This window comes from Trachemys scripta, chromosome 5 (genome assembly GCF_013100865.1).
Source record: "Trachemys scripta elegans isolate TJP31775 chromosome 5, CAS_Tse_1.0, whole genome shotgun sequence".
NCBI classification, from domain to species: domain Eukaryota; kingdom Metazoa; phylum Chordata; order Testudines; family Emydidae; genus Trachemys; species Trachemys scripta.
In genome coordinates this window covers 110196832-110341010 of record NC_048302.1, presented here as the reverse complement: position 1 = coordinate 110341010, position 144179 = coordinate 110196832, and the positions used below count along the sequence as shown (strand labels likewise).

At 40.0% G+C, this 144179-nt stretch overlaps 2 protein-coding genes across 14 annotated transcripts in view; both read right to left on the bottom strand.

Annotated features, from left to right (window-relative positions):
* The window catches only part of PROM1 (prominin 1), an 84303-nt gene extending 78318 nt beyond the window's left edge, over positions 1 to 5985 (bottom strand). For all 10 annotated transcript variants that reach the window (XM_034772186.1, XM_034772194.1, XM_034772189.1 and 7 more), the window contains exon 1: positions 5902 to 5985. The gene's annotated coding sequence lies outside the window, so the exon portion shown is untranslated. The remainder of the gene's footprint in view (positions 1 to 5901) is intronic.
* A 50398-nt stretch (positions 5986 to 56383) lies between these two features.
* TAPT1 (transmembrane anterior posterior transformation 1) lies at positions 56384 to 143913 on the bottom strand. 4 transcript variants are annotated; one of them, XM_034771035.1, is made up of 16 exons: positions 143685 to 143788; positions 128867 to 128997; positions 116058 to 116176; positions 111006 to 111073; positions 110100 to 110123; positions 97332 to 97494; positions 91535 to 91670; positions 89296 to 89393; positions 88929 to 88998; positions 81287 to 81367; positions 79953 to 80062; positions 75333 to 75392; positions 73720 to 73788; positions 70735 to 70811; positions 62128 to 62288; positions 56384 to 59005 (listed from the first exon to the last, which is right to left on the bottom strand). In XM_034771035.1, exons 2-16 carry the CDS (start codon positions 128895 to 128897, stop codon positions 58776 to 58778), a joined length of 1497 nt encoding a protein of 498 aa, XP_034626926.1. In that variant the 5' UTR covers positions 128898 to 128997; positions 143685 to 143788; the 3' UTR covers positions 56384 to 58775. The 4 variants fall into 4 exon arrangements, with proteins under 4 accessions (XP_034626926.1, XP_034626924.1, XP_034626927.1 ...); XM_034771033.1 differs by lacking the exon at positions 111006 to 111073 and having other exon boundaries at positions 143685 to 143913; XM_034771036.1 differs by lacking the exon at positions 110100 to 110123.
* Positions 143914 to 144179: the final 266 nt, after the last annotated feature.

Sequence of the window (144179 nt, the reverse complement as noted above, 5' to 3'; positions counted from 1 at the left end):
CTACAGGACCAACGGTAAAATAATACGAATACACATGCTTTACTATCAAACAACCCCTGTCCCCAGATCTCCATAGTGCACCAAAGTCTGATGAAGCATGAAGACAAAACTACAATGTTGGTGGTGATGGGTTCTCTTGCAGAAGTACACCACAGCTATGGGGAAAGCTAAGAACCTTTTCCCATCCTCCATCGCCCCTCCTAAATTACACACAGCAAGTGTTCTGAGGAGAAATCCAGTTTATCAACCTGGACTACACCAAGCTACACCACAGATCCACTATTTATTGTTGCAAAGAGCGATAAACATGCTTTGTTCAAAATATCAGTCAAAAGCTAGAGGAGCTCTCCGAGACAGAATAATCCAAAATCAGAGCCAGGAACAAAAAGACTATTCCTCCCCTTCATGGTGTTCAGCTTCTATTTCTGCTCAGTCTTTACTAGAAAAAGCCAGGAAAGAACAACTCTAATAATACTCTAAATATTTGAAAAACCTATGCCTTATTGAAAAAAGGCGGTCTTTCCAACTACCCTGAAGCATGACGCTCAATGCAGTAGTCTAAAAGCTACACACATAAATTCAAATATTTCAATGTTTTCAAAGCAATAACTGATTGTTGCAAAGCATCTATGCTATGACCCAAACAGATACATAGGCCCAAAGGATATCTTATATTCCCCCCCCCCCAATTTGTTTACTTCATTCTTTAGTCTTCAAGATTTTCTTCATCATGGATTGCTATCTTATCCCTTTATATATTGCCCCATGATTAAATGTAACAAGCAGCATACATTGTAAATTGCTTAGAATGCCTCTAATTATGGAATGGTAGGAACATCATAGTTAAAGTTAACAGAAGTTCAACCTCTTTTTTTTTTTTTGTACAAAATAAAGTACTTCGGCCCCATGAACACAAATGAGTGCAATTTGAATTTTCTGATAATTTTCAAGTAAATCTATTATTTAGCTTCTGAATGCTAATCAATTAGGGTCTGATTCAATGGTTAATGAAGTCAGTGGAAAGATTCCAAATGACTTCAATGGGTGATAAATTGAGCCCTTAATCGCCAAACCTGAGTATGTTTAGTTTCACAGAATTATGCAGACAAGAGTAAAGCACTATGAAGGTGCCTTCTTGATGGAGAAAAACAACTATTACCACCAGTGTGACTCTGATGAAAATATTACATCATACACTAACAACATTAAAAGATTAGTGGGCTTAACAGAAGAATGCTGTTGAAAATGCAAGGTGCAATCCCATATTTCAGGACACTAATGGCACCCTGCTATGAGGACATGAACATAAATGTTCTTCAATTCTACAGATGCTAATGAAATCCCAAGATGCTATCATTATAAATATAAATAAATTTAGTAACACACTTTAGAAATAAAATAGTTTTCCCCTGGCCTCTTGGGAATGAAAAAGGAATGCCTCTAGAATCCTTATTGGGGTCTCTATCCTCCCTCTAACAGGTGGTATTTCTTGCCAGGCTATTTCAAAAAAACAGAGTGTAAATTCTCCTCAAGACCAGTACTCTGTAAAACACCAGCACATTATGGGTGCTAGATCAATAATAATAAATAAATAAATAGTAATAGTAATAACAACAACAATAATCAGGCGCTTGCAGAAATGTTACCAATCTTATGGCTCGAAAAGCCAATGTGCATCTGAATAGGAATTGCACTCACTGAATGACAGCTCCCCTACTCAAATCACAAGGGATCTGGGCTATGAATGGGATCCTTCTGTTTTCCTTATCTTGCTATGTAAACAAAAACTTTTTGGAAGTTTGTTGCTAGCTAACGATTCTACAGTAGATCAACAGCGTTGGAAAAAGAAACATATCCAGAGAATATGTAATCAATAAAAATGCCACCAATCCCCAAGGCAAAGCCGCAAGAGCGACAAAAAAATGCTACAAACATATATGAGAGTTCATTTCTATGACACTCTTCATCATAGCACAAGACCTTTGTATCATTAGAAACAAAACGCACATTACACTCTACTCTTGCGTCTTGTGAGCTACATTCATGGCCATACACAGATTCTTCATATTCAGTATGTGTGTGGGCAGGGGAACAGAGCTGTATAATATTTTAAACAGATTTTTATTAATTAATTCACATGCTACCAGACATTCATTTTAATGTCCTTGTTTTCCATGAAAACCTTAAATTCAGCTACATAAAATGTAACTGAATGGAATAATTTAGTTTATCTCTCATTGTAATTTGCACAGATATTAGCTTTCATCTTTAAAAATACTAGATTTTGGCTTTTTCCTCCCCCTGAACCCCTCCTCATACTTTTCTATGTACAGAAGTCACTACATCAGAGGTGGGCAAACTATGGCCTTCGGACCACATCCGGACCTTCAAACATTTTAATCTGGCCCTCGAGGTCCCACTGGGGAGTGGAGTCTGGGGCTTGTCCCGCTCCAGAACTCCAGCCGGGGGCATGGTTTCATGCAGCTCCTGGAAGCAGCGGCATGTTCCCCCCCCCCCCACCCCATGTAGGAGCGGCCAGGGGGCTCCGCATGCTGCCCCAACCCCGAGTGCTGCTCCACCCCAAGTGTCGCCTCCACAGCTACCATTGGCTGGGAACACACCCAGATGTGACCCTCAGACCAAAAAGTTTGCCCACCCATGAGCTACACCCAACTCTAGGGCATCTGCGGTCTATCACTCTATAGAGCATGCCACAAACTTTTGCATAAAAAGTATGCTATAATACTAACTCCATATATATATAGCACATTTCATCCAAGATTCTCAAGTCACCTTACTACATTAGTTAAGCTTAGACATGCCTGACACATAGGTAGGTATCCCCTTGTTATAAATGAAGAGATTGAGACACAGAGCGGTTAAGGAACTGTTCTAAGATCAGACCAAGTCTCAGTTGCAAAGCCAGAAATAGCACACAGGTTCTCCAACTTCTAGTTTTCTATTTTAACAACTACACTGCATTTCTTCTCTTTAATGCTGCAATCTATGCAAACATAATATTGGAATCCAGTGATGTGACTGCAATTCACTCTTGAGATTCAACCAACCAGGAGCCAGAATGTTAGAGCAGGATGTGGGAGCCCACTGGCAATGAACAAAGAATGGAGGGCAGAAGAAGGGGCATTTGCCCATGCTGGGCACAGATCAAGGACTCTGCTGTGTGCATTACATTATTTTTTTTAAATTAACCATTTGAAAAGTTGGTCTATAATTCCCTCTCCAGAGTCCAGTGACACCAACCACCACAAGAGCAATGCAAATTATGAGGTCACAGCCACATGAAGGACAGTTATTTGTCCTGTACTATAACCTTTTATTCCCCACACAAAAAAATATAAAAGCTTCACATTCAGAATACATAAAATGATAAGCCACTGGCAAGTCACAAAAGGTGTGGTGTTTGGTTACCAAACCTCTTCTAGGCCTGTGATTTAATGACTGCAACCTGTTGCCATAGGAGGAGTAGGGAGTATGTGAACCTTCTAGTATCAGGGGGTAGCGGTGTGAGTATGTATCCACAAAAACCACAGAAGTCCGGTGGCACATTAAAGACTAACAGATTTATTTGGGCATAAGCTTTCGTGGGTAAAAAACCTCCTTCTAAACATCAGGGACTGCAGAACCCAGTAGTAAAATAATCAAGAAAACTAATACTGGATAGTCTCAACTTGCATCTAACATGCATATTGTGAGTTCAAAATGGGAGAATGGCTTGAGTCACAGCAGCCAGATATGCAGAACGTAGGATGGCATTTTCTGGATCTGTTTAAAAAAAATCAAAGATTTACAAAGGAAAATTTAAAAATTGCATTATATTTCATTGAAACACAGCAAAATCCCTTATAAGGAGGTGAGAATTTTAACAACTGCCTTAAAATTAATTCCAGGGGAGGCAGTCTCCATCCCCAAGAAAGAAAGACTTGGCAGCTGGTCTAATTTTAGCCAGTTGACCAAATGTTTAGATTATAGATTCATTAAGTGGAACAGAAAAAAAAAATCAGCTTGTTTGCTCTGATAATATTTATAAAGCATGCCCTATGGGGGCACTGTAGAGCAATAATAAAAGATTATAAAAACATTAAACATTATGAAGCCATTCCATAAAAAGGAAATCTGCTGTGCTGACAGTTCAGAACTGGTGGGGTATGCTGGAAAGGTTCTAATGCAGAGGAAAATGGATTACAACAGATAACTGCGTACATAATATCGCACAAATGGGACAAGACCATCCCCCCTTCTTCCCAATTATATTTAAACAGATGGGATTTCCCCCCCTTCACCAGTTTAATTCTAAAAATTACATAGTATGATTTGTGGTTAAACTCTGTCATTGGAGTTGCAGAACTGATTTTACGGCTTCTTTCTTAATTTCTTCCCTGGGTATGATGCATGGAAGGAGATAGAGTCAACTCCTCTCCCCCCACCCCCCTTCCCTTCTCCACCCCACAAAACAAACACTTCATGATTGAGTTCACCCTGCTGGGACCAGAATGTAATCATTCATGACCTTTCAATACGATTTGTCCTAAACGACAGCGACTAATGGTCAGTAACTCATAAGCTAACTCAACTCTTCACAGTCACCTTTGAGCACAATAAAATGTTGTAACACATATGAAGCCATGAGGTGAGCATGGCTGGGGCTCTACTTCAAATCTGGACTCAAGATTTGACTGCAGATACGACAGCATAGTTTTGCTTATTACAACAACATCTCTTGAACCTGCTAGATGAAGTGGTTTCTAAAACAGCACCCTATTCATCTCCATAGTGTGGTTAGTCAGTGTGGTATACTAGTTAATCTCTCTGGAGGTCCTCATTTTTCTCCCACAGTACTGCCTTGTGCTTGTCTCATATCCAAACCCTCACACGCAGATTGACTCCACTTCCTTTGGAAGAGTCGATGACCCCAACATACACTACATACCCTTCTCAGCAAAATTCATGCAAATACAGCGTTAGGGGCCAAGGAATCATTTTCATTCACAGCAGAGAACATACAGTCCCACCACAATGCTTTATATAATGGGAAGGATGTTTCACCCTTCCAACACACACACCTCACCCCTTCATAGTGTTTTCTATAGAGGGACCCTCTCTTCCCTCAATGCTTCCTATGGGGGGTCTGTCTGCTCCCCCCCACCCCACACCCACTTGTCTACAGCAAGGTCCCACTCCCTTCTCCCATGGCTACTACAAGGGATCCCTCTCCCGCACACTACAAATGGTGGCGCTAGGCATGAGCGGACTGAGCAATTGATTAGTGGCCCAAGAAGCTCAAAGGGGTCCTGATTTAGTATTACCCCCAAAGTACTGTTCATGGTATTGAACGTGGACTTTTTAACAAACGATTAATATGTATTAAGTTGAGTATTTTTTTGGTTTGTACAAATAACACAATCCGTATTTTAGGGGTAGGTAAGGGATCAGGCCCCACCCCAAATATCCCTGCTTAGGGCCCCCCCATGGGCTAGCACTGCCTCTGCTACAATGCTTTCTATGGAGGTACCTCTCCATTCTCTACAGGGGTTACCTCTCTCCCGCACACCCCGATGTTTTCTATACCCTCTCATACCCCACGCCAATGGGCTGCCATACCACAGCCAGGCTTTTCTGGACCCCGACCCCCGCCCGGCACTTCCTGCGGACCCGCCACCCAGGGAATAGCAGCAACCCGCAGGGCAGGACCCGTGCACTCTGCCCCGCAGCCTAGGCGCACCCCCCTCCCCCCAGCTTCCCCACCAGGGGCTGCGCGGCGTTGGGACCCCTCCGCGGTCTCCACCCTCCCTGCAGAGCAGCCCGCCGCGCCGCGCCAGCCGGGAGCGGGACCACGGCAGCCGCAAGTGGCCGGCGCGCGGAGAGAGCCAGCCGAGCACTCACCCCGGGGACAGTCCGCTCCTGCTCCGGCTGGTCCAGCGGCTGCCGGCTCGGCGTGCTGAGCCTCCCCGCTCGGCCGCCTCCCCGCCAGGCCCCCCAGGCAGGCACCGCCCTCTGCCGCACGCACCAATCAGCAGCTCCCCGCGCCCCACACCCAGCTCATGAATGATGCAGAGCGGGGGCTGCGGGACCAGCGCGGGACGCTGAAGTCATGCAGGGGGGCCGCGCTCTGGGTTCCCCAGCAGCATGCACAGCTCAGCCACCTGTTGCTTTCTGAGCAAGCTGAGTATGGGGGGCAAAGAGACCCCACCCCTCAGAGCTGCACGCCCCGAACTTTAGGCCTCCTGAAACTTCAGAGCTGGGTCCAAGTTGTGCAGGTGGTTCTTGCGGGAGCCTGATGGTCTCCAACGGCCAGGGGTTCCGGATCCAGTCTTTACAGATCGCCCCTTAGTTCTGCAGCGGGGCAAACCAAAAACCGGGGTCCAAAAGACACCGCTTCGCTGTGAAGAGTTCAAACTCAAAACGGATCCAATGGGACAGTATCCCAATACGTAGTGAGCTGAACCAAAATCTGAGCACCTCAAAAAACGGGGGAGAAACTAGAGTTTAATTTTGTCAGTTGACTCCAGCCTCCCACTTTTACCCCCTAGATTGGTGATTTGTGAATGCCCTTCTGTCCCTATTCTGGGGTTTAAGAAAGAAGCACTTAATATTCTTTTGCAATCCCACAGTTATGTTTTCCTGTAAATTACATTATTAAAAGCCACTTCTATCTTTGGCTTTTGGAACAATATCTTATTTTATCTTTTCTGAGGTTGCCCTGGTTTCCTAACAAGATTATATTTTCTACTCCCAGGACTCATGTCCTTGTTTCTAAGTGGTTCCTTTGGCTTCTAAAAGAGACCAGTGATTTATCAGTAGGACAGGGAGCCAAATTAATTTCCCCAAACTCTCTATTTCCTATATGTCAATCTGCAAGAACTTCCATTCTCCAGGGACTGTATTTGTGTGTTCCTTGTCACACATCGTGTATTTTCTTATTTGCAGTTTTGAGATTTTAGCTTGGTTTTAAGAACAGAAGAATGGCCATACTGGGTCAGATCAATGGTCCACCTGGCCCCGTATCCTGTCTTCCAACAGTGGCTGATGCCAGATGCTTCAGAGGGAATGAACTGAACAGGGCATTTATCAAGTGATCCATCCACTGTTGTCCAGTCCCAGCTTCTAGCAGTCAGCAGTTCAGAACATGGAGGTTCCATCTCTGATCATCTTAGCTAATTGCCATTGATGGACCTATCATCCATGAATTTATCTGATTTTTTTTTTGACCTTGGTTATATTTTGGACCTTCACAACATCTCTTGGCAATGAGTTCCACAGGTTGACTCTGCTTTGTGTGAAGTAGTACTTTCTTATGCTTGTTTTAAACCTGCTGCCTATTAATTTAATTGGGTGACACCCAGTTCTTGCGTTGTATGAAGGGGTAAATAACACTTCTCCAACTGGGTTTTCCCCAACTGGAATATCAAAACATAACTGGTAGGAATAATTCTTGTGCACTTTTCACATAGTCAATCTCACTTTTCAGCGCTCATGGCACAGTAAGAATTTACATTGGTGAAATGAGATCAGAACGCTGCCCTAGATATCCCTAAAAACATTGAAAAAAATAGAAGGTTTTTATTTCTTTTTTTCATTCTGTTTTCAGATAGAAATAACTGACAGAAGTGGAAAGAAACCAAGGACACAGCTATCTCAAAGGACAAGATCTACAGCAGTAAAATATCCTCAGGGAAAATAAAGGTGTAGCAGCCAAATTGGAAGCATTCAAGAATGAACTAGAGAATGAGGAGTTCAGATTCAATAGTACGTCACCTAAAATAGGCACAAATGATTGGGCAACATTTGTTTCCAAATAGCAAATACAGGTCATGAGCACCCAAAACTTTTCTTCAAACTATCTACTGAATTTGATTCCTTTGCCCCATATAAAAATAAAAATAAAAATGGAAAGGCAAAATTTCAGTGCAAGTTTGATTATTGTACCTACAGGCTACAGAGGTAAGTCATACAGTTACAGAGATAAATAATTGCAGGGATGCATAGGAGAGAGTTCAGAAATTTGGAAGAGAGAATGTATCACCCTGAGGGTGACATGAGAAGTCAGATATAAAAGTAAATTTAGCTCTGCTTGACCAGAAGACACTCAAGTTTTCACTTGACTCATCAATGGTGAGCTACAACTATACTATTATATGAAAAACAACAGTAGTTCGCATATCCCTGTAAGTGGATTGCTTCTGAAGTACTTACTTGGAATTATAGGCAGATATGCTAATTTTCACAAAATAGAGTTAGTTTTTTCAAAAATAAGTTTGTCAATGAAACTAATTTGCTGATGTTAGGCAAGTCCATGCCTTCCATTCAAAATGAACAATGCATAACATCTTTCCCAGCTTTTGGTGTATAGGGTGGTGAATGAAAGAAAGGTATAACTTTCCAGTTATGTTTGGGTTTCCTTATACTACAGGTGTCTAGTCTTGAGGCACTTGACTGTCAAGATAATTTGTATTGGACTATCAATTGAAAATGTGTTTGCTGAGTGACACACTGATTTTTAAATGGAAATGTTTGAATTAGCCTTATCACCATGAGATGGTGGATGGGGGCCTGACCTCACCATCTGCCTTCTACTGCTTTGCCTGCAACTCCAGGAGCAGCTCTGATGTGATCCAAGAGCACTCTGTACAGCTGCTGACCTTTCCCTGCTACAGCTGCTCAGCAGTTTCCCTACTGATTCCTGCTGCAACTCAGGGGAGGGAGAAGAGAGCAATTCTGATTGCTCTGTTCCTGTTGGATGAGGGATAGCAGGGTGGGAGCTCAACTGGTTCTGCCTGAGTCTAGGAAAGCGCCTAGCAAGTGATGGCTCCCTTGTCCTAGGCAGCTCCCCAAGTGCAGCCCAAAAGAGTGGGGAAAAGAAAAGAAAGCTGGGAACTAATAGACAGTAATGTCCCCCTGATTTTCTGACCTGGAACAAGTTTAAGCAGCCTAACTTGGCAAGCACCAACTTACAGCAGCTCACAATGGTCCTCAAGGCCCAGATCCACCAAAGGACTGCCCATGTTAGGCACCTAAGTCCAATATTTAAGCAGCACTGTGATCTTCAGAACTCTTGCTTCACTGCTGCCCAACTCTGGAGGTACCTAAAATCTCTCAGCACCTAAATTTTCACTGTACAAGTTCCCTAGGCACCTATCTCTCGCTTGAGTCCCAGCATAATCCTCAAGCCATAAGAACATAAAAACTGGGTCAGACCAAAGGTCCATCTTCCCACAGTGGCTAATGCCAGGTGCCCCAGAGTGAATGAACAGAACAGGTAATCATCAAGTGATCCATCCCCTGTGGCCCATTCCCAGTTTCTGGCAAACAGAGGCTAGGGACACCATCCCTGCCCACCCTGGCTAATAGCCATTGATGGACCTTATCTTTCAAGAATTTATCTAGTTCTTTTTTGAACACTGTTATAGTTTTGGCCTTCACAACATCCTCTGGCAAGGAGTTCCACAGGTCGACTGTGTGTTGTGTGAAGAAATACTTCCTTTTGTTTGTTTTAAACCTGCTACCTATTAATTTCAGTGGGTGACCCTTGGTTCATATGTTGTGTGAATAGGTAAATAACACTTCCTTATTCACTTTCTCCGCACCATTCATGATTTTATAGATCTGTGTCATATCCCCCCTTAGTTGTCTCTTTTCCAAACTGAAAAGTCTCAGTTTTATTAATCTCTCCTCATATGGCAGCCATTCCAGACCCCTAATAATTTTTGTTGCCCTTTTCTGAACCTTTTCCAATTCCAATATATCTTTTTTGAGATGGGGTAACCACACCTGCACACAGTATTCAAAATGTGAGCGAACCATGGATTTATATAGAGACAATATGATATTTTCTGTTTTATTATCTATCCTTTTCTTAATGATTCCTAACATTCTGTTTGCTTTTTTGACTGCCGCTGCACATTGAGTGGATGTTTTCAGAGATCTATCCACAATGATTCCAAGATCTCTTTCTTGAGCTAATTTAGACCCCATCATTTTATATGTATAGTTGGGATTATGTTTTCCAATGTGCATTACTTTGCATTTATCAACTTTGAATTTCATCTGCCATTTTGTTGCCCAGTCACTCAGTTTTGTGAGATCCCTTTGTAACTCTTCGGAGTCTGCTTTGGACTTAACTATCTTGAGTAGTTTTGTATCATCTGCAGATTTTGCCATCTCACTGTTTACCCCTTTTTCCAGATCATTTATGAATATTTTGAACAGTATGGGTCCCAGTACAGAACCAGGGGATACACCACTGTTTACCTCTCTCCATTCTGAAAACTGACCATTTATTCCTACCCTTTGTTTCCTATCTTTTAACCAGTTACCAGTCCATAAGAGCACCTTCCCTCTTATCCCATGTCAGCTTACTTTGCTTAAGAGCCTTTGGTGAGGGACCTTGTCAAAGGTTTTCTGAAAATCTAAATACACTATATCCACTGGATCCCTCTTGTCCACATGCTTGTTCACACCCTCAAAGAATTCTAGTAGACTGGTGAGGCATGATTTCCCTATACAAAAACCATGTTGACTCTTCCCCAACAAATTATGTTAATCTATGTGTCTGACAACTTTGTTCTTTACTATAATTTCAAGCAATTTGCCTGGTACTGAAGTCAGGCTTACCGGCCTGTAATTGCCGGGATCAAATCTGGAGCCCTTTTTAAAAATTGGCGTCACATTAGCTATCCTCCAGTCATTTGGTACAGAAGCTGATTTAAATGATAGGTTACAGACTACAGTTAGTAGTCCTGCAATTTCACAATTGAGTTCCTTCAGAACTCTTAGGTAAATACCATCTGGTCCTGGTGACTTATTACTGGTTAGTTTATCAATTTGTTCCAAAACCTCCTCTAATGACACCTCAATCTGGAACAGTTTCTCAGATTTGTCACCTAAAAAGAATGGCTCAGGTTTGGGAATCTCCCTCACATCCTCAACCATGAAGAATGATGCAAAGAATTCATTTAGTTTCTCCCCAATGGCCTTATTGTCCTTGAGTGCTCCTTTAGCATCTTGATCATCCAGTGGCCCCACTGGTTGTTTAGCAGGCTTCCTGCTTCTGATGTACTTTAAAAAAAATTGCTATTACTTTTTGAGTCTTTGGCTAGCTGTTTTTCAACTTCTTTTTTGACCGTCCTGATTTATATTTTTACACTTCATTTGCCAGAGTTTATGCCCCTTTCTATTTTCCTCATTAGGATTTAACTTCTACTTTTTAAAGGATGCCTTTTTGCTTCTCACTGCTTCTTCTATTTTGTTGTTTAGCCACGGTAGCTCTTTTTTGGTTCTTTTAATATGTTTTTTAACTAACCTCCTCATTTTTGTGTAGTTCCCCTTTCTGAAATTAAATGCTAGTGTTGGGCTGCTGTGGAGTTTTCCCCACCACAAGGATGTTAAATTTAATTATATTATGGTCACTATTACCAAGTGGTCCAGCTATAGTCACCTCTTTGACCTGATCCTGTGTTCCACTTAGGACTAAATCAAGAATTGCTTCTTCTCTTGTGGGTTCCAGGACTAGCTGCTCCAAGAAGCAGTCATTTAAGGGTTCAAGAAACTTTATCTCTGCATCCTATCCTGAGGTGACATGTACCTAGTCAATATGGGGATAGTTGAAATCCCCCATTATTATTGAGTTTTTTATTTTAATAGTCTCTAATCTCCCTGAGCATTTCACAGTCACGATCACGATCCTAGTTAGGTGGTCGGTAATTGTCATTCCACCAAGTTTCTGTGATGCCTATTATATCAATATCCTCATTTAATATGAAGCACTTTAGTTCACCCATCTTATTATTTAGACTTCTAACATTGGTATATAAGCACTTTAAAAACTTGTCACTTTTTAGCTGTCTCCCATTACATGAAGTAATTGAATGAGACTTTTTTTCATTTGACTGCTTCTCATCAGATCCTACCTGTATTTTATCATCTTCCATCCTCTTCTCTTTACTAGGACATAGAGAATCTCCATTAGTAGATCCTTCCCTAAGGGACGTCTCTGTCCGAACCACGTGTTCCTCTGCACCTCTCAGCTTTCCCCCAGCCCTTAGTTTAAAAACTGCTTTATGACCTTTTAAGTTTCAAGTGCCAGCAATCTGGTTCCATTTTGGTTTAGGTGGAGCCCATCCTTTCTGTATAGGCTCCACCTTTCCCAAAAGTTTCCCTAGTTCCTACACCCCTCCTCCCTACACCATTGTCTCATCCACGCATTGAGACCCTGCAGTTCTGCCTGTCTAACTGGACCTGTGCATGTAATTGGGAGCATCTCAAAGAATGCTACCACAGAGGTTCTGGACTTCAATCTCTTACCTAGCAGCCTAAATTTGGCTTCCAGTACCTCTCTTCTATCCTTCCCTATGTCATTGGTACCTACATGTACCACGACCACCGGCTTCTCCCCAGCACTACACATAAGTCTATCTAGATGCCTCGAGAGAGCCACAACCTTCGCACCAGGCAGGCAAGTCACCATGCAGTTCTCCCGGTCATTGCAAACCCAGCTATCTATGTTTCTAATGATCGAATCGCCCATTACTAATACCCATCTCTTCCTAATAACTGGAGTTCACTCCCCCGGAGAGGTATCTTCACTGTGAGAGGATACCACAACATCATCTGGAAGGAGGGTCCCAACTATGGGATCGTTTTCCTCTGCTCCAGTTGAATGTTCTCCTTCCCTGAGACTTTCATTCTCCTCAAAAGCACAGAGGCTATCAGACGGGAGGTGGGACTGTTCTACTGTGTCCCGGAAAGTCTCATCTATGTACCTCTCGGTCTCCCTTAGCTTCTCCAGCTCAGCCACCCTGGTCTTCCAAGTCCGTACGTGGTCTCTGAGGACCAGGAGCTCCTTGCACCGAATGCACACATACGCCACCTGCCCATAGGGCAGGTAATCATACATGCTGCATTGGGTGCAATAAACTGGGCAGCCCCCACTCTGTTGCTGGACTTCTGCCTGCATTCTCTTTTTACTCCTGCAGCTGGTTCCTTTGTTGCTGTTTTGTTTTTATCGCGGGGGTGTGTGTGTGTTTTTGGCTTAAGTTTAAAGAAGTTTAAGGAATGTTAAGTGTATGTAGCCCCCCCTCCCACTTCGCAAAACTCCCCTGTTAGCTGCTCCTGTTCGCTAGTGCCTCTGGTTGCTTAGGAACAGGCTTTTTAAAGCCCTGGTCTTCCTGAGTAGCCTCGCCCCCTGGTTAAGGTGTTCCCTTGGTGTCTATCTTGTTCCATCAGCATGTCTTTTTTATGAGCCCTGACCCACACTCTAATTCTCCTGGTAACTGGCTATTTAATTCTCTCGGAAGCCTAACACATTTGTTAGGCTATAATTTCTTAAATTTTTGAAAAAGCCTCTTAGTCTAATAGAGTAACTAACTAGAAGCAGTAGAAGGCAATCTGCTAGTAGACAAGCTACTAGAGGGGGATAAGACATACACTTTGCCAGTGGGTTTTACAGCCATTTGCTAGACCACAGAGGAATATTCAGGATCACAAATCCTAGGGTCAATTCCAAGTTTTGATGGGGAGTGTGGTTTATTGGTTACAGACCTTGCTGCCCATCCCCTAGCATGTTCCCATTTCCCCTGGCACTAGCCTCCTCTGCCCTGACCTTGTTTGATTCTGCCTTGTTATTGCATTCAAGTCAAGTGGCTTCCTCATCCTCCACACTACCTGAGTACCTTCCAGGGAAGCACTGATTGCACAGGAGAAACAGCCTTTTTGCTTTCCCTTCCAGTTCCACATTGGCCTCTAGCAAACCGGAAGGAGCAATCTCATGGAAGGCTCTTATCAAGTCTGAGCTGAAGCGCATTCAGGGCAGATGGAATTTTTGCAGACTTTTACTACCAGTGTCTAGCAAACCTCTGAGTATGTGCAAATGATGATTTTCAGAGGCTTATAAAGCAGACAAATTTGAGGGAATTGTCACAAGGACAACAAGAAGGCATGTCTCTGACTCCAGGGTGACTCCCCTGCCAAATGTCAAGCTCTGCTTCAAAGCAAGGAGGGGCTAGAGTTCAATTAAATGGATGTAAGATTATTTTAACATTGAAAAAGCTATGTATTTTCCCCTACCCTGGGCCGACATGGATGAAGCATTTTTTGTTGAAAGTTAAAAAAAAAAATCACCCTGAGGCAGAGACCTGGCCTGAAAAATTCCAACCCAGCAAAATTATAAACAGGGACTTATTATGGAAAGTGTTAGGCAGCCTTAACTATAGATGTGACTGAAAGCTTCACCTATAACAGATAGTCAAAATTAGCTGAATAGGACATGTTACTAGGAGTCTTTGCCACAGGCTTTCTCTGTATCCTTGGGCAAATCACTTAACCTCTCTGTTCCTGTTTCTGCAATTAAAAACACAGATAATGGCACCAATGCATCTTCATCCAGTGTTTTCAGGCCTGTGGTTTAAATAATACTCTTCAGGGCTTACCACACTACCAATACTTTATTAAATAGTATTTCTTCACTCAATTGAAATATTTGTTCAGGTATTAAAGTGCAGATCTGGTCTGAAAAGTGACTTTTCAAAAATGGCACTGTGAGGTTCCATGTTTATTTTATTCTTCAGTATGCTTAGTTTGCAAGTAAAAATATGTTTTTCCTATCGGTTTTGTGAACTCAGCCCAGCCTCTGAGAGCCAAATTGGCTCTTATTTCTGTCTTGCATATCAGCAGCAGCAACAGAAGGTCGATTTTGGCCTTCACTTGACACCGGTGCAACTCCATGTTTTTCAGATTATGCCCACAATGACACCTGTGCAAGCACATTGTCTTCAAGGGGTTTGCACCAATGTAACAGTTTGCTAAATTCCAGTCAGTCCTATTACTTATGCCTGCTCACTCACGCTCTCAGTTTTATTGGCTCTGCAGAGCTAACAAGTAAAAACATTAAATACTTAGTTTTGCCACTAAAGTCAGCAAAAGAGACAGAACCGAGAGGGAGCAAATGTGATGAGTAAGGAGGTGTCATTTTTAGATGGTCACTTTTCAGCATAAAACCACACTGTAAGTCACTGAACTTTGCTATGGCCCCACGACCTTTCTTACTTGTTGTTAATGAATGTCATGGGAAAAAAACAGTCTATTGAGAACCCTCACATGAAAAATGCAGGTAATGTTCGACTAAGTTGGATGGACAGGGCTATGTGTTAATCTTCAAATAGCCACAGTAGGAGGTACTGAAAAGTGTTCAGTGGTGAAGAAGGTGATGGTAATAGCAGAAGTCTCTATTATAAAATCCTTTACACAAAGCATATATTTACACCCAAGATAAAAGCTGATATTGGGGACAGAAATTTTGTGATTTTTTGAAAAATGAATATTATAAAGGAGAGGTGAACAAACTGATTGCTCTGTAGCTTGCATTCTTTGTGATTAATCCACATATCTTTCTTATTGTGTCTTAAAAGCAAACTGTGATAGCTTTGTGCAGTGTGTGGGCCACCCAAAATGAGTGTGCATTAACCACACATTTGCCTGTGCAACATCTGGACATATAAGATTGTGTACTGCAAGCATAATTATGTGATTTGCATGCACAAAGAGAAGTGCAACCACTAAGAAAACTGAAAATGCACAAGTCCTTCAGTTTTATAGAGTGGGACATCAACAGGATCGTAAAAAATCAGGAGAACATGTTCTCCAGTGGTTGCATAATCTTGTATTTGTGGACCTTGCAGTTGGAGTTCTTGGTGCAATCTGAATGAGATTAATCAAAATAAATATTAAGTTTATAAACTCAATGACCAGAATTTTCAAAAGAACTCAGCACCCACAATTGGGACCAGATTTTCAAAACAGCTGCCAAAATCCCATTTAGGCACCTAAACAAGTGGTTGAACTTTCAAAAAAAAAAAACTTAGAACAATAGGTGGTGCACTTTTTTGAAATCTGTCAGTAAGTGTTACAACAACAGGATCTGCTCGATGTAGAACACATTTGAGAATCTGTCCCCAATGGTGGTGCTCAGCACTTGAAAATTTGGCCACATATCAACGTTGTGTTACTCCAGAAGAAAAATCAGAGAGTGTTACGATAGATGAGATTTAGAGATTAACTATAATGGTCATATTGAGCCATTGATTTTTAAGTAGTGCTCACCATTAACTGGAGCTGACGTAGGTATTGACAGAAAGAGTGGCACACTCAAAATATTCCACTATTTGGAAACCTACAATTTCCAGCTACATTGTCTATGCCCATGATGGGTAATTCTAATAGAAGTGGTAGGACTTTTCAAAATGATACAGAATTTTAAGTTCAGTCACTGTATGCTACACAGTGTAATATATTTGAACTAGTTACTTCCTTAGTCCTGAGGAGAAAAAAAGACAAGCTCTCAAAGAGGGGATGATCTTATTCCCGCTCATTTCCCAAACTTAGAAACTAACATGACAGTTAGTTGTAAACATTTTATGGCATAATTTTAGCAAGGATTGTCATCATATAAATTTAGGATTTATCCAGCTATATATTACTTCACAGTTTCTTCAGGGAGCCAGTTTTTTGTCATCTACACATCTTGCCGATATACAGTGCTGTGCCCCTCTCACAACTGTGATAAATCTACACGACAACTCGTCAAGGAGATTTAAAATGATATTCATCTCCTTTTATCTGAGAAAGCCACTACTAGTTCCTATAGCAGATTTCATAGCTAACTAAAGATGCAAAATGACAAGGGATTACATGATGCATGTACGCTGTGCTAGTAGTTTTTCTAGTGAGATAGACAATCATGATTGTCTATTATCTCTGTGTTTAATTTCTGTCTCCAAGCTTTGACATGAGATTTTGACAAATTAGGACATTAGGATTGGAGAAATTAAACTAGGGAAAACATACAGGTTTTAGCACCAAAATGGAAGGAGAGTTTCCTCCATCAGTTGTGATTGTGTTTGATGGGAGACAGGAAGAATGGCTATGAGTAAATATTACACCAGCTCCCAGTCCGTGCTCCCTTTGTACCACTCTGACAGCAGAAAGTGGCTGGAAAGCTAATCTAGGATTGTCCCAATACAGGAGAATTCCCCAGTGGTGTAGAATCAGGTACCTGAAGTAGGACCATGTAGGGGTTGCTATAGGGCATTGTCAGAGCATCTGGGAGACCATTACAAGCCAGCATAGTCAAGAAAGCCTTAAAGCTCTCTAAATTGCACCAGGGGCTGCAACTAGCTTTCAACCAGTCCCAGAGTTGGGGGGACATAAAAGTGACATACAACCACTTTCATGCCCCCTTCCTCTGGACCTGTACAGCTTGGCTAGACCTGAAGACTGAACACGTTATAAATTATTCATGGCATATGATGGGAGGGACTGCCATCCCTTCAAAAGCACCTTACTAATGAAAAAAATAAATATTGGTTCTGTGTATATCACAAGATACTTATTTGTATTATTCAGGACATTCTAAATTCAAGTGGGAATAGATGGGCCAGATATTTTATGGCATCTATTATACCTCAAAACATCATAAGGGTTATTACTGTGATTGTGATAAGCCTCCCCTTTGTAGTGGAACACACCATTATGGATTTTGAGGGGAAGATTTTTTTAAAACTATTTGGTTGTTTTGGGGTGGGATCCTCTGAAATTTAACTTCTCTTTTCCTGTTCATTTGCCCCCTTTCACCTTACCTTGAATAAACCCTCCATCTAGTGGAGAAGGGATGGATGCAACATCTCTTTCAAGTTGATATGTTTATGTTTTTCACCAGCTCTTTTAATTCCTCAGACAATTTATGAATCCAGAATACTTAAATTCCTATCAAGCCTTTAAGCCAAAGTTTCTGCCCAGGAGGCAATTTCACGTTGTCTTAAAAATGTTTGCACTAAAACCAAACAATTTTGTTTACATTATTTATATTGTGGTACTTCCTAGCAGCCTTAACCAGGTTGGGGCCAGTCACAGGACATGGCTGCCCCCAAGCATCCCCACTGGCTGAGCCTGGGACAGCTAGCACTCCCTTCCTCAGTTTCCCTCCCAGAGGTTGGGCTCCTCAGCTTTTCAGGCACCAGTTTATACTAGAGATGTGGCTTAGCCCTCCAGCCAATTGATAAACTCAACCCCTTCCAGGATGGCAAAAGCCCAACTAAAGAGTCCTAAACACACAAAGAGGACCCTCTGCCCTTTTCTTTAGTCCATCATCTAGGCCCTGCGAGGCTACCTTTGTCAGTCCTTCTCCTACTCTGGTATAAAAACATGGACTTGGTGTGTGCACACCATTATGCTCCCTGGAATTCCACATCAGGACTGAGATCTCAGTCCTTTCATAAGTCCCAGGTGTCCATTAAACTATCACCTGACCTGCCTTAGTCCTGCCCCTTCAGGCTAATTACTCATGGCACAGGTGTGGCTAGTCCCATCTCCCCTTACAAGGGCCAGTCACCATGTAACAGGGCCCCATTACACTAGATGTTGTCACAAGATTCACGCCTAGCTGAATGTATTGCTCTTGTGTGTGGAAGTATTGAACAGATCACTGGAGTCCAGCATTGTGCCTCACCCTCCCTTGAGCTCATGCCCTATATTCTTGTGGATTAGGGCTGATGTACTGATCACCACTAAATATTGCTTGAGGATAATTTTTTTAATTACCCCAAATTGATTTACCACATCAGAAAGTTAGTTACAATGCAACTCAAGAGGAGAGACTGTAACATGCATTTTAAATACCTCATTCATTTAAGAAGGTACCTAAACACGGAATAATAAAAATTAAGGACAAAACTCTTAACCACAAAATAATGAAGAACCATTCAAAGCAAATGCATGGCCAGCCAGAAACAGGAACCTAGCACAGAAGGCTATTCAATGACTCCCATTGCCAACCATCTCTTTGGAAAAAGGGGTCAATTCCCATCACTGTTTATGATCCCTATTCTCTTGCTTATGGTAAGTGAAATTCACTCTGATGTAGAGTGACCACCCCATGCCCTACACACAGTGTAATCCTACTTTATAGGATTAACTGTTGCAAAGACCTTCAATTGGCTGTCTGCCCTGGGGCGAATTATGCCTGATGTGAGTAAAGAAGACTGAGAGAAGGGTGAGGGTTTTTTTAAAAATATGGATATGGACTATATTCAGAAAAATAAGCAATGAAATTAATTCATTCACTATGTTTTCAGGGAGAATGATAATGCCACCTGCAAAATTCCTGTAGGGAGCACACACAGAGCACACATCATGGGATTAACCTGACAGGGCCCTCAGCTCCAGTTTCTATGATTAACTTTAGAGCAGTGTCATTCTCCCCAAATGAGCTATAAGAAAGATACCAATCAGAACTCAGCTAGTTGAAAATTTACCATCTAGGTAAGCAGGAGGGCTGGGTAGGGTTCTGAAATGCTTCTCACAAAAGATGGTAAACTCAGCTTGCTCCTCCTACTGGGGGCCCTGGCTGCTGAAGTTCTAACAGCTTGGAATGAATAGAGTAATTGTTATTGTAAAATGCATTGTGGTTTAGTTCCCTCCTCCCTGTCTCAGGCTGCCACCAGCAATGGATTTCTGCACCCCCCTGGGCGTCGCTGTAAAGGAAACCTACAAAGAAGCAGCAAGCTGCTAATGTATTTTCTATCAGATGTACAGAGCAGAAGCAGAGTTTATCCCCTCGGCTGCCTCACAGCTCTCTCCTTCCTCTTGTCAGATTCAGCACAGGAATGTGCATGATGAATACTAAAGGAGAGAAAGTTGCAGCGAGGATGGTAAAGTGCTTCAGACTTTAAACAACATTCACCTTTCAGGACTCTTAGTGACAATTAAACTGCAACACTTTTTCCTAAGAAGGGTGGGTGAATTATCAACATTTTATGCAGTGGATTAGCCAGGCATTTTCCAGTGATTTTTAAAAAATGGACTCTTGATTATTTTCTGCATTCTAACTCCAACCCAGTTAGAGTATGGCGATTAAGAACTGGAAAAACCTCCACAGTCCTAGTGTGCAAAGCACACAGAAGCCAGTCCATAATTTTGCTAATTTGCATATGTACACGTCCAAATTCAGAATGATTTTCAACTTGGTAGCGATGTCATAGCAGTGGTACAAGTCTGAATACAGGAAACACATTTAACGCTTTTTGAGCACACCTTAGGTTTAATGTCTTTGGCTGGATTGTAAACTTACAATCTAGTAAGGAGCAGAATAAGAATTAGATTGTGAGAGTCACAATGTGCCCCCTGATTCACTGCTGCTCCAGGGGAGTAATAACCTGCACCTTTTGCTGGGGTAGCTTACTTACCCCATTGATCTGGTTCAGCTGTACTGGCTCAGGTGAGGAAGAGCCAAATTTCCATCCTGCCCACCTACTCCTCACCCACCTGCATGGCAGGTGGAGTAGCAGCCCACCGGGGTTTCTCCTGTCACTGGCAGGGTCTGGCAATATGGGCACTGGTGAATAAATGGACAACAAACACAAGCTGATTCGTAGATTTGAAGCCCTGAAGGGACCATTCTGACCATCTTGTCTGGCCGTCTGCAGAACTTCCCCAGTAGTCTCTTCATAACTCTTGTTGGAGCTGTAGCAAATCTTTCAGAAAAGACATCCCGTCTTGATGTGAAGCCTTCAGGTGATGGAGAAGCCAACACATCCTTATGTAAGTTGTCTGAGTGGTTAACTACCTTCACTGTTAAAAAATTGCAGCTTACTTCTAATCTGAGTTTGTCCAGCTTCCACTTCAAGCCATAGGAGCTTGATTTGTCTTTTTCTGCTAGATTGAAGTGTCGTATAATCTCAGAAATCTCTTCCCCATATAGGTACATGTAGACTATGAGGATCACCACTTAACCTTCTTTTGGATAAACTAAATAGATTCAGCATCTTAAATCTCCTATTATAAGACATGTTTTCCAAACCTCAAGTCTTTCTTGTACTTTTCCAATTTGTCAACATCCTTTTTTGTACTGTGGACACCATAACCAGGCACAGTATTCCATTAATAGTCCCACTAATGCCATCAACAAATGTAATACCACCTCTCTGCTCCTACTCAATATTCCCCTGCATAAACATTATGCATTCAAAGATTGTGTTCGCTCTCCTAGCTACAGCATCACACTGGGAGCTCATATTCAACTGGTTATCTGCCATGACTCCTAAGTCTTTTCCTTTAACACACAGAAGCTAGACTGTTAGTGTAACATTTTTCTTGCAGAGAAAGCTCACTCAGAATACAGCAACACCTTCCCTTCTTTTTTGAGAAATGCATGTTACTTTAACACATTAAAAATAACAATGGTAAGGAAGAATGTGTATCAGTGTCCAATAGCATTATTACCATTGTTCATATATTATATTACAGTAGCTCCTAGAGGACCAACTGATATTGGGGCCTCTGTGTTGAGCACTGTACAATCACATACCATAGTCAGAGACAGCTCCTGCTTTGAAGAGTTTACAACCTAAATAGACAAGACAGATAAAGGGTGGTGGAAAGGGAGTATTGTTATTAATGAGCTATAAGAATTCTAACTAAAATATTAGCTACTGGACTCTATTCAGCATGTGAAATCTGCAAGCCCCGTGCCTTTCTCTCTCTTGTTGATGTAGAAGAGGTCTTTGACAGAGCTTCTGGAAGCTATTGTTTTCTTATTCCAATATTTTGTTCCACAAGTTTGAATCTGCTCCTTAATTATTAGTGAGTTGAATTATAGAAATTTGGAGCATATATGTGGTTTAAAGGAGAGAGCCAAGATTGCTGGTGGTCTAGTCCCAGATTCTGCCACTGACTCACTGAGGGACCTTGGACAAGTTACTTAATACCTCTGTGCCTCACTTTAGCTATCTGTAAAACCAGTCAAAGGAGTCAGAGGTGGAAAAGTTCTAGCAGGTCATCCAGTCCATTTATCGGTCAGCAGGATTGCTTCTGATAATGTATCTTCTAGTGTTTTGTCTGGTCTACTTTTAAATGCCCAAAGTGATGGGGTTTTCACCCCGTTTTTGGGAGACTGTTCCACAGACTAGCAGACCTCAGTGTCTCAGTTTCATCCTGTTACTCCTATTAGGCCTATTCTACACTACGAATTTAGGTCGAATTTAGCAGCGTTATCTTGATTTAAGCCTGGACCTGTCCACATGACGAAGCCCTTTTTTTCCGACTTAAAGGGCTCTTTAAATCGATTTCTTTACTCCACCTCTGATGAGGGGATTAGCGCTGAAATCGGCCTTGCCGGGTCGAATTTGTGGTAGTGGGGACCCAATTCGACGGTATTGGCCTCCGGGAGCTATCCCAGAGTGCTCCATTGTTACCGCTCTGGACAGTGCTCTCAATTCAGATGCAGTGGCCAGGTAGAAAGGAAAAGGCCTGCGAACTTTTGAATTTCATTTCCTGTTTGCCCAGCATGGAGAGCACAAGTAACCATGATGGAGTCCCAGGATCGCAAAAGAGCTCCAGCGTGGACCAAACGGGAGGTACGGTATCTGCTCGCCATATGGGGAGACGAATCCATGCTAACTGAACTCTGTTTCAGTAAATGAAATGCAAAAACATTAGAAAAAGTCTCAAAGGGCATGAAGGACAGAGGCCATAACAGGGACGCACAGCAGTGCCATGTGAAAATTAAGGAGCTAAGGCAAGCCTACCACAAAACCAGAGAGCCAAACGGAAGGTTTGGGACAGAGCTGCAGACATGCCACTTCTACGCTGAGCTGCATGCCATGCTAGGGGGTGCAGCCACCACTACCCCAACCCTGTGCTTTGACTCCATCAATGGAGTAGGGCACAACATGGAAGTGGGTTTTGGGGACGAGGAAGATGATGATGAAGAGATTGAAGATAGCTCACAGCAAGGAAGCGGAGAAACCGGTTTCCCCAACAGCCAAGATACATTTTTCACCCTGGACCTGGAGCCAGTACCACCCGAACTCACCCAAGGCATGCTCCTGGACCCTGAGGGTGGACAAGGGACCTCTGGTGATTGTACCTTTGTAAATATTACACATGGTTTAAAAGCAAGCGTGTTTAGTGACTAATCTGCCCTAGCATTCACGGCCAGTACAGCTACTGGAAAAGTCTGTTAACGTGTATGGGGTTGGAGCGGAAATCCTCCAGGGACATCTCCAGAAAGCTCTCCTGGATGTACTCCCAAAGCCTTTGCAAAATGTTTCTGGGGAGGGCCACCTTATTCCATCCGCCATGGTAGGACACTTTACCACACCAGGCCAGTAGCACGTAGTCTGGAATCATTGCATAACAAAACATGGCAGCATATGGTCCCGGTGTTTGCTGGCATTCAGACAACATCGTTCCTGTGTTAACATCTCTCTGTGTTATTCTCAGGAGAGTCACCTGGTTGAAATAGGGTGTTTTTATTAAGGGGACATTCAGAGGTGCCCATTCCTGCTCGGCTGTTTGGCTGTGGCTGAACAGAAATGTTCCCCGCTGTCAGCCACACGGTGTGGGGAGGGGTGAAGTGATCATCCCAGAGAATTGCGTGTGTGTGTGGGGGGATTATTTGGGTTTGTGCTGCACACTAACCTGCAAACCGTAACCCCTCCTTTTAAATTGCAAACCCATCTTAAATGGCTAACCCAACGGCCGTTTGGTATGGGAAATGTGCTGCTGTTTGAAACCATTCCCACAGGTTATGAAGGTTAAAAAAGCCAAAAGACTATGGCTTAACATGGCTGCCTGCAAGCCGAATTCTGTTGCCTGGCACTGCGTGAGTGGTCTCTCACACCAAACCAGCAGGCCCTCAATATAAATAAGAGGCAAGATGCGACCTTGTAACGAAAGCATATGTGCTGTGTAATGTGAACAGCAGGGTTTAACGGGAAAGAGTGATCCTATTGTTCTCTAAAATGTGTCTTTTTAACTACCAATCTTCTCTTCCTCCCACCAGCTGCAAATGTTTCTCCTTCACAGAGGCTAGAGAAGATTAGAAGGTGAAAAAAACGCACTCAGGATGAGATGTTCTCAGAGCTACTGCTGTCCTCCTACACTGACAGAGCACACCAGAATGCGTGGAGGCAGATGATGTCAGAGTGCAGGAAAGCACAACAGGAACGCGAGGAGAGGTGGCGGGCTGAAGAGGAGAGATGGCGTCAGATTGCTGACAGAAGACAAGAGTTGATGCTCCGACTGCTGGAGCATCAAACTGATATGCTCCAGCATATGGTTGAACTGCAAGAAAGGCAGCAGGAGCACAGACCACCGCTACAGCCCCTGTGTAACCAACAGCCCTCCTCCTCAAGTTCCATAGCCTCCTCACCTGCCAGACGCCCAAGAACACGATGGGGGGGCCTCTTGCCCCCCAGCCACTCCACCCCAGAGGATTGCCCAAGCAACAGAAGACTGACCTTCAATAAATTTTAAATTTTTAAAGTGCAGTGTGTTCTTGTCCTTCCCTCCTCCCCCACCCCACCTGGCGCTTCCCTCCGCCCCCACCCCTCCCAGGCTACCTTGGTAGTTATCCCCCTATTTGTGTGATGAATTAATAAAGAATGCATGAATGTGAAGTAACAATGACTTTATTGCCTCTGCAAGCGGTGATCGAAGAGGGGAGGGGAGGGTGTTTAGCTTACAGGGAATTAGAGTTAACCAAGGGGGGGGGGGTTCCATCAAGGCGAAACAAACAGAACTTTCACACCGTAGCCTGGCCAGTCATGAAACTGGTTTGCAAAGCTTCTCTGATGCGCACCGCGCCCTGCTGTGCTCTTCTAACTGCCCTGGTGTCTGGCTGTGCGTAATCAGCGGCCAGGTGATTTGCCTCAACCTCCCACCCTGGCATAAATATCTCCCCCTTACTCTCACAGATATTGTGGCGCACACAGCAAGCAGTAATAACAATGGGAATATTGGTTTCACTGAGGTCTATCCAAGTCAGTAAACTGCGCCAGCATGCTTTTAAACGTCTAAATGCACATTCTACCACCATTCTGCACTTACTCAGCCTATAGTTGAACAGCTCCTGACTACTGTCCAGGCTGCCTGTGTATGGCTTCATGAGCCATGGCATTAAAGGGTAGGCTGGGTCCCCAAGGATAACTATAGGCATTTCAACATCCCCAACGGTTATTTTCTGGTCTGGGAAGAAAGTCCCTTCCTGCAGCTTTTGAAACAGACCAGAATTCCTGAAGACACGAGAGTCATGTACCTTTCCTGGCCATCCCACGTTGATGTTGGTGAAACGTCTCTTGTGATCCACTAGTTCTTGCAGCAGCATTGAAAAGTACCCTTTTTGGTTTATGTACTCGCTGGCTTGGTGCTCCGGTGCCAAGATAGGCATGAACCTGCCCCATTAACACCATGATGTGCACATTGCCGGAGACCGTACTTTGTGAGAAGTTTATGTCCATGTCTATTTCCTCATCAATCTCGTCACCGCGCTGCCGTTGCCTCCTCGCCTGGCTTTGCTTTGGCAGGTTCTGGTTCTGCATATATTCCAGGATAATGCGCGTGTTGCTTATAGTGCTCATAATTGCCGCAGTGATCTGAGTGGGCTCCATGATCCCAGTGTTATGGCGTCTGGGCTGAAAAAAGGCGCGAAACAATTGTCTGCCGTTGCTTTCACGGAGAAGGGGGGGGGGGGGGGGGGGGCCTGACGACGTACCCAGAATCACCCGCGACACTGTTTTTGCCCCATCAGGCATTGGGATTTCAACCCAGAATTCCAGTGGGCAGTGGAGACTGCAGGAACTGTGGGATAGCTAGCCACAGCTACCCACAGTGCAACGCTCCAGAAGTCGACGCTAGCCTCGGTACAGAGGACACAGTCTGCCGACTTAATGCACTTAGAGCATTTTGTGTGGGGACATACACAATTGACTGTATTAAAACGATTTCTAAAAAACTGACTTCTATAAATTCAACCTAATTTCATAGTGTAGACATATCCTTAGATGCCTTTCTACTGTACTAATTAGTTCCTGTTGCACCTTAGCAGTTACACCCTGCAATTTTGTTTTGGAAAGGAGTGAAGATGTAAATTCATATGACATGACTTAAGTGCACAAGCAATCTTCCCATAAAAAGTCAGCCACAGTAAACAGTAGTGATACATATTAGTGTGCACCTATGTATTATTTGTGAAGGCAGATAAAATGAAAGCATCCAGTGATAAAGTACATATTTTAAAAAAACCTTTGACATGTATTTGGCATCTATTGCATATTACCAAATGTGCATATTGCTGTCTGTTTTATAGTTCGGGTTAAATAGCTTGCAGAATATCTCAATACATCAGAAAAACCCACAAAGCATAATGAAAAGAAATGCAAATGTGAGTGACTAAAAGCAGGAAGAATGTGTGACAAAAATTCCATTGCCAAAAGAAATCTTTGAAAACTCACCAAACACTAGGGAATGTTATCTGCCCTTAGATGGTACGCAGTTCACATTGAAACCAACAGGAGATGCACATACATCTGAGTGCCAAATTTGGCTTCTCATGCACAGAAAATGTTTAGAGTTCATAGTTTATAGCAGAGTTGGTAACATACATTTTATGACCCTCTAGCCAAGTTTTCAGCACTTAGTTGCTGCATGTTAGAACTAGTCAAATACATACTTATTTTCAGTTGCTCAAATTTGGGCATCTGAAACACAGCACAAATGGGCAAAATGTGTTGTCTACTAACTTTTGACTGTGAAACCCAATCTCTGGTCATACTGAGGCTCTCTTGGGATGGATGGAGTCAGGAGGAGTGAGTCAGGTAACATTTTTATAATTGGGTGCTTTCAAGTTTTAAATCTGTATTTTCTCACCAACGTATATCCTCATTAAAGAGATAAAAATCTCCTGCAACACTTCTGCTGTCAACGTGGGATTTGAAATAGTAGCAGGGATTGCTGTTATCATTGTGAGCTAATATTACTCTCATCAAAATGGATCAACTCCCTAAGGCTCTTAAAATTCTTTATGTCCTTTTGCCAAATATATGTCAGTCTCATATACTGGTATTTCATGAAGCAGAAACAGGAGTGGGTTTACATCTTCTCTATGTGCTGGAGTGCACTATACATCACTCACCATTTTGCCAGTGGTAATGTCTCTGATAGCTACTACGGGACTGGGAGTCAACATTTGTAAATCTAAACCCTGCTCCACTTCTGTCTCCCTGGGCAACCTTGGGAAAAATCACTTTACTTGCTATGATGCAGTTTGCCAATCTATAAAATGGATGTAATAATACATGCCATCCTGGCAGTGCTTTTGTGAACACTCTTTAAAATTTGTGACGTGCTTTTTATCATCTGAAAGTGCTATAAAATACTATATTAAGAAGCTGGGTGAGTATATGCAGTGTTTGGGAACTACCGTACTTGTTTAATGAAGGAAATTATATAAGCAGCTAAATCAAGGACTCTTTGCCTCTCATATTAGATAAACAGCCTTTTTCTTGCAAGTATGTCTCATCTTCCTAAATCAGTTTCAGGAAACCCTGTAATGTCAGTCACTATTAGCGTTTGGAACAGCATTAAGAGGTTTATGGGAGCTCATATTAATCTGCCTGGGTTAACCTTTATATCCAGGCTCCTCAGTTGTATTTCAGGTTTGCAGAATGTCAGTCCTTCTCATTGGGCAGAAAAGAGTTTAGTCCAGATTTAACTCTGCTTTGATCATGGCGTGATGCAGTAATTTTGAGCTAATTTTTGACCAAAAAGGAATTTCTCATGAGCAATTTATGTCTCATCAACTAAGTTGCTTAACTAGTGGAAGAAAACTCTTAGACTCTTCACGCCTGAAAGCTGAACCAGAGCAGAGATGCCAATCTGCAAAGATTATTATATTGCATCAGGATATTATTATTTGAGAACTGAGAATAATGTAATAATAGATAATGATGTGAACAGAATTTTAATATTTCTACTTCACTGGGTAAAAAGAAGGGAGGAAGAATAGTTTTGTGTTTAAGGCACAGAGTGTGAGGTGATCTGGATTTTATTCCTGGTTCTGCAGCAAACTTCCTGTGTGACCTGGGCAAATCAACTTCACCGTGCCTCAGTTTCCTCATCTGTAAAATAGGGATAATGAGCCTAACCTACTAAACAGGGTTATATTGAGAGCCCGAGAGGGAAGGTTCTATAGAAATGCAAAGTATTATTAATTTGTGTGGGTCTGATCCTGATATCACTTAAATAAATTAAGTAAACCCATTGGTTTATGTCTGAATACTGGTGACATTATAGCAGTTTTCAGAAGCCTTCATGATCCATCACTAACTTTGAGCACCCAGAAACTGACCACCTAGTGATTTGCCACACACCATCCATCCATCTTTTTGCTGGTCATCTCCGACTACAATGATCTTTCACCATGCCTTCTGTGATAGCTTTTTCAGGGTTATTTCTATTGCTTCGCCTAATGTGATCAAAGTACTAATTTCTGATATCAAGGTCTGCTTCTCTTCAATAATAGTTCTAAAATAAGCATTTGTCTTCTTTTTCATCCAGGAGAGACACAAGATCTTCACCAGCATGACATCTCAAAATCTTCAATTTTCTTCTTCATCCATAAATCACAAATAAGGCTTTACCCCAGATGCACCTTTGCCCATTTTGAGATACCATGTTTTTTCCACACTTCTTAAAGGAGTCCATAGCTGAACGAACCAGCCCATGTCTTCATCCAGTTCCTTTGGAACAGCCTCCTTGGTTGGATATATGTGATCCCAACTGAGGAGGCTGTTCTAAAGTTATCATTTACACTATTTTAAATACAAAGTAACTCCGCCGAATTCAGTGGAGTTACTGCAGATTTATAGCAATTTATCTGAGAGCAGAATCTACTCCTGTATTTTATTGTCTCTAGTTTTATAAGAGTCTTTTTTTTTATTTTCCTTTTAATAGTTCTTTGTGGCAAGGAATGTGTGTTTTGTGTTTCTACAGCACCAACCATGTGCCAGGCACTGATGGAAATTACGCTTCTAAGTGTGTTTGCACACTGGCATAATCCATTCTACTATATACAATGTGAATAGGTTGTGTACTTGCTAATGGCTGTTGGGATGTTACTTAAGTCACCCCAGAATAGCTGTCTGTCTGTCTGTTTTCTTTTCAATTTCCTGGCAAGGGCATAGTCAATTTTGTTAAAGATATTTTCCATTAAAGGGACATAGTATTATAACAATTTCAAGGTATAGCTAGATTGTGATTTGCAGAGGTTAACTAAAGTCTCTTCAAAAAGAAAGTGTGGCTGAAATATCTGCTACAGGGCTGTGAAAATAATCTGCTAACAGTTTGAAATGGTTTTAATAAGGGCCAGCCCAGCAGACGGATGAAAGCACAACATGCTGCGACCCAGGTCATTTGCATTTTGGCCCTGAGCTTGGTTCCAAGTTCCCTTCCAACTTCCCTTACTGGCAAAGACTAGGACTCGCTGCTGAGCTGGTGTGTTCAACCCCCACAGGGATCTCTTCTGGTTAGCCTGGCAGAAGCCACAATCCCCTAGACTTAGCTGAGCGTCATGGTGTTGTTGAGCCTTTGAGGTTGGTGAAAAGGGTAAAATGAAGAGGATCCTGAAGAGCCACCGCTATCCAAAAGAAACGATGATGATAAATGTTGATGTTTGTGTCTGGCTGCCTGTTTGCTATTTAAAGATGCAAGGAGGCTTCTGATAAATATTTAAGTGGCATTAATTTATTTAGTTCTGTACATGGTTAACAGTCTGAATACTAAGGAGGGGAAATAGATGAGAATTTTAAATGAATAGTTTTGCTGTATTGTTTTTTAGGGTCTGTCTATAGCAGGGATATATCATATCTGTACCAGCATAGCTACATAACAGAGCTAAATCAGGCAACCCTCTCAACATGTATAATACAGGGTATCCATACTGGGGCAAGCTCTGTTTTACATCAGTGCACTGTATCTAGGGCTTTGCATGGCTTTGCTACATTGATGTACTAAGATTCCTGGTTCAGATGGGGCTGTAGCTGCAAAGTTTTCTGCATAACTGCTCTGGCTCTCATGCGGATGATCTCTATCCTCACCTTCAAAACAATTGCATCTGTGTGAACACAGTTTTAAGGCCAAATATTGCCCTTGGCTATGTGCCCACAATTGTGCCCACAGTTACACAGCTGAAGTCAGTAAGAAGTGCATGTGTATCCAAGGGCAAAATTTGACCCCTACGTATTTCTACATCAGTCACATGTTATTGTTATATGAAAGTTTAATTGTAGGTGATTAGCTCACAGTACTTTGCTGTGACATATAAAGACTCCCTAAGTATCACTTGATTAGTTCTCCTGTCTTGACCGCAATACAGCGGTAAAAATACTTAATGGCCTGCACTAAATTAAGCAACACCAGACTGTGATTCAGGTATGCATGACTAAATCTAGATCAGCAATTCTTGCACTTACAGTGTTGACAATGAGCTACCGGAAAGGGAATTGCATTAGAGAGAGCTGCTTGCAAGGACAGAATAGTTCCTGGATGCTTGTTTATGACAGTCACTAGGCATCCGTATCATTTAAGGGCAGTACAGCAGCTGTAAATTTTTGTTTCAGAAATCAGAATACACATTAGAAATGAATTAAAATATCAGTGTCCTTGAGACCTTTTTCTTCTTGCCATGTTTTAGAGAAAGCATTGTTCATCAAGACACTGACACTTGTACAACTGTCATGGTTACTGATGTCAGGACAAAAGAATGCAAATGTATACCTAGCTATTGTTTTATTCTTTCAGCTACACTTTTCCCTCAACGCAAGGAAATCTCAGCAAAGGAACCTGAAGTAGCAGTACATTAGCTACAAATGTAAGCCAATATTCTGCATAAAGATCCAACTTCAGCAAGAGTCCACACAAGTTTGGGGTTAGAGTCTCCACCGGCTCATGAGTCTGCCTCTCTGCAGAATTAGGGCCGTAATCTTTAAAATGTTATTGACAGTTATGACATCATATATGACAGATACATTATTGCACAGCTGTATATCATATATCGTATTTACACATTGGTCCTCATTTGGTCTTCTGTGCAAAGTTATTTTCTCTATTAAATCTGTGTTTGCCAACTACTGTATCCATCCTGAATGCAGTGGAGGCATGTTAGGTTTCCATTTCCTACGCATCACACGTATGGCTTCTTACAAAGATGTGAACACTCATTTGGTAGTGATGGCTGGGAGATATAATTCATCTGCCAATTCCATTATACAGATCTTCAAACCGGGGCAGAGCTTTGAATGCAGTACTATGGAAAGCCCTCTACATATATTGCGCCAATATAGTGTAGTTTGTGGCAAGGAACACTGTGGGAGATCCTTGAGTGTCAGCTTGAAAGCTATGGAGAGGGTAAAGAGGGAACGGAATTTTGCCACATTCTCCACCTCCAAAACCCTGAGGCCAAAACAGGTAAAGTTATAACTGCTTATGTCCCCGAACCCTCTGGTTTGGAATGCACTATCCCATTAAGAGAGATTCCAGGGGTAGCCAGTAGCTGGGGGGAGACTTTGGCAGCATGACAGCAGTCTTGCTGTGCAGGGGACAGTGGGATCCAGGGGCAGATACTCTGGGCCCCAAAGCAACCCCCTGGCACCTCCATATTCACTACTGTCATATAATTATATGTTTTGTACAAAGTATGCCTTGTGAGGTATCATTCTAAAAGTCTTGAACTATTGAACATTAATATCCTGTTGGATTGTATGTGCTGTCATTGTATGTGAAAAGTTATGAAGTTTTGCTATGTGTGTGTTACTAAAAGATGTTGTGAAGTTGGAAACACCCACAACTACCCTTTCAAGTACAACAGTGAAAGAGCCAGACAGTGCTAATGGCTCATCAACTAAAACAATGGGCCATGTAAAAAACTTATCGCCACCTGGTGGGCCTTCCTGTGAACACTTCAGTCAGCCTATCGATAACGGCTGCCATGAACGCATGCAAAGGCAGGTGACCTGATCACATGATACTGAACTTCATTTTGGGACCTTTATTTTTCCACCAACTGAGCTGGAAACTTGGCTTGGAACAAAGGGTTCCCGCTATATGGAAGAAACTATAAAAGGCGGAAGTGACATCACCAATGGTTTCACTTTCCCCACAATTCAACACCTGGAAATACCTCTGGAAGAACAAAGACTTTGAACTGGGGAAGTGTTGGTCCCAGACTGGAAAGAAGGAAACATCTTGTACTAACTAACAGCGTGAGAGACTGATTCAAATCTTGTGTAGTGTAGTAGGCTTAGATTGCGTTTTTGTTTATTTCTTAGGTAACGATCTTTGATCTGTTTGGTATCACTTATAATCACTTGAAATCTATCTTTCTATAGTTCATAAATCTATTTTATCTTTTTTACCTAAAACAGTGTGGTTTGAGTGAAGTGTTTGGGAAAAATCTCAGCTCAGTTAACAAAGGTTTTTGTGCATATTCCTCTCCACATCAAGGGAGGGGCAAACTGGGTAATTGTAATAAACTTTACTGGTCGGGCTTTTCACCAGCGCAGGATAGTACAACTCTGGGGTCCTAGGCTGGGGAGCTGGGGGGTATTTTGGCTGAAGCTTCTCTATTGTTGGTTCATGCAGCGGCTGGCCACAGCATTCATGAACACAGCTGGCTGTGGTCCCAGCCTGTGGATGTTGGTGTGAGTGCAAGCTTGGAGGGCTTTGCAGCTTGTCACAATGTCAGAGTGTGAGAGGGAACCCTGATTGTTAAGACAGAGGGCTCAGCTGTACCCAAGTTCTGGGAGGCACCCTGCGGGGGGACCCATCACATCAAGGAGCCTCCAGGTAGCTTACTGCTGCTTGGAGAATCTGCATTGTGGGGGTAGAATTCTCTCAGCTTTATTGCTGGAGATCAAGGTGGAAGGCAGAGGAACCCGCCCGCTTCTCTGAAATGATTCACTCAGGGGATTTCTGTTCTCCTCGTTTCCGTGTTCTGGTCATTCCCACATGTGGGGGCCTGAGTAAGGGATTGCAGGATTTGACTCTGTGCTTTGTAAAGGCCAGATTCTTCCTCATGGGGTAGCTCCAGTTAGTAGCCTTCTACACTGGTAACCCCATGGAAATCAATGGAAGTACTCAAAGTAGAAGGGCATCAGAATTTGACCCTAAGGATTGATTTGTGCAGGGAAAACTAAAAATTTGATTGAGGTATATAACTCTGTTTTTCCACTTGTATTTGAAATATTTCCCCCCAAAATACAAATATTTTGATCTATTGCAAAATAACATTTATAAATACTAAAAGAGAAGAACTGATCAGTGTACATTTGTGGTGTTTTCTAGGGGAGACTTCATCAACATACAATCTCTGCTATTCTTGCTGTGAATAGCTTTCTTTCTCTTTCTAGTCCTGGGGTTAATTAGAATATGAGATATAGCCTTAAAAAATAGTTAATTAGCACTTCCAATGTACAGGATCTTATTTTAGCCAGCTGTTGTTTTAGATTCATCCACAGGAGATGCCTGTTTTTCTGAGATTTTATACACAAATTAGAATGTGTACTCACTTATTTTCATTTGTACACAAAAAATAGCACTCTACTTTATGTATCTATCCTTTGGCAATTGAGGTTCAATACATAAAAAATTCATGCATCAGAAGCTCCCATCCAGGCAGACACCTAAAAATTCATGAAGGTTGAGGGGAAAAAAATTGTTGTCTTTCAAAATAAAAATCCCCGTTTGTCTGTCTTTCTTTTTAATGAATGCCAAGAAGTAGCTACATTTGGGCAGCTTAGAGACTTATTTTGAAATGGTAACACTAGACTCTTCTTGCTGTCATGTTCTCCTGTGTTTCAGAAGCAATGGGTGAGAGTCATTTAATGTTTGTACATTGTTTACACACACATTCTGTTTAATTTCCATAGTCAGCTTGTAGAAAACACCAAAATTCTGGGCACTCTCTAATAAACTAGCCCCCTACTTACTACGCAGATCTTCCTAAGAATCAAATCAAATTTGGGCAGAGGTTTCCAACACAGAAATTCTCATTTCCATTTAGTAATTTACATCTAGCTCACCCTGCAAATATATATAATTCATTTTGCATATTTTATACATAATACAATTTTAATAGGACTCAGTTTCAAACGGATATAATTCATAATGTGAAACAACTGAAGGGGAAACGAGGACAGTAACATCTACAAAGAAGGAATAGGGCTAGATCATGCAATTCAGGTACTCTCCTGAGTAGGGGACAACATGCAGCCTTCCCCACCACAAGGGAGCTCAGAAAATGAGGCTTAATCCCTCTTTAAGCTCCCTACTGTGCAGGCGCACTGCACAGGCTAGATCATGCTTTAGCATAGTGCTATCTCTACTTAGTGCACCAAACCCATGCTGTGGACCAGGTCAGAAGGGGGAGAGCCTTGTCATCCCTCCCTCCATCCATCCTCATGCTTCATCCTCATCTCTGGGCCTCCTTTGGCACAAGATGCACCTTAGAGGCATGCAGAAGGAACAGGCTCTCTCTGGTAAAGTAAATCACCAGCAGAGAACACCATGACCATCACTTTGCTTTAATTGCAGGGTGTCAGGTCCTTCTCTCGCTGACTGCTGTACTGTAGTAACAAGATAGGTATATTGCCTGAGGTTTGTTGAAGTTTGATCCAAGTGACAGCCAGGAAATGTAAGGTAGAGGACCTCCCATACCTGTTAAACAGATTGCTAAAACGCCCCTGCTGTCCATTCTTAAGGGCTCCGTCTGTGGAGGTTGATGAGCCAGTGTGAGGAATCTCTAGAAAATTCAAGGTGCCAAGTTTTCTGCAGTTAGATAAATAGCCTGGGGACTAACCAGCAGTGTGTGTTTCCATTCCCACAGTGCTCTAAGATGGCCTCTGTCTCTTTGGGAAGGACTCTCCCCAGATTTACGTACATACCTGGTGCCTTGATCAAGGATTTGGACCACTCCGCATCACATTAACTCTCTCTGCTCTGAAGACAGGCTGAGTGACTATTGGAAATGCCGTTTACCTAAAAGATGAAAGAACATTGCAAATGTCTTTGTGTTTCAGGCAATCTCCCAGCTTCCTGCATCATGCCACACAGGATCCTCTGTGCCAGACAGAGAAATGTTTGGCAAATCACACTGTGGGGGGACTCTTAATAGTGGGATGCTCTGCTGACCAAATTCACTAAGTTAAAGCTGATCACACTTTGTTCTCAAGGGAATACTCCATTTGAGGAATGGCTTCTAGACAAAGTCTTTAAAAGATATAGCAGATCCTAAGGAATACTTACAGGTAAGACATTGATAATCAGCAAATACTTAATCTAACAAAGATTTGTAAGCACTTCTGCACGGTCAGGTCATTGTCTTACAGACCTATTACACAGAGGGAGTAGTCCAGGTCTTCACCATTCAATGTTTCATTAGACATTCAGGAAGGAATTCTCCTGATCATCTGTCAGTAGTGCCCCAGAGACCCAAGCTACAGAATGTGATCTAAACATGTTCTAGCAGGGACCTAGCCCTGTCCACATTGTCTGGCCAAACGGAGTCAGAATTGCTCAGGACAGTGGATTCACTAAGGCCTTACATTTGTCAGGAGTAACCTGGAACCTTATGCACTTTGGGTCGGTACCCATTTTAATGTTTCCTGGGCTGTTTGCATTTGCCTGACTATTGTTAGCACAAACCTTAGAGAAAATAACATTCCCACCAGAAACAACTTTCAGAGAATCTCAGAAAGGGCTTGTGATGACAAAAGCTGTTCTCCTTTATTACTGGGGAGGGTGTTGAACAATAGCTGGACAGAACAGCACATTCAGACTGGAGATTTGTCTCAGGAATTCCACATGGGTAGTCAGCCCCCATCTCTCTCTTAGTTCTTCATTGTCTGTGGGGACCATGTGACCCCCCGTCTTGTGTGTGTTCTCAAACCACTGCCATGTGTCTCAGATACTTATCAGCTTAAAGGTTGGTCTAGGAAACAAATGCAGGCAAACACACAAGATTTGATCCAAAGCTGTTTCTGTGGCAGAAATCCAGCAGCCTGCATCACACTGCAACAGCTTGGGCACTATTGACTGGTCCTCCCAGCAGAGCTCAGGTTTCTGACATATGGTGGCCATAAAAGGACACACACCATTAGTGTTAACTATGTGCAGGGGAAATTAGTAATAAAACCCAGAAAGACGGAAAAGGGAGGGATTATTTGTATCAACACGACCATGTGTTCTGGAAAAAGGGTTCTACATGATGGGAGATTGGGGACATTCAATGATCCTGCCTGGGTATTGATTCACCTCTGTATCTGGCTCAGCTTCCATGGTTACCTCTTCACCGTTATCAGTGATATGGGAGTTTTCTTTGGCAACGTAGTCACTGCTTAGAGTGCCCAGGCCCAAAATGCTTCTCTGAATCAGCCCCCTGTAGCAGTACCCGCTGTTAGACATGTGCACTGGCCAGGATATTGAGAGTCTCATACAGTGCCCACAGAGTGAGCCATTGGGTAAGTGAAACATGTGATTCACCTTCACATCAGTCAGGATGGTCTTACTACAAGGGGATACAATGTTGAAATTGAAGGCTGGAAGTGTGAAGGGGGGTTGTCGATTAGCGTGAAGTGGCTCAGCTGAGGGGTAGTGTGTGAAGCTTCACAGCAAGCTTTTTAAGGCTTAATTAAAAAAATATATATTTCCCTACAAATCATTTCTGGGCTAAGACGGAACATGAGAAATTTCAGCTCAGATAATTTGAGATGATTATAACAGTGAAAATAAGGATTACAGACCTGGTTTTGCCATGCTTATTCACATGAGCACTACTGTTGGTCTTCCATTGACGTCAGTGAGATTCCTGACATATGTGGGCAGATGCACGGGTATGCTCCGCCAAGGCACAGCAGCCACAAACACGACATAATTGAAGATTAAACGAGGTTTATGGGTGCTTTGGACCACTGAGAGGTGCAAAGCAGCCAAAGCGTACCACTGAATCTGGTACAAGGGAAGCAGAAGTGGGACCTTTGAGTAGAAATGTCATCTCCCGTCTCAATGTAGCATAACAAATACCATAACGATAGAGAGTTTGGAAAAGAATGAGACAATTTTACTCAACATCAAAAAGAAAAAGATTTGAGAGTTCTTGACATACATTTTAAAGAAAGAAATATGTATTATAAGGAAAATGTAAAGCATCGTAAAACTGTTATATTCAGAAAGCACCGATGTATCAGGAATACCAGCATCTGAATCCAATTCTTCACTTTTAGAAAATACTTTGATTTTTTTAATCCAAACACAAAAATCTTCATTTCAAAACCATCTAACGCTGCTATGTGACAATAGTGTGTTTATTATCACATTGTTTCTCCTTTTTGACCTGAGCGGCTAGTCAAATTTCAAGGCCCTGGGGATGTACCTGAAATTGGAAGCAGAAATGGATGGAAACTGGTATTTTCTTTAACACGATTTTGTTATTTATGAAGACTGTACAAAGTCCTCCTTCGCCAAAGGTAAGAGGAACCAAGAACAAAACAGCTGTTTCTTAGCTTACAGCCCCAAGCCTCTTCAGCCAATGCACCCAAAGAGCTCTCGCTGGCTTTTTACCAGGCCACACTGTGTTCACAGGCTACTGCTTGATTTTCTGTTTTTTGCCGCTGCCTCTCTCTGTTCTTGTCTGTTCTGCTTCTGAGTTCTCTCCCCGTCCCCCCACTCCAAAAAACACACACTCAGACAAAAGCCCCAGGGGACTAGGATCACACGCACCTTTTGTCTTAGGTGGGGGCTTATACATACAGATATGTTACCTGATGGGTGAGTTCACAGCTATCAATCGCAATGGGATTTTAACTCAACCTATAACAAGGTTTCACTCAGCTCATATCAACACCATTAGAAAACCCAAGCAAATAGGGACATAGAAATGAATAGTCAAGGACATCAAAATTTGAACTGCCCACAAAACCCAATATTGTCATCAGTTATAATGAAATATATTCCACCACAACCTTAACTCTGACAAAATACTGTTTTTCACCAGTTATGATAAAAGCCCAACACAAAACACTTGTGAAAAAGAAACATAAAAAGTATATTGATTGAGCTCAAATGTAAGTTCAGTTACAAAGCTATTATATCATTAATCAACATCATAGAATGGTAGGACTGGAAGGGACCTTGAGAGGCCAGCTAGTCTAGTCCCCTGCACTCATGGCAGGACTAAGTATTCATAGAATCATAGAAGATTAGGGTTGGAAGAGACCTCAGGAGGTCATCTAGTCGAACCCCCTGCTCAAAGTAGGACCAACCCCAACTAAATCATCCCAGCCAAGCCTTTGTCAAGCCGGGCCTTAAAAACCTCTGAGATGGAGATTCCACCACCTCCCTAGGTAACCCATTCCAGTGCTTCACCGCCCTCCTAATGAAATAGTTTTTCCCAATATCCAACCTAGACCTCCCCCAGTGCAACTTGAGACCATTGCTTCTTGTTCTGTCATCAGCCACCACTAAGAACAGCCTAGCTCCGTCCTCTTTGGAACCTCCCCTTCAGGTGGTTGAAGGCTGCTATCAAATCCCCCCCAACTCCTTTCTTCTGCAGACTAAATAAGCCCACTTCCTTCAGCCTCTCCTTGTAAGTCATGTGCCCCAGCCCCCAATCATTTTCGTTGCCCTCTGCTGGACTCCCTCCAATTTGTCCACATCCTTTCTGTAGTTGGGGACCCAAAACTGGATGCGATACTCCAGATGTGGCCTAACCAGTGCCGAATAGAAGGGAATAATCACTTCCCTTGATCTGCTGGCAATACTCCTACTAATGCAGCCCAATATACATTAGCTTTCTTGGCAACAAGGGCACACTGTTGACTCATATCCAGCTTCTCATCCACTGTAATCCCCAGGTCCTTTTCTGCAGAACTGCCGCTTAGCCAGTCGGTCTCCAGCCTGTAGCAGTGCATGGGATTCTTCCGTCCTAAGTGCAGACTCTATACTTGTCCTTGTTGAACCTCATTAGATTTCTTTTGGCCCAATCTAGATCATCCCTGAGAGGTGTTCATCTAACCTGCTCTTAAAAATCTCCAATGATGGAGATTCCACTACCTCCCTGGGCAATTTATTCCAGTGCTTAACTACAATGACAATTAGGAAGATTTTTCGAATATCCAACCTAAACTGCCCTGGGTGCAATTTAAGGCCATTGCTTTTTTTATCTTATCCTCAGAGATTAACAACAACAATTTTTCCTCCCTCCTCTTTGTAACAATCTTTGATGTACTTGAAAATTATCATGTCCCCCTTTAGTCTTCTTTTCTCCAAACTAAACAAACTCTTTTTCAATCTTCCCTCATAACTCATGTTTTCTAGATCTTTAATATTTTTTTTTGCTCTTCTCTGGATTTTCTCCAATTTGTCCACATCTTTCCTGAAATGTGGCACCCAGAACTGGACACAATTTTCCACTTGAGGCTTAATCAGCATGGAGAAGATGCTGTGTCTTGCTTACAACACTCCTGCTAATGCATCCCAGAATGATGTTTGCTTTTTTTGCAACAGTGTTACACTGTTGACTCATCTTTAGCTTATGATCCACTATGACCCCCAGAAACATTTCTGCAGTACTCCTTCGTAGGCAGTCATTTCCTATTTTGTGTGTGTGTAACTGATTGTTCCTTGCCAAGTGGAGTACTTTGCATTTGTCTTTATTGAATTTCATCTTATTTCCTTCCACCATTTCTCCAATTTGTCCAGATCATTTTGAAGTTTAATTCTATCCTCCAAAGCACTTGCAATACCTCCCACAGTAGTATCGTCTGCAAACTTTATAAGTGTACTCTTTATGTCATTATTTAAATACTTGATTAAGATATTGAACAGAACCGGACCCAGAACTGATCCCTGTGGGACCCCACTTGTTATGCCCTCCCAGCTTGGCTGTGAACTACGGATAACTACTCTCTGGGAACAGTTTTCCAACCAGTTATGCACCCACCTTGTAGTAGCTCCATCTAGGTTGCATCTCCCTAGTTTGTTTATGAGAAGGTCATACAAGACAGTATCAAAAGTATTACTGAAGTCAAGATATATCACGTCTACCACTTCCCCCGATCCACAAGGCTTGTTACCCTGTCAAAGAAAGCTATCAGGTTGGTTTGACATGATTTGTTCTTGACAAATCCATGCTGTCACTTAACACTTTATTATCTTCTAGGTATTTGCAACTTGATTGGTTAATTATTTGCGCCATTATCTTTCTGGGTACGGAAGTTAAGCTGACTGGTCTGTAATTCTGCGGGTTGTCCTTATTTCCCTTTTTATAGTTGGGCACTATATTTGCCCTTTTCCAGTCCTCTGGAATCGCTCCAATCTTCCATGACTTTTCAAAGACAATCGCTAATGGCTCAGATATCTCCTCAGTCAGCTCCTTAAGTGCTCTAGGATGCATTTCATCAGGCCCTGGTGACTTGAAACATCTAACTTGTCTAAGTAATTTTTAACTTGTTCTTTCCCTATTTTAGCCTCTCATTTTCACTGGCATTTGCTATGTTAGCTGTCCAACCAGCACCAACCTTCTTGGTGAAAACTGCAACAAAAAAGTCATTTAGCACTTCTGCCACTTCCACATTTTCTGTTACTGATTTTGTCCCAATTGAGTAATGGGCCTACCCTGTCCTTGGTCTTACTTTTGCTTCTAGTTAGGGTTGTCAATTAATCTCAATTAACTCAAAACAAATTAACTTGATTAAAGCAATTAATTGTAGTTAATCACAGTTTTAATTACATTGTTAAAAATAACAAATAAATTGAAAATTATAAATATTTTTGGATTTTTTCTACATTTTCAAATATATGGATTTCAATTACAACACAGAATACAAAGTGTACAGTGCTCACTTTATATTATTTTTTATTACAAATATTTGCACTCTAAAAAGAAAAAAATAGTATTTTTCAATTCACCTAACGCAAGTTCTGTAGTGCGATCTCTTCATCGTGAAAGTACAACTTACAAATATAGATTTTTTTTTACATAACTGCACTCTAAACGAAAACAATGTAAAACTTTAGAGCCTATAAGTCCACTAAGTCCTATTTCTTTTTCAGCCAATTGCTAAGACAAACAAGTTTGTTTACATTTACGGGAGATAATGCTGCCAATTTCTTATTTACAATATCACCTGAGTATGAGAATAGGCATTTGCATGGCACTTTTGCAGTCGGTGTTGCAAAGTATTTACATGCCAGATATGCTAAACATTTACAGGCCCCTTCATGCTTCGGCCACCATTCCAGAGGACATGCTTCCATGCTGATGACACTTGTTAAAAAAGAACATTTTAATTTGTGACTGAACTCCTTGGGGAGGGAATTGTATCTCTCAAGCTCATTCTGCCATATATTCCGTATTATGGCAATCTCAGATGATGACCCAGCACATGTTTGATTTAAAACTTGAAAAGGGCCTACTAGTGACAATATCAAGGAAGGTATCAGAGGTTGGCATAAAACCTCTGAGTTCATAGGGATGGGTAGAATAATTGAAAATGCCAGAGGACAGAAGAAGCTGATGTGAGAAGAAGCTGTTTGGTTGCTTTCTGCCATTTTGCATTCAAATTGCTGTGTTGTTCATAGCTTTTGCACTGACATCTGGTGTTTGTGGATGGAATGACAAGTTTTGTTTTTTTCTGAATTCCTTGCCAGTGCTGTGGCTGTGATCAGAGGCTTCCTGAGCATAGCGTCAATTTAGAAAGAAAAAAAGAAAAAAGGATTTTTTAAAATAAAAAGGAAAACAGATCAAGTCACTTGGGTACATGTAAAATAATTTCATTATAATACAACTGGCAAAAGAGTTGCCAGATTTTTGAAAAAGGCCCAGTACTGCAGCATTTTGGGAATATTTTTCACATGTGAAAAGTTTAGACAAATTTTAATGAAAAAATCTATTCCACAGTTCACATTCTTTGTAAGATGGAAAAGACACGCTTGCTCAAACATTCGCACTATTAAATTGTGAACCTGAAATGAAAGCACATGTCTGTCCTAGAGGCAACATGCACTAGTATACTGGCTACTGGGCTGGGAACCAGGCGCTCTTCAGGTACAGTATCATGACTAGTCTCAATTAACTTTTGCAATTATATAGTATTTTATATGGATAAACTCTTACCAGGGCCCCCTGTGCTATAGTGAATTTCACCCCATGAGGTGGTGGTATTGGGGGGGGGGGGGGGATTGACTTTTTGGGTCACATAGTTTTACAAGTGCTCATATTGTTGTTGTTTAAGGACCCAGCTCCTGGAGTCCTTTGATTACATGAGAATCTTTGTTTTCATTTAAAAATAAAAGTAAGTTTCTAGCTTTCATAGTTGCAGAAGAAAGCACGAAGATGTGCAACCTGAAGACTTAAACATCAGAAGACAGATACACTTTGGATTGTATTTATCTTTTTAAAAATGTCATGATTTTTAACTCGGTCTCATGTTATATTTTTGGAGGGGCTGACTCACGATTTTTGAAGTCTTGGGATTAGAGACACTGGTAATAATATCAATATGTGCACCAAAACTACTGGTCTCCAAATGCACTTGTGCATGCCCCTAGACACACACAAAACAGCCACAAAATATTCAAAATCCAGCACAAACATGGTAAACACATGAATCAAAGTTAGTTATTCCCCTGTGCCGAACCAGAAACACCAAGGGAGTGTGTGGCCTCTCAGGAAGAAGCAGAAACTGATAATGCAGTCGTGTTGGTCTTATTCACCTACTATGGGACTGCTCTACTGAGCGATTTTTGGCAAGTGAGTTAGATTCTCTGTGCTTCAGTAGATCAATCTGTTACATGGAAATAGTAATATATACTCTGCTGTGGAAGAAAGGGGTTTTGTGCAGCTTAATTGAGGTTTCTAAATTGCTTTGAGATTGCTGGCTGAAAGGTGCTATGATGAACGCATGGTATTGTTTCAATGCATGGATTGTATTTCATGTATCAAAGTGCAGAAATGATTGTGACTTAAGTGACAGCAATTATAGATTTTGATGCACACATTTTATTGCATAGTATGAATATCAGTTATGGACAGACATTCAGGCTTTTAATTAGTGCCAATGGTTTGCTTGGGGAATTGCCTGGAAGGAAATATGGTATATTGCCTAATTAATTAGTTCAGATTAAAGGGATCTTTACTGTATTGAAGTGCAAACGATATTGGTGCTTTCAACTTACATCCCAAACACTGTGGCATTGCATTGTTGTTGTAGCTGTGTTGCCCCAGGATATCAGAGAGAAAAGGTGGGTGAGATATCATCTTTTATTGGACCGAGTTCTGTTGGTGAGAGACAAGCTTTTGAGCTTAGGGCAGGTCTACACTTAAGCACTACAGCAGTGTGTTGATGCAGTGTTTTAAGTGAAGATGCTTCTACGCCAACAGGAGAATTTCTTCTGTCAACGTAGTTAATCACCTCCATGAGAGGCAGTAGCTATGTTGAGGGGAGAAGCCCTCCCAGCCACACAGCGCTATCTACACCAGGAGTAGGTCGGTATAAATGCGTTGCTTGGAGATGTGGATTTTTCACACTCCTAAGCAACATAGTTATACTGCTGTAAGTTTGTAGTGCAGACCTGGCCTTACACAGAGCTCTTGAAAAATATCTGAAGATGAGCTCTGTGTAGCATAAAGCTGGTCTCTCAACAAGGGGAGCTGGTCCAATAAAAGATTTCACCTCACCCACCTTATCACAGGCATGGATAATTGAATGTGTTTTACTTAGGAGGAATCAGCTAGATTTGAAGAATTGTCTCAAGCCATTTAAAAGTAAGAGATTCTTGTGAAATGTTTTACTCTGGAAATCCGTATTGGAGTTACTTTAAAAGAAGAGCCCGAGAGAGAAGGGTAAAAAAGCAGTTGGCCTTATGGCTCTCTTACTAGGCCATATTGACAGGGATGCAGTCTTACTTTTCTTAATGAGACTTAGTAATCAGGGGGACAGGAACCCAAAGTAGAACAATTCATAACCACATTCTTTTGTGTCTCATTTTAATGGCTAAGTTCAGTAAGGCTGTTGGAGCAAAGGAATGATTCTATTTCCTGCTTGTCTATGAATGATCTACCGTGGTTTCATAGTTGTTGCCTGAAGTATCTCATTTCCATTTCCTGTTAAGAACAAAACATCCATATATTTGACCGCTAGCTGGAAATTGAAATGCATAGAACAGCAAGGGAAAAAGTATATCAAGCAAAGTTTATAGCTTTCTTTTCTCCTTCACAGCATCACCATCTAGGATTTCTCATCAAGATGGTAAGATTGTGAGTGGAGCCTGTATTGCATTTTAATCGTATGCTCCAGGTCCCATAAAATGAAAGATCTGAGTTATCTATAGATAAGGCCTAAGGGTATCATAGCAAAACCATTAAGTTACATTTATGTCTGTTATGATCTTAAAGGGAAACTAAAAATCTGGCACTCTGTATTACAGAGGCTGTCAAAGGTTTTTAGGTGTCTACCTCCCATTGAAATAGTTCAGAATTAGCCACCTAAATACCCTTAAAAATCTGGCCCAGAATACAAACAGTGCCATTCTGGTTAGGAAATGCATCTAAATAGGAGATGTCAGACACTGACCCTACAGCTGAGAGAGAATCTATAAACTGGCACAGATTGGGAACCTTTAATGTAGCCTACACCTGCTGCTTCCATTTCACATATCCCATGTGCCTTTAAAGCTTCAGAACCCTTATCTTCCTATTGCAGACAGTCATATCTTAAGGGACACATTTGTCCAAAATCATCACTAGGCAATTATTTTTGTTTAAATACTGTTTTCACTTCACTCCTTACCTCACCCCAAAACTATATATTTACCAACAGTGTGATGTGACATGACTAACAGATCTCACCTACTGTTTGGCAGAGATGGAATGAAACCATCCTATACCCTGACAGAAGAGCAAATTCAGGTGTCTTCCCTCAGTGACTGGGCTGTAGAAGAATTCAGCCAGGTAGGATTGTGGCTGAGCTAAGCTAAAACCAATTACCACATTGTTCAGCCAGTTGTTAGCACATGTAAACCCAGGCTAAGTGGAAAGTGATTCATTTCTACATCCATACGTTTTAGAAGTGGAATTAATCTGATGTTTAAAAAATACCCACACAAATACTTAAGAGCCAGATTTTCTTCGATCAGTGTTTCTTTGGACACACCTATAGAGCTGGTCCCTCTGCGACAATGAGTTCCTCAAGTTGCGCTTCGGTCAGCAGCCAAGAAACAAAGATGAGCTGTGTTCATTCCCATTGACCTCAGCCATCGTGCTTGTGCACAATCAGAGAAGCAAACTGAGGCAAGCCTGCTAACACCTGCACCGTTAGCAACACAAGTCATAGGGAGCTGGAAAGAATTCCACACTAGCAAATAGACAAGAATGAGGTAGCTTAGGGACAAAGGGCCAAATTCTGCTGTCACACTAGTGCAAGCCTACTGATGTAAACAGGATTGCACCAGGATAACTGAGACCTGACCTTGACCCTCTGTATCATACCAGCGCAGACCAGTCCTGCGTCTTTACAAGCTTCATTGTGGTGATCACAAAATGAGAGTGAACAATGACCCAAGATTTGACACTCTCTTTTGAAGATACTTACCCAAAGAGAACGGCTGCTGTTATCTACCAGACTGTTTTATCTAAATTCTTTGGAAGCTGGGGATGTTACCTATGCGCTATATGTTCTATATATTCATTAGCCAGGTCATCTAGAAAGCTCCAGTGGTGCAAGGGTTAAAGATTTGCTTACATGTAGGAAAATCTTGAAACCCCCCTAAGATGTTTGGTTTTATAATGGGATTTGGAGCAGAACAGTTCTTCAATAGTTCATATTTTTGTATACAAGTTTCCCACACTCCATGTCACAAATCTATCCCATTCAAGAAGAAATCAGTGGAATATCTGAGACTAGCTTCTTTCTTTATCTGTCATCAAACAGCATCATTATCACAGGAAACAAGCTGGGCTCTCAGTCATTGGCATGAGACATGATAGAACATTCTCTAAAATGAATCTCTGGATGTAACTGGACCGTTTATTTATTACAACACGAGGGCAAGTGAATAGGAAACTTCTGTGCTGGGATACAAAGGTTCATTATTTATAGTTACAAAAAGAATTTTGAGTGAGGCCATTTTCTGTTCGCCCCTCTATGCTCAATCTACATTTAGAATTAGTCCCAGTTTATTTGGGGCCATGTCTCACCTTCATATCCATGAGCTGAGGGACACCAAACCTGGTGAAAATCAGCGAAGAGGCAGAACAGGGCCTGGGGGTGAGTGAGGATCCTTAGTTGCTCAGTATACACCCAATCACAAGAAAGCCTACTCACAGGTACACACCATCTCAGGGGTCTGCATGGATCCATGGATGAGAGAAGCCACCTTGTTGCCACCTAGCTTCAGAGCGAGCAAGACTTGCTGGTGGGAACTAGGTGTTAGGTCTCCAATACAACAACCAGCCTCTCACTCAAGCATTATTCTCTGGGCTATACACACTGCCAGTTGACAATAGATGTACCTCCCCCCCCCCCCCCCGAGTCCATTCAAAGTGCCCACATGGTATTCAGCCCCTGATTGGTGGATACCCACAGAAATTCCAGCTCCTCCATTCCCAAATGAAGAGTGAGTTTACCAGTTTTACCTTAGCCCACTGCTCCTGTATCACACATAGCACTGGGGGGTCAATTGTAGTAAAACAAAAGGACATTAAGAAAGACTAGAGATTCAAAGAGAAACAAGGGTGAGCAATGGAAACAAATGGTTACATCCAAAACAATCAAACACAAACTAGGGCCTACACTTGTTACCTTCCTATCCAGTAAAGATGAGTCTCACCCCAAAGTTGTCTTTTGCTGCATGTGCTGGCCCCCAAGGAGCTATGACTCTGTCTTTCAGGAGAAAGCAACAGAGGGTCCTGTGGCACCTTTAAGACTAACAGAAATATTGGGAGCATAAGCTTTCGTGGGTAAGAACCTCAGTTCTTCAGATGCAAGACATGAGGTTCTTACCGACGAAAGCTTATGCTTCCAATACTTCTGTTAGTCTTAAAGGTACCACAGGACCCTCTGTTGCTTTTTACAGATTCAGACTAACACGGCTACCCCTCTGATACCTGTCTTTCAGGAAGCTCCCCCACACTCAATGTTCCTTAGTTAATAGATCTAGAGTGTCTTTCTCCACCCTGTGATATACTGAATCAGCCTTCATTTCCAGCCAGGGTGTTCCCCTTGCTGTCATAGCATTCCTTTTCCTTCCGAGGGGTTTTGCTGTTGATAGTTTATCCTTGCTGGTTTTCCATTGACTTTTCTGGGTTGGTGCAAAGGTAGACAATTGAGTAATACGTTATATAATCCCCTAGCCAGGAAAGGGTGAAAGTTCCCTCCCACTTGAATGGGCCATCACCGAGACCTATTTTCCCCCAGTGACTTGCTTTCTCTCCAAGAACATAAGGGCATAATTTTCAATATAATCACTTTGTTCCTTATATATTATCCATATACATGATTTTATGACTATCAATAAGTTACAAGCTGTCAGTAGAGACCTCACATGCTACCCATTGTGGAATAAATACCATGAAAGCAGTGTATTAGGTGTTTTGAGTTTGTTAGGTCTCAGACAGAAGTTACTTGTAAAGAAGAGTGAGCCCTCTGCCAGTTGGCGCTAACAGGCCTCAGAGTCACAGGAAATTGTTGCATCCACCAGCAGCACTAACTTCCATTCGATCTGGTGTGTAGGTGCTGTTGTTCAACTGTGGGGGTGAGGAAGCCCATAGCATCATGGCTCCTGAAGGAGCAGCACTTCCATAGTGGGGTGTGATGGGTCACCTGTGCGGAGGCAGTTGGCTGCCTGCAGATCTTGGGATGTTCCCTAGCTAATGGGACCTAACCCCATACCCATTCCACCAGGGAAAGGGAGTAAAACCTACCTCCTCATTGAACAGTGATGAGAAAACTCCTTTACTAGAACTGCATGGAGTTTCCTAGACCCCGCATGGGCTTTTCCTGTGTATTTTATGGCACTAATTTTAGATCTTCTTGTGGGGTGAGGGGAAAAAGGCAAACAAAAAGATGCTGACTAGTTCAAAGGGGATGACTAGATTAGGACCAGTTTCTCCTTTCCAGATTATGTATTGCACACACTTCTGCTATACTCCGCTCTTCAAATGAGAATCAGGGGGTATCTTTCCTAAAGCAATGTTGGTAAAGAATCAGTGTCACGCACTGCAATACTGCTGTCCCATACTGTTATGAAGGCATTTAGTAACATATTGGGCTGAGTTTGTTGCTGGCATAACTCCATTGACTTCAGAGGACAGACAATATGGCCCATTGTTTAAAAGGAGACAAAGTGACACAATATCTAGTCCACATGTGTGCGCCCAGAATGAAAAAACAAAACTGGTTTCCTATTACATATTGCTTCCACCAGATTAAACAATACAGCCTCTCTCTGTCTTTCTCTCTCTTGAAATGCGTGTCTTTAGTCAGGCTACACGTATTGCTATGTTCAGTGTATGAAGTTGTACATTTGCATGAACTCATTTTCATATCAGTGATATTTTCTTTTCTGGAGCTACCAAGCTCAGTTTATTTTTGTCTATAAATCAAACTTTTTTGGGGAGATAATTATATTAGTATTACTGTCCTGGGCATAATTAAATCCTTATTGTCTCCTAAGAGCCAGATAAATGGCCCAGTTTTCTCAGGCTCCAGCCTGCTTAAGGAAGCACTCTATTCCCTGAAATTTACTTGTGGTTTTATACATGATGAAATTACCCTATACAATATTTGAGAGATTGGGGAAGACATTAAAATAATGTACTTAGAGCCTAAATACAAGATAACATTTTCCACATGCCTTTCAGGCCTCCTCTTAGCTGATCCAGGATTGAAACCGTACTGGTGACTATTCGACAGCCCAAAAATATTCATGGCGACAGGTTACCAGAAACAGAGTAAACGTCTTTATGGCAAAACCAAGCTAGAAGAGTTAGGTTTTGAGGAGGAAAAACTCACTAAAACACACAAATCAGTATTAATAACTTAGCCAACAATTTTCTGGATTGCCTCAGAACAATTTTGTGCTCATTTCTTTTCCTCATGCAGTTTTGTTCCTGTGTGAAAATCCTCCTTTACAAACAAGATGTGTAAAGGAATGCTCATTTTGGTATCATCAGAAGACCCAGAGAATATGGCCTGGATGTGGAGGATATTAGTCATGGAAAAACTCACATATCAAATGACAGCAAGAAGGAGACAGACTTGAAATCTGGCTCCCTTTCTTAGGGTATTTGAATGAGTCAACTCCAATACCTAGAGTTAAAAAGATGGCACAGTGGCTGTTTCTACAAAATAAGAACAACACAGAGCGCATAATGTTATTTAAAGTGACCAGTCAGTATTTCCCTCTATTGGAAGTGTGGCATTTTCTCTCCTTCATGCTGGGAGTTGTGGTTTGGTTGATTTGGTTTGACTACTAAAGGTTCAGTTCATCTGTTGTGTTTAAAAATATTGGAAGGAAGAAACAAAACGCTCATTGAATACAGTGAAAGGGCATTGGAATTGTAATGGCGCTTATGACCATTAGACAGTTTGTCAGATCAATGAAACAAATGGAATAAATACAATAAAAAGGCACACAGCAAAAGGTAAAACTCATGTTGCACACTTCACCATTTTCAACAGCAGACCCACAGTCCCCCAAAGCAATCAGTTGCATGTAGTGGGAATAGGGACGGGACTACTCCTGGACTCAGTTACGCACATGCTTAAGTGCTTTGCTGGACCAGGGCCAGACATGGGCAGGTGCAGCTGGACATAGATACCTACTGTATGAAATTGACTACTAGAAATACTCCATGGTTTCAGCCTTTGCTTTAGGGAAAAACCGGGCCAGTGAGAAAATCCAATTTTCTGTCATCTCCCATGTGCAGCCCAGGCAGTAGATCCAAATGCAACTCTGGTGTAGGCAGCCACAACAGATTTGCGGTACCAGACACATGACAGACAAGCACAGAATGTCATGCTAGTTCTGCCGCTGCCATGTAGCTTAAGCTGTATTGCCAACACAAATTCTCCCTCATGAAACATTCTACTGAATCTGGAGCCTAAGGACAGCTCAGAAGATGGTTGTTGGATCAGCCTAGTTGTAGTTGTCAGGTCCTTTGTTTTTACAATGTTTTCAGCATCAGCTACTAATACAAGATTAAGTTCCAGTGCAAGACTCATTGTCTCATTACAGCTGCTGGTTTTGGATGTTCAGAAAGGTGGAAGATACTAACTAATCTGGAGGTCCCATTGCTTAGAGGTGAGAAAATCTGTTTTGTACTGGTCAGCTCTAGTGCCTGGCAACCAGCTATAATGAACTGCCTGGTCTGATTTTTGCATCTGAGTTTACAGATGCAGTAAGCAGTTTGGGAAGAGCAGTATAAAGTGCCTAATATTTCCCTCTTCCCAATGAGCTGAAGGTCCCACTTCTGGGGATGAGCAAGCAGTTCAGTAACACGACCTAACTGCAGCTACGATATTGTGCTGAGCCACCTCAACTCCTGTTGAAGGTCCATGGGCCTGGGGACACACAGCATCTCACGGGATCCAGTCATTACACTCTCAGCCTGCTTCAGTGGGGCCAAGCGTAATCCGAGGGCAGGAAGTTCACCATCACCCTGACTGGATGGAATAAACTTTGAGCACTTGTAGGGAGGACACTTTTCAAACTGGTATTTTAGCTCCTACCGCAGGAGAGCCAATGGCTGTAGAAGAGCAGAACTGGGGCAGGATTAGGGCTTGAGTTGTATGAAGTTGCATAGTGTCTGTCTTCCCTGAGCAACAAAATAGCTCCATTTTAAAAAGCAACTTTGTTAGTAACATCCTTTGATCCAAGATACACATTCCCATCGCAGGTCCTGTCATATGATCCCAGCACAGCTGGTCTGAGGTATTTGGACAAGAACTTGTTTGTTGTATAAAAATGTGCTGTTCATAGCATATGCAGATTTAAGGCTTGTGATTAATATTGAATAAGCTACTACTACGAAGTATGTTTGCCTATACAAACATACGAGGATTAATTTTCTATTTCACAATGTTTGCTTGGTGCTTTACATCATCATCCTTAACAGAATTCACCATCTAAGGAGTCAATCCTGCAGACTATGTCTCTGTGTCTGCATGGAATCCTGCCTATGCAGGATAGCTTGCAGGACTGAGGCCTAAGATGCGTCTTCAACTTCCCTTGGTGCTCAGTATCTCATGGGCTTAGGTGAACAGACCACCACAGATAAAACTGCCCTTGGTGATCAGGTTAGCAGAGTACTGGGAATTATTTATCGGTGCTTTTCCTTGTATGGAAAGGAATACAACGAACTAGGGGTGGAATCCTGGCCTTATTAGGTATGTCTACACTGCATTTTAAAACCCCACAACAGCTGGTCTCAGAGCCCAAGTCTACAGACTCTGGTTCACACTACAGCACTAAAAACAGCTGCATTGACATTTGGCTCTGAAGGCAGGGGAGGGAGGTGGGTTTCAGAGCCCGAGTTCCAGCCCGAGCCACAACGCCTACACTGCTATTTTTAGGGCCTTATTATGAACCCTGAGAACCTGAGTGTGTAGACTCGGGCTCTGAGACTTGTGGTGGCACGTTTTAAAATGCAGTGTAGACATACCTATCAAAGTCAGTAGCAACATTACCACCATCTAAAGTGTTACTGAATGACAGAGATTATCTAGTGGACATCAGGTTGATGGATTGTTTGAGGTGTGAAACAAAAGACCGAATAACTTGGAAATTGATTTCTTTCACATTGTTACAAAAATGAAAATGGGCCCAATATTGCCGTCCCCCTCCACCCCCCCGGCCCCTACCATTTTTAGATTTACCTATAGATCCATCACTAGATCTGGAACAAGTTTAACAATCTTCAGTTTCCACTTACATATTCAAGCAGCTCAATTTTAGATCCTCTCTGGTTGCAGGTTCTGTTGTTTATGATGGGGAAAACACAACATGCTACCAAGGAACAAAGAATTAACAAGCTCAAATTTACAAGGTGGATAAATTTGTTGCTATGCTAGAGATAAGAGACAAATGGAAAAGAACTCTTTAGCTTCATTAGGAAATCTCCACACCATTCACCTGTGACAAACTGCTTAACTTCACCCTCCCATGAATCATGTTCACGCAACTCCTCCTAATATGCAGAGATACCTTTTAGGTTTCATAACTATGAGAGATGGTCTAGCTGCGTAAGTTAGTAAGTCAGTTAAGGCCCTTCTAGTGAAAATAAATTTCAGATGGCTGCTTAGAAGTCATATAAGGTAATTTGTTTCTTGAAGTCAATAGAATGAACACAGTCAAGTCCTCTAATATGCAAACAGTAGCTATTTAAAAGGACATTATGAGAAGGAAAGATCCCTCCATTGAATATCTCGGAAGAAGTCAATTCCAACACTGCCAGGATTTCATCAGCTGATTAAAAGTGTGCTTGAGACTAGTTTGCTCACTTAAATTAGAGTGTGTCCTGATTTGTAAGGCAGAAATATGTCCCTCTTTTGCACTCCATTTTAGTAACATTCATGTGGCAGAACAATTTCAGTTGTATAACTTTTACATAGGACATGAGCAGTTATGAATAAAGTCTATTTGTTTCACTTGTGTCCTCCCCTTCCACCAAAAATAAATAAATTCAAATTTCCTATTTATAAGACTGAACAGCTGTGAATTAGCATTTGAAGTTTGCCATAATAAAGTGAGTACTTACTTCATTAAGACGGGATTTACTGGCATGACAAAAAACAAGTTGCTTTATTAAAACTGTAATTGAAAAAATATATAGATATTTACAGTAAAGGAAACTTCTTAACAAAATCAAACCACTAAAGATGAGAAATTTACACAATACATAAACCCTAAATTATGATTGACAAATAAATTAACACAAAACTCATGATTATAAAACCCACTTTGCCTTGAGGGGAAATTCTGCTTGGTCTGATGAATGTTTGAAAGACTGCATAACCTTTCATAGCTTAATAAAATATTCCCATGGAAAAAGTTTGGTAGTTAAAGACCAACAAAATGCATCTTGTGTGCACACTATCAGTTTTCTATGTGTGCTTTTAAAATTCATTTGGCAATTCATTTTAGCTTAAAGACAGCGGGGGCAATCTGGTTTCAATTCTTTTTGGGATACATGGATTCCACATGCCCATTTATTCATTCATTCATTTCTCAATGATCTGAAATAAAACAAGACAGGATGACTGAAATTTGCAAGCAAAGAGAATGAAATCCACATAAATGTAAATAAATGGGATGCACAATGCATAGCTGGGCCTGGCTGGTATTCGCAACTGTGCTTCCCCTGACTTCAGCAAATCACCTCTGGGGTTATACAGAGGAAGATGGTAGACTGTAACTGTACTAAGGTTACAAAGGATGTAGTGCTCTTTCCTTCAAGGTGCAGACTAAATGTTCAAAGAATCAAAGTGTGCAGCCAGGGAACTAACAATTTAAGAGAGCCTGGTGCAATGGGAACCAATGTACCTTACATCCCTATTTGGTGCCTATCATACCAGATATTCAAACAGTCCAACAAAAAGTTTGTGTGCTTACAATTGCCCTCTGATCAACAACCCTTTCTCAAATACATCTTTGTATTACTCTGATGCAGCAAAGCACTTAACCACGTTTGTAACAGAGAGTGAGTAGTCCCACTGAAGTCATTCACTTCTCACATGCTTAAATCATGCATGACTTACTGTTTTGCTGGACTGAAGCCCAGGTAAGCATCTTCTAATAGCTCCTTTCACTATCATTGGTTCCAGTTAACTTTGTCATTCACACTGTAGCCTTTTGTAACACCTCTCCCCCCCAAAAGTCTGATTTTACTATTGCTGAAGCCAAACTATTACCTTTTCATTTCTCTCTCAAAATCCACAGGTATTAATTTGTAAAACATGAGCTAAAAAGTTAAACCTCTAACATTTTACTTATTTCTAATAAAATACATAAAAATACATACCTATTAAAACATCTTTCCTCTTTTTCCTAGGGCAGTTGAAAATGAGACCCATTTAGAGGTGCCAGCCTAATTAAAATTACAATTTGAAATCACATCTAAAGATATCATTTAGCTAAATAAAAACTTGCTACCGGATCAGTCCTGGGTAAGGTATATTTATAATTTGAGTATATTGTTTTACAAGTTCTTGCTCATTTTTTAATCTTTATTTTTGCTATATATTCTCTCAGTTACTATTTTTACATGGTTATCTACTTCTTCATTTCCCTTTGTAATAAAGCTTCATGGGAACTAAGGAGCACTTTTTAATACATCAGATTTGCACATACTGATCGATTATGTTAAGTATCTGACAAACGTGCTCCTGCATGAATAAAGAAATGGCCATAACATGACATGCATATTTGGTAGTCACATTTAGGCAATTAAGTTTTATACATCTGCTGAAACTGTTGAACTGTATGCAAGTTAGGAAGGAGATACAGGAACCTCATTTATAAACTTACCCGTGGCTCTACATAATTTCCTGCCCATCTCTTGAGTTATATGAAGTTCCTTGAGTGGCAAGTAACTACATCTTAGAAATGCACAAACAGCATTTTGACCTCCCCCCTTACAAATCTAGGCGGGAGAGAGATTTAAATATAAGGCACCTATGAGTGCTTTGTAATCATTTTGTAAATATTTTATAAATATTATTCTATTTAAATAATGTCTTATTTATTCCTTCTCACAAGTCAAGCAATGGCAGATTTTGCATTGCGCCAGGTAATAAGCCTACCTCCAGTAAACCGCTTGGTACAGTACAAATTACAAGAACACAACTTGTGGCAAAATGGTGCAGTCACTGTCCATTTAAACAACTGATTGGCCGATCGTTCAGTAGTAACATAAGCCCATACGGTGCTGTGGTTCAGAACTTGATTAAAGACCATCCAGGGAAAATATTTGCTAGTTAGTTATAAAGACTCGTCACTTCTCCCTCCCCAACTGCATATCTACCCTGTAAAACAGGTTGGCCAAACTACAACCTTTAGCACATTTGACTTTCCCCTGCTTGTCTAAGTCCATCCATCAGAAACATGCTCTTCCTCACCAACTCTAGGAAAAGCACCAAGAGCAGACAGACTAGGAAGAGAAAGGATGAAGAGGGGACAATGCAGAGGGGGAAAAAATAGCAAATAAACTGTAGGAGACGCCTACAGTGTCAGGTGGGCTTGCAAAGCCTAAGCCACACATCCATACTGCTATTTTTAACATGCAGCTCGAGTCCCGCTAGTGCAAGTTTGTCTACCAAGCTGGGAGGCAGGCTCCCAGCTGCAATGCAGACAGGCTTATCTACCTGGAGACACTCAGGAAAATTACTGTGAATTAATGAAAACTGTGAATTTAAATCAGATTAGTTAAACTGCATTAAACCCCAGTGTGGAGAGACATATTCAGAATTGAAGTGACCTTAAAACCAAGTGGGGGCACAGATCACACACTGCCCCCTTTTCATTCTTCTGTACATGCTACTTTACCACATTATATATTCCCCAACACTAATAAAGTTTGGTGCAGTAGTCTATCATGTTTGGAGAGGGTAATCTAATAAAGGATTCGGAGTAGAAGGGCAGTTAGAGAGGTGATGGAAGGCTGGCAGTTCTAGGGAGCTGTGAAATTTGCAGAACATGGTCTGTAGTGTATAGTAGTAGTGATATGTGCCTGCAGGTGGAGGAATAGAGAGTCTTGATAGGTAGGCATTAATATTTACTTCTCATTTCTTTGCTTTTGTGGGGAGATTTGTCAGGTATATTGTGCGTAGCAACCTTAAGTGCTTTGCAATGAAGTTTTCGGTTTATTAGTTTCCTAGGTTTTTTTAATGCTTGAAAGGGAGTGGGAAAGCCAAACCTGTGCGGTAGTAGAAATGCAGCAATCCTGTTGTAGGCTAAAATCTGACATAAATGGGTAGTTACTGAAAGCGAGTTGGCGGCCTACCCCAGTCAGTCAGGTTTGGATTGTCTAGTTCTCATCAATCAGATTTGCATTTGCACCAGTTCTAGTTAGCATACCTCTCGAAAAAGTTTTATGTGGATAGACAGTGTTCAGTACAAACTAGGATGACAAGGAAAAATTTCAGCAAGAGCCCTATTTCAAAGACTTCCTATTAACATTCTGAAGAGAAATCAAGTATGTATGGTTTGTATGAAGTACATAAATAATCCAGATATCATACAAACTAACCCTGTGTGGTATTTTAGAGGAAAAAAAGGAATGTATCCCATTTTAAGCCCCGTTAGAACACAACCCTATGTAGTTGCTACAAGTCACCTGCAAAGTGTGTTCACAGAATAAATGGAAATACAATATATTTAATAGGTTGCATTTTAAATGGTCACATATTTACAAATCACATTTCTACAGGAAGTTTTTTTTTAAAAAACCCTGCTATTACTGCAACTAACTTTTCTATCACGAAGAGTTGGGTTTTTTTTTTTTTTTACTTTTGCATTTGACAATACTTTGTACGGTCAGTTCCCCTTGTTTGTGTAGGTCTTTCTTACAGTAAGGGAGGAAAGACACTAAGAATAGGAACCTGGAATGTAAAACCACAAAAATTAACAGGATGATATAAGGGCAATTGAAATAAAAAAGCCTACTTCAAAAAAAATGGACTGGATTTCAATTTGATTCTGTCTCTAAACAATTAGCATTCAATTAACAGTAGGCTGACATTAGTACTTCCTGTGGGTTTGACATAGTGATGAATACACAAGAACAAAACCAGTATTAAAACCAGGTCTAAAGTAGGCTGCTTGTCCTATGCTTGCAAAAAATAAGTTCTTCATCGTGAAACCAGAATATGCAGAAATCACATTGCAGTATTCAAAATTGACAACTGTTGCAAAGAAATCCAGTCCATTCTTTTCCTTTTTTTAAACAAAGATTACGAAATTGAATTTTATTGAGTTTCACACAAGATGCACTTATAAAATTGGTACAGAAAGTCATTTAACAGATGAAAATCATTCCAAGCTTCCTTTAGCAACTGTTAAGTAACTGAAAAATTCACAGATGATCTGAATTGAATTTGAATGTGTAAATTTCTCAAGGAGCATAAAATACACCCAAAATAAAAGCATTTTAGACTCTCCTCTCGCCCTGACCCCCAGCCATTTCAATTGATTCTGGACACTACTGCAGCTGCTGTTGGTGGGGGAGGAGATGGGGCAGCAAGAGGCTCCCTTTAGAGCAGATGATGTTGACTTGTATGGTAAAGCCATTTTTCATGACAACTTCACATTCTGATCTGTTTCATAACATTATTTCTGTACATTTCTCTGTTCTGTCATATTAATACAACTCTGCAGATTTTAGGAATTAGCATGTATTCTTCCACATTTCCTATTCATAAATCAAACATTAAACTTTGGCTTTTCAACTCCAATAGATTACAAATTAGTTAATAAAAGAAATCCTGTGGTTTGTTCATCACTGAAATATCTGTATCATATCAAAAAACCAAAATAAAATTCCAAGGGAAATAATTTAGCAGACATCAACTTAAATCTTTTGAAAGGTTTTGAGAGAGAAAATAGAGGTTAATGTTACATTTTAACAGCAAATGTAGGATTCATCACTGGATGAAAGATTGTCTTTTGATTCACTTCTCTAACCTAGTTATTGAGCTGAAATGCAGTTAATTCTTGAGGGATTCAACATGCCTTTCATCAATTCCCCCAACCTTGCCACACACACCAGAAATTAAGATGCATTATACTTCATAAAACCAAGCGTTTCATAACAAAGCTATTCATAGCTACTTAAGTTTGCTTAAAATCCATCAATTAAAATGGACACTTCTGATTTTCTGTATAACTATTCTATGGGCAATTTTTCCAGCTAAGTTAATATATGGATGCCATTTTTATCAACTTGTTTAAACCAAAATGTAATGAGTAATTATTTCTTCAATTGCATTGGAATTATCTGGAATTAATGCAACACTGGTGTTTCTGGCTGCAGTTCGCACTACCTTTTCTCAATATAAAGAAGTGTCACTTTGTAACAAAATGCTTCCCATTGCAAAAAACAAGCCTCGGCTTTTTTTTTAAAAAGCCTTTCATATAGCATTTATAAATGTATATAGTTTGCCTTGCAGAACACATTGTAATTGAACAGAATAATGATGAAGCTGAGTTTGCCCAGTTATGCGGAACCTTCACTGTATTTCTTTGTATTTGTGATCCATTTCCCTCGCTGGTTTAGATTTTAGATAAAATACTATGCAGTAGGTCTTTCATTTAAGATACTGTAGTATTTTATTCTGATTAGTTCTGATACATCTTCAAAGATTTTTCTGGTGACAAGAATAATTATCTTGACTTACTGTTTAATCTACCAGTGCTTTTTTATGTGTTCGCTGATAAGTACAAGTTTTGAAATCTGCAGCTGTTTATGAAAACAACATGAGACTGGAAAGATGAGCTTCCTATTAAAGTTGTCACATATTTCCAGGTATATCCTTATACTGGAGAGACCTTGATGAAAAATGATATGTTCTGGAAGCATGGTTTCAAAAAGCAAAACAGGATTTTGATTTTTTCAGTCTATTTCGAAGACAGCGATACTGTAGCTCTGCCAAATAGACAAGAGACTCTCACAATCCATTATATTTTCCAAAGAGACAAGTTAAAGATTTCTGTTACTTGATCTGACCAGCTACCAAGCCTAGTTACTTGTAAAAATTAATATCTGTTTGCCATTAATAATTTAAGTTTTTAAATAAATATTTAAGTGCCTTTTTTGGCAACTGTCCATTCTGGTAGCATTTGCTGTCCCAATAGCTCAGTATCCTAAGCACATCTATTCAGAAAACTTAGTCAATTCTGTTTCCACAAATAGTAAACCTGTCTATCTCCAACAAATCTTTCTTTGAAGATCTGTGTTTTAATTCTGAATTGTCTTGGCTTATATCTTTATCTTCTCCATCAGGAGTCGTCAGGAATTGATCAGAGTTGCTTGTCACAAGTAAAGACGTAGGATTTTCCTTCTGATGTACAGGCTGATTGGTAACTGATGCAGAGAAACTTTCGTCTGTGGGAATTCCTATTGGAAGAGCAGAAAATCAGAATTAAAAAAAAATGGGTTAATTGTATAAGCACATCAATGAATTTGAAATTGACAGATCTGTCCATCATCAAAGCTGCACTGAGGGCTGAGAAAGTTAGCCATGCGAACAATAAAAGTAGTACAAAATAAATGAACCAATTTTGGAAACCAGATACTTCTGAATATCCTGTCAAACCACTTCACTTTTTGTTACCACTGCCAGTAAGAACCTAAAATGCTTACTAATGCAATAAAATATTGTGTATGAATTTCCATTAATGTTGTGATACAAATCCAGCAAAATAAAGAAGTCCAGGAAAGCCAGGAATATACCATATATCATCCAATATTAAAGAACAATGGGATGCAATAAAACAAGCAGATAAAGGTCATGATCATTGTGGCATGTTACAGAAAGCCATATGGTATGTTTCTGGTTTACTTGCCTGTTTTTGATGGTTTGTGTAATAAGTTTGTTTTTTCCATCCATCCCATCTGAAGCCAGTTGAAATGATCCCAATCAACAGTAGTAACAGATCTGATTTCTGTGAAAGAATCTACCTATGTTACCAGTGACAGGATTGTATCCCTAACTATCTGCATAGGAAAGCTGGATGCCCTAAGTTTTATCCCATGGAGAAGGTTCAGATACGGTAAAATAATTAACGTGTGTATTTTTATAGCATTGGATCCCCAAATAACTATGAACCGCCTGATTTGTCAGGATTCCTTCTTTTTGTTTCCATAGAACTGAACATTGGGTTTATTAATACAATTTAAAAAAGGCAGTTATGTATGAACACTTAACACATTTCTATGCTGTATTAAAATATAATTTTTGAAACAGCTGAAAATTCATGATTTTCCCCATCCCAAAGGGCAACAAGTTATTTTTTTCCCTCCTCTTAGAAACAAGATAACCAACATATTTTAAGGGAGTTTTTGAAAAACATCTGGCTTGGTCTGAGAAGCTGTTGTAAGACCCAGCCAAAAGAACATTATCTGACAAAAGTAATAAACATCAAAATAGGGGTTTACAACAGAAATATTGCAGCAATGTGTAAGACCATATCATTACTAGTTCCAGACAACTACTTTATAAAGCAGCTTCTCTATCATATCACCTCTTCCAGTCATTTGTATATTTTTTAGGAAAATAACCAATCTTTGGAGTAATTTAATAAGTCCTGTGTAAGTAAAACATACTGCACCCACCAGGGAAGAACAATCATAACAAGGTTCAATGTAGAGCTTCAATATGTAGGTAAGTATCTTTCCATTGAACAATTTCCAGAGGAAACCACTGTTCAATTTAAAAATGATTACCAGTCTAATTAGTGAGCTTATTCTTCAAGAGTAGTTTCAAACTTTACCCAGGGTAATTGCAACTATGTACATTGCTATGAGAAAGGTGCAAACTCTCAGGAAAATAAACTACCCTTATACTATAGGCTGAAGGAAAGTAGGTTAGATGAATTCATTGACACCGGTGATTATATTGCTAGCAATAGATGCTGTGCTGTTCAAGCCTATAATTGGGACACAGGGATTAATCAATAATGCAGAATTCTGCAATAATAATGAATAGACAGGAGTGAAGGCAAGCTAGAAAAATTCTTACATATGATCTGGCTTTACAGGGAAACAATTGTTGTTAAGAGTGACTGTATTTATAAAACGAAGTGATGGCATTGAAGAATTAAGCTTCTTCCACCTTTGAGGATTTTATAGAAGCCGAGAATATTTTTTAAGTGACATTCACAGAAATATATAGGTCTCTGCTTCTTATAAAATTGTGTCATTGGAGGCATAAGCTCTCTGCTGGACTGACCTGGTAAGCTTACTGCTGCTTCAGCTAAAAATAGTCTTCAGGGTGTATTTACTGGGAACTGTTGGTAAGTTTTAACGGTCAACCCTTAAAACACGAATTATTAAGTCCCACATCAAAATTAAGTATTAAAATATTTTATAATTTAAGAAAAAAATTAGTACTGTAATACTGCAACATTTTCTAGTGAAAGCGTGGAAAAAGCATCCAGACCTACTGTACGTAAGTTTTTTCACCATATAACCAAAACCACCAATGTTATGGATTTAAGCCATTTTAAAATAAATGTATGCACTAAGTTCAGCTCAATGTGATTTGACACAGTTGAGATATGGGGTTTTATAACTGAAATGCTGACAGACTCTTAACTCTACTATTGCTGGCAAGACACTATGATGTCTAATAAACACCTTACATTTCATGCTGTTCAAGTCTTTGGCAAACAGAGTAGAACACAAGAAAGCCTCACTCTTAAATTCTCAGGGGCTTCCACTGGATTCTTCCCAGAGATGATATACACTCCAACTTTGTTGATCAGAACAGTGAAGGTTTCTGTTTTCCCCCATATTATGTCAAAGAGGGATATAAAAAAACTAATACACCATTACAATTATTTATTAGTAACAGAGGTTTTTTTTAACACTGATGTTAAAGGTGCTATATATAAACTGCAGAAGACTAAGAAAACCACCTTATATACTACAAAACAAAAAACAAGGAGGCAAATATCAGACCAGGAGAATTAACGTTAATCTCACTTAGAGAATGAAAAGCTGCCTGAAATCTTCCTATCTTCATTACAATTTTAAGTAATTGTACCTGCTGCATGTCATATTTTGCCTGCATTTCTGTAAGAATTCAATGGAACATTCCTTATGAAATGACAATATTGTCAGAGCTCAAGCCAAATGTGAAATATCAGCATTTACAAGAAGGTGCTCCTCTAAATGCGCACAGACATGCACACAAAGTCAGTACTAGTTCTCATTTTGCTTCCCTACCTCCTTTCCCATACCCTGGTGGAATTTTATTGTAGTGGAGAATATTTACGTCTGTGAAGGATGAAGCACTGAATAATGGAAAATAATTATTTTGTTTACAGAACTGTGCTCCAGCTGCTAGGTGTATGCTCACAGTCCTAACATGTGAACCAAAGCATAGTTATCATGTGGTACAGTTTGTGGTAAAGGTACTGTTGAACAGCAGAGAGGGGAACAGCTGACTGAATACTAAGTTTAATCTGGAAACAGTTTCCTTTTCACTGATCATCAGAACAAGCAGTTAAACTTACCGTGAGGAGATTTAAATTTGCTTTGGGGTTTGCTGAGTGGTTTGCCTGGGGTGCTAGTAGGGGGAGGATTGAACAACTTCTCTTCCATTTTTGCCTCCTTTACATATTGGCATGACTTGCCCAACAACACAATGCTGTTAAGGACTTTTAGTGAAATTAACCTGAAAGATAAAAGGGTACATTTACATATTTGCATTAGTGGATGTTCATATAAAAACAAGTATCAGAGGGGTAGCCGTGTTCAGAGTCTGAATCTGTAAAAAGCAACAGAGGGTCCTGTGGCACCTTTAAGACTAACAGAAGTATTGGAGCATAAGCTTTTGTGGGTGAATGCCCACTTCATCAGACGCAAGACATATAAAAACAGTTTCATGTATGGTTTCTGATGTTTGGAAGGGATTTAATTTGTTAGCTAATCCTTCCAACTGTAAGGCTCTTTCTTAAGGCCTATAGACATACACCCCCCCAAAAAACAGCACACTAATTTGGTTTCAGGCTCAATGTTTTAACGTAAAGAGTTTCATAGGGTAAAAATTTCAAATGTTGCTAGAAGTCATTTGGATCCTAATATTAGTATTTTAGTTACTTAATATCAGTATTCACTTCATGGAGCAGCTATGGGAATTTCAGTAAATTTTCAATACATTCGGTATATAAACATCTACTTTGAAGCGCGTATCAAAAATAACAGCAGGTCTGTGATAGCTTTGAAGCATCTCTAATAATAATAATAATAATGTGGAGCTCTCAAACTTTGAACAACCATGGGCCACATAAGGAGTTCAAAGACTACACCTAATTTCCATAAAATGGCCAAATTGAAGTAGCCCTCAGCTTTAATACTGAGGTGTGTGGTCCAGAGAGTCTACAAATCCCATCATGCAATATTCCATTTCTATCTGAGAAGGCTGGGAGTAACATGACCCAGTAGATAGTGGACACCTAAATTCTTTTCCTGCCTCTGCCACTGATTTGCTGGGTGAACTTCGGCACGTCACTTTAGTTCTCTCTACCTCAGTTTTCCCATCTGTAAAATGGGAAAGAGGATTTTCTACCTTTGTAAAGTGCTTTAAGATTTATAGATTAAAAGAACTTTATAAAAGCTAATTACTACTACTACTGACAGAACATCAAATGCTAGGATCTTAAACATTTTTAGATTACGTCTCCATATTGAAGATGAAGGCAGCTGTGATTTAGAGCTTTGATTTACAGGCTAGTTTGATGGTTCTATGCTATTCTGGGCTCAGAATTTGGGTCTCCTGAACCTGTTTCTCACTCAAGGAGCTGCAAGAGTACCTTTTATTTCTCTCATTAGATAGCCCTGCAGCAGTTGTGATAGAGTTTGGATGGAGCCCTATATCCCTGCTCAACATTAGGATAGTAAATAGGTAGAGAAGAATGTGGGAACCCACTGATTATGGAAATCTCAATAGACATTGTGATGATAATCTAAATTCAGAAAAAGTGAATGTTTTCAAATTAAAAGCCTTAGAGCAGGTTTGATTTGTGCATTATAAAAAGACCAAAGTATACTTCAGTAGCAACTCAACTATCACACAATGCATTAACACAAATCATGTCAAAAAGAGAAAAATGTAGCATACAACATTTCTCTCTCAAAAGTATTTTTATGTAATAAATTTTCCTATAAAAGTAAGTCTGTTAGAGGAATAGGAGGATATGCAGAGCAGACCATCTTCAGTATTTAAAAAGGAACCTCTCACTTTGGTACCCAAGCAACCACAAACTAGACAAAATTAGATTCCCCCAGGTCTGTAACTGTGGTTCTATAAGGTCCCTTCTATTAGGGTAAGAGAACAGGGTGATGTCGTGGTGTCTGCTATAGACCACCAGACCAGGATGATGAGGTAGACTAGGCTTTTTTTTGGACAACTAACAGAAGTTTGCAGATCACAGGCCCTCGTTCTCATAAGGGCCTTCAAACACCCTGACATCTGCTGGGAGAGCAATACAGAAGTGCACAGACAATCCAGGAAGTTTTTGGAGAGAGTTGGGGACAACTTCCTGGTGCAAGTGCTGGAGGAACCAACTAGGGGCCGTGCTCCTCTTGACCTACTGCTCACAAACAGGGAAGAATTGGTAGGGGAAGTAGAAGTGGGTAGCAACCTGCACAGCAGTGACCATGAGATGGTAGAGTTCAGGATCCTGCCAAAAGGAAGGAAGGAAGGAGAGCTGCAGAATACAGACCTTGGACTTCAGACTGACTCCCTCAGGGCACTGATAGCCTCCCAGGGGATCCTGCCTAATATGAGGGGTAAAGGAGTCCAGGAGAGCTGGCTGTATTTTAAAAAAGTCTTATTGAGGGCACAGGAACAAATCATCCCGATGTGAAGAAAGAATAGCAAATATGGCAGGCGATCAGCTTGGCTTAACAGAAAAATCTTTGGTGAGCTTAAACACAAAAAGAAAGCATACAAGACATGGAAACTTGGACAGATGACTAGGGAGGAGTATAAAAATATTGCTCGAGCATGTAAGGGTGTAATTAGGAAGGCCAAAGCACAATTGGAGTTGCAACTAGCAAGGGATGTGAAGGGTAACAAGGGTTTCTACAGGTATGTTAGCAACAAGGTGGTCAGGGAAAAGTGTGGGACTCTTATTGAATGGGGGAGGCAACCTAGTGACAGATTATGTGGGAAAAGCTGAAGTACTCAATTTTTTTTTGCCTAGGTCTTCACAGACAGGGTCAGCTCCCAGACTACTGCACTGGGCAGCAAAGTATGGGGAGGAGGTGAGAAGCCCTCAGTGGTGAAAGAACAGGTTAAGGACTATTTAGAAGAGCTGGACATGCACAAGTCCACTGGTCTGGATCTAATGCATCCGAGTGTGCTGAGGGAGATGGCTGATGTGATTGCAGAGCCACTGGCCATTATCTTTGAAAACTCATGGTGATCGGGGGAGGTCCTCATCTCAGTCCCTGGAAAAATCACAGAGCAGGGCCTCAAGGAATCCATTTGAAGCAGTTGGAGGAGAGGAAGGTGATCAGGAACAATCAATATGGATTCACCAACGGCAAGTCATGCCTGACCAACCTGATTGCCTTCTATGATGAGATAACTGGCTTTGTGGATATGGGGAAAGCGGAGGACATAATATATCTTGACTTTAGCAAAGCTTTTGATACGGGCTCCCACAGTATTCTTGCCAGCAAGTATGGTTTGGATGAATGGATTATAAGGTGGATAGAAAGCTGGCTAGATCGTCGGACTCAACAGGTAATGATCAATGGCTCGATGTCTAGTTGGCAGCTGGTATCAAGCGGAGTGCCCCAGGGGTTGGTCCTGAGGCCAGTTTTGTTCAACATCTTCTTTAATGATCTGGATGATGGGATAGATTGCACCCTCAGCAAGTTCGCGGATGACACTGAGCTGGGGGGAGAGGTAGGTACACTGGGGCATAGGGATAGGGTCCAGAGTGACCTACCCAAATTGATGGATTGGGCCAAAAGAAATCTGATGAGGTTCAACAAGGACAAGTGTAGAGTCCTGCACTTAGGACGGAAGAATCCCATGTGCTGCTACAGGCTGGGGACTGAATGGCTAAGTCGCAGTTCTGCAGAAAAGGACCTGGGGATTACAGTGGATGAGAAGCTGGATATGAGTTAACAGTGTGCCCTTGTTGCATATTGGGCTGCATTAGAAGGAGCATTGCTAGCAGATGGAGGGAAGTGATTATTCCCTTCTATTCGGCACTGGTGAGGCCACATCTGGAGTATTGCGTCCAGTTTTGGGCCCCTCACTACAGAAAGGATGTGGACAAATTGGAGAGAGTCCAGTGGAGGGCAAAAAAAAAATGATTAGGGGACTGGGACACATGATTTATGAGGAGAGGCTGAGGGAACTGGGCTTATTTAGTCGGCAGAAGAGAGGAGTCGGGGGGATTTGATAGTAGCCTTCAACTACCTGAAAGGGGGTGGGGGGGGTTCCAAAGAGGATGGAGCTAGGCCGTTCTCAGTGGTAGCAGATGACAGAACAAGAAGCAATGGTCTCAAGTTGCAGTGGGGGAGGTCTAGGTTGGATATTAGGAAAAATTATTTCACTAGGAGGGTGGTGAAGCACTGGAATGGGTTACCTAGGGAGGTGGTGGAATCTCCATCCTTAGAGTTTTTTAAGGCCCAGCTTGACAAAGCCATGGCTGGTATGATTTAGTTGGGGTTGGTCCTGCTTTGAACAGGGGGTTGGACTAGATGACCTCCTGAGGTCTCTCTGGCCCTAATCTTCTATGATAATAGTTTTTCTTTCTACAAAGACATGTTTTCTTTCCCCACACCAACTTTCCAAAAAGGCCTTCAGGAGTTTTCCCCAAAACAAGATACTTTCACAGATATGTACTATTGTTTCAAAAAATGACGGTTTCATGGCCTAATCCAATTCAATGATTGTTGGATCAGGATGTTGGTGGGTTACAACTCACCCTTCTGATGTATTAATACCAGATTTTCGTCCTGGATTACATAAGAGCTTCCAAAAAATTTTCTGTCACAGGGCTTTGGGTTTCTAACTACTGGGAGGGCAGAAGTGGGTCAGATTAGTTTACTGTGAACAACTCAAAATCATAAAATTAAATCAAAACGCAAATTACAAATCTTGGGCAAAACTTAATATTTTTTATTACATTTAATAATGTAACTTAATAAAGAATTATTGTTGCACCCCATCAAAACAATTTCCTCCTTATTTTAATCTAAATCCTTTGTGATAAAATCTTAAAGCTTTATCTAGGCATTGTTTCTCACATCTGTATTATACCTAAATTCTCTCACATTGCAGATAATTCCACTTATGTAGATTATAATTACAGACACTGAAAGCAGTGTGCAGAACTTGGAATTACTCAGAGGATTTAGGAGATGTACTAATTCTAAACCTGAGATCACAGCAAAAGAATAAGGTCCATTCTCACTTTGAAATTCATATAGTATGACAAAATCTAATCTAAAACTAAATCCAAAGAAGAAACAGGTCACAGCTGTCTTTATTCATATATACTTAACATATCACTACAGACTCTGTCTCCTGCCATTTTGAAGGTCAATGTCCCATTTGGAGCAGAATTGGTGAGTTGGAGTCAGGTGTTTTATTGGTGTAATTTTTTTATTTACAAAATGTACACAGGCCCCGTTTCTTTGAATTGGGGTGGTAACAAACAACACACAGACAACTCCCTTCCTGCAGAAACCTCAGACCAGGCACTTCTGCCCTGGACCCAGGATTCCTGCACTTTGTTTCTCTCTAAGGCCATACCCAAGTCTTACTGCTCAACACAGAGGGTATGTCTTTGAGTATGTCTACACAGCAAAGAAAAACCTGTGTCTGGCATGTGCCAGCTGACTTGGGCTCTTGATCTGTGGGCCTGTTTCACTGCTGTGTAGACTTCCGGGCTTGGGCTGAAGCCTGAGCTCTGGGACCCTCCCACCTCGCAGGGTCCTAGAGTCCGGGCTCCAGCCGTCTACACAGCAGTGAAACAGCTCCGCAGCCTGATCCGTAATTGGCCAGCTGTGGTACAGGCCAGCTATGGGTTTCTCTTTGCTGTGGAGAAATGTCCTTTGTGATCCTGGGAGCCCTTCAACGCCAGCTGGCTGAGGGGGTCTCACCCCATACTGTAACTCACATCAGGCCTGACACACACACTGCATCAACACACTGTTGTCATAATATATATCTAAAAAGTGTCACATAAATTGTATATAAACTGGTGACACGCAGGTCCTAGAAATCATTGTATGATGCACATATGGGTTGGGTACAAAGTTATAGATGTGTGTTGGAAATGTGTTCTTAAAATGTGTCTTGGAAGACAGAGCATAAAACTTAGTCTGCCCTAGACAAAGGAATGTGTATTCACCAGTCTGATTGGCTTGGTTACCAGCAGAAGACAATGGAAGTATATTTACATATAAGGTAAACAAAGCCATCAAGCTAAATGAGCAGGGGAGAAGAGTGTTTAACAATGATACTAAGGGAGAAAATCTGCACCCCAGGAAGACTTTCTGGCTCTTGAGACAGAGACAATGGAGTTTGAGTAATATAAGGGGAGAAAAAAGATTTTTTAGTTATCCATCACTGAGGGGACAACAGGGTACAGCACCTAGGAAAGCTGGATCCTCGTGGTCTGAAAGGCAAGAACTGCTGGAAACTTTATATAGTGAGAAACTGCTTAGGCAAAAATTGTAACTTGCTAAAGTTAAGTTTTAGTCACTAGAAAGCTTGTTTTGTTTTGTTTGTAACCAGACCAATATCTTTTATTCTTGCCTAGTATCACTTAAATCTCTGTACTCAAACTTCTTCTTATTTTGTTACAAAACTATCTCAGTTCTGGTATATTAAAGTGAAGTGGGAGTCTTCAGCTAAACCAATTGGCAGAGTCCTGAAGAGTTTGCTGGCCTGATACACAGCTGAGCAACAGCAAAACTCTCATTTGCTGAGGCTGAAGGATAACACAGTGGCTCACAATTCTGGGTGTCCTGAGCAGGATGTCAGTCTTCTCTGCAGTTAACTTGGTTTTGCCTAGCCTGGGTGTGAGCAGACACATTGAAAAGACACACTCAAGTTACAATATCCTCACTGGTGCTGCACTCACTAGTGAGAGTTGGTAGGATTTCAGTGGGCGTATCCCATAGTCTTGTGCTGCACTAAGCTGAGATGCTAACTGTTGGAGAATTTTTAGAAGGCACTGAAGGACTATCAGCATTCAAAGGGTTTATCTTGCATCCTCACAGCAAAGTGGGCTGGTAACCAGCCCATCTGAAAGCAGCACCCAGACTTTAGTCTATGCCACCGGACAGGCCAACTAGCTGGGGCTGAAAGCACCACTCAGCTTGGGACAGAGGATTTTATATGTGGATGTAAGAATCTGGGTTAATGTTATAGTGAAAACATGCCCAGATATTCTTCTCAACTTGCCCCAGCCCCTGAGTTTTATATCTGGCAAACCTCTAGCACAAGCATAGACGCCGACTTTCCAAAGTTCGGGGGCGGGGGGGCGGTTCGGGGTTGACCCAAGCCCCACCCCACCCCACCCCTTCACCCAAGGCCCCAACCCTGCCCCGCCTTTTTCCACCCAGTTCTGCCCCCTCCCTTGAGCGCGCCACATGCTCGCTCTCTCCTCCCTCAGACCCTTCTGCCTGCATGCCGTGAAACAGCTGATAAAATGGCGGGTGGGAGGCGCTAATCCACGGGGCCCGCCAGTGGGCGGGAGGCACTGGGAGTGGGGTGGGGAGCTGATAGAGGGGCTGCTGGTGGGTGCTCATTACCTACCACTTTCCCCCAGGTGTGCTCCAGGCCCGGAGCACCCATGGAGTTGGCACCTATGAGCCCAAGGCTACTTACTGAGACCACATGGCCTAGAAAGGAGAGTCTGGGCATCTACCCTCCTTCTGTGCAGCAACTTTGCAATAGGTAGGAACCTTAAGGCTTCACCCATACAATACCCTTAATGATTCTCTGGGTGTGGTTACTGCTTGACATCGTTAGCTCTTTCCAGAGGGAGTTTATCCAGGAAGGCATATGCTTCAATACCACCCAATGTGCAAGGCGGCACTGTCATGTGATCTTTCAATTTAAAATCTTTTTTTCCAAGTTCTTCAGTTTACCAGCTGAGTGGTATAAGTATTCAGTCACTGAATACAATCGTGGTCATTAGCAGTTACATGAGTCTACTTTGCACACTATAAAAATCTATTTCAATTTTAGTTTTTAAATGCACTAGCATTTTGTATTTACTTGCAATCTTATTTGTTAATTAGTTAAAAATTGTTTCAGGTGGGGAATGAGCCAAAATGTCCCCTTAAGCCCAAATGAGGCATGCAATTACCTTATTATGAATCATAAATACGGCACAGAAAAACTACAGATATCCACCTCCACTTGGATTTAGATTAAATGTATGTGAGGACCTATTTTTTCTAAGGGCAGCACTTGTGTGCTCCAGATCAGGGTGACTACCATCTGCTCCATTCTATCCAAATTTGATGTCGTCCTTGAGCTCCTGGTCAACTGCCAAAGTTAACTTTTCTCAGCTGGGGGTTTTATGCCTCTTGTTTAAGCAAACACAGCATTATTAATTATTGTACAAGATTCTGTGAGGTCGTATGATAAGCTAATCACTATATTAAATAGCTAGGATTACATACAACCTCAGGAAATGTAAAATAACACACGTTTAATTCAAAGAAGAAATATATAAAACACTCCTTATACCCTATTTGACCCAGTCATATCTGGTCTCATTTTGTTGACCGTAATCGTAACTTCTCACTAATTGAAAAGGAAGGCTCTGAAACTGATGCAAAAGTTTATCCGCAAATTGCTCAGTGGCTGTTATTTTTATTCTCCCATGCCTCAGCCAAAGCATGTACTTTTGCGAAGAGTGTGAGCTCCATACAGGTAATCTCAGCTTCTGCTGCTAGATCCAACTATGACTGTTCTGCAATGCATTTTATGTAAATTTCACACCTATTGGGCTCCATGGAGAAGAGACTGTATTATGACTGTACCTTGAAACATCAACAGAGCAAATTATTTCTTACAATCTTTTAGTTAAACAGTAAATACCGTTCAATAATTGCTTTTGTGTTCCGCTTACCCACAATAGAAGAGCACAACACAGGCATAAGCCAAGACTCCTTGTACTTTTATTGAGCTTGTTACGACTCTGATGAGCTGTTTAAAAATAAAAGTTCAACAGTTCAGGCACATAGATTAATAATTAATAGAATATTTAAAGAGGGCATTTACATTGAGTGAAGTTTGACAAAAATGAGAATATTTATACTAAGGACAATTAACTTTGTAATGTTCTGTATTCCTCTTGATATTGCTAATTATTCAAGAATTATCTGAATAAATATTACACGAGTATCTGCTATTACTTGACTTGCAATAGAGTTGTAATTCTAGTAGGGTTGTTGATTAATTGTAGTTAACTCAAGCAATTAACTCAAAAAATTAATTGTGATTAATCGCAGCTTTAATCGCACTGTTAAGCAAGAGAATACCAACTGAAATTTATTAAATATTGCTGGATGTCTTTCTACATTTTCATATGTATTGTATTCTATGTTGTAACTGAAATCAACGTGTATATTATTTTTGATTACAAATATTTGCAATGTAAAAATGAAACAAAAGAAATAGTGTTTTTCAGTTCACCTCATAGAAGTACTGTAGTGCAATCTTTGTCGTGAAAGCGCAACTTAGAAATGTAGATTTTTTTTGTTACATAACTGCACTCAAAAACAAAACAGTGTGATTAATCACGCGATTAATCACCTGACAGCTCTAAATTCTAGTAATAACTCTATACTCTGTTGCTATATAAATGATTGATATCAAGTTCAGCATTATGAATTCTTGACAGAATCAAGAAAGAAATGATGGGCTGGAAGAGGATTCCAGTTATTGATACAAATATCTGAGGCAACTACCCAATATATATGTGTGGAAATCACATTAAAGATATTGATGTAGTGAACCAGAATTGTAATGTATCACTCTGCACTAAAGAAAACTTGAGACAGCTATTTTGTGGACTCAGCAAGTTATGGAACCTATCTGCTTGCAAAGTTTGAACACCAAGAAATCACAAGTTCGTTTTCAGTGAGCAGTTAAGGCCCAAATTCAGGAAAACACTTAAGCTTGGGCTTAAGTCCCATCCTTGTTAAGGACAGCATTTCAGCACATGCTGAACTTTAGACATGTACTTAAGTCCCATCTTGAATAGGGATGCGTTCCATAATTGAAGTCTAAGTAGATAACTGTAATTTTGACCATAGTAGATGTTGGTCCCTGCTGAACTTAACTAGACAAAGTTATCAGTAACATTTTTGCTGGATCCCTGTGGGACAGTATTGCAACAAAAAAATGAAAAATGTTACATCACTAATCACTCTACCAGTAACATTATGGAACTCTGATGGCAGAGTTGGTGCTTCTGTCCAATGCCATTATGACTAAGGGCTCGTCTACACAGAGATATTGACCAGAACAATGATTGCAGAATATGGTATTCCAGAATAGCTCCCTTTGTAGTCACTAGTTCAGAATAAAAGTCACTTTATTTTGGAATAATTTATGTGCTCAGAAATCACAAAATGCACTAATTATTCCAAAATAAAGTGCCTTTAATTCTGGAATAGCATGCCGACATGGGCTGGGGGGTTGGAGGAAGGGTGGGGGAGAGGAAACACAGGGAGCTAATCCAGAACAGTTTATACCACAATAGTTATTCTGGTCCCCTCCCCTGTGCAGACAAGCCCTAAGCCACTGAACATACCAGTGCAGGGAAGGGCATGATAAGAAAACACTGAAGGTGTTTTATAAAATTTTTCCTACCAAGAGCCTTCGAAACCTGCACAACTGTCAGCTTCCTGGCAGCCAGCTGCTTTTGCTATTCTGACTGAACAATCAGGATACTTGCCAAAAGGAATAAATGTTCAATCAGTATGGCGGTAGCCTGTTCCACTATAATGGTCCAAGTCATTATAAATTCCATAGTAGTAATCTGCATTTAATCCTCTATGCTGGGAGGATAAAAAACACTAACACATACATCAAGTCATGACTCTGTATCAAGTGGTATAGATTTCCTTATGTTGAGTGCTAAGTCAGACGTGTAGCATCATTTAGAGGTGTTAAAATATAAAGAAGTGCTCATTTCACATTCACATAATTTTTTCAACACAATGAGCTGTGCAGCCTACTAGCAACAACTATACTTACATCAAACCTCTCCACAGAAGTAACAATCAAGCCCTCTAACCTTAGCTCACTTCCCACATAACAGGGGGTGGGGTGGGAAGGAAGGGTGTTCCAGCATGTCCAAAAGAAAGAAACTAAGCCTTTTTTGGACCAAGGAGTGGAGTGAATTCTGAAGTTGAGGGACCCTCATGTAGAACAATCTTGTGGTTAAGGCACTGAACCTGAGTTTAAGAGATGTAGGTTCAACTCCTGGCTCTGCCAGAGACTTCCTATGTGACTTTAGTCAAGTCACTTAATCTCTGTGCCTCATTCTTATATATAAAAAGACGATAATGCTTCCCTACCTCACACAGGGTTGTGAGGATCAATTAATTGTTTGTGACCCACTCAGATATTAGGGTGATTGTGGCCATATAACCAAATAGACAGCCCCCTCTCCGTTATATGAAGAAAACTCCAACAAATATGTGTATGTTGACCTCAACTGTGGCAGCAATGGAAAGAGACAGAGAGCATTTCTTAGGCAATCAGGTTCCTAACTCATTTACAGGTTAAAACCCAACACCATGAACTCTACCAGGAAACTTAGCAGCAGCCTGTATAAATCCTGGGGCATTTATGCTCCTGGCGTGAAGTTACATCTAATAATCATTCACTTTATTCTGCTGCAGCTTCACTTTCTATGTGGCCTTAAAATAGAGCACCATGTCTCCTGGTGGCAAAGACATGGGTCCTCATCTATTTCACACTGAGTTTCTTCAGAAAAATAAAGCATTTTTCTATGACCTTGAATTAATCTTTTATCCCTAAGCAGAATTCTTACTAACCACTGAGAGATTTTTGGTCTGAAAAATGAAAATACATGACTTACTAAAACAGCCAATGGGAGAGGAATAAAACCCATTCTCCTGGAAACAGAATCGCTGTAATCTGTGTATGCCTGCAAAAAAAGAATTGGAATTTGAGGCATCTCTCCCCTATTTTGGCTTGGCACACATTCTAGGAAGGTAACAATCACTACTAGCATACATATTACATTGATAAAGAAGTAACTATTTAAATCTGGTAAACAACTGCTTTCACAGAAATCTACATAGATATGCAAATGTAAATATCTGTTTGTGTGAATACAATTAACAGTAACATGACTGTTAAAATTAGCCACAGAGCTCTAAATCAAGAGCAATTAGGAAATTATAACTCAAACCATGCCAAAGCATTTCAAAAGCGCACTACTGCCACTTCACTTAGAGATATTTTTGTTATCAATTCAGTTTTGATCCCTAAATATAACATGCAAAAATCCACATTGCAAAAAAAAAGAAGAAAAAGAAAATGTGATTATCTAAAGCACCATAGTAGCAATTTAAATCGTCATTCCAAGTTCCTCTGTAATTAGGCTCAAGATAACACCTCTCCTTACCTCTTTTTAAAAAACCAATTAAAGGCTTTGTTCTCATTGGTACTATAAAAGTGGTCTACTTTGCCTGAGAATTCTCATGTGGTACTGAAAATTCTCTGATGCTGAAGAACAGTTATATCATATTAGCATTCATTTTCCTCAAGCCACCCTCACAAAAAGAAATATAAAATATACGACTTTTCAGAATCATCCAGTTTATTCCTAAAATTTGTAATATGAAGATTCCATTAGTATTCCAGGTAATTTAGCCCCTCTTGTCCATGGCAAGGTATGAAAGATTTTTACTTATGTTTCTTCATTCATAAGCTTGATAAAGGAAGATTGCTTACCAGTAATCTCAGTTCTCTGAATGTACTGCCTCTGCAGATCCACGATGTAGGAGTAACAAGCATGGCACGAGGGATTTACATAGGGAATTCATATGGTAGTAGGAAAATTACCAATGAATGTTGTACAAATAACTATAGTAGGTCACCAAACTATGCTAAGATTAAATGGGAAGGAAGAGTAGATCTATTTTATGAAAGGCTGCAGGTAGTTCAAAATTACTTCAGGAAAACCCTGTTAAACTTGTTTAACCAGTTTACTTCCAACATATCACATACACCTCTACCTCGATATAACGCTGTCCTTGGGAGCCAAAAAATCTTACCACGTTATAGGTGAAACCGCGTTATATTGAACTTGCTTTGATCCACCAGACTGCGCAGCCCTGCCCTCCCCCGCCCCCCGAGCACTGCTTTACCACGTTATATCCGAATTCGTGTTATATTGGGTCGCATTATACCGAGGTAGCGGTGTAATTAAACCTGTGCAAGCATAGTTTGCTCTTAAAAATCAAAGGCAATTGACTGCAAGAAATTTGAAGAACTGAACAGAAGTTATGTGACTAGATCATGGTGCAATATTAATTTCATTTTGCACGTGCACAATAGCAGGATATAATTTCAGTGTTATAGAAGAGAACATTTTCTGAATATCTGTTGGCATTGACATTTGCTTTACTGAAAACAAGGACATCAGTTAATAAAAGAACATGGCCTTTTAATTTTCACGCTTACATTTTTCTGTCGACTGCTAACAAGGTCAAATGCCAGGCTGGCTCTGTACTCACTGTAGACCTGGAAAAAAAAATCCGGCACATTGGATGTGTGATTCATTTACATAAGATCACAATTTACAGCAGCAGGATTTCATTGATAAAATATTTATCAGAAAGAGATTTATAAGGCTTGTGCAGGAACTGATGCATTCACTCTTGCCCTTTCATGGAGGTACACACTGCTGTATAAGTAAGGACAACTATTGTATACACATGAGCAAACAGAAGCCAATTTTCTAAAATATACAACTGTGCATGATACAATTAGATTACAGTATATACATTTACTTTTGGATTTTAGATTCACCAATACGGTATTAACAACTGTGTTAAGCCAACTGGCCATGTATATTTTGCCAGGATGATTAACGTGGCCACTAAAACCCAAGTGGGATATCTGGAAGAGGATTTAGAAATGAGAAACCCCATGTCCTGGCCAAATTCCAAATAGGAAGTTATATTGGCCTAGATACAAAAAAAGGAGTTAGCTTCAGCAGGACAGAGGTCTGTTGCATTCTGGATAAATAATTAGTGTCTCTTTTGGGCCACAGAGACACAGACCGGGAAAACAAGCATGAAAAGGATTCTATAGGTTGGTGATTAGAGCACTCACCCAGGATGTGGAAGATCCAGAATCTAGCCCCCTGCACCAATGAATTTTTAATATATATCTATATAATATATATAGATAGATATTCATAGTGGAACAGCTTCAACAAGAGAGACTGAGGGAGCCCCCATATCAGAATATCCTATAATTCAATGGTAGAGTACTCACCTGAGAGGTAGCAGATCCCTGTTTAAATCCCTTCCCCCCCTCAGTTGGAGGGGGGGTACTTAAACCAGGGATCCCCCACATCCCAGGTGACTACCCTAATCACTGGGCCAAAAGTTATAATGGAGGTTTTCCCTCCTCCCCATCCTGGTCTATTTTGTGTTAACTCACCTGAGAGGCCAGTCCAGCAGGCAAGCTCAGAAGGCACCTACTAGATTGGGCCCCAAATGCCTATCTTCCCCTGGTTTGTGAATCGCTCTGGGGCTTAGGTGAGAGAAAGATGTCCAGACACCTAGAGTGGGGCTGCAGTGTGCATGTTCAGAGGCAGAAACATAGGTATACAGGGAACTTTTACAGCAAAAATGTAGGTGCCAGTTAAGTTAAAACACCTACAGGGTATGGAGGGAGTGTTTTGTACATTGCAGAGGTCCTGAAACCGGGACTTATGCATCTAACTCCTTTTGTGCATCCAGCCATTCTGCCTATCCAAAATGTCCTCAACAATGTCAATTTGATATAGTGCCCTTCGTTTTCTTGCGTTAAGTGTTGTGATGCATTGCTGCATCCTGCTTAATGATTGTGCCTTGCACCTTGTGGTGACTGCATTTCAGTGATGGAATTATTTTTGTGCATATATATATATATACACACACACACACTGTTTTGGAGGTCCCTTTATGAAAGACCCTATGTAAATGTCAGATATTGGTTACCTAAATAATTCTTGTAAACGATTAGCAGCACCACAAAGTAATACAAGACAATCTCTATGGTCTTAATATTATTCATTTACATTGCAGATCTTTTTGAGTTAAGACCAATAGCACAAAGTAAAAAGGATGTAGTAGTTTGAAGGTACTATGATTTTTACATTTAGTTAACAATTTAAATTAGAAGCTGCATGAAAGCATTAGACTCAAGTGAAACAAATAACTGAACTTGTAATCATATGCTGACCTAGTGATCCCATAAAATGTTATATGAGGCAGCTGGGAAGGAAAACAGGAAAGCTACTTAGACAATATTTTCAGATACTAAGGAAAACGTAGCTATTTTAAGGATAAGGGGGCTGATCACCTGCTACTCCAGTAAACTTCAGTTAGCAGTGCATGTGCTCAGCACCTCTGAAAATTAGGCGCCATGGCTACAAATCTTTAGAATCTACATGTAATATGGTAAAGGAGTGTGTTAAATAATAAACCTTGCAGGACGGTCTATAACTGATTCAGCACATTGAAACATGTATTTCTGGCTATCATTTCATAATTCCTGTTTTCCCTACTCTTTACATGAAAGTAGGGCATGCATAAATGTCTCTGGCATAAGGGAGCTTACTAAGTGCATCTATTAAACTTGTTTCTACACCATATACTGTAGTTACTTTAGGAAGATGCTGAAAGTGAAAGAACTTCCAAGTTTTGACCTCATTCCTTGAAAAGGGGATTTAGGTAGTGAGAAGAAAATGCTAATACATCTTCTCTCAAATTTACAAAGAGCACTTGAGTCCACACGTAAGTTTCTAAGGGCTTGTCTACAATTAAAATGATACAGCAACACAATTGCACTGCTGTAGTGCTTCAGTGTAGACACTACTGTGACAAAGTTCCTCCTCTATCTCGGTGGGTCCTGCACTTATTGGCGGATTTTCTTGCCTCAGAGATTCACCATGTGGGTTGGGGAACAGCCCAGAAACCTTCCCCTCTGGAAGAACCCACAGTCCAGGTCAATTGGGAGGTTTGGGGGGAACCCGGGCCTGTCCTCTACTCCGGGTTCCAGCACAGGGCCCTGTGGACTGTAGCTGTCTATAGTGCCTCCTGTAACAGCTGCATGACAGCTACAACTCCCTGGGCTACTTCCCCAGGGCCTCTTCCAAACACCTTCTTTAGTCTCACCACAGGACCTTCCTCCTGGTGTCTGATAACGCTTGTGCTCCTCAGTCCTCCAGCAGCACACACTCTCACTCTGAGCTCCTTGCGCCTCTTGCTCCCAGCTCCTCACACTCACACCACAAACTGAAGTGAGCTCCTTTTTAAAGCCCAGGTGCCCTGATTAGCCTTCCTTAATTGATTCTAGCAGCTTCTTCTTAATTGACTCCAGGTGTCCTAATTAGCCTACCTGCATTAACTGGTTCTAGCAGGTTCCTGATTACTCTAGTGCAGCTCCTGCTCTGGTCACTCAGGGAACAGAAAACTACTCATCCAGTGACCAATATATTTGCCCTCTACCAGACTCCTGTACCCCACTGATCTGGGTCTGTCACACTACCTATACTGATGGGAAGGGTTCTCTCATCAGAATAGGTAATCCACCTCCTCAGTAGGCTGGTAGCGGTCCGGCGCTCTTGGTGCTGTCAGTACTGGGGCAGATTTTTCAGTTGGAGATCACTTTCTTTTGGGCAACTCTTGGTGCGGGGATGTCTATGACCACTTTTTTGTAGCCTTTCTAGGAGCAGGCTCCTTAGCAACAGGCTCCTGTTGTTGGAGCAGAGCTCCTGTCAGAAGCTGCTGCTGGCAACTGTTGGCCAGGGAGTGACTTGGACTCAGGGTTGGGGGCTGGCCTGAGGAATTTCTCCATCACGAGGAGCTTCACTTGGAGATCCCTGGCTTTTCTTGTCTTAGTTGCCAGCTTTCTGCAGTGTGGTCACTTTTGAGTAATGTGTGTCTTGCAGAGGCAGCAGACACACCGAGCGTGGCTGTCAGAGACCAGTATGGAGAGTCTGCAAGTCAGGCAGCATTTAAAACCAGCTGAGCGTGGCATGCCTGAGAGAATTGGTTCTTAGAGAAAAACAGGGGTAAACCCTGTTTGAGGCTAAGGCTGTAGGCCTGCTGGAGAGATGGGTGGATAGGGAAGGTAGACTGGAAAAAAAAACTTTTTTTTGATGAAATTAAAGAAATTAGAGTAGGGCAAGGGGATAGGGAAGCTAACTACAACTACCACAAATCTCCAATTACAATCACGGGGCATCAAGACACCTAAAGTGGAGCACCCACAGGGTCACTTCTCGAAGAAGAACAATTCTTTTGTCAACCTAGCAGCCTACACTACAGGTTAGATTGGCTTAAATACACCACTCAGAGGTGTGGATTTTTCACAATGCTGAGTGATGTATTTAAGCAGAAAATTTTCTAGTGCAGACCAGGCCTAAGACAAATATATCATGTGTAGTGTCTATATGTCATGCTAGCATACAACATAACACAATTTCATCTAGTACATTAAAGAAGGCCTACATACCATATATGCCCCAAGAAATTACAGGAATGGGAAACCAACATTAACCTACTTTATATTCTGTGCTGCAGGGACAGAAGAGAAAAAAAATATTTCTGATCTTTAAAAATACACTGAAACAGAAAGATTCAATAGTCTCACAGAGAAATAGATTTTTCTAAAACATGAATTGTATCTCACAATCCATTTTGTTTAGAAAAACGTACATGCTCTGGGTGACTAAAGTAAAATATAAACATTACCTTTATGTTTTCTTGACCTAGCAACTGCCCCAAAAATGATCTGCAAATTATGTGAATTGTGGCTGTTACACAACAGTCAAGTTTAATTTATGGATCTGGAACTATAAATTTAGAAGCAGAGGTGTTTCAGGCACATTAAATTCATCCTCAGAAGTGCACTGTTAACAAGAAAATAATTACTGGAGTTTTATTAAATGGCTTTTTAAACTCTAATAAAAAAAATCCACATTTTCTGCATTAGACAATCTTTTTCTACATCTTATAGCTGTCTTAAAAACAGAGTAAATCACAACTAGAGCAAACATGTTTAGAAGTCCAATAGTATACCTACATCTGCTGTAATGTCATTGAATTTTGTTATAAATGCATGTTTCACAATATCCACTGCAATTTCTGATGCAATGACCATGCAAACATCTGGAAACAACACCCAGAGGTGATCTGAAGGTTAGGAAAAAATTAAAAATCAGTTATACTGTACAATTTGATCCCATAAGTAAAGAAAACTTGCAATTACTGCTTAGCACAGCAGTCAAACTTTCAAAGTACAAAGCATTATATCTATATTTATAATCTCAAATGAATGGGTGCCTTGCAGAGATGAATTCCCACCACAGTATCTACTCTGGAGAATTATTTGCATTAGGCCGTGGCTACACTCGAAACTTCAAAGCGCTGCCGCGAGAGCGCTCCCACGGCAGCGCTTTGAAATGCGAGTGTGGTCGCGTGCCAGCTCTGGGAGAGAGCTCTCCCAGTGCTGCAGATACTCCACCTCCACAAGGTATTTACACTGGCGCTTTACAGCACTGTAACTTGCTGTGCTCAGGGGGATGTTTTTTCACACCCGAGTGAGGCAGTTGCAGCGCTGTAAAGCACCAGTGTAGCCATAGCCATAGCCTTAGCCTTAGCATAGCATACAAAGACCCTAAGGAGGACCAGGCTCTGTTGTGCTAGACCCTGCACTGTAATGCCTTATCTTCACTAGGACAAAAGGTATGTTTTTTAACATGTGCTAGCTATCATGGGTTAAAACTTAGTGTAGACAAAGCAGTTGCAGTTTAACATGTTATCAGGTTAATGTAAATCCATTGGCCAACATGCGTTAAAAAACACCTTTTGTCCTAGAGAAAAAGGCACAGAATCAGGCCCTACATCACTAAATACATTTCCAACCTGCTACAGTAGAACAAACACCAATGTTTATTTGAATTAAGCATTTAAAAAATAACAAAGTTTAAATAATATTAAAATCAAGATGGAAACATTTTCAGTTTTATACTTGGTTCCTTTCTTGCCAGCATAAGAAAATAACTACATTTTTCTAACAGGATTTCTTACTGGTAGATACAAAAATATAAAAAAAATGTAACTCAAAACTTTGCAAAACACATCAATGTTTATTTACAGTGCAAGGGGATAAGCTTTCATTGGAATCAATGGAATCACAATCCACAGAAAATGGAATAGTTTACAGATTATTCAGGTCTTGTGATCTGAGGTCATAGGAGTCTGATTTTAAGAGTACTGCTTGCTTTTTGACTTTCAGATTGCTGTGTTGAGCAAAGGGGTACGTTTGATTGTCTTACATGTGTACCTGTAGTATTGTAATTACATACTAACAAGTGTATAATTTAAAAATTACATGTTTTTCAATAGCGTCATTACCTGGATTCCATGAGAACTGTTCCATATTTCTTAGACATACTATCAATAATAGCACATAGTTGGTGAATCTCTCCTTTATATCTGAAAAAAAAAAAAAATCAACTGTCAACTCCAAATAAAATAGTTATTTATATGTATTATGGTAGTGCCATTGTACTAGGCACTGGACACACAGTAAGAGCCAATATTTGCCCGAAATTGCTCAATCAGATTCAGAAGGACAAAACACAGTTTGTCACTTCAAGTAATTTGCAACTCAAACTCCTGCTTCCTCTAGAGTAGGCAGAGATCAGACACATCAAAGGGGTGATATGGACTCGGTGCTCCAGTGAAACTGAATGGCCTTAAGTGAATTGATTGCACCATATTTAGAAGATCTCTAGTAGTCTGTCCCGAAGCAGCATTAAAAGCAAGCTGGAAGAAGCTGTCAGTTCTCGTCTCATTAAGGTAAAATATGGTGCAAAAAGGCAATCAAAGCTTGATATTGAATCATTTGCCATGCCGGATCAGATCATGTGTCCTCCACTTTGATAACCTGCCTAAGGCAACAATTAATAGTAATAAGGCCAAGTTTATGAGGTCTTCTACTCAGCTTGCTAGCACTTCTGTTTGGATGTAACACAATAACTTTGGAACACTGCATCCAATCAATTCCAACACTTCAGCGAAATTTTCTAAGCATCAGTGGGCAGAACCCTACTGATTTTGGTGAAAGAAAAAAAAAATCGGAAAAACAGAAGGGGGAAATGGATGACACCTGGAGACCCTGGCACACATCTGGTTAGCAGAGATAGCAGCTTCAACTGCCTCAGTAATGATCGATAGATCGAAGAACTTGTTGAAGGCAGCCATTATCACATTCCAGCTTAATACCCCTCATTTCAGCTCTCCCTAGCCTGCCAATAAAGTTTCAAAATACTCAGGCCCTGAAGGAGAGAGAGAGAGAGATAAGCATGGTGAGGTAGAAGGGGGGGAAATGGAGAGGTATGGTGGAAGGGAATGCACACAGAACTCCTGGCATGGGGGACACTGACACACAGAGCCTCTGGTATGGGGGAAGAATTGGGGACAGAGAGAAGTGGGGCTACACACAGCCCCTGGCATGGGGATACTGGAGAACACAGAATCCCTTTCACAGGAGAGAGAGAGAGAGAGAGAGAGAGAGAGTTGGAAGGGGTTGTAGCGAGTCCCTGAAATAGAGATGGAAGGGATGGGGCTTGTGGGGGATGTATGAAGCAATTAGGGTGTACAATGATTTTGGCCCACAGAAGTAACGAAGGGTGCAAATGCCTAGTTTCTAAACTGCTTGAGTCAAGAGACCATTACAATTAAGACCAGGTAAAAAGCATACTTTTTATGTACAGTTCAAGATACCAGGTATTATAGCAGGACCAGCATCTAAATGATGTAAGTTTTTCCAAGGACAATTCTACAAGAAAGCTTAGGGATAACCACGCACCATTAGTTTTCATGTGCATTCTGATATACTTTGGCTTATATTTGATACATCAGCACCACAAAAATGATCCTGCAGTTTTCAAGCGACCATTAAATAAATACTCTCTCTTTTACTGAACAAAAGAATTATGAAATCCTTTGCTCTCTGTTTCGTGTGTTATGTAGGAACATTAGATCAATATGTAATGTTTCATTAAAATACAACATTGCAAAAAACGATACTCAAGACTCCACCATTGATATTACAAAAATATATGAAAACTGTGAAGGGAAAAATTCCAAAATTTGAGAAAGCATTCTAAAATATGGATCCTCAATGAAATCTGAAGTGGCCACAACAGGTCCCATGCACACCTTCCACCCCCAAACTGTGTTCAATATGTGATGGCGCCCCATACCCTGTGTTAGGGGACACAGGAGAAGAGGTAGGCGGTGATCCTAAAGATCTGTTATTTTTGTTGTTCTTGTAGGTGGACACTGTCCCACTTTCTGTCTCTCCCTGAGTTCTTCCTCTGCTCAAGGTGCCTTCTCTTCTTATCCTTTCCCTCTTAACTGCCACAACTGTTGAAGGGACAAGATGGGTAAGGTAATATCTTTTATTGGACCAACTTCTGTTGGTGAGAGACACACAAGCTTTCGAGCTTACACAGAGGTCTTCTTCAGGTCTGGGAAATGAAGGCCATGTCTACACTATAAAATTAAGCTGACTTAACTTATGTCGGCATACAGCTGCCACAGTAATCACATCGCTTGCGTGTGTCTACACTTTACTCCTTGTGTCTTCAGTGTGCATACTCACCAGGAGTGCTTTTATTGATTGTACTGTTGGTGTGGGACATTGTGGAATGGCTCCTGAAAGCCAGTAACAAACATAAGCAATGAGGTGTCTACACTGACACTGCATCAACCTAGACACTACGCTGCTTATGGAGGTAGAGTTATTAAGTTGGCATAGTGGGGCAGTTACGTTGGTCAAGTGAAATTTTAATTGTAGATGCTTCCCAAGTTGAGTCAACATAAGCTGCCTTGCATCAACCTTACTCTGGAGTGTACATCAGACCTCAAACAGGTCTACCCGGGAAGTTCCACAGAGCAGTAAGATGGACTTGGCAATATCCAGAAATAGAGACCACTCATGGTGATTGGAGAAAGTCCTGCTCAGTCAACCCACCAATGTGTTCTGCTTCCCTGGAAGGTAAACAATTCTGAAATGAACTGATTATACAAAAGATCTGGAGGCAGACTGCTGCCTGTCAGAGCTGTCTTGAGTGTGCCCCTTCTCTGTCTACGTAAAACATGGTTGCAAAGTTGTTTGTTAGAATCAGCAAGCTCTTTCTTGGAGGAAGGCTGAACAGATCTTAACTCTGATATTTCTGAGAGTCATTAGATCCTGAGGTGCCCAGAGACCATCAGTCTGCAGGGACCCTCCAACCCAGGTCTGATGCATCTGTAACTAAAATGGAGGGCTGGTAGGGAGGAGAGGGGTAAAGTTACCCGACACAGGACTTGAAGGGGTTAAGGTGGCTAGGTAGGCCAATTAAATGCCCAGGCTTCCCCTGGAGGAGGAGCCAGGGGGCAGCAATTAATCAGATGAGGCTCAGCTGGACAGGAACAGGAGGGGCCTATAGAAAGCTCAGGAGCCGAGAACAGCTGGGGGACTGCAGGGAAGGAGTCTGCAGTCACTCCCTGGGAAAAGGAAGGTGTGTTTGGGTCTATACAAGCAAGTACCCTACAGTTACTCTCTGGTAGGAGGGAGTTTGGGCTGGCAAATGCAGAAAAGTAGAAATTGCTCAGGGGAAAAGGAGCAAGGGACAGGATAGGGCAGACTTTGGCTGCTAATGAAAGGGCCCGAGTTGGAACCCACAGCAGAGGGTGGGTCCAGGTTCACCTACCAGCCACTGGGGAAGTGGCACAGACCAATCAGTGGAAAGTGGACTCTTGGGACAGTTTGATACCTCGGAAGGGGGAAACATGCAGTGACCCGGCCTGAGGGCCAAGTCGTGAAGAAGGCGCACCTAGAGTTGCAGAGATGGGTAGAAAGACCCCCACAGCTTCAGTGTATACGTAAACTGAAGCCAGGAAAAGTTGTCACTGTTTATGATTATGTTTGCTGGGAGGGTAGGGGAAAAGGAACTACCCTGACAGGGCACTTACTTTTTCAAGCTAATGATAGCTGTGTGTATGTTAAAGCCACCACATTGCAAGACATACGTTTTAATCTCACTACCGCTGCAGGCAATCATATTATTTACTGGCCTGCAGAGAGAATTTTGCAAGTAGCCCTTAGGTTCCAGATACCCTTTAATTGGACCAGCTTAGTGCCGGATCGATTTTAAAATTTGCTTTCACTGTTACCAGAGGTTCAAAGAATCTCTGAAATACAAGGGCAAATTCACATGCTTCAAAATATATATCAAGTTGAAAAGTATGCCTTTCAGACAGCTTATAGAGTGTCTACTTTATGTACTAAGTATGATGCATTGTGCTTTATGACTAAAACTGTACAACAATCCCATCATATTATTGCTATGGGAATGTTATTGCTTGTATTGTTATCAGTTAGCTTAGGATTATGTTATTGTTGTTGTAAAGGACGTACTAATAGTAATACCTTTCATATCCATGCTAATCATGCATTGTCATTACATCCAATCAAAACCCCTAAGGTTGAAGCATCTGATGTAGCATCTGAATTCCAAGACTTAATGCAAATAGACATTTGAGAATGTTTGTTGTACAGTAGTACAAAAGTGTGGAAGCAGAGAAAGAACTGACAGGAAGGGGATTGCAATGCATGATAGTTTGTTAGCAAGAGTCAGGCTAACTGTAACCCTAATAACGTGAGATTTGTAGAAGCGAGGGTTGTGTGAGGCGAGTGGGAAAGAACTGTGTGAGAAGTTGTTGCAACCTTGTGTAGATAATGTGCAGACAATATGGAATGTAGACTAAGAGCCTACATAAGTGAGAAAAACAAGATATCAGAACGACCTATGTATAAACAAAATGCAGCTGTTGCTTTTCATGGTCTGTAACAAAAGGTATAAATGCTTGCTGTAATTGTTTACCTGTTGAGAGACCTGCCCAGGAGGGGGAGACTGTGTCCTGGTGCACTCTCACCCTTTATGTAGCTGCTTAAGAGAATAAAACATCTGACTTTGCTGTACCCAACAAAAGAGTGAGAACGCTCTCCCACCAACATAGCGCTATCTACACGTTCGGGTTCGGTCAGTATAACTATTTATACTTTTTCAGAATAACTTTTTCACACCCCTGAGCGATTCAGTTATACCGATATAGGTCTGTATTATAGACCAGACTTGAGAGATATAGCTATACTGACCTAACCCCCAGAGTAGATAGCTACAGCCTCTTGGGGAGGTGGATTACTTATGCAGACAGGAGAACTCCTCCGATTGGCATAGGCAGTGTCTACACTGAAGCACTGCAGCTATGCTGCTGTAGCATTTTAAGTGTAGACATACCCGTTGATGTTTTAATACTTTGGTGATACAAGTCAGAATTTCCACAGTAAGCTAACATAAAATGTGCTACTGTTTCAAACTGCATGCAATTGAAGCTATCGAACCACAAGTGGAAAGGGGCTAATACCAAATATACGAACAATCTTACAAATTGATTTGCCAGACAGTAAGTGCAAATTGCAGTGCTTAATTTAGTGCTCCTATACTGTTGGAAAAGTATTATGGTACATCTGAAACTCTAAACACACATGGAGAGCTTAGAAAACTTGCTTTTTTCTCTTTTTAGACATACAATATGTGGTGATTCATTAAAGTTCTATGAATCATTTCAGGAAAAGTTAGCTATCAATTTGAAGAGAATAAACTCACTTGTTTTGTGCACTCTTGCATGCACTCATCTGTTTCTATACCCATCTGGCATAATGCATGGCCTCACTTCGCCCCATGGCTAGGAGCGAAACTTGACATTGCCATTACAGATCATTGCTAACAGTGCCCAACAATAAAATAGAATAAATGAGAAATGGTTGATAATCATAGCCTCTAATCTATTTTAAGTAGAACTCAACTAACTTAAGAACCATGATTGGGATCCTGAAAATCATAAGACCAAACAAAAACCGAGCTGGGTGAATATTACAAATAAACTTGAGTGAATACTCAGAAATTAAGAGAGAATTTATTTTGGCCTTGCTCAGGCCCGTTTTTATGTTCACTTTGTGAACATTCCAGCAATCCAGTTTTACTTGCACAAAGACTCGCATTAAGCAGATTTTAATTACACATCACATTTCATTCTTTAAAGTTGATATTTAAAATTGGCCACCAGAAATTATCACCACTAGCACTGGATAAGAGTTCCTTCCGACATGGCTGAAGAGTATCAATTTTTTAGCTTTCACAGACTTCTAATAAAAAAGACAAGTTTAATATAATAGGAGAATTATTTAAATTTATTGTTTTATTATTCTACTATGTTTACTCATGTATCACCTCTTATCCAAGAATTTAAAGATACCATGAAAACAAACATTAACTGAACTAGTATCACACCGATTTTCCAGAGGGATAAAGTCACTGAAGCAGACACAAATCATCTTGTTCAGAGTCAAAAAGCAAGTAATTGGCAGACCTAAGAACCCAGTCACCTGCACTAGACATATTCCCCTCCAGAAGTGAAGATTGTGACAGAGCTGTGATCTTAGTATCTCACATACACAAGTCAGATATTCAAATGATGAAGCAGTTTGCTAAAATCTAACTCTTGGAACACTTCAAATTGTCCATTTTACATAAAGTTTTACAGTTAATCATTGGTTTAGTTTCTTTACTAAAGCCTGATTTAAAGGAAAGTATCTTCTTCATTTAAAAGTTGAGAGAGTGTCAGAGAGAAAATTAAAGCTTTTTATTTAATGTGTGATTGTGTGCACCTGTGCACTCATATATAATTTTTAATTTTAACTCTTGCGTATCACATATGCATGCAATGAAGAACTGATAGACAAAAGATTCTTTTTTCTAAGGTTAATGCACTGCACCTGTATGAGGAGATACCAGGAATAAAGAGCCCCTTAACACCACTTCAACATCATACTATATCTCAAAGCATCAAAAAATATTTTTCCTAACTAGGTACTGAAATTAATATGAAAATTTCTACTGTCCACCTGAAATATTATGACAAAAGTACTTAAGTCAAAGGATAGTTGAGACTTCTCTTCCCGGGACAATCTTTCTAATCTAAAGAGTTTCCAAATTTCAATACATTCAGCAACATAATCATGAACACCAGATGCACAGTTTGTATTCTTTAGCGGCTTGTCTATACAGTGTGTTAGTTTGCACTACAGGGGTGTAAATTAGTGTTCACTAGCATGTCGTGTACTAACTGGCCTGAGTTGACCTTGCTGGCTTACACTAAAAATTCTAGTGAGCGTTTGAAACAGGACTACATTAACATCCAGTAGGAAACTTTTAGTGTGTGTTAGCAGGGTCCACACAGGTCAATTGGTGAGCAACATACTAGTGTGCACTAGAATTTACATCCCTCTAGCACGGACTAACATACCATATAGACAAGACCTAAGCCTCCTGTGGTCTTAATTTTACCTAACGTGCAGATCTACGGTTCTTTCCGACATGCTCTAAAAACTACCATGATTTCATAATATACTCTCTCAAAATACATTTATTTCACTACACTGTTTGCTCATCAGAATAAAACATGATATTGTGCTATGCACATAAGCCCCAGTGATCGCTAACATAGCAGAGGTGTCAGGATACTTGCTAACAAGGGATATATTAAGTGGTATTTAATAATGTTGTGGTCTACCAGTGGTTTCTGAATTTGGCAATAATCTTAAATGGTGTTTGAGTAGGTTAAATGTGTGAATTTTGGAGTGTATTTAAGTAGACAGACAATGCATAGACAGATTCCTGGCATATTTTAGTACTAAAGTGCAAACATAGTTATTTGTGCAAATACAATGTTCCTAAAACTGAATTCTTGGTTTAGTCCTATTAAACAAAGCAGAAATTAAGTGATCTAGAATTCAGGTCTACGTTATCAGAAATACAGAGTGCTCAACAGCTACTTCAAGATAATAGCTGATGTATCAATACCATAAATATAATGGAAGACTATACTTGAAATAAATTTGAATTAGTAATATTTTTCTGACCTATGTAAATATACATACCACTGTTTGACATTTGAAAAAGATTGTTCTTCTCAAACTTCTTGAAAACACTTCCTTTTATTTCAACGAACTGTAATTTTAAACACAAACAGTTAGCTTCATTACAGATTATTCATGTGCTATGGAATGTTAATTTTTTTTTAATTGAAAGCCAAAGATGATCAAACACTTAATTTATTCAGATGCTATGTTTACGATAACTGAGGGTATATATACACAATTATGAAGTTATACTACTCTCTAAGCATTAAAAATTTGTCCTGTGGAACAATGATGCTAAAATGCACTGTGTCGCTCGTAAATGAAAGAGATGAACAAGTATTTGCTTATTACTTTGAGGTAAAAATCAAATTTACTTCATACTTACATTATTAGACATCATGATGGTAAGCAGTGACTTGTTGTGGGAGTTGAAGGCTACGTTAAGTGTTGTTGCTTGGACCATTATAAGAATAGCATGCAAGACTGAAAATAGCAGTGTTAAAGAAAATGACATTTGAAAAGTACATTTCTGTACTGTATTATATTAGCATCATCCAAAACTTTGAAAAAAATTCAGACAAAGATATTATTTTGTCCTCAAAATTAATAGAAAATACAAAAATATTTCATGCATCACTGAAAAATTAATTCCTGGAGTAGATTAGTAGTTATATAGTACTTGTGGAGGTAAAATTCTCATGGACTTCAATGGGGCCAGGATTTCATCACTGTGTTGATATGCTTTTTACATGAGCACTGTAATAAGATTCTAAGTTATAGCAATTTCTTACACTCAAACCTGTGAGTTTCAGAACTGCTTATATTTCCACAGCATGCTTGTAATATACCACAGCGTTTTACAACGTTAACCACATAATATTAAGTTAAGGCACTGAAGTCCTCTACTAGGCAGTTCATTCTACTCTGATAGAAACAGCATTCTTTTGCAAGTCATGTTCCAGGCTGCATCAAGGTTTCCTGTTTTGAAAGAGCCTAATGTCATCACGTAAGAGAAATGTTAATATAGCCTGAAAGTACTTGAGATGGAGTCTGAGTGTGTAACAACTGCTTTGCACACTGTAACTGGCATGTAGTAATTCTGGATCTATCATTACTGCTGCTGGTTTCTGTACCTCTTGTTGATCTAAGTTAGGGACACCACATCTTGTCAGTCACAGAGAAAAAATGTCACCAGAAGAGCTGCCACAAAAGCACGCCAGTGAAATAGCAGAAGCAGTATAAATTTAAGTCTAATAAATAAAGCAATGAGGAAAAATAAGCAGGAGAGGGCTCTCCCCTTACTTTCCCTCCCCAAGAAACATTCCAGGAAAAACTCTCTAAGTATAAGGATAGTTAAGCACTTGAATAGGCTTCCAAGGTTGGTTGGGGAACCTCCATCACCAGAGGTTTTTAAGAACAGGTTAGACAAACACCTGTCAGGGACAGTCTGATATATGTGGTCCTGCCTCTGTGCAGAGGAATGGATTAGAAGACTTCTTGAGGTTCCTTCCAGCCCTTCATTTCTATGGCTCTATGATTCTTTCCTTTCTGGTAGTTGAGCAGGAGATTGAAATGGGCCCATAGAATTCAATAGGGAAAAATGCATGGCTAAGTGGCAGACAACACTGCACTTAATTATTTTTGAAGAGACAAACATCTATTGGACTCTTCTCCCAATTCATCATATATCAACAAACGAAAGTCTAGGAACCCATCTGCATGCAATAAGAAAATCTTCTGCCTTGATTTACTTAACATGGCAAAGAAATAAGAACCATTCCCATTGTTTATTGACATTAGAAGACACTACCATAAAGAAGATATGAATTTCCGCCTTATAAAGTTTCTTGCTTCTATAACCCAATTTGGAAGTCAAAGAAGATTGACAGACAAGCTTCTCTAACGGGCACCTCAAGCCAACCTCCACAGTTAAAGAACAACACTGTGTTGCAAGGCTGCATGGGGCAACATCAGGAGAAATACAATATATGAATGTATTTAATCTAGTGACAAACTAGAAAAAAAACAACAAGGAGTCTGGTGGCACCTTAAAGACTAACAGATTTATTTGGGCATAAGCTTTCGTGAGTAAAAACCTCACTTCTTCGGATGCATACATAGAAAAAAAACCTAGAGCTGGAGGAGGGAAGCAAAAATAATTGTTAAAGAGTTATCATATTTTTTCAGACAAATATTTTCAAATTAGGAGGGCAATTATGCTGTACCGAAGATAGTAAAATTGATATTTTAAAACCTCTTGTGAGAAAATACTCAATGTAAGCACAATCAATATTCATTCATAGTCCATTTGTTTCCATTTGCTTCACTTTTGGTGTTAGCAAGATCATCAATTGCTGCATGAGAAATACAACTCTTAACTCACATCTTGGCACGTTAAAAGCGTTTCAATTCACTTTTAAAAAATGAAGTACTGTAAATCTTATTCTGAAAATGAATGTGAATATGCAATTTCAGGCAAGCTCAGAAATGTATTCAAATAATTTTACACAATTCTGTTTTAAAATTATTCTTATTTTAATTTATTGAGAAACTCTTTAACCTAATGTACAACAAGCTAAAGAAAATTGTTGCAATTAATTCTGACAAAAAGCAAGGAAGGATACAGACATACAGCACTGCCATGAAAAAGTGTGGAATCACACCTATATGAGCTCTTTTTCTCTCCTTAGGTTCAGTAGCTGTCCAATAAAGGGCATCCAAAATATCTTGCCCAAAAGAGGAAAACAGTCGATCGGCCACCTAAAGAGAGAGACCTTTTAATATTTTAAAACAGTGCTTCTCCTATTAAAATAAGTCATTTAAATACATTGCAATAGTTAAAGCTCAACCCACAAAAAGGGCCTTAGAGGCACAATTTTTTTCATATGATTTTCCTTTTTTGGACACATCATTCCACTGCAAAGCTTTCCCAATGCTATGTTACAGTTGCCTTGTTCATATTCCTAACTGGTCTACTCAACCCTACCATACCTCTCTTTGAGCAGGACTTACTCAGGCACTAGACACCTATTTGATAAGTGCAAAGTAATGCACATTGGAAAAAATAATCCCAACTATAAATACAAAATGATGGGGTCTAAATTAGCTGTTACCACTCAAGAAAGATCTTGGAGACATCACGGCAGTCAAAAAAGCTAACAGAACATTAGGAACCATTAGGAAAGGGAAACAAAAAACAGAAAAGATCATAATGCCACTATATAAATCCATGGTACACCCACACCTTGAATACAGCATGCAGTTCTGATTGCCTCATCTCTAAAAAGATAGATCCGAATTGGAAAAGTTACAGAGAAAGGCAACAAAAATTATTATGAGGTATGGAACAACTGCCATACAAGGAGAGATTAAAAAGACTGGGAACATTCAGTTTAGAAAAGACATGACTAAGGGGGGATATGATAGGGGTCTGTAAAATCATGAATGGTGTGGAGAAAGAGAATAAGGAAGTGTTATTTACCCTTTCACATAAAACAAAATCAGTGGTTACCTAATGAAATTAATACACAGCATGTTTAAAACAAAAGGAAGTACTTCTCCACACAATGCACAGTCAACCTGTGGAACATGTTGCCATGGGATGTTGTGAAGGCCAAACATATAACTGGATCAAAAATAATTAGGTAAGTTCATAGAGGATAGGTCCATCAATGGCTATTAGCCAAGGTGGTCAGAGATGCAACCCCATGCTCTGGATGTCCCTAAACCTCCAATTGCCAGAAGCTGAGACTGGACGACCAGGGATGGATGATCGACATTGCCCTGTTCTGTTCATCCCCTCTGAAGCATCTTGCTCTGGCCACTGTCAGAAGATAAGATACTGGGCTAGATGGACCTGACCCAGTATGGCTGTTCTTATGTACTTATGACATGAAATCCTGGGCCCTGGCAACAAACTTCAGCTATGGCAGCCTGTGGTTAGTTAATTCAAACTTCTTTCACAAAACAACCTGTTCACTATCATGCCACAAAGTCAGCCTGCATCTCATTTTTTCCAAATATTTTAAAAGAATGAAGGAAAAGGTACTGATAAACAGCAAAGTATCAAGTTGGGGGAAGAGGGAGGAGATGTCTAGTGGGGTACTGCAAGATTGGCATTTGGTCTGTTCGTATAACATCTTCACTAATGCCCTCGAGCACAGAATAAATGGCACAAATTCAGATAATATTTAAAGGAATTACAAATACCAAAGAGGACAGAAAAATGATACAAAGGGATCCAGAGGGATTAGAAAAATGGGCAGAATATAACATGAGAACTGATTTGGAAAACTGCAGACATCTTAGGAAATGCAATCCAAAATATATATGAAATGGGGGAGGGAGAACCCAGAAAGCAACAATTCTGAAAGGAATGCAGGAATAATCACGTATAGCAAATTACACAAGTTTGCTATTCAATACAACAGCAAGAAAGGTCAAGGTGATTAAATTTAGTTCTCAGCAACTGGAGATACTGCCAAATGGAAGGCAATTCAGAAGTGATGGAACCTCTTCCTCCAGCACATACATACAAGTCTGGAATATTTAAAATTTAGATGAACAAAGCATTGGAAGATGTACTTTAGAGAACAATTCTATATTTATAGAGCATGTCTGGATGAATTAATAAGTATTTTCCATCTCTTACGAGTCTGACCCAAGTAAACAGATAAATACAACAACACTAATATATTACCATTCCTTATTAAACTGTAGTAATAAGATCATGATATAAAACACAAACATTGTCGTAAGATATATTAAGATTAATGCTTCATTCAGCTAGTCTTTTGTAAACTAAAAATGACAACTTTAGACAAGTAAAGGCTATAAGCAGTAATATCAGAGTAGAACAGAAGATATACAAGCAAGTCCTGCCACATTAACTAAAAGGTTTTTCATAGAACAAAGTAAAGTCAGCCAGGGCTCAATGCTTTTTTTTTTTTTTTTTAAAGCTGTTATTCAAACTTTAAAAAGTTATTGAAGAACAACTTCTGACAGAAATTAGAAAAGTTCAACAAACTCTCAAGCTAACATTCGTTATTTAGTACCACTAAAAAAACTTAAAGGTGAAGATTTGACCAAAACAGCAAATGGTACAGTTAAATGCTGAATGTCCCAAAGAAGACACTTAAGAGTAGCATTTCGTATTAACTGGCTACCCTCACAGCATTATGATAACAGAATCTCCTACTCTGAGTTATTTCAAATTTAGCAGCTTGAAATTTTAAATTAGAAAAATAATTAGGTTAATTCAAAAGGATATTTACAATGGCACTGTTTTCGGCTTTTTACTTCTCAGTGAAGGTGGTCAACAACCCCTAGCTCCAGCTCCGTGTGATGCCCCATCATGTACTTTAGTAAAGTGGCACCCAATATAGAATACTTAAGGAGTCAGGTAAGTTTGGTTTCGTGCACAATATTGCGGGGGGTTTAAAAGGTATTTTTTTTTCTTTTAACATTTTAATATTTTATATCCCTTAGGGTATAAAACAAGGAAACACCACGCAATATTGTTGGGGTTTTTTTTTAAAGTGGACTTACCTAAACCCTATATGCCGGCTCCAGGCTCCAGTAGAGTTCCATGGTGAATGTTGTGACACCAGCATAACACACGCTGGGGCTTCATAAGGAGCAGGAGCCGGTGGGTCTGAATCTAAAAAAAGAAAAGCGTCATTTTAAGCCAACTGGGCTGAACGCATCCCTCAGCCTAGTTATTGGGGCGGCATTCAGCACATTATTTGGAAGTTTTTTATTTCTATCAAATTCATTTGCAGGACAATTTTCTCTGACCCAGAGATAGCCGAAAACATCATTGTAAACATCTTTGTCAGACTAATCATTTCTCCAAATTAAAATTTCAAAATGAGAAATTTGAGTTAAGTATATTTTGATACAAATGTAAGTCTGGTTATTGCTTTTTTAAAAAAAATTAAAAAGTGTCTATTCTTATACAGGCACCTTGAAAGGTGTACTACTAGTGGCAGATCTGTGTTTGGGTAAAATGGAAACATGCTCCCAGCAAGTATGCTGATGGGACCTAGGACCCTCTGTTTTCTGCTGTGATGTAGGCTTGTAAAAAGCCTGCAGAAATCACTTTTCCTGCTCTGCCAGGCATGGAAGTTATTCATGGCAGATCAAATAAATCCAATACACTTTCTAGTTGGATCCTTCTCCACTGAAATTAAAGGGAGTTTGCTTTGCTAACTACAGTAGTTATATGAGCAGTATCAGAACACAGAATTCAGATCAGGAGAAACTATTTCCTTGCTCTAGAGCAGGGAAGTGCACTATTGGTTCTGCTTGGATTCAGATAAAGCCACTCTCAAATTCTCTCCCTGTTAACTCAGTGAGAAGATGACACATGCCTTCTGCTTCGCTGAGCAAAATACTGTAATAAGTAGCCATCACTGTATTTGGTCAGTGTTTTGAAACAGTTAAACTGAAATGAAAAACTATTTTGAGCATTAATAAATTGTACCATACTTGGATTTACTTACTAAATCATGATCACTCATACTGTCAGAGATTAAGAAACTGTATGTGGATGAATGTCTCCTAGAATGTCACAGTCCACATGATGTCAGAGTGCTGAATTTTGCATTTTGATTTCCAGATTATTTAAAAGTAGTAATAAAAAAAAATCACTTGCAAGGCAAGAAAGCCTTAACAACTAAACATCCAAGGTGACTCTCACACATCGCTTATTTCAGGAAGTGTATTAATATTGTGGTTCTGAAATGTGCTTCTTATTCATTATTTTCAAACAGCAGTAGGGAATAATTCATGTCTAGAACTAAAATCTCCAGATTTTGGATAAACCACAGCCCAATCTCAATAATCCTCAAAGGTTTGTTAGACATCTGTATCATACTAATTATTCAAGGACGATTAGGAACACTGTAGTATCCTGGCAGAACAACAGGGGCTGTAGTAGCCCCTTAAACACGTTATGCTATTTACATGATACAGAAATGCAGATCTAAGGTCAGACTCAAGCCTTATCCAATTACATTTTCTTAAATGTTATTTACTATTGTTCATTACATTTTAGTGATAAGAAAATCACAGTTGTAAAAGCACAGTTGTCCAAAAGCTTTGAATAATAATAATGAATAATACAAAAACAGATTGTGATGGGGCGCCTGCCCCACACCGGGCTCTAAGGGGTTAATAGAGCCCTAAGGAGGCTATGCAGGAGTCAGCCAATCAGAGAAGGGCTGAAAGGAGCAGCCAATCAGGGCCAAGCAGACCCATATAAAAAGGGAGCTGCAGGGCAGAGGAGGGCAGTTCTCTGCTGGGAGCCCAGGGAGGAAGGACTGTGCCTCTGGAGTGCTGAGAGAACTGCCAGCACCCAGGACAGAGCAGTGCTGTGAGCAGGGACCGGGGGGAGCGAGAGACAGCTCCTGGCTGACTGCTGGGGTTTGCAGGAGGAGTCCCTGAGGCAAGGGCAGAGAGGATGCTGGGGCCATGAGGAGGTGGCCAGACAATATGCTGCAGTAGCCACTAATGGAAGTGGCTGAACAGCAGACTGCAGGTCCCCCGGAAGGGGGTAGCAAGGTGTGTGGCACCGCCAGAGGGCTCTGTGACTGAAGAGGATGCCACGGTCCTTGAAGAGATGTGGATCCTAGAGCAGGAATGATGGTGGTGAGACACCACCTGAAGAGGGCATTGAGCTAATTCCCAAGACAGCCAGCAGCAGGTGCCAGTGGTGCATGAACCCCGTTACACAAATACTTTGAGTTTTTACAGGACTTCCCTTTATCCCACCTCACAGACCTTCTCTCTCTCTGCTTCCCTCGCCTGTGTCTCTAACACTTCTCTAAACTCTATCCATGCACTCTGACTTTTCTCTGATGGTATGGATTGGGAGAGGTTGAAAGTACTGATTTTGGTTTTTGTAGACAAGCCTAAGCATACTAAAAGGCACATTTTTTAAAAGAAAATGTAAACAGATAAATTTCATCTACCTTTTGCCTTTTCTTTGTTCTTCCATAGGATTTTGCCACTAGTGGGCAAACCTTCTCAGTAGCTCTTCCTATTTCAAATATTAATTTTTTCAAACTATTATAATCTCTGACTCTTGCATTTCAAGTTTCAGTCTCTTCTCCGTTTTCTATTTCTCACTTTCTCATTTTTTTTATTAACATTTATTTTAATTAACTCTGACTGCATTACAGGAAACAGATTTATGAAAGAGGATGTATATCAAAGTTGTTGCACCCTCTTTTATGGAAGCATCTCAGAGATATTTTCATGTCCATGTCTATTTTACTATATGTTAAAGTCCACCTTGAGGTTTAACATCTTTCTACTTACTATATTGGAGAGATGTACAAAGTACAAAAGTCATAACAATATTAGATATTCTGAAAGAAAGCATACTTTGACATTTCCTTTTGATGCCAATGCCCTTACCTCCAGCATGTTGTAGATGATGTAGAGTTTTATGACAGACTGTCCTCTTATCAGATGGTACATCATAGAGTAGTCAACATAGTGCATCATGAAGTAGCAGATGACCAATATAACTCCTTTGAAAATGTCACATACCTGAGCAGGTTGTAGCAAACGTCTATCACTGAAATATAAAGCACAAAATAATTCTACTACACCTCTACCCCGATATGTGACCCGATATAACACGAATTTGGATATAACGCAGTAAAGCAGTGCTCCAGGAGGGGTGGGGTGGGGTGGGGTGGGGTGGGGGGCTGTGCACTCCGGCGGATCAAAGCAAGTTCAATACAACGCGGTTTCACCTATAACGTGGTAAGATTTTTTTGGCTCCCGAGGACAGAGTTATATCGGGATAGAGGTGTATATGTTATACATCCACAAAATACAAATGCCACTAGTTGATATGCACCGACAGAGACTGTTGGTTAAGAATACATAGTATTTGAAACAGAGTTTACTGCTGAGCTAAAAATCCAAGAAGCAGTGCACTAGCAAAAATTATACAAAATTACAGCTCAGTCTTGAATAGGATTGCTTCTCTGCTAGCTGTCAAGACTCCAGGCATTCAAATAAAATCTCATTTGCCCCCAAGCTTGACAAGAGCCTTGTGCACATAGGTATACTTTCTTTTACTTAACCCTTTATTCTGGGCCATTTTACATATCAATTTAATCTTCTCCCTTACAGAAGTAGCCATGCTTGCTTCACTCTTTGAGAAGGAAATGAAGCAGCCTTCTCTGAGACTGCAGTACAAAGAATGAGATGCTGAGGGATGGAGCACAAACCCCTAATATACTATTCAATATCTCTTTTTAGTACTAAGATTCTGCAGCTTTCTCAAAAGCACACAGCCTGAAATGTGCAAGTCCCATGGTAGCTCCCAAACACATGTAGCCATGTAAAAGTACACAGCGTAACACTTTCCAGGCATATTCTTCTGCCTTAGTAGTATGGCTACCAACCATTCAATGTACTTTAACTAAAACCATACAAAGCATGCCAACTTGCCCCACTTGCATCTGAAGAAGTGAGGTTCTTACCCACGAAAGCTTATGCTCCCAATACTTCTGTTAGTCTTAAAGGTGCCACAGGACCTTCTGTTGCTTTTTACAGATTCAGACTAACACGGCTACCCCTCTGATACTTGACAACTTGCCCCAAGACACCCACACTTCATATTTAGCACGATGAAATTCCAAGGAAGACACTTACCTATGAATGCTTATAAACAACTACTTAGCACTAATTGGATGCTGAACACTTAAAATTCTTACAGATTGGGTCAAAGGATTAAAGCACCATAGTGCCAAATATCAAAAGCACATGGCAAACATTAGTGAAGTAAGCTTCATAACATTCTTGTGAGGTACTGTACATAAGCATGTCTACATTTGAATTAAAAATTGTTTTAACACGTGTTTACTAACAAATGAAAGCTCTAGTATATACAAGGACACTACAGTTAACTTTGACCAGTTAAAATGATTATTCCTATGACTGTGTTCTTGTCTACATTAGAACTTTCTGATGCATTCACAAGTGTTAAAACATGATCATTAATTCCGGTGTAGATCAGCCCAGAATGATAATGCATCTTTGCTCCAGCTGGAGTAGACGTGAAACTTCCTGGAAGCTGGATACAGAGTATGTTCCTTTATCTTCAGGGTTGTCTACATTTGGATATTTTCGGGAATAGTTATTTTGGTCTAAGCCTCTGTGTGAATACTCATTCTGGAATAAATGAATTAAAAAGGCACTCATATATGAGAGTGTGTGTAAACGGGGGATTATACCAAAATAACTACTCTGGAATAATTATTCCAGAACAGCTATTTCAGTACATTTGCAAGTGTGAACAAGCCCTCATTTTCTACCAGCCTAAGGAAATTAAAAAATTACTGGCAAGAGAGAAACTGCCTAGACAGATACATACACATAATGAAATCACTCTATGTAGAAATTATAAAATATGGCAGAGATGCTATGAGTGATACATTTAAAGGACGAGCCATAATCAGATTTAACTGGTACCTTATCAGAACATAAAATGTAGACAAACCCCTCTACATTTTAGTACATTCCCAAAGCTCATTTCTTGGGGGTGGGGGGGAAAAAAAAAAAAAAAAAAAAAAAAAACCCTCACACACATGGTTGCTGGTGTTTGAACCAACTGTTCATATGGATTCACACTCTTGAGGAGTGTGTCATATTTGTCCCAAGCAATTGTATGAACCTATGTTGAGGTGTATAATGTCCATTCTGCTTCTGTCTTCACTAAAAAGGGAAATGGTTACCAGATACTCAACACAATTAATATTAAACACAAGGGGAAGGAGCATAAGCCAAAATAGGGAAAGTACAGGTTCAAGAATATTTAGATAAACTAGATGTATTCAAATTGGCAGGGGCCATCCTAAGGTACTTAATGAACTAGCTGAAGCAATCTTGAAACTATTAGTAATTATCTTCAAGAAGACAGGTGAGGTGCCAGAAGACTGAAGAATGGCAAATGGACTACCTATCTTTAAAAAGGATATCAAAGAGGACCCAGGGAATTACAGACCAGTCAGCCTAACATCGATACCTGGAAAGATAATGGAAAAAATTAAACAATTTGCAAGTACCTAGAGGATAATAGGGTTATAAGTAATAGCCAGAATAGACTTGTCAAGAACAAATCATGCCAAGCCAACCTAATTTCCTTCATTGACAGAGTTACTGGCCTAGTAGATGGGGGAGAAGGGAGAGCAGTAGATGATATATCTTGATTTTAGTAAGGACTCTGACATAGTCCCATAGTCCCACATGACATTCTCATAAGCAAACTAGGGAAATGTGGTCTAGATGAAATTACTCTGAGGTGAGTGCACAACTGGTTGAAAGACAGTACTCAAAGTATAGTTATCAATGGTTTGCTGTTAAACTGGAAGGGCATATTTTGGGTCTGGTATTATTCAATATTTTCATTCATGTCTTGGATAATGGAATTTATAAAATTTGTGGATAACAAGAAGCTGGGAGAGGTTGCAAGCACTTTGGAGGACAGAACTAGAATTTAAAATGACCTTGACAAATTGGAGCATTTGTCTAAATTCAACAAGATGAAATTCAATAAAGAAAAGTGCAAAGTACTTCACGTAACAAGGAAAATCTCAAATGCATAACTACAAAATACAGAGTAACTGGCTAGATGGTTGTACTGCTCAAAAGGCTCTGGGGGCTATCATGCATCACAAATTGCATCAACAATGTGATGCAGTTGCAACAAAGGCTAATATTCTGGGGTATATTTAACAGGAGTGTCATATGTAAGACAAGGGAGGTAATTGTCCGACTCTACTCAGAACAGGTGAGGCCTCAGCTGGAGTACTGTGTCCAGTTCTAGGCGCCACACTTTCAGAAAGATGTGGGCAAACTGAAGACAGCTCAGAGAAGAGCAACAAAAATGATAAAAGGTTCAGAAAACCTGAACTATAAGGAAAAGTTATAACTATTGGGTATGTTTAGTCTTGAAAAAAGAAGACTGAGGTGGGACCTGATAGTCTTTATAACAGCCCTTAACATTTTGGAAGAGGATGGTAAACAAGTGTTCTCTATGTCCTTTAGAGGCAGGACAAGAAATGGATTTAATCTTCAGCAAGGGAGATTTATATTAAACATTGGGAAAAGCTTTCTAAAATAAGGATAGTTAAGCACTGGAATAGGCTTCCAAGGGAGGTTGTGGAAGCCCCATCATTGGGAATTTTTAAGAACAGGTTAGAGACAGCTGTCAGGGATGGTCTAGGTTTATTTTGTTCTCCCTCAGCACAGAGGGCTGGCCTTGATGACTTCCAGGTCCTTGCCAGCCCTACATTTCTATTGTTCTGTGATTCCTAGTTCAAAATGTCACAGCACAATTATCATCTAGCACATTTAATCACCAGGTAAGGAAGGTGAGTTTCAAGAGCTGTTGTGTATTTAATATGGGATAGGAGAAATGTATTATCCATGCAATTAACTGCTTCAGTGTAAGATCTTTCACAGGGCAACTTGGGGGACAAAGTGCTGTCTTAACCTACCCATCAATATACATTTCATATATCTCCTATGTTCACTTATTCAATATACTTGCTTCTATTTTTTGTTACCACTGTAAAACAGTCATTAATTTTCACCAGAAATTTAGCAGTCGTGCTCAAATTGAGACTCACGTTTAAATGTGTGATTGATATGGTATAATTTCTGTAATATCCTGGACAAACCTTACTGAATTAAATTAAACCTTCTTGAATCAAGTTTAAGAATTCACTGAATTGAAAATGCAAATGTTTATGTATTATCATGGGACCCTATGCAACTTATCTAGCGGGGAGACATGACTATTGTAAACCCTGGGAAGTGATATGAGTTTCAAAAGTACTATTTGAAACAATGTACAGTATCCTAGACACAAGACTGTGATCTTTTGACACTTCGCCCTGAAGAGGGGACCATTGTCTGGTTTATCACCTATTCACAGTCTCTGTAGATCAAAGACCTAATCTGTATAAAGGAGTCACTCTCATACTCATGGATGTTCTTGTTCTGAGCAAAAGATGTTATGAACTTTAACCACAGAACCTCCTCCCCCACCCCCCAGTGTGGGATCTGAAGGTTTGATCTCCTGCCAGAGCCCTGTTGGACTTAAGGGTGATCTCTGGTAAACTTACTAGCATGCATGTAGGTCCCTTTATTGTTTTTAATACGTTTTCCCTGTAATGCTTCCACTTTAAGAATAAATGTGTTTGCTTAGAAAAAGCTGTGTGGTTAACTGTGGGCAATTATGCTGTTCATTGCTTTGGAGGAGAATGCAAAGCATGCCTGTTTATGCAGTCTGACTTGCTAAGGAATTCACAGTATGGACAGGCAGAAAATATCCTGGTCAGAAAGGAGAGAGACATGCCTTTCCACCCAAGAGAGATGACAGCTGGGGAGCCAGATACTTAAGAGTAGCCCATGCTGGACCACGGAGGGGGATTACAGGTTCAGTTGCCCTAAACTGTGACAGAAAGGTGCTTTCAGACCTTTTTAATATGCAATGGGTTTTGAAAACTAAAATGTAGAGCGGCAAGCTAACAGAGTACATACAAAGAATTGCACCGATTCAACTGAAGTGCTTTGAAATCACATCTTCAGTTAATCTAGTGCAACTGTGTGTACCCAGACCTTGGCCAATCACAGGTGAAGGATGAAACAAAGGGCAGCGTATAGGAGGAAACAAGAGTTTATATACATGGCTGTTTTTTCTCCTGAGAAATAAAAAGAATGATCAATGTACTACAACAGCACCACTTACTCCTGAGGAAAAGGAACTTGACAACAGTCCTATGTCTAAAGCAGGTGCTAAAAGTGAGCAGGGAATAGCAGCTTCCTATACTAGTCTGCTGAACCCCTACTTCAAGGTTGTCCCAAAAATAAAAGTAGCCATACAAGTAGACTACGAAGGTGAATTAAGTGGATATCACAGCTACTAGCTGAGTAAGAGGCGTAATAGGTTTTCTTTAGATTTTCCTGGGAAAAGATTAGGGGTTTAGCAGAGGAAAGCACGTTTTGAAATTATCAGAAAGATTCCTGCCTACCCATTCCCAGTTCCCTGATCCCCTTGAGAGGGATGGGGTGGGATTTTTTTAATTGACAATTGAACGTTGATTTTATGTATGTAGTTTCATAGTTTCTGTAGTCACCAAAAAGGTCATGATAGGATGCCTATGAGAAAAAGGTGGCCAGAATTACTGTCATTCCAACTATACATATAAAACGATGGGGTCTAAATTAGCTGAAAGAGATCTTGGAGTCACTGTGGATAGTTCTCTGAAAACATCCACTCAATGTGCAGCGACAGTCGAAAAAGCGAACAGAATATTGGGAATCATTAAGAAAGGGATAGATAATTAGACAGAAAATATCATATTGTCTCTATATAACTCCGTGGTATGCCCACATCTTGAATACTGCATGCAGATGTGGTGACCCCATCTCAAAAAAGATGCACTGGAATTAGAAAAGGTTCAGAAAAGGGAAACAAAAATGATTAGGGGTATGGAATGGCTGCCATAAGAGGAAAGGTTAAAAAGACTGGGACTTTTCAGCTTGGAAAAGAGATGACGGGGGGGGGGGGGGGGAGAGGCGATATTATAGAGATCTATAAAATCATGACTGGTGTGGAGAAAGTAAATAAGGAAGTGTTATTTACTCCTTCTCAAACACAAGAACTAGGGGTCACCAAATGAAATTAATAGGCAGCAGGTTTAAAACAAACAAAAAAGAAAATATTCCTTCACACAGCACACAGTCAACCTGTAGAGCTCCTCGCCAGATGATGTTGTGAAGGCCAAGACTATAACAGGGTTAAAAACAGAACGATATAAATTCATGGAGGATAGGTCCATCGATGGCTATTAGCCAGGTTAGCAGGGATGGTATCCCTAGCCTCGGTTTTGCCAGAAGCTGGGAATGGGCGACAGGATGGATCACTTGATTACCTTTTCTATTCATTCCCTCTGAAGCACCTAGCATTGGCCATTGTCGGAAGACAGGATACTGGTCGAGATGGTCAATTGGTCTGACCCAGGATGGCCATTCTTATGTTCTCACAAGTCAGTAATGCATGAACTGTGTGCTCGTGGCTGTCCTTCAAGTGATCTTTATTCCAGTGGAAAGACTATAAAATTCTTGCCTTTTCCTCTACTTGCTCTTTCTACTATTTAGTGTATTATATTACAACACTTCCATAACATGTCTTGCTCCTTAAAGCTGATCATTTCAAGGCTTCGTAACTGATCTGATTATGCTGCACTTGTACTACTTATACTTAACCTTAATTATAGACAGGACTAATTAGTAACAAAGTTTTAATTCAAATTGATTAAAAACTGTAACTAATTCCCTTCAGTGAAGAGAAGAGCAATTTGTTTTCTCCATAATCCACTGCACAGAAGTTTCAATTTACTTTATTATTGTTTATGAGCGATGGTATGTTAGTGTCCACGAACTGTAACTCTTTTTGCATTTGCAAAAGTCTTATGACTTTACGTTTCATTGAGTATGTATCAAGCTCCCTGGCACAGCCCTACCTTCCCAAATAGCAACTATTCGGGGGTGGGGGGGGGGGGGGGGGAGGGGAAGGTAATGAGAAAGAGCTTTTTATCTGTGGGCCACATGTTGCAAGCTGGACAACCGAAGAGATACACATCAGAAAGACCTGGAAACCTGCTGATTCCATTTGTCAGCAAAAGAGGATAATCTTGGGGCATTCACCAGCTCACTCTCCATTGAACATCCATAGATGTTTGAACAGACCAAAGAACTCAATCACTCAAGGCTCTACCCAGGCAGCAAATCTGTAAGTGAGGCTACCCTCTTAAGAGCACACAAGAGGCCAACCTTCATTTGGGGTTTTTGTCCTACCAAACTATTTTGTTCATCACTTTGTTATGGTACTTAAAAGAATATAGTGGTGCCAGAGATGTATAGTGGCAATATATCAAAGTCTAGGAACGGTTACCGTGATGTTAATGTCAGAGCAATTAAATATATCTTTCCAGTTGTCAAGAATGTAAAGGTTATTTTAACCTCAACTTTATTTTGCTTTAAATATGAGCTAATGGAAAAAAAATTATCAACTTTTAAACATTATTATATTTCTGACATAAGAAAAGCCACTTTTTAAGACCTACATGAGTACCTGCTTCCTGGCCCTCAGTTAAACATCCCTGACTATTGCAATATAATGCAAAACTATAGAAAACGAACAATGTTTGACCAATGAAAAGGAACAAACCGGGGGAAATTTCTTTTCTTCAGAAGTTTTTTTTTTAATTCCATTTTTGAAAAAATCATAAGTCAATGACTTGACCATGTGCAAGTTTTATACCCATGCTTTTCTAAACAAATTTCTTATAGGCATCTCATACAGTAGGAAGGAGTTCTGTCTCCATCTATTGTTTGGGAGAAACAAAGCCCAAGTGTCTAAACTTGTGCAAAAGATCAGAAACACAAATATCATTATGAAGAAAACAATTACAAATGCTCACACTTCAGGAGTATTTGTTTCGACAGTATCTGTACGTTATTCTAGGAGAAGAAAAATAGCTTTAGGCTCATACTGCATTGCCATCTGTCCTTGCCAAACCCTTCTTTGTTCTAACAGCTGTACCATTAAAGTTATTTAACAATTGGTAGAGCATGAGTAAAATGAACCACAATAAAACCCTGGCTTACTGGTATCCAGAATAACTAACCCACAAGTCAATTAAATGTATAAAGCTGATGAGATTCTGGCATCCAAAACCTGTAATCTGTATAGTGCATTTTTAGCTATCTTTATCCCACATATAAAGGATCCATAATATAATGATATAATAAACTTATTCACAATTTTACTCAGTGCAGCCAATATTTTGAAGAGAAGCCAGGCTACTGATTTTTAACAAATTTATCCCAAGGAGAATCAGTGACAGCATTTCTTCTATGGGCCCACCACAAAAAAACAAAAGCCAAACTAAAAACAAGGCGGCAACAAAGACACCTAAGAATAAACATGAGGGCTTTCTGTTGTGTTTTAAGCATCAGCTCACAAGGTTTCTTATATACAGTTTTTTGTTTATAAGTAAAGGGCCATCTGGATAAAATACCCTTGGCCTAGAGGCTCTTACACAGTAGAGGTGGCAACGAATTGCAAAACAAAAAGAACAGAAGCACAAAATTTATCCATCTTCCCTCCCTAATTCTAATATCATTGTACATTTACTTTGCATTGCATTAAATTGCAACATCTAGGTACTTTTCTAAATTTTTTAGATTATAAATTAAAGATGTATCATGACTATACAAAAAGATGACATAAAAACAGACAGCAATATTCGATCCAGTTAAACTGTTCATCTAGTCCAGCATCTTGTTGTCTCAAATACTGATTAATGCTTCAGAGGATAAATCCTCACGATGGAAAAATATTCAATAATATGCCCAGGAGGGAAGTTTCTTTCCAATATTAGTAAATGATTGGTTTTTATTCCAGAATGTTTATTACCTTTTTAAAATTCTTATCTAGTTTAAGTGTAACAGTCTTATATATATGTAATCCTTTTTGAATCTAAGTCTATCTTTTGGTTCAATATTCTTTGGCAGTGAGTTATGAATTATGCAATAACTGATTATCAATTTTAAAATTTGTTGCCTTTTAATGTCATTACTGTTTATAATTTTATCATGCTGTTGCATATGTGAAAGAGGGTAAAAAGAAGCACCCAATTTATTCTCTGTATAGCCTTGTTCTTGAAAAACAGTTAAACTGTCCCCAAAACATCATACCTGCTAATAATTATGCTTTGAGATCTACGAGGTTGTCTTTTTGATATATTGATTTGGTATAGGGCTTTTTTTTTTAAAATCAGAATGTTATGCACTACCAAGTCTAATGCCTTACAAAAGTCTAAGTATACAGTATCAACACAATTACCTTTATTAACAAAAAAGTTATAATCACATCCAAGAATCAGACAAGTTAAACTATGCCAAATGGCACATTACTCTCCTTTGATTTTTTTTTAAAAGAAAGGTTGTTTTGGGATGCAATAATTTTCCAAGGATCAATGTAAAATCCATCAGCCCATAATTACTAGTTCATCCCTCTTGTCTTTTTTAAGATGAGGATAACATAGCAGTCCTTCCCTATTTTTCAAGATTTACAAAAGATCATCAATTGTCTGGAGTGCATCTCAGACAACTCTTAAAACTTTAAGTGCATGTAATCTAGACCTGCTGATTTTAAAATATTTAGCTTTAACAGATTCTGTTTAACATACTCCTTAGTTGCTATGATGATATAAAGTATATAATTATTCTACTACTAGCTTAAAGCCCATGCTGTGGCACGGGTGTAATTTGTGAAGTCGTGTGGGTAAAAATGCCAAAAATGGCTGAAAACAAACTGAATGGTAACAGACCACAAATCTCAGTGGTGACTGAACCTGGTGATATTCTAAACAAAAACAGCTCTCAACCATGTTTGTAGCTGTTTTCATAACTTTACAATAACCTCAAACATCAGTCTGAAGCATAGAATGTTGTTGAGTCATTGTGTGTACTGGTTGTGTTCATTTATGCCTGGGTGGCGTTGTGCGGATCTGTATGGGTGGTGAATGAGGGGTGTGTGCTGCAGTGAAAGGTTTATGTTTCAGGTTACTGCATATGCTGGCTGTGTTGTGTGAATGGTTGTGTGGATTTGTGTCTGGGGCATTGTGCTGGGAGATTTCTGATGATTTTTGCAGGTGGTCTGCTGCAGTGAGGAGCTCTGTGTGTCTGGGGTTATTGTGCAAACTGATAATGTTGTGTTGGGCTGGGAGAGTTGTTCTGATTTTTTGACTATTGATTTATATGGATGGTGAACAAGGGGTGTGTGCTGCAGTGAGGAGCTATGTGTATTTGGGGTGCAGATTTGTGCAACTGAGCCAAGAAATCCATCACCCTATGCAGTCCCCTTCATACAAACAATGAAATTGTTGCATGCAAATTAGCTGTAGAGTAAGGTGGTGATTGGCTGGGTTACCTCTGAAATCACAATGGTCTAGGACCCTTGCCATTGCTTAGATACATGCCTTCCGATAGCTGCACATGGAAGTAATTAAATAACATCAAAATGGTTGAGAACTTAAAAACTGGATGGTGACAGACCATGAAACTCAGTAATGATTCAACCTAGTGATATTCTGAACAAAAAGAGTTCTAAACCACACTTGTAACTGTTTCCAGTACTTCACACTGACCCAACAGTCATTTTAGGGTTCAGAGCTACATTCCTGGAACCTTATTGTATAGATAATACAAACCCAGGTTCCTCCAAATACAGACAAATATTACTGAATATTTTCTGCATCAGTAGAAAAGTGGGGCTAAAGTTGAGTTACTTGGATCCCAGACTGGTATACTATCCCCATAAGGACATTTTGATCAGTAGAAATATTTGTTTTACCTATGTCCCCTCCAGAAGTTTCCTTGTGTGGCTGCTTCAAAAGTCGAGAGGTTTGGGTACAGTCAGAATGTTCAAATACTTAAGGAGCAAGTTTCGAGTGTGTGCAAATTGCAGTTTTCAGTCAATGATAACTCAGTCAAATCTGGGTGGCTACTCCAGAGGGAAAGCAAAAGGCACCTCTCCGACTTCATGACTACCAACTGATCCCCTGCCAAATTTTGAATTACTGTTCCAGAGCACTGAGGCACTAGAGCCATTCCAAAAGTCTCAAACTCTTTTTAATAAATTCTGGTAAAACTATTTATTTTTCACTAGTCTTGTTACTGAAAAACAGTTGAACTATTTTTGCTCAAACTTTCAAAAACAAAACAATCTGAGGCAGACACTAAGCATGGAATATTTCAACCAAAGCAGTTAAAAATTAACAAAGTTATAAGCAAATGAAGACAGGCTGTTATAAGGGAAGTGTTAGACAACCTTATTATTGGTATTCCTACTGTCCTCACGTCACAGCTGCTGTAGGTGAGGCTGCTAGTGTGCAGCAACCACAGTCTTTCATGCTGATCAATAAATATCTTGTTGTTTACTTGTACTCCCTGTCTGTTGATATTCATCTGCTGTCTCTTGTTCTATACTTAGATGGTAAGCCCCTTGGAGCAGGGACTGACGTTTTGTTGTGTTTGTATAGCACCTAGCACAATAGGGCTTGTAGTGCTATTGTTATACAAATAAATACACAGTAATACACACTATAGATTACACAAAAATATAAGATAATTGTTACAATTGAAATCCTTTTAAAAATATCTAGTTATTAATGAACACATTACCTTATTAATACTATCTTAGATTAAGCCAGATTTTATTATAAAATCTAATTTACTTAATTATATAGAGTACTTATTGCATTTCCCTGAGCTTACATAATGCAACAGGCTAGTCAGTTGTACTGTCTGGTTCATGCATTAAAAACACTTCAAATTTCGGTCGCAAAACTAAGTGAATTTTTCAGTCCAAACAAAAATCCTTTTTCATTTGAATTTTTACAAATATTCATTACAACTTTTCCATTAAATATTAAGCATTGTACATTTAAAAATAAATCATCACTAAGTTTTGGGCCTCAGTGTATTGATCACATCTCTCTTTAAAGTCAAAGAACATTCAATTTAAACAACTATTGCTAACAGATTAAAATCTGTTTTTGTTTCTCTTTTTTTATAACTACTAACGATATTTACATGAAAACCAGATTGTTAAATTTTTCTCTCCTTAATATATATTTTTCCTCAACTGAAGTCTTAATCCTTCATGTGTAGCATCATAATTATATCAAAATGACTGCGCTAGAGGATTATGACTTTAAATGAGGCATCAATAGGAATGAGCAGGCTACTGCTTAAAAACAATGCTTTTATTTGTCATAAAAATATCTTTACTAATTAAAATGTCAGGGAAAACAAAACCAAAATGAGTTTGCTATAAGCATACCTGTATATAGACTGAAATCAGTGTCAGTTTTTGTTTTGGAAAAGGTGTGTGTGCGCACGTGTGCAGTTCTCAACTGGTTTCTAATATTAGGGTACAGTATTGCTCATACACCTCCATTTGAAATATAGGACAAAACGGGGCTAAGTTTATCAATATTAAATGGCACTTCATTTTTCAAACACCACAAAAAGTACATGCAAACAACACAGCACGAGACCATGCTAAGAATGTAACATAAAACCAACCTGATTCCTAGGCCCTGATGAGAGCTGTCTCAGAATAAATGTAAAATAAGATTTCATGTGAGAACAATCAAAAAATTCACTTAATAAATTTACTTTTTAAATAACAAGCAGCAGTAATATTAAAAGTCAACAAATGAACATAGCACAATTTTAATAAATTTAATAAATCTATTTTATTTTGCAAATAAGTCTAAAAAGTTTTCACAATATCTATAACTTTCTTTCTGAAAAACAAAACAATTAGCTTAGTCTTTTACACCTGATGAAATGCAGATATATTTTCAAAAATCCAGAGACTAAAGTTGGTCTTGTGGTCACCCAGAGATAAAGTAATTTCACTCTGTTAAATGAGTTACAGTTTTTATAAATCTCCTGTAGTTTTAATTATAAAATTTGGTTAAAAAATAAAGTACAAGCAAAAATATAACTATGATGGTGCAGAGAAGCATTCGGAATACAATGTATTAAAATACAAAGTAAAAACAGACCATGTGCTATGCTAGATAATTAATCAAAACAGAGCAAGGACTATGATGTTAAGAATGTTTTATATGTTGGTTGAAGTGGTGGTGCACATACACTGTACCTACAACATTTTTAAAACCTAGTGATTTTTAATATCAAACTATATTTCCATAGCCAAGAAAAGTCACATAAGATTATTATGTGAGTCTTATGTGACTTACACAAGTCTATTACTAACAGCAAGGGATAGCCTTTATGTTTTCCTATAAAGAGCCATACATCTGTGGGCAATGTATAATAAGTGCCAGACTTTTTATCCAGGAATGTTAATTAATAATCTACCTATGTTGTCCATTTATATATTGTGATCAGTCAGTATACTGAATACAAGTAGATGTGAATTTGGCTGATAGCATAAAAGGAAAATCAGGATTTACTCACCATGGAGAAGTTCCCTGTGACACCACATTCCATCCTATAAAGGAAGTGAAAGTGCTCTTCCCTTCAGTCTGATTTACAAGAGAGAAAGAAAGAGAGAAGGTTGTAATGTCGCTACACTACGTAGTTATGGAAAGGAAAGATGGACGTCTGCGCTGACACTGATAAGCTTTTCTAACGTAGCATACACAGAATGCACATGGACAGGGTTTTGATTTTTTGTTTAGAAGGAATAACTTAGAATATATCCTGATGGAAGAAGACACACATCTGCCTTCTCAGTGATTTCATCAGTGAAGAATCTGTGTGAGTACAAGGGCTGGCACTAGTCCTTAGCACAAAAAACACCCTCCCAAAAAAATTAAAAGCTGGGGACTAAGTCTGTATGTAATGGAAACTCCAATTTATGTTTTTAAAAAAGTCTGACAATATAACAAAGAAACAAGATCCATAGAGGAAAAGTATGTTTGGTTTTTCTAGACGGTTCTCTCTGCTATAGTTCTTTCTTTGAAGTAAAGCAATAACATTTGTTTATTTCCTACTGAAAGGACAGAAGCCCAACAAGGGTAATGGGGAATTTTATAGTTATAGCCACTACAACTAGGCCTAGAAGGGAGCTAAATTTATTATAAACGGACCTAGTTCTACTTATTCCTTTTAGGAAGAAATGAGCAGAGCAATAACATACCCTGTATGCCAAGTGTATTTAAAAGATAAATCTGTTGATTTCCACGTAACAGAACAAGTTTGAACATGTTAGGGAAACACTCCAACGATTTAATACTTAGATATTGACATTTCTTCTCACATAAGAAAATTTATAATCTAGTTCAGTATTTTCTAGAATGCTGCTTTAAAAAAAAAGTCTGAGATCATAGAAAAACCTCACTTTCAGGAAAGAACAAAGATGTAATTTAATCTAGTTTTTATTCATTCTATGGCTTAATTATAGAATTAGTTTTCCTGGATAGGATCCTCTTTAGTCCCAATATCTAAGAAACTGTCTTGGATAATGTGCAATTTTAAGACTTCATCCTATGACTCTTTGTACTAATATTATTATGAACAAAGATCTTGCTATCACTTCTTCATGGGCCTTTAGCTATGCTAGGCTGAAAATAAATGATCAATATCCTTATAAAATTCTACAAGCAAAAGATTAAGATGCTTAAGAAATCTGTTGTCTAAACTAATCATATCTGGCTCAGTTGTCAAGGAAACATCTAGTACTTTTCTCAGACGTACAGTTTAAGAATCTACTCTTGAGAAGCATCTTAAGAGATTTATTCCAACAAATTTTCAGAACTGGTGTTTCAGCATAGCATGATTGAGTGGTTAAAGAATATCTTGGTTAGTATCCTGAATTTAGTTAATAGTAAGAATAGCAAAAAAAGATTTATTGAATTTAGGAGAATTTTTTCCTTCCTTGGAGGAAGACATACTGGAATTATTTGAGTTAAGAGTTCTGTAAGATTGCCTTACTAATTCTACTTAACTTCCTAAACTGTTTGTCAAATCTTTAGAGACACCCACTCTATGTTTGGAACACAGACTTCAGAAAATTAGGCCTGCCAAACTACCAAAATACACACTATCACTCACTCCCAAGGGAAACAGCACCAAAGTCCTGCCAGTTTTGCTGTGCAAGATTGACAGGCAGTTTACACTTAGTGACAGACTCTTTAATTGCTCCAGCTACGAATGTACTGTAGATAAGCTGTAGCCTCAGTAATTCTGAGCATCTGTGAAGATCTAGCTATCTACATTAACATTAATGTTGCTCTAACAAATATAATGAACCAGAATTTGCACAACAGATTTAAATCTAGACCAAAGAAAGTGACCTAGAATGACTTAGTGGTCAAATTGTTGAAGAGCTTATATTGTCTAACCTGTAAAGTAGGTATGTCAAAACCTGACAATACGCAAGTAGAATAGCGACAGGAAATTTATCCTAGATCTGGGAATCTCCTTGTTCAATGTTTCAGCTAATTTGTTTCATGGGGATATTAAAATATACACATAAGAAACTTATGTGCAGTTCCCTCTTTGCATTTAAGCACCATGCGTGTTACCATGAATACAGATTAGCCTAACATAAAAGAAAAAGCTTTAAGTCTTTCCAAGAAAGAGGAAGGGAAATACAATCCCTTTCTATTTTATAAAGAACAGTAAAGTTACAAGGAAATAGAATAAATGAAGAGCAAAAGGAGAAGGGAGACAGAACGCTAATCAACTTCTCTAATGAGATCTTGAGAAAAAAAGTCCAAGTGAAGGGAGGAGCACTTTTATTTACTATACAGAATGGAATATGATGTTACAGGTTATAGCTATAAGGAAGATTTAGTCAAATCTTTCCAACCAAAGGGGAGAATACCTACTTGAACTGTGTGAGGAAGAGAAAGTTAATCAGCCATTCGCTTTGTCAATAACTTCAGTAATTATAGATATGCTTTACCTACTGACATGGTATTTAGCTATACATAAATGTATATTGATAATTTTGGGAATCAAAGCCCAAGTTTTATTTTTTGCTATACCAAATCAAATCAGTGGCTATTAAATAACAAAAGTAAAATGAAGAACTCAGAATGCCTAAGAACAGCATCATCATGTCATGCTAAACAAAATTACAGTGTATTGTAAACATGAATTAAGTGTGAACATTATATAAAGTCATCACATTTAAAACATCCATGAATTAGACAATGTATAAGAATCTAATCTAATGAAGAGTCTACCTACCTAAATATATTTGGAAAGGTGTGTTTTGGGTGAAGTTGTTTTGAAAAGTGATGTACAAAACTGAACTTACTCACTGAAAAGATCTGCTCCTTAGATATAATGAAATCATAGCTGTTGATATTGGCAATGAAAATGGTTTTTACTACTACTTACTTCTTTTAGCCCTGTATAGCCAAAATAGTAGAATGAGTTGGATTCTGGCTCAAACATTAAAAAAGAAAGTTAAATTAGTGGACCAAATTGTTAAATTACTGGCTCTTGGCTACATCTGTAAAACCTGACTGAAGACAACGGGGTTGCCAATGTGCATCTAAAAACCAATGTTTAGTCTATACTTATTACAGATTACTATGCACAGCAGAAAAGGCTTGTTTTCCTGACCCCAGGCTAGCTCTGCAAGGCTGGCATCAAGGAAAACATTTTACTTGCAAACTGTGTAAAAAGAAAGGAAGTAACTGTAAGAATAAATTCCCACAATACCATTTTTAAATTACAGTTTTAGAGTTGAACCGCATTTTAATATTTTGGTGATTATATCTCCTCTTGTAAGAATCTGTATGGATGTTGTTTAATTGGTGATGAAGAAACAAGTTAAAATTGATAAACTGTAGTACTGTGCTACACTACAGATGTACATGGTAAGAAAATCTTTATTTTGCATTATGAAAAACTCCCAGATTAATCTTATGAAACAGCAAAATAAGATACACCAAAGGCTGCCACCTAGTGTCCATTTTTAATAGTTTTAAACATTTCCCAAATTTGTGCACACATTTCACAACACAAAACAGAAGACACTTCAAAAGCTATGGTGGTTTTTGTCATTTAATCACACTAGTTTTCCCTCTATTAAAAAATATGTTCTAAAATAAAACATTTCAAACCCACAAAACATTGTCTATATAATAGAAATGCAAGCTGCCTTTTTATTATTAGGTCAACACAGTGCTTATGAAAGTGCAGATCACAGCCGCACAATATTCTATTAATTCAAATAAATATTACAGCATAGACACCAGTACTGTAATCTCTCAAGTTTAATACACTCAAGGGTTTGCATAAAGTCTAAATGGAGATACCATCTTTTCAGGATTAAACTAAATTTAATCTATGAATCCATTCAGGGTTTGCAGGGGGGAAGGGAATGGGGGACAATTGTACCAGGGGCCCGAGATCAGGGGGCACACCAAAAGGGCAATAACTTCTGTGTAAACAAAGTGAAAAAGGAGAGGGAGGGGCCCCAGTGAGCATGATGTACCAAGACTCCACATTTCTCTGGACAGGCCTGCATCCCTTCAATCTTTGTTCTCTCAACCAGAGAGGCAAAAAAAGAAAGAACACTATCAGCTGGTAATAACTTCTATGCATTAACAATCAGAACTATTGATCTAGGAGTGAAAGTCTCTATACTCATTACCAATCCCCCAAATCAGTCAGATTCCTTAAATAATTTTAGTAAGGCAGTGGCTCTCAACCTTTCCAGACTACTGTACCACTTTCAGGAGTCTGATTTGTCTTGCGTACCCCCAAGTTACACCTCACTTAAAAACTACTTGCTTACAAAAAATCTGACAAAAATACAAAAGTATCACAGCACAATATTACTGGAAAATTGTTTACTTTCTCATTTTTACCATAGAATCATAAAATGGAATATAAATACTGTACTTACATTTCAGTGTAAAGTATATAGAGCAGTATAAACAAGCGTCTGTTTGAAATTTTAGTTTGTAATGACTTGGCTAGTGCTTTTTATGTAGCCTGTTGAAAAACTAGACAATTCTCTAGATGAGTTGATGTACCCCCTGGAAGAGCTCTACATAGCTCCAGGGATATGCGTACCTCTGGTTGTTGAAGTAAGGTACCCACTCCACCCAGAATTTACTTCCTTATCGAAGTAAAATCATGCTTTTTACATAGGCAAATGGGTAACCTTTGATTTCACAGCAAAGTGTTTATTTCAACACAAAGCCACAATGTATAAAGGTACCCATCAACAAGAATTGAATTAAAAGGGCTATTTAATTCAACCCTTTAAAAACATGTGTCTGCACGACGTTATGGGCAACATGTGGGCAACCAAAGGGGTGAGTTAGTGAGGAGTGTTAAGACTAATTTGACTTTTTTTTCCTGTTTTGGTAGGTTTAAATGAGACCTTCTGTTCACAACACTGAAATCCATTATCAATATGAGTCTAAGCCAAAAGGGCCATAAAATTAAATAGGCCAATAACAAAAAGTTAACCATGTAGCTGAAATATTATTTAAAGATACTAATATTTTATTTTTTAAAAACAAAACAAAAACTTACCGTAAGCCATAGCAAGGCAGAGTGATGAACTGGAACAATGCCAGAAAAACTCTCAAAGGAAGCAGGGTGAACACGTAGAGAAAAGCATCCAGGCACAAAAAGATTCCAAAAAACATCAACTAGATTATAAAAACAAAACAAAAAGACAAACATGTCATCCCTTTCACACAACTGTCTATATTGTAATAATTTCACATATAAGACCTCAGTCAACAAAAATATAAAATAGTAAAACCCAGTTATGCACAATACTTCCATTTATTTAGACAGCTGAACTGTAGGAAGCAACATGTGGTAAACTTGGAAATCTATTCAGCAAATATTCTGTTCCAGGAGGTCCAAATGGTAGACGCTTTGCAGGCTTCCGCAGCTCACTAGTCTCAATGTTTATTCAATAGGTGAACTGCCCTTGGATGAAGCTGCAGATCACCAGCTCTCACTTCCACTCAGGTTACACAATTCAAGTTGAAGTTTGTAGGTTTTAAAATATAAAAGTAGCCATCCTTTGCAGACATTCCCCATCATTGTGAAATATATGGATAAAAAGTCAGTTTTTAAAATATTGTTCTACTACCATATCAGGCCAGGGCCAAGGTTAATTTTATTTGAGGGGTATCACCCACATTTTTTGTCCAATCTTATGGGAGAGAACTTATATAGGAAGTTAATCTTTTAAATTAAAGGTAACAAAACCTTTAAATTGGGTGTAAGTTAGCACACAAGATACTTAAGGCTAGAAGACAGCTTTTTTTTTTTTTTTTCCGCAGCCAAGTTCACAGGTACTCTGTGGTAACTAATTGGATGAAGATTCTGAAAGTAAGGCAGCATGGAAATACTGTGACGAACTCAGGTAAACTTTAAAAAAAAAAATGGATCTTATTCAATTAAAGATGAAAATGAATAATCCAATTGGTAAAGTGTCTCATTGTTGGCTATTATATCCAAAATTTCAATTATGTGCAGGTTTTTGAACAGTCAATGAATATCTATTGTAGAAACTGTCAGGGAGAAAGCTAAATGTTTTGTCAGCTGGGTAGGAAATTGTTAAGCGTTTGGGGGCTGTGAAATAAGCACACTAGGTAACATTTTGCGAAAGGATGAAACCCCATCTCCATTTTTGGGGGTGCAATTAGTGCCTGAAAAATGTACACCCATATTTTATATCAGTTTAACATTAAATGGCTTCTGCCACTTGAGTTGAAAAAAATCAAATTGCATACACTTTCATTTCAAACTGTAACCATTTACTTGATTTAAAATATTTGATTTTGATTTACCAAAGTTACAACCATTTCAAAAGTATGTGCTAAGAATCCACAGTAGCAAGTGTCATCAAGTCTGTATGTATACAGAGATTCGCTGCTCATGACCATCTAGTTTAGTGCACTCTTCCCCAGACTTGCCCACTCTCAGTATTTCACAACTTCAAGGCTACTAAAGCTACACACACTGCTTGCTTTGCAGCTCTTCATAAGAATTAAATATTAAGCTAAGTTTGAAGAACTGTGCTGGGGAGAAATGTCTTTGTTTTTGGTGGATACACCTTAAAACAGACATGTTCTCCTGTCAGTAATCTACAGGGATCTTTTCAGCTGCTTTTATGTACTCCTTTCTGGTGACAAAATGTTCACTAAACTGCATCCTGAAAAAGGCTAAATGGACCTCATGGGCCTGCGATTATGTGGCAAGTCACAGTTTGAAAGGGAAAAGCTCATTCCTGCCTATTCTTTCTAAAAAGCGATTGTTCGAAGTGTAAAGTAAATTTAATTTATATGTTGTGCCTTTCTAACTGGAAACTGAATAAATGAACATTCAGGCAGGAAGACAACCAGTCAGGAATTCATTTTCTCCCTTCTCAGTAAGTTTCACCCCTTCTCAATCCTGACGTGTAGCTTCCAAAGCTGAAATTCCCACTTCTTTAAACTGAACCTTCAATCATAAGCTCTGGAATCTGCACTAACACATGGGCTACATCTACACTTGGAACTGGGGGATGGAGGGAGGGAGAGAGAGAGAATTCCCAGCTCAAGCCGACATACTTACACTAGTTCTCATAAAGCCAGAGTGCTAAAAACCATACTTTGAAACCTAAAAACCATAGCGTTGCCACAACAACATGGCCCCGGGCACAGACTAGCCACTCATGGTATGTCTACATTGCAATTAAAAACACGTAGCTGGCCTGTGCCAGCAGACTTGGACTCATCGGACTTGGGTTAAAGAGCTGTTTAACTGCAGTGCAAACATTCGGGCTCGGGCTGGGACCCAGGCTCTAGGACCCTGCAACATGGCAGGGTTCCAGAGCTCGGGCTGCAACAATTAAACAGCCCCTTAGCCTGAGCCCTCCATCTGAGTCAGCTGGCATGGGCCAGCTGCAGATGTCTAATTCCAGCGTAGGCATACCCTATGAGTACAAATCCACCAATGTGTATGTTCTTGGGTGGTTAGCCATACTCCATCATACTATTATTTTTAGTGCACTGTCTCAATGACAGATAGTGCGAGTAGGTTTAATCAAGTTGGAAAGCATACACCCAACTCCAAGCCTAGATATAGCCACTGTCATAGGTAACCTGCCGTTAGTCAGCCTCTGCTATGCATGATCTGATCAACCCAGCTGGCACAAACCAAGAGGCGAAATAGACCTCTTCTGTCCTTCACAGGGTGAATAAAAATCATTTTTTTTTTTTTTTAACATTATAGCTCAAAGATATCTCATCGTGGAATGGGGATTATAAATTATAATTCTATAGTATGAGACAATATATTCATATAATGTTTAAGAAAAGTTTTGTAAATGAGTTGCGATAGTTCATGGATTAGAGACCCAATCTTATGGGGTTCCACAGGCTTCTGTATAGATTATTTAGGTTAATCTTTCTATCTACCCAATGGGACTCAGTGCTCAGTCTAGAAGATACCATCAGAGATGCTTAGTTTTGCAGTTCTCAAACTGTGGATTTGTGTCTCCAGAGGTAACATGCTTGTTAACAGCAAAAATGTATTTAAATAAATAAATATATAGAAGTGAGAAGTAACCGACCTCAGCCCTATTGTCCCTCTGCAAATTTGTGTACACAGAGTCAATCCCTTACCTCTCTCTAAAAGTGCAACGTTTCAAAAAGTTCAATGAATAGAAGATTGTTGGGGGGGAAATAGATCTGGACAAGGCAAGAAGCCTGGAGATAAATGTGAAAAGGGAGAGACAGGCAGTAGAAACAAAAATGAAACTGTTTGAGCAGCATATTCCGGAAGTCTTGAGGTCTTTCTGAGTGTAGCCTTCACTGATTTGGAATCTACCATACCATTCTCTCACTAGAAGGGAAAACCTATAATGGCAGAAGGCCGAAAGAGAGGCCCAGTGTGGGAATATTTTAATGAAGTTCCTCTACCTGTGGGTAAGACAGGCACGTGTGCAAAATGCAAACAGCACAACAAAGAAATGCAAGGCCTGGTTGCCCAAATGAAACAACATCATGAGACATGTTTCTCAGTAAGAAGCTGCGTTGAAGATGATGAAAGGAACATGTCTGAACATGCAGGATCTTCAGGTTGGTAAACTTTTTTATTTCATATTTCTTTCTTAAGGACCGTCTATCTTACTTCTCGACTATTCTTGAATTCTCATGTTTGAGCAAAAAATATAGCTGTTACTCTATGGTACTATCATTTTAGATGCAGTTGTGATAAAAAATAAATAGCTGAAATAGGCAGATTTTCTTTTTACAATTTCACCTTTAAAGTAGTACTGTCAGTGAATGCAATGAGTCATACTAAACGAGCAGTATGGTAATAATAATTAAATAACTGCATTGACTTATTTTGTTTAGGAGAATCCATCCTCAACATACAGGATTCTGAAGACTATCCACTTTCAAGATCACCCTCATTTTCTATAGTTTCAGAGTTGTCTGCCAATGATAGTGTTTCAATCACATCATGTATGTCACATAGCCACACTATATCACCTGTAGCAAAAAGAAAAAGAAAAAAAATCTCCATCATCCAGAAACAACCATAGATAAGTTTGTGATAAGAATCAGCAGATTACAAGAAGAGGTAATTGATGAAAAAATTACCCAGTTTGCTTATGCAACAAACTCTCCTTTCCGTATGATTGAGAACCCACACTTCATTAACATGGTTCAGTCATTAAGACCAGGATAAAGTCCCTCCAATAGAGCAGATGTCGCAGGCAAATTGCTGGATAAAGTCTATGAAAGAGAAATTGAGCAGCGTGCAAAAGGTCTAGAGGGTGAAATTGTTAATCTGAGTCTTGATGGGTGGAGCAATGTCTTCCTTACAGAAACAATTGATACATCAGGAAATGCGCACACAGCAGAATACTTACAAGAAGTAGCAGTAAAAGCTATAAAAAACTGTGAAAAAGAATTCAAATGTCTAGTATGCAGTTTGGTCACAGACAATGCTGCAAATGTATCCAAGATGAGAAGAAATTATTTAGAAGAGAGTCCCAAGCTAACAACATACAGTTACAGTGCTCATTTGATGCACCTCCTAGTAGACCTGTAGTGGACTGTTTTGAGCACTATATCAAGAACTTCCCTAATCTGATGACAGTTTGTGAACAAAATTCTGAAAAAATAGATGGCACTGTCCCAGCCAAAGTTCTCAACATTGGTCTTAAGAGAAATGTTGAACACATGCGGAGTACCCTGAAGCCTATTTCTGTAGCCTTGAACAAAATGCAGGGAAACAGCTGTTTTATTGCTGACACTGTTGAGATTTGGAAGGATCTGAGTGAGATCTTAAAAAGAGAAATATGCAATGACCAAGTTAAATTACAAGCATTAAAAAAATGAATGGGACAAGCACTATCTCCAGCTCATTTTCTTGAAAATATTCTCAATACTCGGTACCAGGGTCAAGCCTTGACTGCTAAAGAAGAGGAGTTGGCTACGACATGGACATCCGGCAATCATCCCTCCATAATGCCAACTATAAAAACTTCAGAGCTAAGGGTGAACCATTCAAGAAATGTTTGCTGATGTTTTAAAGCAAGTCACACCAGTGAACTGGTGAAAGTCATTTAAGCACTTGGATTCAGAGACTGTTGAAGTGATAGTCTCACTTTTAACAGCAGTAGCTGCTTCTGCTGGTGTAGAAAGAATATTTTCTTCCTTTGGACTAATTCATTCCAAATTGAGAAATTGTTTGGGACCCGAAAAAGCAGGAAAGCTTCTTTTTCTTTTCCAGATTATGAACAAACAGGAAAATGAAGGTGAAGACGATTGAGTTAGCTGCAGAAGCCAATATTTCAAGTTTCTCGTGTTGACCTAGATGATAGTTGATTTAATTTCTGTTTTTTTTTTAATATTTCATTTAACTATTTTAGTTAAAAACAATTAACAAAAACAAACCTGATTTTAAAAAACTTGAATGTTTAACTACATTCAAAAATTCATATTCTTGTTTTGTTAAAATATTATATGCTTGCGGTTGAAGAACACAATTCAGAATACATAACGTTGTTGTTTTAGTTAAATAAAACAATTTAAATGTCTGTCTGGTGATGTTCTCCTCCTAATACAGCATGGCAAGAAAATGGTCGAAATATTAATGATTAACCTATTGAACTGGAGATAGTTCATCTCCCAATGACTTCATAAATATCTGCTTCAATTACCTTTGGTAAATTAAATAACCAAATAATCATTCATTTGCTAATATAGCTGTAAAACTAATCTGAAAAGTTTTTTAAAAAACCACTTTAAAAATGTATAGTGTGTACCTTCTAAAAATGAAACCTACATCTATCTCTGAGCTGTGAAAAATATGTATTAAGGTTATAACAACCAACAAGAATGCACTTTTATGTAGAAATCCATGATTAAATCGAGTCTTCCTGACTAGTGATTTAAATCAAATCCACCCTGCTAAATTTTCACACACCCGCCCCCCTACATAAAGGTATATATTTTTAAAATTAGTTTTAGCTGTTAGTGCACGTTACGATGCTTTTTCAAGACTTTCAAAAGTTAACTGTTTGCTAAAATCAAATTTAAAAAGAAAATATAGGGGGAAAATGGCAACTATGAATGGTTTACTGCAAATCCCGAATACATATTATTAGTCCGAGAGCATTCCGATATTTAGTTTCCCTCTCAATGATGAAAGAGAGGGGAAGAGAACTGTCCCTTCCACCTCACCTCTTTAAGAATAAGAGGGGACCTCGTCAGGTAATTCACAAAAATCCACTCTCTCCCTTCTCCTAAATTGAAGTTGGTCATGTCTGTCTCTAGATTTTTGTGTCATCTACTTCCTGTGTTGGTATTGTCTCCTTTCTATCGGTCTCTCCTTATTTTCTGTCTGAATTCTTTCTAATGCCCTCCCCCCCCCGCATATATATATATATATATTTTGCACAAAGGCATCTTCTGGGATAGTCCTTCACTTCTCCTCATTTTCATAAATAGCAAGTAGCCCCATTTAGAAGGGACAATTCATTTTTTGCAAATTGTTTCCTATTTTCCTTGGTCAGTGGAATTTCAATAAAATTGAGAGATGAATCCATATTTCTCTCCAAATGTATCTATTTTTAGCTTTCAAATGTTGGCAAGTATTTGACAACTGCATTGCAGCTACTCCCTTTCCAACTAAGCGCTGGAGACTGCTCCCTTCAGAACCAGTCAGCCTTGTTTCTTCAGATGCTCAAAGTAAGATACTTCCTTTTCTCTGCAGACTTACTCATGGTCTACACTAGAAAATTAGGTCAACATAACTACATTGCTCCACATTCTTCTGTTGACCTAGCTACCACCTCTCAGGGAGATGGATTATCTACATCACTGTAGTGTTCTAGGTGTAGACATACCCCTAGTGTGTTACTTCTATAGCCTCCCAAGCCCCACAGCCTGAGGAACAAAGGACAAAGTTTGGTCACAGCTGAGGTAACACTAATTTTAACCAATCCACCCAGTCTTTCCCCTCCCCCCTTCTCCAGTCCCCAACAGTTTGGGTCATCTTAAAATGCTCCCTGGACTAGCACATGTTCATTCCTTTGTTAACGAACAAGGTGTTCATGTAAAGATGCTAGTAGGAGCAGAACAAACTCATTGCTGACTACTTTAGCACCATTGTGAAAGAGCAGAAACAGCTGGTAAGAACACAAGGAGAAAGGGGATTTCTCATCCCTCCTTTGCACATGGAACCAGGACTTTGAAGGCACATGACTGCACGGTCCACTCAAGGCATGACCCGTTAATGAGAGAAAGGCTTATCCCAATACCTTCTAACTTCTTGTCCTGCATCCCTCTCATTCCCTCTCTCTTACCGACGGACAAGTTAGAATTGTAGTCACTGTTAAACAAGGAAAGTTCAGGAGACAAAAGTTCTAGGTAATGATGTGTCATAAAGGAATTTAGAAGAGCAGGCAGTTTCTCAAGGAGAATATAAAAGGCACAACTGCAAACTATTCTGATGCGAAGGAAAGATAAGTATAATAAGAGGCCAATATGGCTCCATAAGTAGCTCTTTAATGACCTGAAAATCAAAAAGGATTCCTACAAATAGCAGAAACATGGACAAATTGCTCAGGAGTACAAAAAATTAGCACAAGAACATGGGGACAAAATCAGAAAGGCTAAGGCACAAAATGAGTTACACCCAGCAGTTGACATTAAAGGCAATGACAAAACTTTTTTAATACACTAAAAGCAAGAGAAAGATGAAGTAAAGTATGGGTCCTTTACTTATCAGGGAAGAAGAGCTAACAACTGATTACATCAAGAAGGCTGAGATGTTTAATGCCTGTTTTACTTCAGTCTCCACTAAAAAAGTTATGGTGACCAGGTACTCAACAAAATGAATATAAATAACAAGGGAGAAGGAACAAAAGCCAAAATAGGGAAAGAACGGGTTAAAGAATATTTAGATAAGTTAGATGTATTCACGTTGGCACGGCATGATGAAATTCATCCTAGAGTACTTAAGGAACTAGCTGAAGTGATCTCAAAACTGTTATCAATTATCTTCAAGAATTCCTGGAGGATGGGTGAAGTTCCAGAGGACTGGAGATGGGCAAACATAGTACCTATCTTTAAAAAGAGGAAAAGAAGAACAAGGGAATTATAGGCCAGCATGCCTAACATTGATACCTGGAAAGATACTGAAGCAAATTATTAAACAATAAATTTGTAAGCACCTAGAGGATAATAGGGTTATACAGAATAGCCAGAATGGATTTGTCATGTCAAGAACAAATTGTGCCAAACCAAGCTTATTTCCTTCTTTGATAGAGTTAATGATCTATAGATGGGGGAGAGGAGGAGAGGAGTGGTAGACTTGATATATCTTGCTTTTAGTAAGGCTTTGGACACAGGCCCACATAACATTCTCATGAGCAAACTAGGGAAACGTGGTCTTGTTGAAATTACTATAAGGTGGATGCACATCTGGTTGAAAGACCATACTCAGAGTAGTTATCAATGGTTTGCTGTCAAACTGGGAAGGCATATCTAGTGGAGTCTCGCAAGGGTCAGTCTTGGGTCTGATACCAGTCAATATTTTCATTAATGACTTGAATAATGGAGTAGAGAGTATGCTTATAATATTTGCTGACGACACCAAGTTGGGAGGGATTCCAAGGACTTTGGAGGACAGCGTTACAATTCAAAATAACCTTCACAAATTAGAGAATTGGTCTGAATTCAATGAGATATAATGTAATGGAGAACATTCTACACTTTTGAAGGAAAAAGCAAAAGCATAATTACAAGATGGGGAATAACTGGCTAGGTGGGAGTACTGCTGAAAAAGATCTGGGGGATAAAGTGGTTCACAAATTGAATAGGAATCAACAATGTGACGCAATTGCAAAAAAAGGTTAATATTCTGCGGTGTTGTGACCCAGGAACCTTTTGGCACCAACTGGTAAAGGGTGCAGGGGGCATATGGAATTTTACAGGGATACTGTGGGTTTTATATATGCATAATAATTTACTAAAGGGTGACATGTGAGGTTTCTACCATAATAGCCCAACGTAGCTATGAATAGTATTTAAGAAGTTATATATCTATACCAAAAAGTATGTTCTTATGGCAGGAAACCAGGTGACGACAGGTCTTGGACAGATTCCTTTCTTCAGGGGTCTTCTCTTCCTGTTTGGTCATTGTGTATTATGTTCCCAACATATGACTATTTGCATTCTGAATCAGATGCTTATTAAGGATAGAGCTACACTGTTTCTTTCAGCTGTGTGTAGAGCACGTATACAGGTATCTCCTCACCCCGCCCCTCGCCCTCCCCAGCACGAGTATAAATAGCGGCATATAGGACAAGGCACAGCTTACGCGAGAAAAGACACTGAACTGAAGGGGGTGGGTATATACCCAAGTACATAACCTACATGGCTCTTTATTTGCCCAAGCCGTGCCTTCCTGCCTACCCTGCTATTTTTAGCAGCACAATGTTCTGCTGCCTCCCTGCTGCTGGAGCCTTTCCTGCCACAGGGAAAGACTTTGGCAGAGGCAAAAGGCTCCATGGCTACACTTATCCTACAGGCCATCGCCAGTGATAGTGTAGACACGGCCTAAGGGCTGGTCTACACTGGGGGAGGGGGATCGATCTAAGATACGCAACTTCAGCTACGCAAATAGCGTAGCTGAAGTCGAAGTATCTTAGATCGAATTACCTGGGGTCCACACGGCGCGGGATCGACGACTGCGGCTCCCCCATCGACTGCGCTACCACCGCTCGCTCTGGTGGAGTTCCGGAGTCGACGGTGAGCGCGTTTGGGGATCGATATAGCGCGTCTTAACGAGACGTGCTATATCGATCCTGGATAAATCGATTGCTACCCGCCGATACGGCGGGTAGTAAAGACGTACCCTAAGATATTGCAAAATCTACCCAAAAGGAGTACATGTGAAAAAACAACCAGCAGGGGGGTGTCCTACTTATCAATGATAATGGATTGTTTGGTTATATCTAGGTCTTTCACTAAGGAGGCAAACTGACAGCATGACTTCTCTCATGAATGGAAGATCACAGCCAAACCTGGCTGTAAAATACTGGATGGACTTTGGGTGAGCATTGCTCTGTAAGGCATGAAAATATCTAATTAAGTAAGTCTAGGTTCTAAAATGCATGTTATAATTTTATGTTATATGTAACCATTTATTTTCAATACTTCTACTGGCTACCACTTGAATCTCTATATTTTGCTAAATAAGCTTTTACTTGTTTTTACTATAAATGTATCTAAGAAAAGTGTGTTATATGGAACAGTGATTTGAGGTGTAACTGGTAAGTTGGGGTGTACTGTTCTTCGTCACTTTTGAGGGCTGAGGCTGGGGCCGTAGCTGGGTATGGAACTGCGGCCGGGCACCAGGGGGCAAAGCTGGAGCCACAGCTGGGGGCGGGAGCAGAGCTGTGGCTAGGAGCTGGGGCCGTGACTGGACTGGAGCAGAGCGGGGCTGGATGGTGCTCCCTCCACAGTCCCCAAGGAGGCTAGCCCAGGCCCTGCCACACCCCACAAACGTTCCTCCCACTGGCCTACTGCTGACAAGTAGAGGGGCATCAGGGCCTATGTAGACCTAGTATTGAGTGCTCGTGTTGTCCATGGAGTTGGGGAGTTGACCACCGGTAGGCAACCCCCTCCCTAGGCTTCAAAGCCAAATCTACAACTTCAAAACACCACCTACAAAGCTATTTTCAGAGGGCTTGCACAAGCCCTACCAGAAGCAAGTCTGTCGTCACAGACTGTGTAGATATACGCAGTGCTTTCTTTTTTCCTGGTCAAACTTTAAATCCTCCTCACCCCTCAGCTCTCTCTGGCTGTTGGAAGGGAGCAACAGTATTCTCTCCCCCAGTCACTTTCCTAATGTGAGTTGTTTACGTCTTCACTGTTCACTCTTGGCTGTATGAATAATATCTGAGAATGTCTCTAAATGTAATTATGCTCATGTGTAATTCAAGACTATGACCTAACTTAAAAATGAAATGGAACTACATACTGTTCCAGCATCACAAGAATCCCAGGAGAGAAAAGCCAGCTGCTAAGAGACATCACAGTTTAACCTAGACTTGGAGAGAAATATATAGCTTTCTTCTCCATATATAATATAGCTTTGCTTAAGGCAAATGAGTGATCACAGAAATATAGTGGGTAATGAGGAGATCAGTATTAAAAGGTGCTGATGTCATTAGTCCAAAAACATCACCTTACTAAGTAGCTAAAAAAGGAAACAGTAAGGGAATAAGGGAGACTGGCATGGTTAAACAGGCAGTTTACACACTTATGCTCATACTTTTGCATGTTTGGGTTTCTTTTAAGTTTAATCTTAGCACAGTATTTCTTTGCTTTTTAAGGTTGTTGCTAACCACTATTCTAAGAACTTTTACCCTTAAGTTACTGATATGTAAACTGAATTTTAGTTTCATCTTCTAGGTGATCTGCAAAGAACTTTAGAAAAACTGGAATTCTGCCCTTTTTTTGTTTATGATATATAAAAGATTTTTAAAAAATATGTCAAGTTTGGTATGCCCTGTTTTTTCTAGAGGACATCCAGGTGATCTCAGGAATATTTATTGTGAACTCCAACAATTTAGATGAAGAGATTTGAGCGCTGAATCTTTAACCAAATTTCATTTATTTAAATATTTGTCAGTCACTGATAGGGGCCAACAGAAATATGAAAACAGAATTTTGTACAGTTGGACAAATAAAGATTTCCCTTCAACTGCTCAATTTTCATTCTTGGGATGTCATTATTTCACTCTAGCAGATCTTGGGAGACGCACAAGAAGAAAAAGAATGGCCCTCAATCTCTTCTGCTACTCCTCTCTACCTATGAGGGGTGCTCAGGAGCAAACACTCAAAAGGAAGTTGAGAAAGCAGGAACCCAGCAAAACTTCCTTTTTTCTACACTCTGTGCAGGAGATTTGGAGAGTAAACAACCTCTTCCCTTAGCTGTTACCTGCTTCCCAACTTGGTGCCTGGGGCTGCCTGCAAGCCATAGTTACTGCAACAGGTTCTGATCTTGCTATTTAAAAAATTATAAACTAAAATTTGATCGCATGCAGCAGATGCTAATTAGATGACTTCAGTGAATTAAATTTACCTTACTCTTTTTGGGGGGGGAGGAGGGGAGGCTACAGAGTGACAAAACAGTTTGAAGACTTTCTGAACACACCCTTATATCAGATCAGGAATCCTTTGCCCTAATTTATTTTAAATTTGGCCAAAAAAAAATTTCCATAGGCCCCAGACTATCAATTGTGAAGATTTGGGAGGGGAGGGGCAAGTGGGGGCGGACCTCATGAAAATTCAACTACATTGTTATTAATGGCGTATAAAGCCACAGTGCCATACTTTTAAAGAGCTGGTATCATTTTCACCCCAATATGCTTTTAGATTAGGAAGGGCTTAAAAAAAAAAAAAAAAGACACTGGTGTTTTACTGTAAAAGCAGAAGTGAATTTTGGGATCAAATGCATTTTCTCCAATACCTGCTTTCATTTTCTGATTGCAAGTAGCAGATGAATTTTGTTTCATTTATTGATGCTTGGGACTTGCAATTAGGTTAATTCAATTGCCTTCTAGCTTCTGCTAATGATATCATCAGCATGTGACCACCACCCACAGACTGCAAGTTGGAATCAGAGGGAGGAGGAGGAGCAGCAAGTTTGATCACAAAATAATAAATTAACTACCACCACAATTGGGGTTTATAAACAAAGCTCAATTTCAAAATTTGTTTTGAAGAATTAAATGACTCTAAATACCTTAACATGACAGCCATGGTTTGAATGTGTAAACCAAAATAAACATCTTAAGAATACTTCACCTTTTCCAATTCTCTTGGTATTCGCATACATGTGTATACTCTCTCTCGCCGTTCCGTGTATTTTGCTTCATTATGTTCAAGGAAGTAACCTCTTGTTAGTTCAGCACTGATGAACCTCAGCAATGAAAGGTCTGCACAGAGGAAAACATAAAAACAAGTAAAACCTGTACAGAAGACATATCAAACATTAACTCCTAGTGTGGATACAGTTTATTCAAGCAACTCTGATTTTATCTGTATGGCTTATTCCAGCCCCTGAGTAAAATAAGCTATATTTGCAAAGTGCAGTTTTGCTGGTATAACTGCATCTACACTAGGTACTTTTGGCAGCACAGCTAGGTCAGTGAGAGATCACACCTCATCACACCCTTGACAGGCACAGGTATGCTAGCAAAAGCTTGTAGTGTAGACCTGGCCTTAGTCTTTAAGAAATTTCTAAAACAAATGTAGTGTTACTGAAAGCTTTCAAATATTTAACATTTTCCTTCTCAGGGACACTGACAGTTTGTTCTTCATGCTTTATTAAAATCTTGGCTGATACCCATATTAAAATGTTCATAAATACATGACCGACTAATTCAATGCACAAAAATTATCATCACAAATCAGACATACTTGAGACCATTTGAAGAAACCTAGACCTCTCAATGGCACATAGAGCTGATATAGCAATGATAAGAGCAGTTTTTGTTTTTTTTAAATGTGGTACAAACATTCACAGTAACTTCTGTTTTGATGGCATGTAGTAGTAGTCAACACTTTTTTTTGTCCAAACTGGACAGTCACTACGCAAGAGGATAAATGGAGACAAGTCAGATATCAGGAATGGCAATATACAAAAACCTGTAGGAGAACACTTCAACCTCCCTGGCCACAGAATAGCAGATGTAAAGGTAGCCATCTTACAGCAAAAAAACTTCAGGACCAGACTCCAAAGAGAAACTGCTGAGCTCCAGTTCATTTGCAAATTTGACACCATCAGATCAGGATTAAACAAAGACTGTGAATGGCTATCCAACTACAGAAGCAGTTTCTCCTCCCTTGGTGTTCACACCTCAACTGCTAGCAGAGCACCTCACCCTCCCTGATTGAACTAACCTCGTTATCTCCATACTGATTTATACCTACCTCTGGAAATTTCCATTACTTGCATCTGAAGAAGTGAGGTTCTTACCCACGAAAGCTTATGCTCCCAATACTTCTGTTAGTCTTAAAGGTGCCACAGGACCCTCTGTTGCTTTTTTACAGGGCATAAAACTTCCCTATAGACTTAGGCTGGTCTACATTACAAAGTTAGGCTGACCTAAGTTGCTTTGCATCGACCTATTTGTGCACGTCTATGTTTCAACTTGTCTTTGGCCAACGTAAGTGCCCTATTGCAGCAACACGCTACAATCACTTCCCTGAACAACACAGAGACAACTGAAATTGACGCAGTGCGAGTGTATACACTGCATGCCCTGTGTCACCTCAAACAGTCCTCCCACAATGCCCCATTCCCTGCAGCAGTGACCAGTCTAGTCACAATTTTATACTCCACTGCCGGGGTTACAGAGACCGGAAGTCACCATCCCCTTTAAAATTCCCTGCATGTTTTTGAAGCGACTTCCTAATTGCCCACGTTGGCAAGCACACCTACCAGCTTGCCCTCGTTGTGTGCAACGGCCCAAACAACCATGCCAGCTCCATGTGCCAGAAGTGCTTCTGCCTGGACTAGACAGGTAATGTAGATCTCCTGGGCCTGCAGGGACAAGAGACTGTGCAACAACAGCTAAGGACCAGCCATACAAACACAGACATCTAAGATCATATTGCATGAGGGATGCAGCAAGGGGTATGACAGGGAAAAGCAGCACTGCCATATTAAAGCGAAGGGATTTTGCCAGGAAGCACAACAATAGATCTGGTGCTACACTGCAGACCAGCAGCTTCTACAAGGAACTGTATGTCATATTTGGCAGAGATCCTACCAGCATCCTAAAGACAGTTGTGGATACCTCAGAGGAGCTTGAGACTGAGACCATTGCCATGAACAATGAGGAGGAGGAAGATGCAGCAGAGAACTCGAGCCATGCCATAAGCCAGGCCCTGTTTGAGACTCTGCCACAGTATAGCCAGTCCCATCAGGTGAGCATGGATGAGCATGCATTTCTCTTTACAAAGTTTAAATTTAAAGATGTTGCTAGTTATCACGAGAAAGGTACAGACTTTTCATTGTTTTATTCATACAAGAAGAGGTAGAGATACCAAAGCAGAAGTAGAGTTAGCATCTGTTTTTCATTTCCGTTGGATTGCAGGGGGTGGGGGCTGGAGATGAGAAGGAAGCTGCGCAGGACTCCGACTATGTGTCTAGGTATGTCCATTTTAGTCTCCTGAGAGATCTTGGTGAAAGTTTCATGCAATTCTCTCCTGAAGTTTTCTAGGGACGGCTGCTTTATTTCCTCTACCACAGTAGGACGCTTTCCCATGCCACTCTGTGATGAGTTAGGCTGTCACCAGCTTCAGGACACCAGTAGCAGCTGTGTTCTCTGTGCCATTGTGACCCTCAGGAGTGAGATATCAGCTAAAAATCACCACTACCTATGGAAAACAGTGCTAATATTCAGTGCCATTACCCCATGCTCGTATGCATGGAATAGGGACTGAAATTTTATAGCTTCATGCAACAGAAAATTCTCCCAAGGTGGGCCATACCCACCGTGGCTGAGGCTGGAGAGCGGTGCTGAACTGAGGTGGTCCAAAGCTGAAACGTCAATAAGCATTTCCTATCTGAAGTATTTATGGGACTATGGAAAGGGAGTTTTGAAACTAATCTTTCCCTTTTCTTTCTGACTCTAAATCCAATGGTACATCTATCTGTTTTTATCAGCAGCTTCTGGTATGGCAGCCTTAAGGGTGCCCTATCCATGCCTGCAGAACATCTGACCCTGATGAGGAGAGAGAATAGGACTAGAGAGGATACGGTCTGTGGGATCCTGCAAGTCAGTGCTGCATCAGACCATGAACGAAGGGCTTGGAGGTCCAATATGACTGACAGCATGGAGAAAGGCAGAGAGGACAGGTGAAAGGCTCAGAGTTCCAGAAGGAAAGGAGAAGGAAATGCAACAGGAAATAATGTGTCTACAGCATTGGGTTTGTTGCTTGAGTAGACCCTGGTTGACCTATATGTCCCAAAATCCCAGACTTTCCACCCACTGCAAATATTTAAGATCTCCAGGGTTACTGCTCCCTATACCCTGCAACATACTACGTACATCGTATCACAGGTCACACCCTTACCTTACCACTCCATGCCCAGGACACCAAGGAAAACCACAGCTCTACCTACCCTGACATGAAAAAAACAGTTTTTGTACTTGTAGCCAATGACTAAATCCTAATTTTAAAGTTTCACTCTGTTAATTTAAATAAAATAAAATTATATTTTAAATAAATTGTATTATATTGCCCTTTTTTTGCATACTGTTTTTCCAACTCAATAAAGTTCTGTTTTTGGAGAATGAAGTTGCCTTTATTAGTTCACAACTAATATTTCAGAATGCACAACAGTACCCAAAGCAAAGAGCACTTGTAAATGCACAACAAGCACCACATAATTCTTGGTTCAGGAAAATACCCAGTCACATTTATAAATGTAAAGCAAGCACTCACTACGCGATTTTTAGCAGCACTCAAATCTCCAGGCCCAGAAAACACTACTGTGGATGACCGTTAGAATGCTCTTTCAAAGTCTCCCCCACCTGTATAGCTCCACATTGAGCTCTTGTAATGGCCCTTGCATCTGACTGTTCAAATTCAACAGACAGCCGCTCTATCTCTGCCCTCAACTTGGCAACAGCTTTTCTCCCTTTGCCTCACAAATATTATGCAGGCAAGTGCACGGATATGAAAGATTTTGAGCTGCTCTATTCTGTTTCCTAAGCACAGCACTGAAAACATTGACTTGCCACCATTAACTGAAAAATAAGAGAAGAACTAAAATAAAATTAACTAGGTTGGTAAGAAATAGGGTGGCAACAGCAGGCCTTAGCATTAGGATGCATAAATTAACAATTGGATACAGATTAAAAGGGATGAGGTAATTGTTTACAGTTTAATAGTTTTGGTAAATTGGTGTGAGTAAAATGTTGGCACACAGCCAAGAAGAGTGAAATAGCAGTTTTTGGGTTCCCCTATGGCTAGCATGTTGGCAGGCAGACAAATGAGACTTTGGCTAAGTAAAGGTCACTGCAGGGAGAGGTAGGTCAGGCATACTTCTCCAAAACTAGGTGAGGGTCACCAGACCATAAAAGTAAACAGACGATAATACTAAGACTTATTATGTAACAGCTTTGATTGACAGTTAGATTTAGCAGTTGTGATTGGACTAAGTACAGACCAATCAGAAAGGGTCTAAATTTCATTGGAGGATAAGGAAGGAGTGAAAGAATAACCAATCAGAGCAGGCCAAAATATGAACATAAGGCAGACAGTCAGCAGGCAAAAGTGTGTGGCTGTCAGTCAGTCGAATGGTCAGGAGCAGCGAGAAGCAGCAGCAGCACTGCTGGGACAGAGCAGAAGGACCTTGACAGAGCAGAAGAAGAGACACCTACAGAGAATAAGCATGCTAGCTATAGTGTAAATGTAGAATAAAAATAGGATTAATAAATATGTGTGTATGTATGTTTGGGTTAATAAAGATGTGTGTTTGTGTTATGAACGTTACATTGTTCTATATGTATAAAGTTTAAGGACTTGTCTACACTACCGCTTAAGTTGATATAACTTAGGCTGCTCAGGGGTGTGAAAAACACAGTCCCCTGAGCAACGCAAGTTACATCGACTTAAAATGTTATCCAGACTGCGCTATGTCAGCAGGAGATGCTCCCACCGACATAGCTTCTGCCTCTCATTGAGGAGGAGTAATTATGCTGACGAGAGAGTGCTCTCCCATCGGCACAGTGCATCTATACCAGGCACTACAGCAGTGAAGCTGATGTAGCACGGTAGTGTAGACTTGCCTTAGATACAAGATTGTTGTTAGTGACTGCAGGTGACTGATCACTACATGCATAATACAGTCACTTAGTATTGCTTTAACTATATGTTTATGGTTCAGGTATTTTTAACCTGACCCTAAGAGTGTGCTAATGGATTTATGTTTTGATTTATGTTTAGATTAATTGGATCAGGGAAAATTGGTAAAATAAAGAAAATACTTTGTTTTGGAAAGTGTACTGCCTGGATGTCAATTCTTTGAGTGAAGGGCTGTATCAGTGTCCTCCCACAGGTAAACAGATCTAGTCTGTTCTGAGGAGTTTCCTGAAGGGTATAGGGAGATTCTTGGTAAACCTTGGCAATTTCACTAGGGCAGCTCCCCTCCTTTCACCTTGCAGGAACAGATTAATAAATCAGCATCTGGGGAACCTGAAAATAACAAATAGAAGGGCTACTCTGGAATCCCTGAGTCTGTTCTTGGGGTAAATGTACAGCTTCATAAGCCAGCAGCAAGGGATAGGCTAGGCGCCCCCATAATAGCTATTGACATTTCAATACCACCATTGGTAATCTGTTGGCCAGGAAAGAACATCCCTGCTTGCAGCTTTCTGAATAGTCCTATGTTCTTAAAGATGCAAGCGCCAGGCACCTTCCCTGACCAACCCACACTGATATCAGTGAAGTGTTCCCAGTGATCCACCAATGCTTGCATAACCATAGAAAATAGCCCTTTCTGTTGATGTACTTGGTGGAAAGGTGGGCTAGGGCCAAAATATGGATATGCATTCCATCTTTCCCCCACTGCAGTTTGGGAACCCCACTGCTAAAAGTCCTCCACCAGAGTTAGTCCTGCACAGCAGGAGATGATTAATGGTGCTATACACTTGCAGGAGAACACGAACACGCGCGCACACACGATTTTTCTACTCCAAAATGATTTCCAACTGACGGGTAGCAATCCAGCACTGCAAGCTTCCAGAGTGTGACCACCAGTCTCTTCTCCCTTATCATTGCAATTCTCATTCTGCACTAGAGAACTGAGTTGAGCTTGGCACACAGAGCCAGGAATGTGGCTTTCATGTTCAAAAGTTCTGCAGCCACCACACATCATCCCAAGCTTGCATTACAATGCAATCCCACCAGTCAATGCTCATTTTTCAGGCTCCATCATCTGCAGTTCCTCTGTAAACACCAACAACCTTGAATTCTTTTTCCTCTGTCCCTTAGAAAACTGTCTAAGAAATCATCATGACCCCCATTGCTGCAGTATTTCCCAAGGATCTGCAAATACAGAAGAATCGTGTCCTGTATTTGCAACATTTATGAGAATAGTGAATAGCCTTGCAGGCTTTATGCATCTGTCAGAGATGGCAGACATCAAAAAGTCCCATGCAGGTGCGTGGGACTTTTTAAAAAAAGGTGAGAAAATTATGGGACATGGACGGGGATAGTTGCATGCTGGGAACTTGACTTGTGGCTCCCAGAAAAACCTGGGTAAGTCATATCTATTTCAGAACACATTGTAAACATTTCCCAAAAAGGGAGCAAGCCAGATTGTGGCACGTAGCACACTGGGATACCTTCCTGTGGTGTACCACACTTTGCATTAATACAAGCACTCTTGGTGAGTATGCACAGTGCTGGCCCATGCAGCCAAGTAGGCATGTGACTGTGAAATACACAAACTTCAGTGGCTGTGCGCCAATGTAACTTGCATTGACCAAAGTTTGTAGTGTAGACACAGGCAAGGCATTAAATGTAGCACTTCCTTTACAAGCATTATTCCAGTATTTCCCAAATTTTTCATGCTGAGCATCAGGAAAATGAAACCAATTACTGCCCCATCCCTGTCTCTGCAACCCTGCCATGTGTGCATACAGCCTACACATCTTAATTTATACATCTTCCACCTTCTTGCTCTACTTTACTAAATGAAAGTGTAGATAATGATACTTCTCCTTTCTTATATGCTTTGACGAGAGGCCAAAGAGTTAACAATGTTGACATTTAAGATATCACCACTGGCACCATGAATTAGTACTCACTGAAATGAAAGGGGCAATTCACACCACAGAGCTATTGTTTCTGGCTCTCTACAAATTCATGGCAGGTCTACACTTAAAACGCTGCACCAGTGCAGCTGTGCCACTGTAGCGCTTCAGTGAAGATGCTACTATCAGAGAGGAGAGTTTCTTCTGTCAGTGTAGTTAAATATTTCTCAGATAGAGGCAGTAGCTATGCTGATGGGAGAAGCCCTTCCATCTATGTAACGCTATCTACACCGGGGGGGTTAGGTCAGTATAACTGTGTCACTCAGGGATGTGGATTTTTCACCCCTAAGTGGCATAGTTATACAGATGTAAGTTTATAGTGTAAACGTGGCTTCAGGTATTGGTTATAAACTTCATATTCTGAAGGTTTACTTTGCAACAACAACAGCTATACTTTTTTTTATTATTAATATTAATGAAAGCTGACACTTTAGTGAAGCATAGAGAGGTCTGTCTATGCCCGCCATTGGCTTGTCCTTCACCTTGGCCAAGTGAGGCCTGGTATATGCTTAAAATATAGGTTGGGCCAGCTACAATGTGAAAAATCCACACTCCTGAGAGCTGTAGTTATGCTGACCTATTCCCTGGTGTAGACACAGCTAGGTCAATGGAAGGATATTTCCACTGACCCAGCTACTCTTGCTCTTGGAGATGGTGTTCCTACACCGACAGAAAAACCCCTTCCATTGGTGTAGGCTGTGTCTACATTATGGGACTATGCCAGCAGAGCTATGGCACCATAGCTATGCTGCTATAGTCATTATAGCATAGATATGGCCTGAGACATGCCCCACAAGTTGGGAAACACTGCATTAATCAATCCTCCTGTCTGATGCAGAAAATTACCACTACCACTTAAACAGCGAAACAGAGGTTAAATCCCCTGCCCAAGATCACAGAAGCAAATCAGGGGCAGAGTGTATAAGAACTCCAGGTCCTGGGCTCTGATAACTAGGTCACATTGCCATGGACATCAATCTATACTTGTTTCCACAGTTTGGGTAAGAGTTTTTAAAACAAGTGTTTGATAGGCATTAAAACAACACAATTCAACCCACCAAATTAAATCTTAGACTAATCAGATCGTTTTCTATATCATTAAGACCAATACCCTATATTTCAATGGTGATAAAACAAATGTGCAAGATAGTGGTTAACAGGATAAGGAAACTGTACCTACAAATCATGGAAGTGGTAGCATCAATATGGCAACTACTCTCAGAATGGAATGTTCCTTTTAGCTTAAACCTGTAACGGAATGGAACGCCATCTAAAAACAATGTCGGATTTCTTTCAGTTTAAGAACAACAAAATCCGTTGTTTCAATTGAAAACTTTCAGTGGCTTGAATTTCATCTTTATTGCAGGATGGAGAAAGAGAGAAAATCTGCCCCCATTCTTTCAATGGAGAGATTCAAATATTTGAACAGGGAGGGTATTTTAAGGTTTCCTGTTCTTTTGGGTTGTTTATTTGGTGAGTTAACTGATCAGTGGAACACTAGACTTAAAAAAAAAAAAAAAAAAAAAAAAATCACGTGTGTCTGGAAATATTGTACCTACTATTGCTACAAACAACTCCTTGAATTCCTGTAGCTGAAAGATTAGAGAAAAATATTTATCGGGGGATTAAGGGGCAAGTGTAGCACATGAAATTAATCACATTTTTTCCTCCACTTGATTAACTTTCAAGCTGACATTCTCCCTTTAAGCAATTTGCTTTCAATTTTCTCTCTCCACAACTCTCACCATCCCTAAAATCTGTTTCTGGGTCCCCAAACCTGTGATTCCTTTGGGAACTGAGGGGGGATCCACATCTCCTGGTGCTCTCATCCCAACCTCATATACGTACAAAGTTTCTGAGCAGAACACTGAAGGAAGATGGGTTTTATAAGACTGCATCTTCCTTTAGTGCTCCATTGTGGAGCCTAATAGGAATATAGGACTGGAGTCAAGTCTGGGCCCGTCATATAACCCATTGATAAATTTATCAAGATCCATCTTAAAACTAGTTAGATTGTTTGTTCCCACTACTCCTGTTGGAAGGCTATTCCAGAGCCTGTGATGGTTAGAAAATTTGTAACTTTGAGCCTAAAAATTTCCCACTTCCTGGCCACCCCAGTTCTGCCCCATCCATCTGCATCAATTGTAGTCTGGACTAGGACAGCAGTGCCTTCAGAGTTTGGCCTACTGAACTGGGGATTTAGTTCCATCCTCAATGAGTTCATCAATCAATAAGGTCCGTAACTGATGATTTGAGAGCAGGGAATAATTTGAGAAATAGTGCTCTCACCCAGGATTTATATTGCCACTGATTGGTCAAAGTACTGAGGACAGTCAGAGATGAAGTTCCAGCTCAGTAAATCCAATTGCACAGTGGGAATCTCATAACTGAAAAGAACATTTATGGAGGCATCATTAAAAATGTGCAATCCTGGCAAATAAGCAAATTTAAAGAGCTATTTTTAAATGTGACCACCTAGATTTTCTGTGCTACCATCCAGAGAAGCTAATAAGCAAGGTCATTAGTAAAAAATATTCGATGCTACCAATTGTTGACCTGGGTTGGAATGCTTGACCCTTGGCAAAGAAGACATTAGAAAAGCTGCAGAGTTGACTTCCTCAGTCTCTAAAAGATGAAGTCAGGGATTCTTCACACTAGGAGCATCTCCTCCCATCTGCAAGAATATGTTATGTGTAAACTCATCCAGCCCAAGAGAAGAAGAGACACACCCCTGTCAAGGTTGAGGCACTTTGGTAGGCCAGCAAGAAGAGACTTATCCTATTCTATACCAGTTACTGTCAACAGATAGTAAGGCTAGAAGAGAACTCTGTAATAATGTAGTCTGACCTCCTGCATAACACAGGCCATAGACAACTTCCCTTTCTTCGTCGGGTAGATATTAAACAGATGCTTTAGACACCCTGATAAGATATATATTTTGATCCACTGAAACATCAGACTATGCTACTCCTGCCTGAACTCCTGTAACAATCTCACCATGATTGTTACAGGAGTTCAATTAATTTGAGAACATTAAGATTCAGAATAAAAGCAACAATATACAACTAAATATATTGAAATATTCTAACTGAAATTCCAATAATACTGGAATCACTGCATAGGGACTTAAATGAGTTGAACTGAAAACTTTCTAATGCAAAAAAGGAAAGTTACTTGCCCTCTCATTTTGTTTATCTTAAGATACCATCACATAGGATTCTCACTCCTGGGTCTTAGCCTTTTTAAGATAAAAATACAGCTTTTATATTTAATCCATGTAGGGGTGCCGTAAATGGTGAGCTACATGTACTACTGGTTATCATTAAGGCAAAGATTTTTGTCACAGATATTTTTAGTATCAGTCACAGACAGGTCACAGGCAATACAGAAAAATTCACGGAAGCCTGTGACCTGAAAATATCTTTCTTTTTACTAAAAACATCACTGACAAAATGAGGAGCTGCTGGGCAGCTGGCTGAGAGTTCCGGGGACCCCTCCACCAGGTACTGGGCTCGGAGGTCCAGGGGCTCCCTCTGCCCGCTTAGAGCTGGGGTCCCCCTCCACTCAAAGCAGCCAGGACCTGCGGGGTACTCCCTGTAGTGGCCAGGAGCTGTGGGGTACCCCCTGCAACAGCTGGGATATTTGGGGTACCCCTTGTCGCCCATGGCGACTCAGTCACTGATTCCGTGACTTCCGCGACCTCCATGACAAAATCTTAGCTTTAGCTATCATGCATCACCCCGCCAACTACGAGTCTCCTCATAATATTCTAGTCTGTTCCTCCTTGCAGGAGGCAAATCTCCCAAAACAATGTAAATATAAGACAGAAATGCGCCTCAAAAATAAGTGCAAAGCATTTTGCAAGACAAAAAACCCCACTTCAACAAATACCCTCGAAACTGAGGGAAGGTGGGCAGGTGAGTGGGAATCCTGCAAGATGTTAGTTTGAGAGAAGCAAAAAATACAAGCAAGCAATTTTCCTTCTCCAAAGGTATCTATGCAGAATTCTCCCTCCCAGAAAGAAAGAAGCCTCAGGGATAGCTGAAAAGAAAATGAGAACAAATAAGCAATGAGGGCAAGGTTCACAGTTAACAAGTAGGTTTATATATATTTTAAAATCTACATCACAAGGAGGACTAAGATTCTTCTCAAAACTCAGAATCAAGCACAACATACAAGACTGTAGAATGAGCAAATGGGGGAGAGGGGCATGTAAAAATTTAGTCAACTGAAAATAATAGACATCCTAAAGCAAAACAAAACCTCTTTTGGTAAATGGGGAGAAGAACTTTTAGCTGCTTTGCAGATGTCTATGATAATGGAAACATCACTAAAACAGGCTGGTGCAATAACCTTGGCTCAGGCAGAGTGACATAGCTGTCTAGTTCAGACCAAATAGGTCAAAGCAATGTGAAATGCAATCAGATAGTCATGTAGACATGGTCCTCTTGGTAACAGTATTCCCCAATGAACTAGTGTGAACTGAAAAAAGTACTTGGGTGGACTTTATAAGGGCTCTAGTCTGCTCCAAATAGGACCCCAAGGATCTTTAACATTGAGTATATAGAGAAGGGCCTCATCAAGATGGCCAGGCACGTGGATGCAGGGGGAAAATTTTGGCAGGATCATAGGCTTAAGGTGGAACTCTGACATCACCCTGGAAAGGAATCAAACTAGTCTACACTACCACTTTATCTTTGTAAAATCTGATATACCATGGATAAGAGACTGGGAGCCAAAGCTAATGTATTTTGAAAGCTAGAGGTATTGCCATCCAGAAAATGACCTTCTGTATAAAAAACCCAAAATCATAGGAATGGAGAGGAACTTCAAAACGAACTTTCATCAGTGTTGTCAGGACCATATCAATAATCCATTACAGAAGACCTCTTGACGCGGATTTTCAAGTTTATGAAGAGCTTGACAAAGGCACTGGTCTACTTTTGACTAGTTCGGGATATGCCAAAACCCAAAATATCTCCAACAGGAGTTTGGTATCACACCACCATACCTTCTCACAAGAAACATTCTATTCCCAAGCCTTCCCCTAGGCCAAACCCTCTCCATGGGCTGGAAAAGTACCTCTTTCCTTCACAAATGCAGCCTTCTCATGATCTGAATGGTAACTACCAACTGTATGCCAGTTCTATCCTCATCCTGACTGTCTAAAATACATGCTGTGTCCCTACTGCCATTTCCCAACCTGAGGCAAGAATTGAAAACTGGCAGCAGTAGAAGGGAAAACAAGGACTCAGTGGACAAATACAGACTGAAGAACTTTGTGCTTTATTTGTTTTGAGTATAATCTCCCTCAAAATGTAAGAAGTTAAAACAGACTTTTTTAAAGGACAAAGATACTGATTTACCTAAGGTATACTGCAACATGTAGATACTCGCATGAAAAATATAATATAAAGCACTAAGTAGAAAAGGAGAAACCCATTTATAAGAATGTAAACACAACCTTATCTATGGCTCACTCTATGCTCCCATTACATATAAATTGCTCTGTCATTTCCAAAATGCCAAGCTACTACCTTCTCGTCACTTGAATCCAGCTTAAACATATACTTATTTCAAAAGTCCCAGAAGTGAATCAATATGACAATACAAGCTTCAGAAAAATCAGTTATTTCCTCTTGTGGCCTCCCCAGAACATCCTGTCTATGCTAACTTGCTTATATTATAACAGAAGGAACTATTTTTAATTTTGGGAACTTGTACAATTTGAGCATATTGCTAGAGCCAGATATAAGTGAAGTTCTTTTAGTTTTTATATCAAGGTAAGCATTAAGCAAAGACAGTTTATTGTATTTTTTTTCTAAATAAAGGTTTTTTTATTCTTAAAATCCATTATGAACTATTGGCTCTTATATACCTGAATTTAAATATTATTTATTCAAAACTAATGTTAAAATATATGTTTTGTATTTTTTCTACATAGGAAGACGTTTTAGAAAGATACCTAAACATATTATTTACTCAACAACTTTTTGGGTACATCAGTATAAATCCTAAATATAACATTCCATTTCCATTTTACTATAAAAAATTTGTAATATCGTAATCAAGCGAAATCAGTAGTTGTGGTGATTTAACGTTAATGCAGTTTCATCAATACCACAAAGGCAAAATGATGCTATAAATCTTATGACATAACACAGTTGTCAGGAATGCGGTAGAATTCGAGGCTGATATAACACTAGTAAAGCTTGAATGGAAATAATTCAGCTTTTAGTAAACAGTTCAATTAAAATCATACCTACTCTGTTTTTTATTCTAATGTAAACTTATGCTCAAATCCATAAAGCGGTAGATGAACAGTCTCAAAGTTTGATTTCTTCTTCAAACCTGTTTTCAAAAGCCATTTTTAGCAAGGTATTATGTTAACAGTTCTAATATCATATATAATAAATATCAATATTTAGAATCTTAAGAATTAAATCAGAACCACCAACACAATAAACTACACTAAATTAATTTTATTTTTTTAACGATAAAAGATTTATCTATTTCTTCTAAAGATGACAGAATACAGGACTTGGAAACATCAGCAATTCAAGTGTAAGTCTGCATACAATTGTAGCTTGATGGCAAAAATTGTTACATTTTCCTTACATTATTTTCCTCTTACAAATGGTCATTTAAACTAAATGTAGCTAAACTGAAGACCACATATAACAATGCATAATTACATTTTTGGAGGCTTATACAATATACAATACTTATATTTCGTTTTAGAGACTAAATAGATTTCTCAAATTACAATATTCAGTATTAAGCAAATTCATTTATCAAAAACTGTTTATTCAGTAAGTGTTTTCTGTGCCTCAGTGACAGAACACTGGACAAACACACCCAAGTAGTTCAAAACAGTATAATAGACAAAACACAGTACCTATCTACATCTGAATCTCTGTAAAATTAGTTTGGAATACAGTACACTATTTTGTGGAATCGTTTTCTTAGCTGAAGTCATAGCAATAAATTACCCACTGACTTCTCCTAACATTGATTTATAATACTCATCGATTACAGTTGATCTTTTTATCATTGTACACATTACATGAAACTACATGGAAATGCCACTATTCTGGTCCCCTTTATTGAACACAACTGTAAATTTGATTTAAAGATATAAACCACTTAGACCTTTTTTAAAGGTACATCACTTACCAAATCTAAGCATAAGGAGACAATAAGCAGATGTAATGACTAATAAGGCATTGTTAACTAGTTCACAAAGACTTTTGACGTCACTTAAGCTACCACAGATGCTACATACCACCCATATTTGAACTATGTTGCACAGTTTTTAAAGTCTCTGGCCAAAATTTTCAACCATAGGTGCCTAAAATGCTCTTAAACGGATGCGCAGAATTTAGGAGCTGTGGATTTACCAGACCACGTTCACTTAGTAGCCTAAAACCAAAGGTAAGAGGCTGACTTTAGGCACCCACGTTGAACACTTTTGGTCGCAGACTTTAAACAGAGTGTTTGCTGAGTGCATCAGTGAGACACTTACTATCGCAGCACTCACATGACCACCGCTTTGACAGCCCGGAACCAAACTCCCTCTCTGAAAGGCCCTGCTTCAGCGCCCGCTGCTCTCGGGGTCCCGGGCTGTCCGGAAGGCTCCCCCACTCCAGCCAGCTGGAAGGGACAGCTCCACTCCCGGCCTCCCTGGGGACCCCCCTCCCCCGCACGCTCCTCACCACCAGCCAGCCTCTCTCCTCGCTAACTTCAACCCCGCCCTTCCCGGCGCCTCACCCCGAGCCCCTGCCCCTCACCTGAGACGCTTCTCTTCTTTTTCCGCTCCCGGTCGCTCTCGTAGAAGCCCAGGGTTTCGGTTCCTGCCGGCGGCCAGGACTCACCGCTCGAACAGCTGCTTTTCTGCTCCCCCCTTCCCGCGTCCTGCTGCTGCTGCTCCGGGGCGCCGCCTCGCCTCCCGTCCCCGCTGCTGCCGGGAGCGGCGGCATCAGCGACGCCCGCCATATTCGCCTCCAGCAGCGCAACAAACTCCACTACCCCGCGCCCCCAATGTGCGTCATCGCCATGCGACGCTCCCGCACGAGCCTGACCGCCTCTCACGTCCCAGGCAGGGAGGAGAGAACTCCGGGCGCCATCTTGCGATAGGCAAAGCCATTGTTAACCATTTACTTTCCACGGGCCTCCTACTGAACTAGAGCTAACGTTTCAGCTCTCTCAGGCCTCACACAAACCTGCCCGGGGCCTGAGCGGATCTGGCGCTCAATCTACTCTAAGTCCAGTTCTTTAGATGCTAT

What these genes read in the sequence shown, in the direction of transcription:
- TAPT1 (XM_034771033.1), bottom strand. Translation starts at nt 143,889, where the DNA reads ATGGCGGGCGTCGCTGATGCCGCCGCTCCCGGCAGCAGCGGGGACGGG. An exon ending in CATGGCAGTGCTGTATGTCT is followed by an intron (nt 89,394 to 91,534) that starts GTATCCTTCCTT and finishes TGCTATTTTCAG; the next exon opens with TCTTGCATGCTATTCTTATA. An exon ending in ACAGTTCTCATGGAATCCAG is followed by an intron (nt 80,063 to 81,286) that starts GTAATGACGCTA and finishes CCTAACCTTCAG; the next exon opens with ATCACCTCTGGGTGTTGTTT.